Genomic DNA, 122,248 nt, shown 5'->3' with positions numbered 1-122,248 from the left:
GTGAGTGAATTGTATGCTATATGAATTGTATGTCAATAAGGTTATTATTTACCAAAAAACCCCAATGTTTTCCTATGGCTTCTCCCTTAGAATAAAAACCAAAGTCTTCACCACAGCCCACAAGTCCCACCCTCACCTCCCAGACCTCCTGTTCCCCTCTGCCCCGCCCCTCTGCTCCACCTCCTGGGTGCTCCTCAAACCTGCCCTCTTGCTCCCGCCTTTGCCCCCACTGGTCCCTCTACCGGGCCTGCAAGGTCCAGCCCCCACACACCCACTTCCCTGAAGTCCGCACTCTAGTGTCATCTTCTCTGCAAGAACTTCCTTCCCGTACACCCTTCCTAATGGTGGCCACACCCACAGCACCCTGCTTTATTTTTCTCCATCACCACCCCACACGCTGCACGAGGCTCGTATGTATCTGTTCCATCGGCTCCCTTCCCCTCCAGAATGAAAAAACTTCACGAGACCAGAAATCTGCGTCCATTGCTGTACCCCCAACTCCGAGAACAGTGCCTGGCACACTGTAGGTCCTTAAGCCATAGGTGGCGTTGAGCAACAGCCACCGGAGCCCAGTGGTGAAGGACCTGCATCTGTCGCCAGGCCCCAGGGCTGGGCAGCCTTGGGCAAGCTGCTTAATCACCCTGTGCCCCAGCGTCCTTACCTATCAGAGGGATGAACTCAAGTCCGCCTCCTGGGGGCGTCGCCAGGATTAAATGGGATAATCCTGGTCACACACTTCGCCAGATGCCAACGTCAGACCGCTGCCTACCCCACCCCATCCCAGAGAGAATCATCATCAGCCCTGCAGGCAACAAACAAGATGTCTGGCACAGAACGGAGATGACTTGATTCAAAGGCGTCATAGCTGGCTAGTGGCAGAGCAGGGACTTGAACCACACTCGCCCGGCTCCAGAGCCCAACATAAGTCACTACCCTCCTTGCTGAGGTAGAGGAACGAGGAGAGAGAGGGTAGAGAGGAACTGAGCAGGAGGGGGAGAGGAGAGATGGAGAGAACAGGGTGAAAGAAGAGCCAATGAGGAAGAAGAAACAACCACCTTTGACCCCATCTCGGGCAAGGGCAGCCCCAGGGGCCACGTTCGCTTGTTTGATTTATTCTGCCAACGCTGGCCGAGCAGCTACTATGTGCCGGGCACTGAGCTCGGGGCAGGGACCCTAGTGGTGGACACACAGCGAAGCTCCCTGGCCGGCAGATCTCACATTCCAGCAGACGAGCACGGGCAGTCAATGGGAAACTCAGTCTCTGGTGACTTTTATCGCACAGCAGAGCTGTGTTGTGCCACCCAGCAGCCACTTGCCAGGCGTGCCTGCTGGGTGCCCGTCCCAGGTGGCAGGTGCTGTGTCCTACACACGCCCGGTTTCAAAGACCTAACGTGAAAGAAAGAACATAAAACATCTCAATATTCTGTATGGATCACATGTTGACATAGGATGCGTCGGGTTAAATAAAATACCTTATTAAAATTAATTCTGCCTGTTTCCTTTTTACTTTTTTTTTCCTTTTTAAAATTGGCTACTAAAAGTTTTTCTAATTGTATCAGTGACCCCACCGAATTTCTGTGCAACAGTGCTGTTTGAGGTGACGTGTGCTTCAGGGGGGTGGGGGGTGGAATAAGAGAATACGGAAGGTTCCCCTTGGTGGGGAGGGGGACTCCATTTAGGTGGGGTGGCTGGGGAGGGCTTCTGCGAGAAGGTGGCATTTGAGTAAAGACCCAAAGGAGGGCAGGAAGGAGCCATGCAGAAATCTGGGGAAGAGCACTGCAGGCAGAGGGAGCAGCCTGTGCAAAGGCCCTGGGGCGGGTGTGAGCCCTGAGTGACTTTAAGGTACCACTTCTCACGTGGATGCAAATGACTTCCTGCAACTGCTTTTCTTCGGTGGGTGGAAATGTCTGCTACGATGCTGACTCCCCACAGATGTGTCCAGAGCCACTGAGCCCCCTCCGGGACTTGGCCTGGCCCTTGCAAATCACAACTCCTGGAAAATTGTCCCCCCCTCATGCGTCTCCAGCCTCCTTCCTTCCCGCAGAGTGGCAACTGGACATCGCTTTTGTCTCCCAGGCCTTGAGACATCACCTCTCTGACGAGAGTCCAGGCTCCAACACAGCACCATGTTCTGGGAGGAAAGCGCAAGTGTGGGGGGAGCTCTCCACCCAGGGCCGTGAGCGAGCAGCCGCTCCATTTCTGCCAAGTTACAAGAGGAGAGAGGCTTTATCTGTCCCCACAGCCCGCAGCAGCGGGAGGCATGTGCCCAGGCCCCGAGGGCACCCCTGAGCTCTCCCACCCTGCTGTGCCTCCCCAGAGAAGACATGTGACGCCCATTCACGCAGCATAATCTGCTAAGCACACACTCTGTGCCAGGCCGACTGTGTCCTGGGGGCTGGGGACAGTGCGGCCAGCAGGACAGACAGCTGCCCTCTTAGTGGGGAAGACAGGTTTAGAAACAAACCAAGCAAACACATCAACGAACAGTTAGGGACTAACCCAGCGGTCAGTGCAGCTGGGGGAAGCAAATGAAGTAACGCCTCTGAGAAGCGAGGGGCAGCGGGTGAGACCTGAAGGGTCAGGGCCAGGGGAGGACATTTCCGGCAGAGGAACCATAACCGGTCCGTGCAGAGGCCCAGGCCCACGTGGGAAGGAGGCGTGCCGTGTGGTCAAGGAGAAGATGAGCAGAGACTGAGGTACCGACCCCTTCGAGAGCGTGGCCGCCCCACTTTGTACCTCTGGCCTTAAGTGTCGCTGACAGCGCCCCTTCTGCCCTCAGAGTCGGTGCCGTAAGTCCTAGCGTCCCCTCTCTCTCAGGCCACAGCAGAGACTTCTGACATCAGTCACGCGGCCATGCAGCAGAAGAGGGACCTGGTCCGATCTGGGTTTTAAAGTAGCTTCCAACGACGATCGCTACTTCTGAAGGGCTGATATGGCCTCACGCTGACGGGACACAATGTCCAGATGTCCCTGAGGGGCACACGGCAGGTACGGGCCAGGAAGGCCTCCGTGTCTGAGACTAGTTTCAAAGTGAGCCACCGAAGCAAAAAGGTGGATGCAGCAACCGGGGTGAAAACTGGGACGATTGTGGAATCTGAAAAATGGGTACATAGGGGCCCTTTCTCTACTTTTTAAAAAATGTATTGATTAATTGATTGATTTTTAGAGAGAGACTGAAACATCGATTTGTGTTCCCCTTATTCATACATTCACTGGTTGCTTCTCATGTGTGCCCTGACTGGGGATCAAACCCGCAACCTTGACATATTGGGGCAACACTCTGACCAACTGAGCTACCCAGCCAGGGCCTGTTCCTCTACTTTTGTGTCTGTTTCTACTATAGACCGAATATCTGTGCCGGCCCCCAAATTCCTAACCCCTAGTGTATTTGGGGGTATTTGGGTAAAGGGTATTTGGGCCTTTGGAAGGTGATGAGGTTGTGAGGGTGGAGCCCTCAGGAGTGAACCCAGTGCCCTCATAAGGGGACCCCAGGGAGCTCCCTCCCCGTCCAGCCACACGAGGCCTCGGCACCAGGAACTGTCCACGAGCTGGGAGTGTGCTCTCACCAGACACGGAACCGGCCAGCATCTTGGTCTTGGACTCGCAGCCGCCAGCACTGTGAGAAATGAGCACCGGCTGTTTACAAGCCGCCCAGCCTGTGACATGCTGTTACAGCAGCCCCAACGGACTGCGAAGACAATTAATCCCACAATGGTCCGTGTTTTACAGCTTCCTTTCTTGTTGTTGTTCAGACAAAAATATATCTCCTGGGCCATTGTTTGGGGCTCTCCGGTAAAAGGCGTGGCCTGGGTGTGAGGAGGTGTTGTTGTCTTGGGCAGCCTGGGGGTCAGTGACCCGGGTGGGGGGAGCCAGGGAGAGCTGCACTTGGGATGCAGAATCCACAGCCCTATAGATGGCTCAGGGGCAAGGGACAAAGGGGCAAGAAGTCCAGGGTGGGCCCTATCAGGAAGGGCTGACTCCTTCAACAATACGCTAGGCACGTACCATGTGCCGGGCCCAGTGCGGGGCCTGGGGATCCGAGGGTGGGCGGAGCAGCCGTGGTCCCAGCCCGCGCGGAGCTCGTGGTCTGGAAGGAGAGGCTGACAATGAATAATCACAGAGGTCTATAATTTCATGCTGTACGATTTTTTTTTTTTTAATGAGTTCTAGAAGAGCCTGAGGGTGGCAGGCGCCACAGCAGGATCCTCTGGTCTCCCTCTGCCTCCCCACCCTCAGGTCGTCCCTAAGAAGGTGAGCTAGCTCGGCAGTCTGGCTGCCCTCCAGCCTCTAGTGGGCTCTGGCCAAGAGGAAAGGGAGCAGAGAAAGGTGAGTGGGGGGAAGTGAGGCACGACCCCCAGCTTGCTGCTGAGCCACTTCCTCAGCTTCAAGAACGCTGCTAACCCTCCTTTGCTCTCCCACTCACGAGAACCTACTTCCCCTCCCCCAGAACCGGACGGACAGGGTGGCCTGTGTCAGCCAACAGAGTGTGGGCAAAACAGCACTCTGTGGCACTCGAGGAAGGCCCCTTGGCCCCACTGGGTGTCCCTGCATCTCGGAACCGCCTGGTGCACCCACAAAAGGGTGGGAGTCACTATGTGTGCATGGCGTGCTCTGCAGCCATGGACAGTGTCCACACTTTCCAAGGCAGCCCCCTCGCCTCGCAAGGTCCCCTCCCGGCCCCTGCCCTTTGCCAGTGGCAGCCCTGGGCTGAGAACAGCTTCACGACCCTTTCTTCCCCCACACCTTTGTAATGGTTCCTCTAGGAAACCCTCTGCAAAGCCCCCTGCTCTGAGCGGGCAGCCGCTTTCCGCCCAGCCCCTGATGCATGCGTACGGCTGCTCAGTCTGGCCATAAAGGAGACCCTCACAGGAGAGGAAGCGGGACCCCGGGACCTCGTAGCAGGGTTCTGGGCGGAGCGCACAGCTGGGGCAAGAGCCTTGAGGTAAGAATTCGAAGTACAGGGGTCCCCCCATATCCGGGGACGTATGTCCCTAGACCCGCCGTGGATGCTGAAACCGCGGAGAGTGCTGCACCTCGTGTAGACTGTGTTTCCACACGCACAGACCCCGGACGAAGTTTAATGAGTAAATCAGGCACGGTGAGAGGTTAACTACAATGCACAGTAAAAGGGAACAGTGACAACGATATGCTGTAATAAAAGTCACCAAATGTGGCCTCTGTCTCATTGTACCGCACTCACCTTTCTCCTAAAGGAAGCAGGTCCAGCTTCTCTTCGGTGGCTCCGCATTGCCGGCGTCCCCACCCCTGTGTGGTGGGGCCATTGTCAAGTACAACCAGGGCATCTCGGCCTCCGCAGTCCACCTGATAACGGGCGTGGCTCTGCGGGACTGGCGGTGGAACGTCCACAGTGTGGAGACGCTGGACAAAGCGGGGTGGGGTGGGGGGTCCCGTCCCAGGTGGCCCAAGAGGATCATGTGAAATTTCATCCAGCTGCTCAGAATGGCCTGCGACTTCACACTTCTGAACTGATTTCTGGAATTTTCCACTCAATATTTTTGGACCAAGGTTGACCGCTGGTCACTGAAACCACAGAGAGTAAAAACCTCAGGTAAGGGGGATGACTGTTGTTAAAAACAGCAAGTCTGGAGCCAGACGATCCGGGTTCAAATCTCTGCTCTTCCCCGGGCATAACCCCTCACTCCTCCAGACCGAACGCCCTATCAGTCTCAGGGCTGAGACTGCCCACCGGACACAGTTGTGGTGTAGTTAGTGCGCTCACATCTGCGAAGCCCTTAGACGCCTGTGCTCCGTGAGTCAGACAGACAAACTGGGAGACCCCAGAGCCAGGGAGGGAAGACCGGAGAAAGCAAGGCCTGAGGCCTGGAACATGAACTCCCCGAGCAGACGGGACAGCAGGGACCAGAGATCGGCTTGGATCACACCCAGGCACTCCCCCAAGCCCTCGTCCTGAGCTCCTGGACACGGCTTTCCCGTTTCATCCACCCCTGGACTGTTAAAACAGGAAAAGTTACTACTCGTTGAGCACTATGTGCCCCCGCCATCCTAAGGGCTTCAGACGTGTGTTTTCGCAACTCCTCAGGCAGCACTGGTGGGGCGGGGGGGCGTGTGCTAGCGGCCTGCTCCCACTGCACCGGGGGGAAGACTGAGGCCCTGAAGGAGCAGCCATTTCCTCGATGCCCTGAGACCAGGCCCTCAGCAGAGATGTGAGGCCAGGGAGGGGTGCAGAAGGGGGCCCCGAGGGCAGGCCTTTAAAGGCCAAGCCCTCACGCTGCCGCGCATCAGGGAAACACAAATCAAAGCCACACGAGGCACTGCCTCACACCCGTTAGGATGACCACTGGTAAGGAAATGTTAAAAAGAAGTATTGATGGGGACGCGGAGCAAACGGAGCCCCAGCCCGCTGCTGGGGGGATGTAAGGTGGTGCAGTTGCTGTGGGAAACAGTAGGGGGCGTTCTCAAAAGGGGGGCCTCGAGCTCCCACCGGACCCAGCAGCCCCACTTCTGGGTATTTACCCAAAAGAACTGAACGCAGGCGCACTCGCACCCCGTGCTCTCAGCAGTAGGACGTGCAGCAGCCAAAATGTCCATGGCGGGACGAGCGGGTGCACCAGCTGTAGCGCGCACACACGTGCAGACGCAGTCACACCCACGGAACATTTCAATGAACACCTTTAAAGTAGAAATCAAATGTCTTCTTTTGTTTTAAAATTATAAGAGCAATCAAGAAAAGAATGATTCTTCTTGAAAGTAATTATTTAAAGGGGGAGGGGGTGTTAAAAACAATGATCCCTTCAGGGGTAAATGTTAGGTTACCTGCTGATGGGATTCGTGAGAATGAAATTAAAGTTAAACCAGTGTGATGACTGACTCCATGGATCGCCTCCTGTCCCATCGCCTCTGTCCTGATGGCGGAGTGTTTACCTCCCTCCAAGTCTTGGTAATACCATTCCCCGCACTATGATTGGCTTCGGGTGGACATGTGACCCAATTCTGGCCAATGAGATGTGGGGATGGTGTGCTGGGGCGTTCTGCTAAAAAGCGATTGGAGGAAGAGTGGCTTCGTGCACGTCTTCTGTTGGGCAATGTCCCACCTGGATGCGCTCCCTGGATTGAAGGTGGCCTTCCTGCCCTGCAGGACACGGTGGTTCGGAGAGGGGCCAGGAGGCTGGGTCCTCGAGGATGTCTTTGCCCACTGAACTGAAGCTGCCCCCATCGCAGGACTTCCCCCTGTGTGGAAATAGTGAATGACTTCATTGTTAACCCCCCCCTCCAGTTGGAGCTTTTGAGGACTTTCAGCCAAAAGCATCTCAGTGAATACAGACATGAAACCCTCTGGCAGGCAGGCAGGCAGGCAGCACTGACCGTCAACCGCTGTATGGCCTTGCTCAGCAGTGAGTGTTTGCGGAGCATCTTCTCTGTGTCTGGGGAGTTCTGGGCGCTGGAGGTCATGAGAGCGGTCCCTTCTGGTGCCGGGGTCTGGAGACGTCCAGAAAGAAGCACACAAACGAATTTCAGATCGTCTTCAATGCCGAGAAGAAATAAAAGAGAGTGGTTTGAGAAAGAGGTCGGATGAGGTTGGGGCTCCTCTGGGGAGGTGACTTCGGCAAGCAGAGAGCGGAGTGAAGACCAGCCAGCCTCGTGAAGACCCTGGGACATCACGGCAGGGGGCAGGCACAGCAAGTGCAAAGGCCCCGAGGTGGGCTCAGACTGTGCACCTTCCAGGGACGGAGTGTGGACCTCGGAAGTGGCACAGTCACGGCAAGCAGCCCGCACAAAAAGCCCACAGTCCCAGGGCCTCCTCTCACTTCCTCTTTCTGCCTTGCTCTTTTTTTCTCTTTTCCTCCTTTCTTAGGGCTTTTGTTCCCAGGCCCAGAGGGTGTGAGCTCTGGTTTGTCGAAATCTGGGCTGAGTTTTTGGGCTTCTCTCGCTAACCCAGGAACCCCTTAACCTCTCACTGGGTGCGGACCCTAGCTGTTCAAATGAAAGCCACGCTTCTGTGCCTCCGCGTAACCCAACAGCTCTGTTGGCGGCACGCCCCCATCTGTTTTGCTATTTTTTCTGCCACCACAACATTTTCTGCCCTCTCGGGTAAGTTGTAGCTCCTGCCACTGCCCCGCCCCTGGCCTGGGGACAGGTCCACGCATCGGAGCAAGACAGCGGCCGCTGCACTGCCGGGCCAACATCCGCACAGAGACGGCTCTAGACAGAAAAGGCCCCCGTCCTTTCTTCAAAGCCCTCTGAACTACAGAACAGTAAGAACGGTGCCAGTGTCTTCCCTGAGGGTTTCAAAATTGCTCCTGGCAGTAGGTGAGGTGTGTGTCCCAGGTGGCTGGAACCCAGGTAGGAGCAGATCCTGGCAACGTTCTTTGGAAAGCAGGAGATGGTGACAACATTCTGGACCTGGCTGCCAGCAGCTGAGACCTCTGACTGGGTGGGGATGGGCAGCGCCCAGGGGGACACTGGTCACTTGTTCACAGGGCTGTTTGTGTGAGTTTACTGAGTGTCTTACAGGCAAGGAGACCCACAGTGCCTTGGCCACGGCCAGGTACAAGTCTGGGACCAGCGGGGACACCGGCCAGTGTGTAAGGACGCCTGGGAGAAATGCTCTCAGGTAAAGGGGATCCGCTTCGGTGAGCTGTTGCAGAGGTCACGGCCTAGGCCTTTCTCAGAGCAAACAGGATCTCATTGCTTCCTGCTGAAACCCTCCTCCGGCTTCCCATTGCTCAGGCGTAAAACTCAGGCCCACAAGGCCCTGCAGCTCTGGCCCTGCCCCCGCCCCATCCTCATTCCCTGAGACACAGCCTCCTGTGCTCTTCCGACACACGACACGTGCAGCTTGGGCCCACCCCAGGGCCTTGGCACGGGCTGTGCTCACTGCTTTAAACCCCCTTCACAGGCTCTCATGGTGAAGGCAGGTCTCCGAGGCCAGCCCACCTGAAGTAACGCTGCCGGCCACGTTGTCCCGTTTCATTTTCCCCGCACCCTGACATTGTCCAGCTGGTTGTCCAGTGGTGTGAAAGCATCAGGAGGGAAAAGACCTTACCTGTCCTCCCTGCAGGGGCAGCGCAGGCAGGGGGCACCGTGGTTTGTGGGAGGAAGGAAGGAGGGAAGGCAGGAAGGACGGACCCAACCCCATCGGGGGAGGCAGGGAAGGCTTTCCGAAGAAGTGGTATCTTAATTGACATTGGATGGACAAGGAGGAATTGGGCTGTTGACCCCAAGCTTGGCCGACCCTTAGAGTCCAGTGGGCTGTGCAGCTTGCCAGCCTTGTGCCCCAGCCTCAGAGGTTCTCGGAGGTTCTCGGGGTCTGGGGTCGGGAACAGGGGCCAGTGTGGCTTTTTAGATCCATGATCCTCACGTGAACTCAGGGCTGAGGGCCTTTCATCTCCGGCTGGGCTCCTTCCGGTGTTCTTCAGAATGGCAGCGGCCAGCCCCTGGGGCCGTGCGCGGAATACAGAGCCTGCTTTGGGGTGGGGCGGGCCTACTGGCAGGGGCGGGAGGGGCTCCCACACTGGCTGGAGGGTCCTCTGGCTTCTCCTCCCTGAGACAGGCCCCAGGCTGTTTCCCATGGCTGCTGAGCGCTGGCACCCTGGAGCTCGTTTTGGCTCTCAAGTGTCACCTGAACTGGAGTTGGTGCAATCATCAGCGATGCGTGGGGATGTGTGGGGAGACAGGCCCCCTCTTCACTTTCCTCTCCCCAGCCCTGCCCCCCAGGGGAGGGAGAAAGGTTGTCGGGTGGGAAGGAGTTTATTTCAGCAACGTGTTTACTGGTCTCAAGATACTTGGCTCGAGTTGCTGAAACAGGATCCCGAGGCACTCAAGCAGAGGAACACGCCAGTGTCCCTTTGTGGTTGTGACAGCAGGGCACTGTGCTGAGGGTCCCTCTCGTCCTGATATTCCTGGGATCCGTCACGCCTCCCCCTCCCATCTGCAGTGGGCGGAATAGGGTCCCCTACAGAGATCCGGTCCCGTCCTAAGCCCCCGCACCTGGGACTATGGCCTGGTTTGGGGACAGGGTCTTTGCAGATGTGACCAGCAGAGGGGAGGTCATGCTGGAGTGGGCTGGGCCCTAAATTCGGTAAGACTGGTGTCCTTCTGAGAGGAAGGGACCCACAGAGACACCCAGAGGGGAGGTGGCCACGTGAGGACACAGGAGGAGACTGCAGGAATGCAGCTCCAAGCCTGGGCCACCAGGAGCCCCAGGAGGCCTCAGAGGGAGCCTGGCTCTGCGACACTTGCTTTCCCGCTGCCGGCCTCCAGGACTATGAGAAACCAAGGTCTGTGTGAAGCCTCCAGGTTCGCGGCGCTTTGCCACAGCAGTGCCAGGGGAAGAAGCCCCATTTCCACCGTCCTACCTGAGACCGGCGGTGCTCCTGGGGTGCACCTGGGAACTGCAGGGCTGGGCTCACCCCCGGGTCCACTCGGGGCGGGTCCGTACGGGCTCCTGATTTTACACTTCTGCCCAGTCCCCATGAGACGCTGGTGCTGCTGGTCCGGGGACCACACTTTGGGAACCACTGAAACACCCTCATGGTGCCTGGAGGACTGTCCCAAACCCCTCAGGGCCTTTCTCACTCCCCCTCCCCCAGGCCCTGGCAACCCCTTCCCCTCCCTGCCGATTTGCCTATTCTGGATATTTCATACAGAAGGAAGCCAATTAGCCCTGAAAGAGAAGCGGCCCACGTGTGTGCCACAGTGAGGCTGGGGTGGAACCAGGGATTAAGGCTCATTCAGCGCTGCGCCCCGGGAGCCAACAGGAAACAGCAGATCCTTGTGGGGAAGTTCCCACAGGATTCAACCCATGTGGGGGCAGCCTGATTTCTGGCTTCTTGTTACGCAGGTGAACAAAGGTCTCTGCTGTAGTTACTTTGGGTTGGGACTTTTACTGACTTGCCACCAAGAGCACTCCAAATACGTCACACACACACACACACACACACACTCTCTCTCTCTCTCTCTCTCTCTCTCTCTCTCTCTCTCTCTCTCTCTCTTTCTCTCACACGCCCCTGTGGCCACAATGCCTCCAGCCAAGAGCCTTTACACATACTGTTCCCTCTGCCTGGAGAGACTCCCCTGTTGATTCCTTATCCTTTTGACTAGTTCCTACTTACCATTGTGTCTCCCTTTAAAGTCTTGTTCTGGGGCTTGCAGGAGGTCCCCCCTCCATTGTGCTGGGGGAGGCCCATGGGTACTCACAAATGACCCCTGCATTGGAGAGAAAGGAGGGTTCTGCTGGGGGTGGAGGGGAAGATGCTGCCTGGGCCACCCCCCACAAGGACTGCATTCTGTGCACCTGCTGGACCCAAAGGATGCTTTTCCAACCCACTCTCCAAAAAAGGCGACCTCTTCGGTACTCACAATTACAATGCAGGCAAGCGCCTTTTCCCGGTCCCCCGTAGCTGGGCTTGGAATCAAACTCTTTTTTTTTTTTTCTGTAGAGAAACGATTTTATCGCAACCTAATCACTTTAAAACAGCCGTTTACACGTTGACCTGCTACAAACCAGAGAGCTGCGATTTCGGTATACAGTCTGGGCCAATAAAGCCATACCAGCGATGGGTCTGGAGTCCAGTTTGTACAGTTGCATGACACCTTCCTGACACTTTGTGGTTTCTCAAGATTTTCTAGAATATGAACGTTTACTCCCACACAAGTGTTTAAAAAGAGAGAGGAAGCTTTTATCCTTCTGGAAAGCGGGATGAGGGTGAAGAGTAAGCGTTTTCGTGGAAAGTGCACGTTGGAAACTGTGGCTTGTCACAGCCTCGCAGGGCTTTGACCGTGCGTGGACCCTGGTGGTTCTCCCGAAGACTCGCGAACGCGGCCGCCACCTGTTACTAATGCCTCACGGCCACCGGAACCATGGCCCCGTCTCTGTCCATCTAGGAGCGTAATTCTCTCCTTTTTTTAAAAGTGGATTTACTGGGGTAACAGCAGTCAATAAATTATATAGGTTTCAGGTTCAAACTCTTCATTTTTGCAAAGCGGGCAGGTGAAAGTTGCTTATTGCTTTGCTTTGCACTTCTTTTCATCATCGGTGGGGCTGAACAGTTTTCATATATTCGGGGGCTGATTGCGTTTTTCTTCTGTGAACCACTCCTCCCGCGGCCTGGTCTGCTTGCGCTGTGCTTATGCAGGACACCAATTCTTTGCCCGGCATAGGGGTGGCAAATGTATGTTTTTTCCAAATGTGTGTTGCTTTTGATATTTTGCAGAATGTGACCTTTGATTTTCCTTGAGGTCACACTTACTCCATCTTCGACTAAGAGGTATTGTGTTGTGTTCCGAAAAGCCTCCCGGGTTAAGACGCTTTTCCACCTCCACCCTCTTCCAGTGTTTTGTAGGTGCTTTTCAGTTTTCAGTGTCTGCTCTACTGAATAAGTTGTCTTCAGCTGTGGAATAAGGAAGAAATCCAGTTATCCCAACCCAATGTGCTTCCAGTTCTTTCCCCGCTGCATGAAGTGACTGGTTTGCACAGCCCGGTTTCTCCCTATACTGTGGTCTCTTTCTGGATTTTTCTTCTCCGCCCATTCCTTCTCTAGGGCCAACTGTATCTTATACGCCACCTTTATGATTCATTATAATATTTGGAAAAGCTAGTCTTCACTCACTTTTCTTTTTTTTAATCCTCACATAAGGACATATTCTTTTCACTGCTTTTAGAGAGAGAAGAAGGTGGAGAGGTAGGGAGAGAGAGAAACGTCGATGTGAGAGAGACATTTTTTGGCTGCCCCCCCATACACGCCCGCGCCGGGGATCAAACCCACAGCCCCTCGCTTACAGGACGAAGCTCCAACCACCTGAGCCACACCAGCCAGGGCTTCCCTCGCTGTTTTTTATTTCCAGAATTTTCCTGCAAATGTTCATGTATTCTTTTTTTTTTTTCTCATGTACTTCGTCAGCCTTTTCCCAAATTCCCCCAAATTTCCTGTGGGTTATCTCACTGGGGTCTCACTGATTTCTGGTGAACTTAAGGGAACTCTGGCATCTTTCCCAAACCGACTTGTCCTCTCCAAGATCAAAGAGATGGTTTTGTCACTCATCCAAACATCCTTTTGTATGTAATAGAATTTCAACACTTCTTCTACATTCCCTGGGAAGTTGCTGCTAAATATTTATTATTATGGTTGCTAGTGTAAATTGAGTCTTTTCTCTTGTTACATGTAAAGTTGAATATGTATAGCCAGGGTCAAAGGTTGAGTGGGTTTGGGTGGAGACCCCAGAACTCTGCACCGCTAACCCATGAGATGGCTCACCCCGCAGGTCTGAGGACCATTTTCATTCAATCACTTCTGCCCAGCAGGCACTGGAATACAAACAAAGGTGAATGAGGGCCCATAATTTTTTTTCTTGCAGAATTTCTATGTCAGTTAAAAAAAAAAAACCCACAAAACACACTGTTTGAGGGCATAGGGGGGATAATTGGTGATATGAGAACTATGTAATGGTATCAACCAATGTCATCCCAATAAACTCAATTTTTTAAAAAACACAAAAAAAGAACACTGTTCAAAACATACAAGTTAAAAAGGAGAAAGCCTCCTATCCAGGGTTTAAGTTCAGCTGCTATAACAAAGAAACCCCAAACTACAGTGGCTCTAACAAATTATAAATATATTTCTCTTCCATTTTAAGGGAAATTGGGGTCTTTAAAATGTTTACTTTCCTGGACCTAACAGTCCAGAGGTGGCTGGTGGCCCAGGACAGACAGGGGATTCTGCTCCACACAGCCACCCAGGGACCCTGCCTCCTGCTGTCTCAACACCCTGTCACCCCACCCACCCTCCCTGGGTCCGATCTGGCTCACAGCCCCTTGTCCACAGTCCAGCGCAAAGGAGTCAGGAAAGGGAGGGGTGCGGACAGCCAGCTCCCTTGTTGACAATGTGGCTAGATGTGGACCCTCACCTCCTCCTCTGTGCTGTGGGCCAGAGCCTCACCTTGGAGGGCCCGCCCGCTTCACTGAACCTGGAGATGTCGTCTGCAGCGAGGCGGCCATGTGCCTGCTGGAGCTCTGGGGGCTCTAAACTACAGGGAGAAGGGATCAAATAGTAACCGGGACATTCAAGACCTCCCCACACTGCCGCACCTTAGGCCTCATTCTTGCCAATGGCCAACAGCCTGTGGACGTGAACTTGAGATGGAAGAGGAATCTTAGGCCCAGGCAGCTGTTTGGTTATTGTCCTGTTGCCCCCTTCCGCATTATTTGTGATTTCTGAAAAATAAAGAACAGAAATTAGAGTTTTTCCGGCACAGATCTGAAGAGAGGAACTGAGTCAACTCTCTACCGTCCTGCAGAGTAGCAACGCAGGCCCAGCCCGGGGCACATGTTCTCTCCTTCCAGATCATCTTTCCAGGCAAGACCAGGCCTCCGCAAACCGGAGCGGGCGTTTACTGAGCTTTCGTTTCGCAAGATGCAACAGTTCTGGAGATCTGGTGGACCGAGGACCCGCGCATTTGCTTGACGCTACTGGCCTGCGCACCTCGAAACGGCTCAGAGAGCACACTGGGTGTTGTGTGTTGTTCGCCACTTTTTCAAAAAAGTAAAAAACAAAACAGAAATGTGGAACTGAACCCTCTTCCCTTTGAATGTGGGTGGCTGTCTCCTTTCCCATGACCCCCTGCTGCCTGGCTGCCCCGCTGCCCCCACCGCCCTGCCCCAGGTCTCACCTGGCTCGCTGTCCACATTCCAGAGCAAGGGAAGAGGAAAAAAGAGAGGACAACCAGGTTCCTTTTTAACAACGTGACCTTGATGTTGTACCTTGTGGCTCTCCTGGCTTCTCGGGCACAGAATGAAATGTCCAGAGTAGGTAGATCCACAGGAATGATGCGGTGTCCACCGGGCTCTGGTGGCATGCTCGCCGTGGGAACCCAGCCACCGCAGGGAGGAGGGCTCCCAGACCACAGGAAGGTGCTGTGTGTGGTGTTCTGGCCACAGACCCCACCGAAGACCCAGCCAAAGCCAGCTCCAGCGGCCCGACGTGGGAGAGGGGATGCCTTCTTGACACCCCCAGCCACGTCTGACCCCAAACCCGTGAACGACCCAAAACTGCCTTGCTGAGCCCTGTCACCCCAGAACCGTGCGAGGTGGTGGTCACAGGCTGTGTTGTCACCCACCACGACGCATGGAATGACTCGGGAAGCAGAAATAGAACACAAAGCAATACGGTTCCTCTGTTACAATCACTCACACATACGTTAGGTAGGCTGAAAGTACTCCAGGACTGTGCTGTTCTTAAAGCCTTTCCAAGACTTGTACAAAAGCTAAAAACAACTCTAGACCACAGTTTCTTGCCCGTGTGTCCCAAGGAACCGCGTGCAGAATGTTTTCCCGACCAAGGAGTGTTTCACGGTTAGTGAAACAATAGCGAACAACCAAGGGGGCGCCGTGGGCCGACTGCCCGGCTCTCGCCGACCTCATCATGGCGACGCGATCGCCTCTGCTTGTTTCTTCTTCGCACGTAGTTTTTTTTATTGTGGTGAAATTAAAAAAAAACATAAGGAAAGCCACCCTCTTCGCCAGCTGTAAGTGCACCGTTCGGGAATGTCAGGCACACTCATGGCCGTTGTGCAACGGGAGTGCAGAAGTGAAACCGCCGCCGTCAAACAGTGGCTCCGCCCCCCCCCCCCCCCCCCCCCCCCCGGCCTGGCGACCACCGTCCCCGCTCTGTCTCTGCGAATCCCACTACTTTAGACGCCTCCCGCAGTGGGATCGTGGGCCAGGATGTGTGTTTCCATGACTGGCGCGTTTGTTTTCCCAAACCGGGGTGAAATGACACAGACCCGACCATGCAAAACCGAGCAAGTCAGCGGCATTGAGTTCCCTCTCTCTGTTGTGCAATCGCCATTCTGCTTCCAAAACATTTTTTTTAAGATTTTTTATTTATGCATTTTTAGACAGAGAGGAAGGGAGAGGGAGAGAGAAACATCCATGTGTGGTTGCCTCTCAAACGCCCTCTCCTGGGACCTGGCCCACAACCCAGGCATGTGCCGTGACTGGGAATTGAACCTGCGACCCTTTGGTTCACAGGCAGGTGCTCAATCCACTGAGCCATACCAGCCAGGGTGCAAAACATTTTTATCACCCCCAAATGAAACCCTGTCCCCATTAAACAGTTACTGCTTCCGCTCCCAGCCCCTGGCATCCACCAATCTGCTTCCTGTCTCTGTAGATTTGACAATTCTGGACACTTCATAGAAATGGAATTATGCCGTATGTGGCCTTTTGTGTCTCTGCTTGTTTTTAAGAAATGGAGTATTATGGAGACACTTGAAGACTGAAGTATAACTCCACCCAATCCATTCCTTTCTACGCCCAGAAATAATAAAGAATTTTTTTGAAATGAAGAAGGATGTTTCAGGAAAGTAATGAGACTCAACATTGTCAAAGAACTGTCTCCCTAAGATACAAAAATTCCTTCTTCTTCATTTCTTCTGTATTTCACAAATATGTACCGAGCACCTGGGATTGTCAAGGCTTGTTCTGGGCACGAGATGACAGCAGTGAAAAGCCAGATTCCCGGCTTTGAAAGAACAGTGGGGAGGCAGACAATGAGTAAACACAGTAGTGAGTCAACAGCAGAAGTGTGAAATATTGGTGAAACACGGTGGTGGGGTCAGGAGGGACCCGATGGCCACTCTGGGTTGGGAGGCCAGGGCAGGCCTGTCTGACACCCTGGAGTCGGAAGGGCAGAGGGGCCCGTGGCTCCAAGATCGGGCAATGCCTCGCGGGCAGAGGACAGAACCTGTGCAAACGTCAGGAGGTTGGATCAACCTTGAGATTAGTTATAGGAGCAGCGATGAGATACATGTGGGGACGGAACAGCGTGAGGGTCACGGGGAAGATGGCGGAGATCCCAGAAGTCTCTCTGAGGAGACATCTCTGACACAGACCTGAGTGATGGGGCTGGAGGCGGGGGATGGGAGGTGAGGTGAGAAGGACCACGGGACCTGACCTTGCAGGGCCGGGCAGTGGGAGGAAGCTGAATTTTATCTGTGTGCTGAGAAGAAGCCTGTTGGGGGCTTGGTGCAGGGAGGGGCAGGAATCCGGGGAATGTTCTAAAGGAATCCCTGGAGGCTTTGCGGAGTTTCAAACATGAGCCGAAAGCCTTTTTAATTGAAGTTTGCCCGTCAGAATCAAAAAGGAAGGTGAAAACAGCCTGGCAGGTGTTCAGAGAGTCAAACAGAGTTAGCAGCCCACCCCGCAATTCTCCTCTTAGACGGACGCCCGAGAGGACTGCAGGCAGGCATCCAAACAGGCGTGCGCGCCCGTTCACGGCAGCCCTACTCACAGCAGCAAACACGCACACGATTCCGCGTTTGGGAAACAGCCCGAGTGGCCACCAACAGAGGAAGGGGCGAAAAAAACGTGGCCCGTCCCCACAGGGGACCGAGACTCAGCCACGAAAAGGAACGAAGCTCTGGCACCTGCCACCACATGGATGGCCCCTGAGGACATGATGCTGCGAGAGGGACTCCAGACACGGGGGCCACAGACGGTGTGACCCTATTAGTATGGAGCGGAATGTCCACAGGAGGTGGATCCCCAGAGACAGGAAGCGGACCCGTGGTTGTCAAGGGGTAGGAGACATGGGGACTGGGTGGTGACTGATGAATGGGCCTGGGGCCTCCTTTGGGGGCAATGACAATGTCCTGGCATGTGGCAGAGGTGGCGGGGGCACAACATTGTCAGCGTGCCAGATGCCAGTGAATAGTGCACGTTAACATAGATCGAATAGTGCCTTTTACGCCACGTGAATTTTCCCACAATTTTAAAGAAGGAGGGTTGCCTCCCAGGTGGGGGTGCTAACAGAGGGGTGGCCACGTGTGCGTGGGCCAGGACGGACGTGGGAAACCTCTGTACCTGCCCCTCAATTTTTCTGTGAACCAAACACTGCTCTAAAAATAAAGTCTATTTAAAAAACAAAACAAAAAAAAAAGGAGGGGAGGATGAAATGGAGGAAGGGAGGGACAGAGGGGGGGAGGGAGGAGGGGAGGATGCAGTCCTTGCCCCCCTCTCTGTGTCACCTCCTCACGCCCCCTTGTGGCTGGTGAAGTTTGGGGGCAGCCTTGGAGAGAACTGGGGTGCTAAGACTCTCCTGTGAGCAGCTAGCAGAAAACATGGGGTTCGAGTCATGCAGTCTCCACTTGGATTGTCTAACTGTTAACCAGGGTCCTGTCCCCCCGCCCGCCCCCCAAAGCAGCTTCACACCCTGGAGCGCGGAGAGAAGCCCGGGCTGATCAAGTGGATGGTCCCTCCCACAGACACTGAAAAATCTCCCGCAGGGGGAGACTCTCGGACAGTCTCCGGCTCCTCCTCCTACTTCCCACACACTTGCCGCGCCCTGCCACCCTGCACATGACTTTTTAACCATTTTCCGAGCGCACAGCTCCGTGGCGTTAAGCACACTGTCGTGTGACCATCACGACCATCTGCCTCCGAATTTTCGCACCCTCCCACACGGAAGCCCTGTCCCCATTAAACACTGACTCCCCCGCCCCCGCCGTCCTTCGCACTGTCTCTGTGATTTTGACTCCTCTGCAAGCCTCACGTAAGTGGGATCCTGTGGCATTTGTCCTTGGGTGACTGGCTAGTTGCACTCAGCATGACATCCTCAAGACCCACCCATGGTGTGGCCTGGGTCAGAGCTGCCTTCTTATGGCTGAATAGTCGTCCACTGTGAGGACAGACCACACTTCGTTCAGCCGTCCGTCTGTCAATGCGTTGTCTCCGCCTTTGGGCTGCTGGAATGGTGCCGCTATGGACAGGGTGTGACACATGCATTTCTCCACGTCACACCCTTCGGCCAAGTCCATGGCCCTGTGTGGCTGCTCCTGCATACATCTTGGGTTCCGAGAGCAGATCAGCGAACCCGCCGCTGATGAGGGGGACCAGGTGACAGCCCCTCCCTCGTCTCGGTAACGAACAAGCTGTACCCGATACCTGAGTGGCCTGAGAGGCAGACACATGGTACTTTTATTTTCTGAAGTAGTGCAACGCTCTTACCATGTGTCATAGCCTCGGGCCCTGTGTGTCTGATGCTGCCTCTCCCTCTGCGTCCGCCATAGCTAATAATTAGCAGCGCACAGCCCCACACAGGCGGCAGTCAGGGACAGGATGAGGCAATCAATATGGATATCAGCAAGAGATGCCCTCCTGGAGGCCAAAGTCCCCCCCAGGCGAGACAGAAAGCTTCAGGAGATGTTTTTTTCACATGGAAAGTGATTTTGTCAAATGAAACCATGAATGAGGCCCCTATGGTGTTAGGGGAAACTTCGAATACCTTTTAAATGACGACTGTTACAAGCTACCTTGTCCAGTTAGCCGATGAGCAAAGACGGAAGCCGGAGAAGCCCGTGTGCCGGCGAGGGTGTAGGGAGACGGGCATGCTGGCTCGTGTTGGGCAAAAGTGTAAATTTGGATAACCTCTTTGGACGGGAGTTTGGCAAAGCCTGCCTCAATTTAAAATGCCTATGCCCTTTGACCCAGCGAGTTCCCTTTGAGAAGTTTATCTCTCAGATGCACCTGTACACATGGGCAAAGATCTGGGGGTATAAACCATGGCCGGGTAGCTCAGTGGGTTAGTGCATCATCCTGATACACCAAGGTGGTGGGTTTGATCCCCAGTCAGGGCACATACAAGAAGGAACCAATGAGTGCATGACTGAGTGGAACAAGAAATTGATGTTTTTTCTCTCTCTGTCTGAAATCCATTTTAAAAACCTTGTGAGTGGTTGATTCCTGGAATTTCCCCTTCAGTGTTTTTGGACCAAGGCTGACTGCTGGTCACTGAAACAGCAGAGAGCAGAGCTGCAGATGAGGGGGAACGACTGCACCCCTGAGATGACTCCAGGGCTCCCCCACCTCCTGGTAGTCACACTGTCCCCTCCCAAATGACCAGTAGGATTTTGTGGGACTGGGGGGGGTGTGACCTCCAAGGCCGGCTCCTAAAAGACCTTGTGCTTTCCACCCTGTGCGTGCTCTATTACTCGCTTTGGGGTGGGCAGCTGTCACACCGGGAGGTCGCTGTAGCAGTCCCATGGAAAGGACTGCACCATCGAGACAGCTAGGTGGGGGCGCCATCGCGGCCAGCCCTCATCAAGCCTTCATTAGACCCAAACCGCACCCGGCTAAACCACGCTGGAGTCCCTGAGGCACGGGCTCTCTGGGATTCAGCTGCTGCGCTGGGGGCGGTCTGCTAGGCAGTGTTAGGTAACTACTGCCTCGGGCACTTACAGCCAGTGATCAGTGAACACGGAGGGTCGGAGGTAGGCAGCCACTTCTGGCCTGTCCTCCGTCCTCACAGAGCCTTGGCGCCCGCTTGATTCAGGGATGGTGGTCTCATCCCCAGGAGAAGGTCCCGGCTGGACTCAGTCACTGGTTACCACCCCGTTCTCTTTGCAGGCAAATGGCTAAAGAACAATCATTTGCTTCATGTCTGGAAACACAAGGAAAGCTGTTATTTTAAAAGTTTCACTATTTCTCTGATTCAGTATTTTCTTACACTTGGCCCCAGAGAAGGTACGCTTTGACTCTGAGTATGGGAGACACGGCCGAAAATGCACCCAAAGGGCCAGAGGAGGATGTCAGGTCAGGGCCAAGGAGAAGGATGGCCTACCAGAGTCCTTCGGGCCAGGGAGGGGGGAGGTCAACCACGGAGCCTTAAGAGCCACAGCACACAGTTGTGACTTCCTTTGTTCCCTGTACGTCAGCAGAGTACCAGCAGCCCCGAGAAGCCGGCAACGGTCACTGGAAGAATCTCCTAGGGCAGTGAGCTGGCTGCGTGACAAGTGACCATCAGCGCATTTGTGGAAAGCATAAGTCACACGAAATACAGAAACATACTGTCATACGGGCTTTCAAGGACATGCTGGCCCTTCCGCACTAGCCCCACCCCTCCTAGCTCCCTCCTGCCCATGGTAGAGTTGGTCCTCCCCTGCTATGGGCCATCTTCCGGGGGTTAGGGTTTTCAACACATTTTCTTCCGGGGGTTAGGGTTTTCAACACATTTTAAGATTCATTTGAGTTATTTTAGAGAGAAGGGAAGGGAGTTAAGAGAGGGAGAGAAACACTGATGTGTGGTTGCCTCTCACACGTCCCCTCCTGGGGACCTGGCCTGCAACCCAGGTATGTGCCCTGACTGGGAATCGAACTGGTGACCTCTGGTTCACAGCCCTCACTCAACCTACAGGGCTCGTTTGAGGGTTTCTAAGTGTGTCCTGCTTTAGTACAACCATTTCTGAGAAAGAGACAAATGTGTCTTAATCATTATTTCCTGTCAAAACTTGTGTTATGAGCCAAAGAGGGGGAAAAAAGCAATAGGGAACAGTTTTTAAAATATTTTAAATAGATTCTGCAGTTTCGACAACAATAAAATAAACAAACATGTAGCCCAGTTTTGGCCAACAAGGGAAAGCTGGCTGAGGGCACTTCTGGGGAAGATTTTCTTGCTCCTAATGAGAGTCAAGAGATGTTCTCTTTCCTTCCTCTGCACATTTTTGGGTCTCCGCGCTGTCTGGAAGTGCTGTCACATTGCTGACCACCTGGGGGAAAGGGCCACACAGCGGAGGCCAGAGCCCAGAGCCCTCTGTGTCCTGACACAAAGATACTGCACGTCCCCTAGGAGTTAGGCCAGTGGTCGAATTTCCTGTTGCTCGGAGCATCCTGAGGAAGCAGGGGCTCCACAGAGCTTTGAATAAATGGAGACCAACATTTGCTACAAATAAGATCACAAGTGGTAACCTATTATTTATAAAAATAGATTTGAGCTCACTCTTCTTCAATAGAATTCTTTGGTAGTGGTTTGGTTAAAAACTATTTCACCTGTTCAGTGACAGTAACAGTTTAGAACAGTGGCTCCCAGCCCTGGCCCCTGCAGACCAGCCACTGAAAACCCACCGAAAGCCCTGCCGCCCCACCTCGGCCAGGCTGGTCCCTCTCTGTTCCTCACACATGCCCGACCCTTTGCCAGTCCCAGGCAAAGTCCCAGGGCTCCTGCATTACTCTCTGCGGCGCCCCCAACCCCGTTTGGCAAGGCTGCGTACACTCATTTTTCCTGCCCACCTGACCGCAAGCAGGACCCCAGCCCGCTCCCGTTCATCTGATGGTCTCTGCCGCCGTGTGCAGTTACCGCTTATCGCCAAACAAGGGAGTGGAGCTTGGGGCCCTGGACGCATGGTGCAGTATATAGAACTGTACCCCTGAAACCTACGTAATTGTATTACCCAATATCACCCCAATGAATTCAAATAGGTAACAATTTAAAAAATAACACAACAACAACAACAAGGAACAGAGCTACCCCACTTGAATAAAGAGCTTCAGTAAAATAGCACGGGGTACGAGACTTCAGGGCAGACATAGTTTCCAGGCAGGACAGTCAAGGAGGTTTGGTGGAATCTCCGAGTTAAGTCTTGGCACTGGGTAGGATTTGATTTGTCGAGGTGGGCGTGGTGGTATTTTAGAAAGCGGGAGCAACCTGAGTGAAGGAAGGACGTCCGAAAGGGCTGGGAACACCTGGGAAGAGAAAGCGGCCGGCAGACAAGGGCAGCAGGGAGGAGGACATCCTGAGGTGTTAAGATCTGATGGGAGAAGGTAAGAAAGAGAGGGTCTGTGCTGAGTGACAGCTACATTAGATATTACGGAGTAACTCCAGCTGGGGTGGAAGCGGAGGTGGCTGCAGACCTGGGGAACAGGGAGAAAGTAAAACGTATCTTAGTGATGAGTAAACAAGCCTCTGTAAGGAAAGATCAGCAAAAACATAAATTACCTGGTCCACCACCACCACCACTCGGGGGCGCTGCAGGCTTCCTGACTAAACCCGTCTGTCGCAGCTCCGCCCTCTCCCGGCAGGAAAGAACCCTGCAGACTAAAATGACATCCTTTAATCCAAAGGCCTTTGCCACTCTGTGAAGAATATACCTCTTTGAAAGCCGTATTCATCACTTGGTGAAAATTTTGTTGTACTTGCACAGAAAACGTAAAAAGGAACAATAAATCTACAAGCCACACATTTTTCTTCCGGTGTATCCAAGGCTCACACAGTTGCATCTACACAAGGGAATCCTTACACCATGTGAAACCGAACTTTGGGGGTATTGCAGACGCTCCAGTCACTCAGTAAAACCGATCAAGTCTAGCATCTCACTAGACTGAGGATTCCTTGGTGGCAGAAATTTGTCATTAACCACTCCATAACTTTAACTCCTGACACGCTTGTATTTGTTGGAGAGTGTGTGAATGTTCATGAGGGATTGTGTTGCCCTGGTGGCTTTCTTTGTTCTTGAGAAAATTACATAAAAGGTATTTTTCCTTTATTCAAAATGAAAGGATGTTAGAACTGTGAAAACTATAGAAAATACAAAGTAAAAAAAGCACGGTGCAGGATGCTACCTTCTGCGTGAGGGAGAATACATACTTGTTTGCAAACAAGTATGCAGAGAAAAACTGCAAAGTGCACGCTGGGTGGATGGGAGACAGGATGGAAGTCTTTTCACTATATGCTCTTTTAAGCTTTTTCCATGTCTGAAACACATGAACGTACTACCTATTAAAAGAATTAAAAGAAAAATAGGGGGCAATAACAAATACAGTAGTCATGAATTGTTACAAAAATAAGTTCTGTTTTGGAAAAAATACGTAATGCTTCACAAATTTGCACGTTGTCCTCACTCAGAAGCCATACTACTGTTCTCTGTATCGTCCCAATCTTAGTAAACATGCTTCCGAAGCAAGCACTAAGGCTGATGCCTTTTAATCTTGCCCAGCAACCTTATTAAATATAAATCTTGTATTTATTAAACTATCCTTTCAAAATAAGGATGTACACCTCGCAGCAGCACAGTAACAGCAAAAACCTGGAAACTCATGTGGGCATACAGATTAACTAAATCACTGCGCATCCATACAAAGGAATACTAGCAAGATTATTAGTAATAAGGCAGAACAGGTATAAAGGACCCATGGTCAAAGCCAAAGGGGTAGGATTGAGTGGGAGGTGGTGGTGGGCGGGGCAGAGGAAAGTGGTGGAAGGAAAATGGAGACAACTGTACTTGCACAATAAAAGAAAAAAAGCTGATGGAAACATGGAGTCAAATCCTTGTGATGCTTTGTACGGCTGCAGACTTTGGTGACATGTAAATGATGTGTTAAACAAGTTTTTATGATTAAGAATCAAATTTACTGAACCTTATGACTGCAAGTTGGAACTGAAAAGTGCATGAAAACAGAAACATACCTTCTTTGCGGACTGTAAAGAAACAAAGCTGAGAAACTGTTGTGAATGGTCCTATTTGTGTACACATGCATGGAATATGGCATATGGGTTACACACAAAGTCCAAAAATTACAACTTTAATTAAATCACCCTGGAGTTGGTTGGAGCATAGGGCCGATATGCCAGGGTTGTAGTTCGATCCCAGATCAGGGCACATGTAAGAATCGACCAATGAACGTATGTAAGTGAAACAAGTCAATGTTCCTCTCCCCCAAATCAAAATCACAGGGAAATAATACGTAATAATTTAGGTGGATTCTTTTATAAAATGCACATGTATGCACTATAAACTATGAGACAAATATATGCCTAACCCAGTTCTTTCCTGGGAATAAGCTTGTATGGAAGTTACTGCACTTTTATTTTTAGAGGGGCAGAAAGAAAGAGATAGCTTGCCTCTCAGGCCCAGTTGGGCCTGTAACCCAGGTATGTGTCTGACCAGGAATCAAACCAGAGCCTTTCCTATCTGTAGGGCAATGCCCAACCCATAGAACCACCCATCCAGGCTACATGCTGCCTTTAACGTGATTCTATTTGTGTGATTAGTAGTTTTCACTCGACAGAACTATAGTTCAAAGGGCCAAATGTTCAGTGAGCTCTGGAGCTTCCCCATCCCTGCAACACCCCAGCTTTGACCAATCCTCTAGTGCGCAGATGCGGAGTTCCTTCCAGCTCTGGGCAATGCAGCAACGGTCTCCATTCGCCTTCCACTTCACAGCTCGAGACACCAGGTGCAATGACATGACCCAGCCCCACATTTTCAACTGTTCCTAGCCACTCAACTTATACTTGAACACTGAAGGACTCATCACTTAAGAAATTGCTATAATTCCTGTCTTGCAGTGATCTGACTTCAAATATTTCAGAATTAGTGACAATTTTCCTCTACATTGTTACAAAGGGATGCCCTCCAAACTCAAGAGTGAAAGGAAGCAGTGAAGGGACTGGTGCAATCTGAAGTCCCGTAACATGCCTGATTTCTGGGGGCCTACTCCTTATATTAAGCCTGCTTCCCTGCAAATTTCCTTTGGCTCTCCTATGGCACATGAAATTCCTTACCAGCATTACATGATTGCGAAGTGCCGCTACTGTAACTTCTGCAAATGAAGAGAAAGGCCCAAGTGTTTCACCCACCACCAATTAAGTTATATAGAAATCCTTCATGATGAAGTCACATGAAATTGAGAAACCTTGACACTACCAAATGTATTTCCATCAGCTTTCATTTCCTAAATAACCACTGAGTAACGCACATGTAGACTTAAAATACAAGTCACCTGGTTTAGTCTGGCCAAATGATTTTCTATGTATCTATGACTTTAACAAGAGCTTTTATTTATTAAAATTGATTGTTCTGTACCTTCCCTACAACCGCCCCCACCCTTTAGAAAACCTTTCTGGTATCCCAGAGAACTCCCACTTTGATACACCTCACAACATCCTCAAACTCAGTATTTTTAATGTCAGTAGTTTACTAATAAACCTACACTTACCTGCACGCAGGAGAAATTCTAACTACAACCTCCAATTTGTTAACTTTCTTTTCTTACCCACCAACTGCAGTTCTAATTTTAGGCCACCTCTCACTGGCATTTCTTACCTGTTACCACAGAATGTTACTTAAAACCTTCACCCCTTAAACCCCATCTTAAATAAAAAGACCCGTGAAGGTGGGGAGGGGGAAAAATCACACTTCATTGGAATGCAACAACTTTATTGAAACAAAGTGCAATTAACTGTGTTGAAAGCTTAAAAGGGGAAACTTAGAAACCTCCCCTCAAGCGCAGGACCAGGTGCAGGGTGGACTCTTTCTGGATGTTGTAGTCGGACAGGGTGCGCCCATCTTCCAGCTGCTTCCCGGCGAAGATCAGACGCTGCTGGTCGGGGGGGATGCCCTCCTTGTCTTGGATCTTGGCCTTGACATTCTCGATGGTGTCACTGGGCTCGACCTCCAGGGTGATGGTCTTGCCGGTCAAGGTCTTCACGAAGATCTGCATCCCACCTCTCAGGCGCAGGACCAGGTGCAGGGTGGACTCTTTCTGGATGTTGTAGTCGGACAGGGTGCGCCCATCTTCCAGCTGCTTCCCGGCGAAGATCAGACGCTGCTGGTCAGGGGGGATGCCCTCCTTGTCTTGGATCTTGGCCTTGACATTCTCGATGGTGTCACTGGGCTCGACCTCCAGGGTGATGGTCTTGCCGGTCAAGGTCTTCACGAAGATCTGCATCCCACCTCTCAGGCGCAGGACCAGGTGCAGGGTGGACTCTTTCTGGATGTTGTAGTCGGACAGGGTACGCCCATCTTCCAGCTGCTTCCCGGCGAAGATCAGACGCTGCTGGTCGGGGGGGATGCCCTCCTTGTCTTGGATCTTGGCCTTGACATTCTCGATGGTGTCACTGGGCTCGACCTCCAGGGTGATGGTCTTGCCGGTCAAGGTCTTCACGAAGATCTGCATCCCACCCCTCAGGCGCAGGACCAGGTGCAGGGTGGACTCTTTCTGGATGTTGTAGTCGGACAGGGTACGCCCATCTTCCAGCTGCTTCCCGGCGAAGATCAGACGCTGCTGGTCGGGGGGGATGCCCTCCTTGTCTTGGATCTTGGCCTTGACATTCTCGATGGTGTCACTGGGCTCGACCTCTAGGGTGATGGTCTTGCCAGTCAAGGTCTTCACGAAGATCTGCATTGTCTGGTAGAAGGAAAAAATAACACAAACAAAAACCCCGACAGTTTAGCAGTGAGGTCACATCTCAACACGTTCCTAATCGTAGAAATCCAATGCCATTTTGCGTTGCCAAATAACTAAGACAAAAACTTGCCTAACAATGCATTATCCCCGTTACATGTTATAGAAACATACACTTGAAACCTACGCCATCTTACTAAACCGACGTCATCCCAAGACATTAAATAAAAAAACTTTCATGTCTCAGGAAGTGAACCAAAACGACCTTGACTAAGTCACAAACCTTAGCTGCAGGTACTCACGCCAGAAGAGCTGCGAAACCGAACCAAGTCCACTGCGGGCCTCCCTCACTCACCCCCACTGGCCGTCCGTCCGGGAACGCAGAGGGTGTAAGCCCGGCCCCCGCCCTGCGCCTCACGCCCGCCGCCCACCTGCCCCCACCGCACAGACCGGCAGGGGGCCCCACCCTCCACTGTGAGCCCACATGAGGATGACGTCACGCGGGCGCGCGCCCCCGCCGCGGGGGCAGGGCTGCGCAGGGCGGCACCGACCTGGCTGGCGCCCACACTCACAGCGTCCAGAAACCGGGATTTCGAACCAGGGAGGATGCGCGGCAGACTTCACGTTCGATCCCCCAACACTGCCCAGCCCGGCCCTAAAACTGCGCTCTCCCACGGCCAAAAAGCCAAAGCCCTCCCTGTTTCTCCTCCACCCACAGCCCCTTCATAGACTCTCCGCCCTCAGAGCCCGCTTCACATGCCGACGACGGAGCGGAGTCTTGCCGCCATTTTGCGGCGTCCCTCCTCCTCAGGGACGCCGGGGTCCGGCCCGGAGCGACTAAAAGCCCCGGCTGCCGTTCGCCCGCGACGGACTGCTCCGCTTCCTGCTCCCCGTCACCCCCGCCCCACAAGCACCGGGGCAACCACAAGACCCCCGGCCAGCATAGCTGCCCCTCCTCACCAAGTGACGGCGGCAGCAACACACAGAGGACTACAGCGACAGAACTCTGGATCTGCACGGAACTGCCTGCGCCACGCCCGGCGCCTCTTTATATAGCAACCGGTAGTGCCGCGCAAAATAGATCCCTCCGCAGAAACGCCGAGAAGGGACTACTTTTCTCAGGTCTTCCGCGGTCTGGGGAGACAACCAGTTCCTCAGCATTATAGAAATCCCTTCCTAAAATATTCTCCTGTGAAGACCGGAATTTTGTGCTGAATCTGAGGGCTAATAGGCCGCTCTCTTCAGTGTCAGAGGGTCTCCACACAGGGCGGAGGGATCAGGGCGTTCGCTGAGAGCTACACCCGTGGACGTGGCCGGCGCTCGACTTGATTGGCGGGGGACGCCAGCGAGGGTGGGAGCCGCGAAAACCCGGCATGGAATGTTCGGACTCCCGGAGCGGGTGGGGACCCCGCGTCGCCTCGTCAAGGCCTGACGCCCCCTCTCCTCAGCCCTAACGGTCCCCGCCGGTCTGGGGTCCCACCGTTGGCGGACAGGCGTCAGGCCCAGACCCTCGCGCAGAGTCGGGAGTCCGGCTCCCTTCACGGGAGCCCCGCCCGCCCCTCCCCCCTCGAAACAGAGGGGTCTCTATTTTGGGGTCACGTTTAAAATAATGACATGTTTCTAAACATTCTCCTAAACTTCCCTTCAATCCGAGGCCGGTCGCGAAGGCTACCCAGCCCCCAGCCGTCCCCCAACTGGCGGCGGCCGCGCCCATCCCCCCACGGCGCGGGCACAGGGGACAAGGCGAATGACTCGGCAAATCCAAGCTCGGGGCCTGGACACGGCGGCGAGGCCTAGTCCCGCTGCGGCCCGGCAGCAATTGCTCTGTAGGACACGGGAGCGAGAAGTCGATTTCTGGGGGAGAAATGCTGGTGGGGGGGGGGGGGTCTGCATTGGATCTTGAAAGGAAAGGTGGAACTTCAGCAGCTTTGTGAAAGGAGTTGGGCCGGACCTGAGAGCTGACACGACTAGAACTTTCTAGACTCGGTTACCCCGTCGGCTCGGTCTGCACGCAGCCTGGGGCGGGGGCGGGGGGGGGGGGGCTGGCTTTTCGGGCGTCGCGCTGCGGCTCTCGGTGCTTCCCTGAACTCGGAAATTGAGCCCGTTTGAGCCCGACGTCGTCAAAGACACTCCCTGCCTCTCACCTGCGTGTGTCTGAGGAGAAAAAAAATACCCCAAATATGAAATTTAATTCTACAGGTAAATTCCACTGGGGTCAAAGAGGAGGAAAAAAGATCACCGGCCAGATCTTTTTCCTCTTGTATGTCATTTCGTCGGCATATTTTAAGTGTTTTAAAAATACTTGAACATGGGGAAAAAGTTTTAAAAGGTTTTTTAAAGTTTCCAGTAAAAATCTTGGCTCATGCCCTTAATTTCGCAGTGACTTCCTTCTGGACCCTTCCGGAAAAATTCCCTATCTCTAAAAAACTGGTCATGGGCGGAGGGGATATTTTAATTTCTACCCTGTTAGGACCTTTCAGGAAAAAAAAAAAAAAATCCGAAGAGATTACCAAAAACATGACTAACCCTCGGCCCATTTCCCTGGGTCCATTCCCCAGCTCACTAAAAAAAAATAAAAATAAAAATAAAAATAAAATTGTGCCATGAGGAAAAGACTGCATTCCTGGTTTAAATCGTGAACAGTATATGATCTAAACATTATACCTAAAATGTGAATCCAAAACTATTTTCTTTGGTAACTAACGTATGCTTGCGTTCTGAAAAGCGTCTGAGCAGATCAAAACTCATTTTACCCTCTGTTGTTTTTAACATTTTTCAAAGAGAAGAAATTCATTACTGGGAAAAACAAAATATAGAAAATGTGCTTTTTCGCGTTAGCAGGAGACCCCAGGGTCTTCCCACACAGAGGTCTGTAAATATGATTTCTTTCCAAATGTCCGGGAAGAGGCGTTAAGGGAACAAAACTTGGAGACTCTTCGGAAGGTTATTTCTCCCCGAACTTCGGGAAGATGTTTTTTTAAAGCAGCAAAACGCGAAGCTGCTCCCGGCCACGCCCCGCTCGCTCCCGGCCGCGCCTGCGCGGCGGGGCTCGTGACTCGGCGTCTAGGGCTGAGTCACGGGCTTGCGGACGCCGCTCTGCTGAGTCCAAAGGTGCGCAGGGACAACAGCCCTGGGGGCAGAGGGCGGAGAGCGGGGAGTCCGCCCAGGGTTCCCTCCGAAGAGAAAAAAAAAGGCGTTCTGGTGAGCTGGGGCACAGGGAAGAAGGAAAAAAAAACCCACCTGAAATAACCCCTGCGTTCCCTAAAACTGAAGCCCAACCTCGTGTTTTGCTCCAGTCAACAGACGGAAACATCTGTCCAGGGGCACTGAGCTAGGAAGGGACACGTGATCTCCCCAGAGAGAGGTTATTACGGGTGACTTGGGGTTCCTGCCTCCTGAGAGAAGAGAATGTAGACCAGGGACACTGACCCAAGCAAAGGCAGATTCACTGAGGGTTTGCAGAGGGCAGGACCAGTGGGAGGGGGCCTCAGGGTCTGCGCCCCAAACGTGAGGCTCAGGAGTGTTTACTCCTCGGGAACTCGGAAGCCGCTGCGGTTAACCAATCAGGGTGTAGGTTGGCTGGCTTTTTTCCTTTTTAGGAATGCCGGGGTCCCGGGTAGCATCCGTAAAGCAAGGCATTCTGGGGTTGTGCAAGACTTATTATGGGATGCAGGGAAGGACTTTTACCCCAACCAGGTATTGAGTTTGTCTCTGGGGTTTGTGGCTTGGCTTTAGATCTGAAAAACAAACTTAAAAGAAGTTAGGGTACTTTCCTGGACCATTGATTTATAGCTACTTGTTTCTACTGCCAAAGTTCAGGCAGGGCTTGACGCAACAGAGCAATTTTTGGGAACATTTTGTCCTACTCATTTCAAGGTAGCCGGCGTTTCTCTAGACACACAGGAGCTGGTCCCCTGGTGGACATCTGGCAGTGTCTGGAGATACTATTTTGGTTGTTGCAAGTGGGTGGGGGGCGGAGGAGTGCCGCGGGGTATGGTGCTACTAGCAGCTGGTGGTAGAGGCCAGGGGTGCTACTCAACACCCTAAAATGGGATAGTCCCCCACAACACAAGCTACCTGGCCCCAAATGTCAGTAGTTCTGAGGTTCAGAAACTGGTCTACAGAGTCGTCTTGTTGTTGTCGTGGCAACTGCTTTTCTGTTTGCTAAGAAGGGCTCCCAAAGTCTAAATGTACCACTGGGTCTCAGGAATCAGGTATCAGGTCATGCTCCTAGCCCTGAAATCCCTTGACCTAGAATGCAATGTGCTAGAAGGTGCCAGAAGCAGGATGAGTCATCGGATCCATTTTCAGTCCCTTCCTCCCAGACCCATCCGTCCTTTGCAGGCGCCCCAGAAGAAATTGCTTCAGAGCTGCCACCAATGAAAAAGGGACAGAGGCCCAGCAACACGGCTGGATTGGCGGGCAGACTGAGCACGTGACGGGCTGAGCTCACAAAGGGCCTGGGTGTTGGGCTGGGGGTGGGGAGGTTGGGAGGCAGAGATTGGGCTGGTACCTGTTTGTCTGCTTTTCTTCCTTCCCCCCAAAGACTGCAGTTCCCCTGAAGGTCACAACCTCATATGGGACTTAACTCAGCACCGTGAGAATGTCCCAGAACACAAAGACTGGCAGACCTTTTCCCCTGGAGAGCTAGAAGGGAAAGGTTTGCCCTGCTTTGTCCTCGGTTATAGAACCATGAAAGGTGGTCAAGGGCATCCGCAGCTTCAGGGGGAAAAACACCACAGCGGCCGAGGGACTCTGTTCTTTTTCCTGTTTACGTTTGTGCGTTTGCATCACGAGGCAGAACACGAATTGCTGCAGCTTAAAAATAACCAGTTTCATCCTCTAACCTATTCTGGCTTTAAAAAAAAAATTGTGGCAAAATGCACGCAACGAAATTTACCATCTTAACTATTTTTAACTGTACAGCTCAGTATACCTAAGTGTATTGTCAGGGAGGAAACATGGTTTGCTTTTCTGATTTCTTAGAGACCCTTGTGATAACAGAGATAACAAGAGGGAAAAAACCCAGAATTTTACTAACATGTCTTCAGGTACACTTGGGAGATACCCTGGGGAAGTGAGTAACTCAAGGACGCGGTTTAAATTTTAGGCTTAAATACCACAGGGAAACGGGGAGAGGGATATAGGCCTCTTAGGAGAGAGTGAATAATTTTTAGGAAAGACAAATGGGGGAATAGAGTAGATGGGATCTGTGATAGTCTGTGACAAAGTTTGGTGTCCGTCCTAGTCTCCCTCCTGTGACAACACCCAGTCTTCCCTGGTGAGTGAAGCCCGGGAGGGATCTGTGACCACTCAGCTCCTTCTGGAGGATCTGTCTCTGGGCAGATAAAGGGGTTTGGTGAATGGCTCTCCCTGCATTTGCTGTTTTTCCAGTACCTTCAGCTCAAAATAATATCACAGTGGACTATTTTGGGGTGGCCTAGTCTGCTACCCTTCAACACTCGCGTTGCTATGCAACCATCACTACCCTCCGTCTCTGGAACTGTTTTCATCTTGCAAAACTGAAACCCTGTGCCCATTAGTTAAACAACTCTGTTGCCCCAACTTCCCAGCCCAGGGCAACCACCATTCCACTCTCCGTCTCTGTGAATGTGCTACTCTAGGTAGCTTATGTAATGGGCTTTTTTTTTTTTAATGTAAAATTAAAAGTCATTGTTAAAATATTTTTTTCAAAGATTCACAACAGCTTTTCTAGGAAGTTCCATTTCCCAACACAAGCCTCACATTGTTATTTTCCTTATGGTATTTCTTCCTTGTCATTGTGCTCTTAGAAATGTTTAATTATAGCCCTGGCTGGTATGGCTCGGTGGGCTAAAGGGTTACCGGTTCAGGTACCAGTCAGGGCACGTGCCTGTGGTTGTGGGCCAGGTCCACAGTTGGGGGTGTGTGAGGGGCAGCCACACAGTACGGTTTCTCTCCCTCTCTTCCTTTCCCTCTCTTTTAAAATGAATAAAATCTTTAAAAGAAGAAGTATTTAATTATAAGACACAAAGTAAAATAAGCATATCATTAGTTTTGTGTTAGGCCTCGTAATTTAAAAATTAACTTCAACTTTTGTTTTTCCTCTTAAAACCTTGCTGATATGGAGGGAGAAGTAACCTTCACAGAAGCTCAGCTCGTGACAAACAGCAGCTGTTCCCAATGTTCCACCTCCCAGCTGGTGAGTCACTCCAGGAAGCTCAGTTCCGTCTCAGCAATCAAGGCTTTTGCCAAGAGTCTCTGCAGATCGGAGATGAGATGTTTGTATGACTTAAAACATGAGGTGGAGTCAAGTGAGACAAGATTGATGGATGAGGATCCTTTATTACTGCAGATAAAGATCTAAACCCACAGGATGCAACAGGACCCCTTCTTTCAATAAAATACAGCTTTTATTTTTAGTGATAAAATGCAGAGCACAAATATGAGCAGCATGTGCACTTCATCCTCTTTCTTTCTTCCTCCCTCCCTTCCTACTTTCCTTCCTTCCTTCTCTCTTCTTTCTTTCCCTCCCCGCGCCTCCCCTCCCCAGCCCGTCGCTGAGGAAGCAGGGGACGAAACCGGCCTGCTGGGAATGCCGGTTTCCTTTTGGGTGGCTCCCTCTCAAATGGGTCCTTCTGGCAGCAGGAAGGGCAGGCTGGACCTTTGACTCACACTCACTCTCTGACCCCAGGAATGCGTCACAGGCCCTCCAGGTCTTTCACTGAAGTCACAGTACCTGGAAACAGGCAGTAAGCCCCCAGTGTGATCGTTCTGCTCAGCTGGTTGTGGTTTCAGTCATCACGTCTGGTTTTGCCACCTTTACGTTTTTCCGCGAAATTCTCCTGTTTGCCTCTTCTAGCAAAAGTGCATTTGGAATGTTCAAGACTCCAGAAGGGACAGACAACGACTGTTGAGAAAAATCACACCTCTGAGTAGTGACTGGAGGGGCTACACTTGTTAAAATTGCATTCACAGCTCTTCAACAATGAAGAGCAAAAGTGCAGTGGAGATGCCGGGGATCGAACCCGGGGCCTCATACATGCAAAGCATGCGCTCTACCACTGAGCTACATCCCCAACCCTAAGTTATCAGTTTTCTGAAATTCTCTGCTAGATTCTAATCTTAAATTGTTTTCTTCCTAAATAAACTTTGTACATTTAAATGAGTGTTAAGGTTTATAAAAAGCAAACCAAAATAAATCATTTGTTTCTCCCAAATAGGGCTGTTTTTTTATAAACTTACAGCCCAAATTCTACCACTGGAACCAAAGAACAAGAGGGAAATACAACTATTTTTGTTTGTTTTTGGTGGTGGTGCTGGGAATGAATCTTTTTAAAATTAAATTTGCATGAGGTAACATTGGTTAATGACAGTGTATAAATTTCACATGGACAACTTTATAATAGCACACCTGCACACTCCACTGTGCGCGCACCCCCACCGCAGGTCGGTCCCCTTCTGACATCGTGCATTAACCCCCTTTACCCCCTTCATCCTCCCCACCGACAACCACCGGTACAGTTGGAAACAGACCTATTCTTTTTTTTTAAATATATTTTGTTTATTTTCAGAGAGGGGGAGGGGGGAGAAACAGGGAGAGAAATATTGTGTGGCTGCCTCTTACCCACCCTCTATTGGGGACCTGGCCTGCAACCCCGGCATGTGCCCTGACTGGGAATCGAACGGGTGATCCTTTGGTTCGCAGGCCAGTGCTCAATCCACTGAGCCACACCAGCCAGAGCTGCTTTGCCTTTTTTTTTTTCTTCTTTTTTTTTTAATTTAAGAAGAAACAGACCTATTTTTGAATGTGGCTTCTCACAAACAGATAAGAAGGGAAGGAAAATGAAAGAATTTCTTTACACTTGGGCGATGCCCGATTGCACCTCTGCCCCGAAATCTCTGGTTTCCTGTCTTTTAAAACCATTTCAATCTTCAGTGACTTTAAGGTCTGCACATCTACTTGAAGATTTTTTTTTCCTCCCAAAAGAACTTTTCTGAATATAAAAATAAGCAAACGAAAAAGAAACAGATCCCACCTCCAGAATCACGGCTTAAACTCAGGGGAAGGAGTCTCTTCGCAATCGTGCACCGAAAAGAGCCGCCGTTAACTGTCAGTGAGCCTGTCTCTGCTCCGGAGTGCTTAGGCAGCACCCCAGGGGACAGAAGTCACAGTGTGAGGTGTCTTTCTGGTCATCAAGGTGCCACTCAGTGGTGAAGGAACGGGAGAGGGTCAAGGAGGGGGCAGAAAACTGAGGCTACACCGCCTCTCGGAAGTGCTTGAGATTCCCAGGCAGGAAATAGAATCACTTACTATGATAGGGGAACACCCCCAAAATATCCAACCTCCATGGTCCCCAGTCAGGTCCCTCACAGCCTGCTGATGCCTGACATTTCAGGGCGAAAGGCCTCAGTGAGCTGGCGCACAGGACGCTGGATTCTGCCGCAATAATTTTATTTCCGGCAATAAATTTTATTGCGGGCTCCTCTGTGAAGTGGAGGGTTTACCAATACCTACTCCCCAGGGTGGGAGTGGCACTGAACAATGACACACGGAAGGGTTAGAACAATGCCTGGCAGGGACAAGGTTGAGCTCTGAGACGTGAGTTCTCATCATTATCAATGCTGTTGGTACGTGGACTCTGGTGAAAGGCTGATGCTCCCCACATTCCCCCCAGGGGCGCGCTGACGCTCTGCTGGCGCTGTTTAGGTGCAAGGGACGAACCAGGGCACGGGGTCAGGTGTGGCATGGGGCTCCTGTGCAAACCCTCCCCTGGCCTTAGCTCAAGGGGGTGGCCAAGAGAGAGACCTTGGCCAGAACAGAAGGATGGTGCCATAGGTGGCCGTATTTTGGATGTGGTTTGGGAGGAGCTAAGGGGATTGTACTCAGTTCAGCAGGTGCCCCTGCTAATGTCCTCCCTTCCTCCTCTCCTTCCTCCTCAGGGCACCCCAGCCACACCTGCTTCCTTGCTAGTCCTCAGGCAGGTCAGGTTCCGCGTCACCTCAGGGCCTTTGCACACGCCACTCCCTCTGTCTCGAAGCCATTCCCCAGATCTTCTCATGGCTTGCTCTCCTTACTGTCCAGGTCCCCAGAAGGGCCTTCCGGGCACATCTCCCAAGGGGCCTGAGGCTCTCCCACATTGCCTGTCCCGCCCCTCTGATGTGTTTCTTCCTGCGTTCATCACGTTCGAAGCCTGCTTTGTGCTATTGTCAGTGTCCCTCGCCGGCCCGTCGGCTCAGGAGGGCACGGGCTCTTCTGCCTTGTTCCCTGTTGTGTCCCCAGCGCCTACAACAGCGCCTGGCACATACATACTCAGTAAATATTTGTGGGATGAAGGTGAAAAGATAAACTGGTAAACAAACGAAAGACTAGGAAACCAGAAGGCGGAGACCCGTATTCAGGAAGTTCGGTCTGCAACTCAGTTCAGACAAGAAAACCCTTGAGTTGAGAGTCGCCCTACAGCCTGTCTCAAATCCGTCAGCGCTCTCTGAGGGCATCCATCAACGTCCCGCCAGCTTTTGCAGCCCCTGAGCCAGAGCGGGACACAAACGCGGAACGTCTGGAGCAGAGTTAGCCATTTTTGGCCTTAGAAGTTGACAGCTTTGTTCTGGGAAACCATTGCATAAGCCAAACACTGTACAGCAGCGCTGTGGGCATGCAGGAAATAGAAACTAACGGGTCCGTGGGAGAAAGTGCTTTTTTCCTGTGACCTTGGGACAGTGGAAGTTAGGGCATGGGCCCGATGGAGTAGTTGGTAGACACGGGCCTGACGTGTGTCGCTTGACTGTCAGGTTCACTCTTCCCGAGAAAAGAAATGCCTAAGAGAGTCAGAGAACTCGATTTGTACCAAATAAAATTGAAAGAAGAAAGAAATGAATTCGATCTGTTTAAAAGAGATGAAAAAATACGGAGCAACGATAAAATGTTTCAGGAAGCCTCCCCGTCGGGGAATCGAACCCCGGTCTCCCGCGTGACAGGCGGGGATACTCACCACTATACTAACGAGGACGAGCCCTGCGAGGGTGCTTTCCGATTCATCCATGTAGAGACAGAGCCCTCCGGGCTGCGGCTGGCGTCCGCTCGCAGGCGCGCAGGGCCGGGCGGCCGGCTTCGCTGGCGCGCGCAGACACCTGCTGGAATCTATGCAGACTCTGAACCCCCAGAAAGGGAGAAACGTGCTATTGGGAAAAACGCGCGACTTCCTGCATCCGGGGGCCTCTGGGTAAAGCGCATGGTTTGCATGTGTGAGGCTTCGGGCCCAATCCCCAGGATCGCCACCTCGTTGGTTCAACTCTTTTTTTTTTTTTTGAAAGTCCCTCCTTTAAGGTATATTAGCTATTAGCAGACCCCGAGGATTTACCCGATTTATCTTTTCCTACAGCACTAAAGAACGAGAAGTCCCACTTAATTCCATCTTGAAGAGGCCGTTTCCCGCTCGGTTCTTTGATTTAGCTGCGGGCGTTCAGGTTGCAGACATTAATAAACAGAAAGCAAAAATTAATGACCAACCAACACACATGGAACAGATTAATCAAATAAAAGAAGGAGAGTCAAGGAAACACTTGCTCCTGTAGGATTTCCGCAGATGGGGAGCCTCGAGGAAGACCTCATCCCCTCGGGCTCCCGGTGGATACAGCTCTAAGCTGTTTGTTTTAAACAAAGTAAGTAAAATCATTCTACTAGTTGGGCAAAGAAATCATCATTTACTTATTTCTAACCCCCGTCCTGAAAAAGGAAGAGAGAAAAAGAAGAGCTGCCGAAACCCGGGATCGAACCAGGGACCTTTAGATCTTCAGTCTAACGCTCTCCCAACTGAGCTATTTCGGCGGCTGTAGCCAAACTGCTCTCAATAACTCCTACTTTGCTTAACAGCCCTGAATCATCCGCCTGGGGACCGATGCCCGGAGAGGAAAATCAACTGGAAAATCATTCCTGCCAGGCTCGCCCCGCAACTGTGTGCAATGCCTCCTCGCGTCTTTCAAGGTCACCGCCTCCGAGAAGCTTTCCCCGATGACGCCTTCCAACACGACCCCAGCCCCTTAATGTTTATTGTCTGCTTAGGTATTGTATTGTTTCCTTGTCCATGCTCTGTCTCCCCAGCTAGAATGACAAACCCAGGAGAAGCCATCTGTCTGCGTCATTGCTGTATCCCTCAGGGCCAGGACAATGCTTAATACATATTTGTTGAATTAATAAACGAACGAATGAATGGATGAATCGTACCTGGCTGAGTCCGGTTTCTCAAGCTCTCGTCTCTGTGCAAAAGAACAAGGTCGCCCTTGGGTGCAGCTCCCCAAGTAGCCCAAGCGGGGCAGGGATGTTGACCATTCCGAGGCCCGTGGGATGACGCACAGGTCTGAATGTGGCTTTCCTTGGGGCAGTGAGTGCCTCACATCCGGCCTCCAAACACGGTCACCCCACCTGTGACACCTGCTCAGCCCCAAGACATGAATAAATCAACAAGTCGGTACCCAGGTGTGGCGCTCCCTGCCTCCCTTCCCTTTGGGAAATGCAGGGTGGGGGCGGATATCCTCCCTGGTGTGAAGTCATTTCATAAGGGTATGTGAGCACCTGGCTCCTCCATAAATAAACTGTAGTGATGGGATCGAGTACGGGGGATGCGGCAGTGAGAGAAATGGGGAGCTGGAAAGAACAGGGCAATGAAAGGCTCTCAGACAGAAGGGACAGCCTGTGCAAAGCCCTAAGGCTGGGTCGAGGTTGGCGACGAAGGAATGAGAGTCAGCGTGGAAAAAAGGTCAGGAGGGGGCAGGGGGGCAGGGGGACAGGGTACGCGGGAAGGACAAAGACGCGGGCAGAGGCCAGATCTCGCTAGCCTCCGAGGTGAAGGGCTTGGATTTTCTTCTGATTGCACGTGGGAAGTATGACCATTTGTGACAGAGTTCCTCAGGGTGTGTCCTCTAGTTCTGGTCTCCTGTCCTGTGACAAGTCCGTCATCCCTGGGGAGGGACTGTGGTGTGACAGCTGAGTTCCTTTCGAGGATCTGTCATTAGGCAGATAAAGGGGACTTCACCGAAAGCCTCACCCTGCATTTGCTGTTTGTCAAGGGCCTTCGGCTCAAAATAATGTAAACGCGAAGTGGCATATTCTGTACTCTTTCGGCAGTGGAGCAAGTTGGGGGGCTGCAGGGGACTCCTGCTGCTGTTCTTCATTAACGCACAGCAGTTCTTCAAAAACTATTAAGTGTATCTTTCTGATAAAAATGGAATAAGAAAGGAAGGAAACAAAGGGAAGGGGGGGTGGCAAGGAAATGGGGAAAGAAAGCGAGGAAAGGAAGGAGGGAGGGAGAAAGAAAAATAAACAGTCCAGAAAGATAAGAATGTAAAGTCAAGGAGTCGCTCGCACCTTCTCCCCAGAGGTGACCAGTGTCTAGAGTAGATCGCGACGTAAGTGACATTGGGCAAGCTATATCATCTGTCCAACGTGATCCGCAGCTCCTACCGGTAAGGTTGTAAACGCTGATGAACACAGCCCGAACCGTGATGAAAGCGCTGTAATAGTTGGTTATTGATCAGGAGCAGAAATACGAAAATACTCGAGACGTATATTACGTACCCAAAGTGGGAGTGCCCCAAGTGGGAAGCTTATGTAGTGGGAGCGCGCTAATCTTTAGATTTGTGGAGACAGCTGCGGGCACGCATTTAAAATAATGCTCTCGGGCCTCCCCGTCGGGGAATCAAACCCCGGTCTCCTGCGTGACAGGTGGGGATACTCACCACTACACTAACGAGGACGAGTCCTAGGTGTGGGTTTTCCCGTTGGTCTATATAGGTATGGTGTTCTCTTCCTACCGCTCCCGCCCACTCCCGGCCGGGCCTTTGCAAGTGCAATGTTTGGCCGGTGGGCTGGTGGGTTCTGAGGGGTCACGGAAAGCCCTGCGTGAATCGATGGAGACACTGAGCATTTAGAAAGACATTTCTTCGAGCGAGAAAAGCTGTGGATTTCTATGCTCACATAAATCCCAAAATCTGGGGATGTAGCTCAGTGGTAGAGCGCATGCTTTGCATGTATGAGGCCCCGGGTTCAATCCCCGGCATCTCCACTTTTGATCCTCTAAATCGGTGGGTTAATCCGTGGGAGCCTGTCAGGAGAGGAGACCCAAACGCCCCTCATCAGCAGACCTGAGTAGGAAGCTCCCTTGGAGACCTGAACGCTGATAGACACTCCTGGGACCCGATCACACATACACAGATCCCTCCACTGGAGAGTCCAATTTGGGTAGTTGAGGGGGTGAACGATCTGCATGTTTTAAGCTAACACTCCTGGTTCATCAGGCAGGAAAACGGGTCATTCAGTGACCCTTATGTCAGGTAAGTGCATGCATGGTGCACCTACTGTGTGCCCAGGCAAGTTCAAGTACCCTGGCATCCTGAGACAGGCCCAGGCTTCTCAGCCTTCCTGGGCTTGATCCTCCAGTTCAGAGTCTAACAGCAAGCAGGTAAGTTACATGAGTCTAAAGGGGATGAGACGGAGGCGGAAGAAGGAAGGTTGCGTGGGGGCACTGCTGGAGACACCTTGTCATGGGTGCCTGTCTGCAGAAACACAGGAGAGGGCAGGTGCCAGGGCCCTGAGGTTGAGGGGGTAGGGTGAGCTCTGTGTTGCAGAGACAGAAAGACTCTGTGCATGGTTTACAGCATTAAGGAAGCAGGGGTTTCAATCTTCCGAGATACTGGAAAGCCTGCTGTGCCAGAATATGGTCAGATTTTGGTTTAAAGGCTCCCTTTGGTGGCTATGTGGAGAATACACCATGTGCCCACAGGAGGGACGCCAGACTCGCCAGGAAGCCCAATTGGTCCAGGCAGGAGGTGAGGGTCAGGGGGTGGGGGTCGTGGAGAGCCAAAGGGAGATCTAGTTGGGGGCACACTGAGGTCAGCTACCAGGCTGGGGAAGTGAATAGTTTGGGAATATTAAACATGTCGTCTTTATTTTGGCTTCCTTATGTAATTACATTATTAAACTTTGGCATTTAGATTGTGATATCAGCACAAACGGATTTAGGAAAAACACCCAAGTGGAAGTGAGAGGAACTGAGCCACCCCGGAAGGTTCCCAGTGCCAAGCGGCCAGCACCGACAGGCTGGTGAGTGGCCATCGGCAAGCTTCAATACACATGTGGGGGACGGTGGGCGCCCCAGACCACCCCGCATTCCACTTCACTAGGACTCACAAGACTTCTACGCCAAGGTTTATTATAGCAAGGGGAGCTGATGACGGCAGAGACAGCCCTCCTTACACCCCCTCCACAGGAGAGGGCGAGCAGCCTGGGGCCCTGCGTGCTGTAGGGAGGGTGCTCTCTGAGGCCGCGCCCTCCAGCCCCGCTGCTCCACACAAGACTAATGTGGCCCACAGAGCACGTTTAGAAAGGGGACCAGCACGCGAGGTAAACCATCATCTGCCCCGTAACAAAGTCGCTAAAAAAGCCACCCCCGGGACAGACTGCCCAGGGGGCCGCAAACTGTGTCCAGAGTCGGGCCAAGATGAGCAAGGGTTTCTGGACAGACCTGGGTGACCATGCCAGAAACAGGCTGCTGTCACCTGCCTCGGTCCCCAGACCAGTCCTCGGCCCTGCGGCCAGTATCAGGTCAGTGGTTGGAGGTCGGTGGCCAGGCTTTCTCGACGTCGGCGTGCACAGCCTGGGGAAGCCACTCGCAGTACTCAGCCAGCAGGTCTGCAGAGGGGCAGGAGGACAGTGTCAGAGCGGCTCTGTGCCCAGCCACCTGCTGCAGGGCAGAGCCTCCTACCATGCCTGGGTTGCCCTGGCAAGCCCCATCCCACCCACTCCCAACCCCTTGGCCAGGGGGCACCTTCCACGGTCAAACCCACATTTGGGGTTTTTCTTCCAAGCAACCAGCAAGGCATCTCGGCAGTTGGCTGTCTCAGCAACAAGGGCTCTCAGAAGGCTCTCCGTCCTGGGCTGCAGCCTGTGGGCAGGGATGTGGGGTGTGAGCCATCATGCCACCCACAGGCTGGCCATGGCCAGGCCAGCCCTGTCCGGGAGGGTGAAGGGGCCTCCCAGCAGGAGAACTGGCCCAGCCCTGAGAGGGTGCTCAAGCCATCTGCTGGCAGGACACCGGGCACCATGCCCCAGTCATGTCCCTGGGAGCACCTGCCTGCTTTCAAGCCCCCCACACTGTCAGGGAAACCAGCCTCAGGAAGGGGCAGGTGTCTTCTCGGGGGTGTCCATGAGCAGAAAGAAAGCAGAAGGGGAGGGGCAGGGGCAGAGGTGATCAGGTGATGACAGGTGGGGTGCAGGTGGGCCTGGGCTCAGCTGGCAGGGAGCCCCCGGGGCTCAGGCACGCAGGGTACCTCCTGCTGGCACCCAGCAGCTCTATATTGGGATGACCAGTGTCTCCTTAAAAGCCCATTTCACCTAGAACCTCAGAGTATGATCTTATTTGGAAAGAGGGTCTTTGGAGGTATAACTGATTAAGACGAGGTCACGCAGGATTGGAGTGGGCCTTATAAGAGGCCAGAGGGGACAGCCACGTGAGTACAGAGGCAGAGATCCAAGTGACTTGGCCATCAGCCAGGGAACACCTGGAGCCACCAGGAGCTGGGAGAGGCAGGAAGACCCTCCCCTGGAGCCTTTGGGAGAAGCATAGTCCTACTGAAAGCTTGATTTTGAACTTCTGGCCTGCGGAACTACAAGAGAATGTATTTCTATTGTTTTATGCCTCTTAGTTGATGGCAATTCGTCACAGTGGCCCGGAACACCAATAGCAGCTTGTGCCGTCACCTGCCACCCCGATGCACCCAGGAAAGGCCGTACCTAGCCCATGTCTTCAGCATTGTGCTGGGGCTGGACAGCAGACAGCCCTGGTAGGAGGCCAGCTTGGGGAAGACCTGAGGAGAGATCACAGGCCAGGGAGAGGTCCTAGGCTCACCATCCACCCACGACACCAAGGAAGGGGCAAGGGGAACCACCCAGTCGCCTACCTGCCCTTCCAGCAGAAAGCGAGCAAAGTGCTTGTAGCAGTCGAGGCCTTCTGGAAAATCCACCTGGACAGCGGGGAGTGGCCAGCCGACACGATCTGGAGGTAGGAGCCAGTGAGGGGCTATGATAGACCCCACAGTCTCCCCAGTCTGCTACTGAGCCCTGGGCCCCATCCAAGAGAGGGACAGGCAGTTTGGGGTGACACCATCTGAGACACACGTCTCCTAGTGCACGGCACGGGACCACATATGAGCCAAAGCCACCAGGAGGTCACCCGACTCACAGAATAGGCTGGCCCGGTGACACAGCACCCGCCCCTTCTCGGGGCAATAGGCAGGGGGCGGCTCCTCCAGGGGCTTGTCGAACTGGCAGTAGGAAGGCAGCAGGACTGGGATCCACTGGACCTCCACAGTCGAGACTCCTGGGGCCCGGGGGGAGGAGGGCAGGGGTCAGAGTGGGCCCTGCAGCCTGGGAAGGGCTAGGGTGTTCTCCCCACCACGGCCCTGGAGACACAGCTCACCAGGGCCACAGTGGGTCAGGCCAGAGGCCGGCCACCAGCTTTGCTACCTTTCATGTACATCTTGGTGGTCTCCACAATTTCCTGGTAGACCACAAAGTCGGGGAGCTCTCTGAAAAGGACGGAACTGGGGTGGATGAAGACAGGGTCATCGAGCAGAGGGGTCTGTGGAGAAAGGGTGAGTGGGCCTGAGTCCAGGAGACACAAGCACCCGGTGAGGCGAGCGCACGTGAACCCAGCTGCAAGCTCGGCCGGGACAGCGGAGGAGTGGCCCGTGCACGGCGCACCCCCCGGGGAGTGGTGTTCAGCCGTGGGAAGACCCAGACACATGGACGGGTGCTGGTGCAGAGAAGCCGGACATAAAAGGCCACAAGTTGCACGATCCTGTCTGTGGGAAATACTCGGAACGTGGTTTCAGGGAGCGGGGAAATGAGCAGATGGGGCAACGACAGTAGTTCTGAGACTGACTGTACTTGGGCCGCCCATCCTGTGAATCTACTGAAAGCCGCCGGCCGGCACTTTAACAAAGCGGGCCGTACGGTGTGTGATTTGGGTCTCAAGTTAAGCGGATGTAAAAGCACAGCTGGGGCGAAGCTCGTGACCAAAGGGAGCTGTGACCACACTGTGCACACCGCCCTGTTCCATGGTGGGGACCACGGCTGAGGACAGGCCCACCCGGACCCTGGATTCCCTCCCCTGCTCCCGCCTGCTGTCCTCTCAGGTGTGCTGACCACACCCACAGCTGGCACCAGGCCAGCAGGACAGACAGAGGGCAGGGAAGGGCAGGAGCCCCAGGTGCGGCGACCACCACGCTGCCCATCCCCCAAGCCAGCGCCCAACCTTGTAGGCGTTCCTCCACTTGTCATCCAGAAGATCCTCGCTCTGGACCCTGCGGGCCAGGTGGTCTCCCAGGCCTGCCATCACGATCTGCTGCAGGTAAGTCACCTGGCTCTCGGAAGGTGGCTGCATCTTGGGGTCCACGAAGAGCCCAGCTTCGGGGCACACGGTGTTCACTGCAAGGGGTGCCAGGCATGAGGACATGCGGGCGTGGGGCTGGCTACACGCTGACCTCTTTGAAGGCCCCACACCCCTCAGCACCAAGCTCCACCTCAGCAGCTGCTGACTGTGGCCCCTCCGCACCGCAGCTGCAGGCAGACAGGCCTCACAGGGCCCAGCCAGCTGCTCGCCCCACAGCTGAGTCCTCCTCCTTAGGACAAAACCCCAAAACCTCTGGGTTTCACTGGCCGAGGCCTGCCCCTTCCGCCTGCCTGGAAAGCGGATGTGAACGAAGCTCTGACTGCTAGCTCAGCCCACGAGGTAGCGTTGAGGACACCACCACGTGCCACGGGTGGTAGGACAGTAGCCCAGAGATGCGTGGACCCTGTGTACCCCGTGAGCCAAGGCTGGGCCCTACTTGGGAGTGGGGGAGCCCAGGATGGGGTGGGCCCAGGGGCAGCTGGTCTAAACCAGAGCCAGGGACAGAGGGTGATGAGAGGGACGTCATCACGAGAAGGACAAGACTGAGAGACAGGCTGATGGAAGAGCATGTGCGTGTCCTCCAAGGACCTCCAAGGCGCCGAGTACTGGCTTGGGGTCATGAATGCGTTTTAGCGAGCAGGTGAATTTGCAAACGTAGAGCTGGTAATCACTGCGGAGCAGCCGCACATGGACAATGCCGCTCAGAACCACTTTGATCTCCGAAAGGGCCACGTTCTCTGCTGGGGCTGCCCGTGGGCGGGGAGCCCAGGGGTCCCAGAGGCTGGTGTTGGGAACATACCTGCAGTGGTCAGCTGGCCTCGCAGGCGCCGGATCTCTGCCATGGCCTTGTACCGCAGCCCGTTGGCCTCACAGAACTGGGGTGAGCAGCCTGCATACTCGCAGGCTCCCACAGCGCCTGGGGAAGAGGGAGGGGTGCGCTCACTCGCTGCCCCCCACTGGCCCTCCCCTCCTCCTCCACGCCCAACACACACCCAGCAGCACCATGAGGTCTCCAAGTTTCAGGGAAGCCCCTTGTCCAGCCCAGATCCTCTTCACTTGGGCCACCCGGGCCCGCTTGCTCTTCAGCCGGGCCAGCTCCTGGTCACTGGCGGCTGGCCTGTAACACAATGCGCCCCCAGCTACTGCCCTGGCCAAGGGTGCAGGGGCAGGGTGCACATCTTCAACCTCAGAACAGGCTCGGAGGCTTAGGGACAAAGACGTTGCCTGGTGGGGTCCCTACCACGATTGAGGTCTTAGGCTCCAGCTCAAAATTCACCCCCAAGTTCACCTGCGGCAGCCAGCAAGATAAACACTGGGCAGGTGTCCCACCCGGCAACTGCACGTGGAGAGTGATGCAAAGAAACAGCCCAACCAAGGACGACATGGCGTATTACTGCGCTGTTTATAAATCACAGCGAGGGGTCCCGACAGCTGCGGAACCCGCCCCCTGGTGTGGGCTGGACAACGAGTCGCTGTCACAGTCCCCCCACCCAAAAACAGCAGCTGGTGCTCCAGATGAGTGAGGCCCGGTCTTTAGTCCTTCACTCATTTTACTAATCTGACCCACACAGCAACGCCGGGACCCTTAGTGCCTCACCCCCATCCACCGTCCAGGTGGGGAAGATGAGCACAGAGAGGTGAAGCCACCTTTCCAGGGTCACACAGGTTGGAAGTGGCAGAGGGAGGTTTGAACCCTAGCAGTCTGGCCCAGGGTCGGGGCTCTCAGCCCTCATGCTCCCGAGCCCTGATGTCAGCATTGTCCGAATAACAGATTATGCAGACATCAGAAGACCGGTGGGTGTGGAGGGGACGAGGGTCTTGTGCAAGGCCACCCGACGAGCCAGTTATCTCCCCGCAAGCCGGGCTCCGGGCCGCCTGTCAGCTGAGGGCGGCCCCGCTAGGCCTGGGCATGGTCCCAGTGCCCAGCCCCACCTGTCCAGCTCCTCGAACAGCTCCCGGACGGTCATGGCAGCCACCAGGGTGATGGCGTAGGGCAGGCAGCCGTGCTGCTGGCTCAGCGCCAGCATCTTGGCGTAGCGGGGCGCCACGGGGAATGTGGCCATTGTCCTGCCCAGTGCGGTGATGGGGCAGCTCAGCCTTGACCTCTGCAGCTGCTTCACCCTGCAGCAGGGGGGAGGCCAGGCAGGCGGGTTGGCTCGGGAGACAGAGGGGCCGAGGACTCGACGGGCACTGGCCTCTCTGCCCCCACCCCCAGCTACCTGTCCGTTTTCGGGGGCGCCTGCAGGGCCCCCAGCGCGATCAGCAGCTCCTCAGCGGCCATGAGGGCCTCCACAGAGGGCGGGGTCGGGAAGGGGAAGTTGACCACCTGGACACGGGGAAGGACGTGGGCGGGAGATGGGAGTGAGTACCAAGGAGCGAGCACGGTGGCTGCGAGAGGGAGCGAGGCCAGGCTGTCCTCTGAGCACCATGCTCGCCAATCGGACGCAGGGGCCTGGACACTCAAGGGGCCCCAGGCTTTCTAAGTCCTTGGGCCAGGGGCTGCTCTGGGCAGTGGGGATGCAGGAAAGCAAGACAGGCTCTGCCGCCCCAGGCTCTTGCTCAACCAGAAGGGGCTGCAGACTCGAGCAAGTGTCCCCAGGCACTAGAATGGCAAGGGGACGGGGATGGTGGCTCCTCAGAAAGAATGACCGATGCAAAACAAGGGTTCTCGTAGACCCCCAGCCACCCCTGCTCACAGCGGCCCAGTGTCCACCAGCTGGGGAGCGGAGAGACATGAGGTCCATGTGCACGCCGGAACGTGATTTGGCCATAAAAGGGAACAAGGCAGTGACCCACACTGCGGCCCGGGAGACACTAAAACACGAGGCTGAGTGAGAGGCCCATCACAGGAGGACGCGCGCTGTGACTCCACTGACGTGGAGTGTCCAGAACAGACAGACGCGGAGCCAGGAAGCAGGCCTGCGGTCGCCCAGGGCTGGGGAAGAACGAATGGGGAACCAGTCCTAACAGGTGTGGGGTGCCCTCTGGGTGCGGGGCTCCTGTCCCGGACTGCGCCACGGCTGCTGGAGCGGGTGGCCCCGCCCCCACACTGAAGACTCCAAGGACACTCTGTGACACCGGAACAGAGAGATACAGGAGGAGTCCCTGTCTGCGTGCGTCTGGGCTAGACCACCGGGCTCAGCTCCCAGGCCCCCTGGGCCACAGCGAAGAGGAGCCAGCCCACGGGGGGCCGGGGCCACCCTAGCCCAGCACACCCGACACCGGGGTGCTGTAGCACAGCGGGGTGACGGCTGGGCCGGGGGCTGCGCTGACCTTTTCGACGTCCAGAGCTTTCATCTGCAGGACCAGGTCTTCGACGGGCCTCCGGGTGATCTCTGGGGGAGGGAAGGGCTCGAAGTCCCCGAAAACAGCGGACGAATAGAGCCTGAGGAAGGCAGGGTCCAGCAGCTCAGAACCCTGAGTGGGCGAGAGGACGCTCGGATGCCCTGCCCCTGCCCTCACGTCGGAACTCGCCCGAGACCAGGGCTGAATGCTATAGGGGCTGCCGCATGCAGGCGGGGGAGGGCTTGAGGCATCACACGCAGAGTTTATCACACAGGGCCTGGCGCGTGGTAATCAGCCATTCCTCACTGGTTTTCTCTGAGTAGTTTCTCAAGTTTCCTTTTTTTGTGATTTATAACAACGTTGGAAAAAACAGCAACGAAGCTTTAAAGAGTAACAGTGCAGAGTGAGAGAAAACCCCCACCAATGTCACCTTCGACAAGGACCCAATACCCACATGACGTGAAGGGCTCTCACAACTCGGCAAAAAACCCCCAAAGAAGGGCCCTGGCTGGTGTGTACTGAGCGCCAGCTGGCTTGAGAACTAAGAGGTCGCGGGTTCAATTCCCAGTCAGGACATGTGCCTGGGTCGAGGGCCAGGTCCCAAGTTGGGGGCGTGCAAGAGGCAACTGATCGATATCTCTCTCTGTTTTCCCTCTTTCTCTCTTTAAAATCAATTAAATAAAGTCGTCAAACACACACAAACACAAAAGCAAAGGGCCGGACTGCGGTGGCAGCAGCAGCAGAGTGAAGAAAGAAGGCATCTGGAGGCCAGAGAGAAAGGAGCACCCTGAAGACAGTCTCCACACAGGGACGTAGGACCCACGTCTCCCGCTCCTCAGGGTGTGGCTGCCGCAGAGCGACCCCAGCGTCCCTGGCGAGGGCCCGGGGTGCCTCACCTGTAGCAGTGGCCGGGCTCCGTCCGGCCCGCACGGCCAGCCCGCTGGTCCGCTGAGGCCTGGGAGATCCAGGAGATGCGGAAGGAGGACACGCCGGTCACTCGGTCGTAGTGCCGCTTCTTGACCTTCCCACAGTCCACCACGTACTTGATGCCTGGGATGGTGAGGGACGTCTCGGCCACATTGGTGGCCACAACACACAGACGAGTCCCCTCCGGGGGAGGCTGGAAGACCTAGGATGGCAGCAGAGGCCGCGAAAAACCCGCCAGAATCAGGAAAGAGTTCGTGTAGGGGCAGAGCCAGCGGTTTCTCCCATCAGAGAGGCTGGCCAGGCTGTGCACGGCCGGGAGGTGACCAGGTTGGAGAGGCCCCAGCCACGATGCTCCTAAGCTAAATGCTGACCACCCAGCTGACCAGTTGGATGGCCCAGCACCTGCTCTGCCCCCATCCCGCTACCCGTGGGGGGCTCCCTGGCCAAGCACCTGCCCTGGCCTCAGCCCGTTACCTGGGCTTGCTTCTCTGGGGCCAGCAGAGAGTAAAGCGGAAGCACATACAGGGGGAGTGAGGCGTCCGGCTGCTCACCTGCAGAGGAGGCAGAGACCCACTGCTACCCTGGCACCCCCAGCAGGAGTTGGCCTCAGCCTGCCCATGCCCACGCTGTCGGAGAGGCCCCTGTGCCAGCCACACTGCCAGGGGCGCAGCCCTCAGTCCCAGTAAAGCAGACAGGGAGGCCAAGCCTGGGTGGAGGGAGGGCTGAGGGGCCCCCAGGGCTCTCCCCAGCCCCACAGCTTGACCAGACGGGGATCGCCTGGCCCACCGTGGACTCCCTTCCTTATACGGGGCCCTGGAGTTGGCTGGGGTGCCCTCGGGCTGCCCCGTGCAGCCTGGGCTGGACAGGGACGGCACTGGGGCTGTCTCCATGTGGAAGCACCCTCTGGAGGAGGACACTCCCCCCAGGTGGCATGGAGGCGTGCGCTCCCCCAGCTATGCTGAGCCCAGGGGTGTCACCCCGTTACAACCCACACAGCAAACCCTCGAGGGCCTGTCGGGGGCCAGGAAGCAGCAGGGCTCAACTCGGGCGAGAGGCAGAAACTCGAGGTCACATCCCGTGACCCAGAGCCCCCAGGGGCATCAGAGAGCAGGGGCTCAGTGGACGCCTGCTGAGCGCTTGAGCTGAATGCACATGTGTGGGGGCTGCACCTCCGTCTGCTCCATCATCCCCCAGGTCCAGGTCAAGGTCGGAGCCCAGGGCCGCCTCCTCGTCATCCATTTCTGCTTCCCTGTCCTCGTCACCTTCGCCCACTGGCAGCACTGAATAACTGTCCAAGCTGATCTGGGGCAACGCCTATGGAAAACAAGACGTCAGCACCACAGGCTGTAGGTGACCACGCGCAGAAACTTGTCATGAGCAGGAAAAACATGGACAACGCCCAGCTCTGCTACCACGAGCCACGCACCCACGGCAGACCACATAACCCCTTTCTGCCTGGGCTGCCTCGTCTAAAAATGGGGGATGATCATAGGATGATTCGCTCACACACAGAAAGAATGCAGGACCCCGCCTCCGGAAGCTTCCTCCAGGACTGCAGAACGGGCAGTCTTGGTGTTCCATGTCTTGGCTGGCCCTAGGGCCTCTGGGGCAGCGCTTTCAACAGGAGTCCCTCCACAGTAGGGAGGGGCTGGGCCCGTGGTGGCCGACGTTGTCCCCAGCACCTGCAGTGGCCCCTGGGCACCCAGAATGAGTGACGACTGGGGAGGAGGACCTTAGTTTTGTTTCTCTTCAACCAAATTTCCATGTACACAGCCCTGCAGGGGGTCAGGGAGGGGGTGGTGGCCACCACACAGGCCAGGTAGCTTCAGAAGCCCCTGCCACCCTATACCTACCGCCACCTGGGCCTTCCTCGCCCTCGCCCGAGACTTCTTAAACTTCCTTGTTTCTTCTACCGAGTCCTTCTGTTCTTCTTTTTCTGGAAAAGGTGAGCTGATCAGGGAAGAAGACACCCTGTGGCTCACGCTACTTCACTGTGCAGAGCAGGGTCACCATGCTGGTGGCCTTCATCAGGGGGACAGGTGGGCAGACAAAGGAGCAGCTCTTACACAGGTACGTGGGGCCCCTGAGTGCCCAGTCTCCCGGTTACCTGGCGGCCGGGGCCTGGCGTGCGGGAAGGCCCTCCGGAGCCGGCGACACAGGGCGTGCACCTCGGCCTGCCCCGTCAGGAACACCAGGATGCCGCCTGCGGGAAGAACAAGGCCTCTGTTAGCCGTTCACCCACGCAGCAAACACCGACGTAGCCACGACCACCGGCTCAGCTGTGGCGCTGAGGGCCGGCCATGAGTGAGGAGGACCCGTCGAACCAGGAGACATGGACGGGCACTGGCAGCCACCTCCCAGACTGAGTGTGGCGGGACGGGGATTCCACAGCTACCATCTAGCCCGACCCGGCAGCTCCACGGTAAGGAGATCGGGAAGGAGGGGTGCAAACCAGAACCTGCCCATGGCAGCTAAAGAGGAAGAAGCGACCCAGCGCCCCTCGAAGGGTGAAAGGTTAGACAGAAGGTGGTCCTTCCGTGAAAAGGACTAAAGCTCTGACCCTGGCCACAGCGTGGATGAACCTTGAGAACATGATGCTGAGACAGACACAAAAGGCCACACTGCGTGGTCCTATTTAGTACATGAACTGCGCAGAACAGGTAAATCTGCGGAGACAGGGAAGGGGAAGCCAGCTTCAGGAGCAACTTCAGGTAAATCCTGTGACGGAGCAAGTGCTGGGGGACCTGGGGCTGCAGGCACCTGTGCCAGCTGACCCCTGCCTGGTCAGATGTGGACAGGCCCCCCCCCCCCCCCCCGTTAGTCACTGAAGCCTCACAAAAGTTGGGGTGGAGCTCGGCAGCGCAGGTGCTATAATCACCCTGGAACCGGGGAGGAAACTGAGTAACAAGGACAAGAAACCTCCGAACCACTCAGAGGAGGGCGGAGCCCCGCTGCCTGCCTCCGTGCGCCTGGAGGGGCCTCACCTGCAGGCAGCATGCGGTGGATCTTGCACACCTTTCGGAAGCACTCGCCACTGTAGTCTTCCAGCGGCGTCCGCTTGTTAAAATGCACTGTCACCGGGAACTGCCGGGACTTCACCTGTGACAGACGCCCGAGGGACGAGCTTCAGCCCAGGCTTGGTCCCTCCCCCTTCCTGGACTCTCTGACCACTAGGCTTCCGTCCACTGCTAGGGCACTTCCTTACTACCAGTGTCCTTACTGTCGAAGCTGACAAGATCCTGCCCGCCCTGCTGCCCGAGACCCTGGCCAGAGCGTCACCTTGATGACGGGGGGTGGCTTGGGAAAGAGCCGCTGGTTCTGGGTGAAGTCCTCCACCCGCAGCGTGGCCGACATGATGAGCAGCTTCAGTGGCTTGAGCCTCTGTGGGATGGACGACAGGCTTAGTGACCCGCGGCTGCCCAGGGCCGGGCAGACTGCTGGCCCCCAGCGTCCTGGCAGTCCCGACCCCTCAGCCTCCGTCTGGGTTGCCAGAGATGCCAGAAAACATAGGGGAAGTGAGTCGAGAGCAGGATCCTCCTCTCCCAGGGTGGTGGCTCCTTCAAGGGGGTCCTTAATGTCCCCAAAGTTAAGCTGCAATGGCAGCATGACCCTCGGGTCCCCCCACTGCAACCTCCCAGCCTCACTCCCATCCCCTCACTTCCTCCAGCCCTACCCCCTCACCACTTCCTGCAGGGCCGGCTCACAGCGCCTCTTTAAATGAAGCCCAGAGGGGCTGGCCGGCACACCACACACGTAACTGCCGTCTGTCTCACGAGCACTCTGTGCCTGAGACTCAGACAGAGTAGCGTGTCCTCTTCCCAGCCGGCCTGGGAGGCCACCACCCCAAGCTGGTGTTCCCTGACCCAGCAGGCCCCTTGGGGGTGGGGGTGGCAGGGGTTGACCCTGGGCCGGGCACTGAGCACACAGATCAGACTCGGAACTCCAGGCCATGGCCAGCGGTCCCATTTCTGGATCCCGAACACTTGGCTGGGGCCTTAAGCCAAACCCAGTGGGGCCTGGCCGACCACACGCTCCTCGCTGGAGCCCCTAACTTTGGATGGAGGGGATGACGACAGTCTCTGAGGCCGGACCCAGGACTCCCGCATGGGCTGCTACACCAAGACCCGCAGTCCGGCCCTGGGCCTGGGGACCTTGTCCCAGCAGCAGCCTGGTTATTGGCCTTGGGACAAGGGGCTCCTGGCACCCCGCCTCCCGCCCTACCTTCGCCCGGAGAGACGTGATGCGGGACAGGAGGCCGATGAGGATGTCCGTGTACACGCTGCGCTCGTGCGCCTCGTCGATGATCACCACCTTGTACTTCAGCAGCAGGAAGTCCTGGCGGGTGGAGACCAGCAGCATGGTGCCACCTGGGGACACTTCACACCCCTGAACTCCCACTCAGGGATCCCCTCTGACAGCAGGCACTCCTTCCGGAGCGCTCCGCCGGAGGTCCTGGCCGGTGACTCCCCTGCCCCGGGCCTCAGCGCCTTCATTTGCGCAGTGGGGTCAACAGCGATCACCTCATGGGGTTCTGGGGGAGTTTCAATGACAGTGACTGCCTGTGAAGTGCCCAGGGGCCGGGGCCGGGCAGAGAAAGGGCAGCTACTATTTATTAGATCGGAGCTACCAGGCGCAGATGCCCATGGGCCGCAGAGGGCGGGAACTGCACGTGAGATGTGGGGTGGGGACCAAGGGCAACTACCTGGACCACTGTACACCCCACGGAAAGGGGCCGTCAGACCCCAAAGGGAGCTCACGGCCGCCTTCCTGAGTGTGAGGAAGAGTCACCTCTGCCCTCCCGACCCTGGGCAGGGGGAGGTCACACAGTCAGTGAGGAGCGGTGGGCATGTGGCTGCTGCACAGGTCTGCGAACCCAGCCATGATAAAAGCTCGAGCCCACGTGTAACGAGGTGCTAAGGTGCTCTCCCGCACTCTCCAACTGCTGCTGCAAAACCTTTACGTGAGGGAGGCACCTGCTTGCAGATCGAGACACTAAGGCCCAGAGAGCTTAAGTGACTGGCCCAAGGTCATGCAGCCGTTGGCACGGACGGCAGCTGCTTACGCGTGCGGCGACGCCCTCACCCCAGGCTGCCTGCACGCATCGGCCTTGCCTTCTGAGACTGGAGGAGCAACCCACCTTCTGGATTTCCTTGAGCAGCACGCCGTCCGTCATGAACTTGATTCTGGTCTCTTCAGTCACGTTCCCTTCGTATCGGATCTGATAGGAGACGACCCTGTGGGCCCAGGGCAGGTGAGTCCCCCAGAGGTCTCACTGGTTGGGGCTGCAGCCTCGTGGCCAGTTCAAGGCTGGCAGCGGAGAAGGCCTGGCCCCAGTGGGTGGGCGGCCAAGGGCCAGGACCCCCAAGAAGGCCCAGACACCTGCCCACCTGCTCTCCCTCCCCGGCGCGAAGGGGAAGGCAGCTGGCACGGCCAACTGAAGAGCATGCCGACCAAACACGAGCGGGGACGCTGGCTGGAGCCCGACTGACCCGCTGCCTGGAAGAGCTTTGCTGAGAGACAGGCAGGGGGGCCCGAACACGGGCTGCGGGACACAGGGCAGGGACGCTGCGTGGCCGTCAGGGCACTGCGGTTGTGTTTTAAAGAGTCCTGTTTTTTAAAAAGTCTTGGTTGAAAAAGGAAAAATAAATAAATAAATAAAAAATCTTGACCGACGTGTCCGACCCACATAGCAAATGCTGCGGTGCCATGATGTGCCACTGGGACTTCTCCTCAGCTGGGGCAGGAGAGGGGTACAGAGCTGACCGTCACTGAGCCTGGGCCTTGGGTACACGGGGCCCATTGTCCTAGCCGTCCTCCCTTTGTACAGGTTCGTCCTTTTCACAGCGGGAAGTTGAAACGTGCAAACCAGCAAGTCACCCCAACGTGGCCTGGAGCCCGGAGGGTGCTGCTCAGCCAGAGAACACGGCCAAGGCAAATCTGTCCACAGCGTCTGTGCCTTCTGACTTCAGATGGCAGGGGACAGCCACCCCTGCTCCCCTGAGTTCCCTGGTGAAGACTGCCCCAGCTCCGTGCCAACTGCTCTCCGAGGCAAGTCCTACAGCCCCATCACCAAGAGAGGGTCTGCATTTCAGAACCCCTAGCTTTCAATGGATGTGGCGATGCTAAAAACCAACCACTGCCCGCTGGCGTGTGCCCACTGCTGCTCTGTTGTCCTCGGGTCCCTGTTAAGGGCCAATTTGTCTGCTCAGTAGATTACATGTGATGTGAGCCTAAGGGCCTGGCTGGCCTGTCCCAGCTCCACCCCCCTGCCTAGGAGGGTCCTGCCGACTGATGTGCAGAAAACCTTCTCACGTGAGGAGACCCCTGTCTTAGGTACGGGAGTGACGGAAGTGACGCTCTCCCCGAGTGCCCTCAGCAGGGATGAGGGCCTGCGACGCTGCTCAGATCCTCTGGGACAGCTGACCCTGGACAGGGCCAGAGGACCCCCCTGTGCACCCCTAGAGTCTAAACGCTCACCGCTGCGACAGGTTCATCTCCTTGGCCACGCGCTGGGACATGGCCACAGCGGCCACTCGGCGGGGCTCCGTGACGCCGATGATGCTGCCATCGCTGGGGGACAGAGAACGCAGGGCATCAGCAGTGCCCTGTCCCCCCACTGTCTGTCCCAACGTCACACACCGTTCCGAGGCAGGACTCATCGCACAGAGGTGGCCCTCACCGGGGCCATGGGACACATACACCAGGCAGGGCACCTGAGCATCGCTTGGCCGTAAGTGTGGATTGGGCCATAGGCCAGCACACAAATGGCCCAACAGGCCCTGGCGATGGACGCCAGGCATAGGGCCACTACCAAGGGGACAGGCTCTGGTCTGGGCGGTGCAGACAGGTCAGCTCAGCAGGCCAGGCTGGCCCCTGCAGGGAGTGCTGAACTGAGGTGGCCTCGGGGACCCGGCCGCATGGGCCCGAAGTGCTGACAGGTGACACCCTGCTGCACGTGCCAGGGACTGATCTAAGCGCCTCACACAAGCTGGGTCACCTCATGGACTCCTCCCGCCCCCTGGTTCCGGAACGAGGCCCAGAGACGGGAAGCAGCTCGCTTGCAGTTGAGAAGCTGGCGCGCGGCAGGGCCGGACTGGGCCATGGGAGACCGTGCCTGTAAGGACCTTTGGGGACAGCATCTCCATGGTCACCTAGGCCCCCACCTGCTGTAGCCTGCTTCGTAGAGAAACTGGGGCACCTGTGTGGTCTTCCCGCTGCCGGTCTCCCCACACACAATGACGACGGGGTGCTCGGCCACCGCCTCCATTATCACTTGCTCTTCAGAGAGAATCGGGAGCTTCAGGCGTTCTTGCTGCAGAGAGAGGAAGTCAGCGCTGGGGAGTGGGGGCGGGGCCCCTGCAGAGTGGCAGAGGGCATAAGGGGACCTTGCTCAAGGACTATACAGGGCGATGTGGTCTCCGTAAAGGTAGCAGCTGGCACGTGGCCAGCGCTCAGACACGGGGGACTAAGCATGTCCCCTGGTGAGTGGAAGCCTTGAGCCTTGGGGACGGGGACCCTTCAGAGGCAAGACCCATCGTCCTCAGGGACAGCTCGGCTGGTGCCAGGCAGCTGCCAAGAAACAGGAACTCAGCCGTTGCTGGTGAGGTTGACATATATGTGCAGGTGTTGCCCCCTCCGCACCCTCAGGCCCTCGCCACGCGGCCTACGTTCTCGTCACAGACTCCGGAGCCTCAAACCTGCATTTCCGGGGAGCGGTTCACGGGGACGAAGATGGCGGGCTTTGCAGGGGGTCTGGCCAGGGAGGCGGCTGCGGCCACAGGGGCTGAAGGCACCGCAGGAGTCCCAGCGGGAGGGAGCGGATCAGTGGGCACCAGGCTCTCCCCCGCGCTCCCTGGCCAAGCTGGCGGCAGTTGCGGCACCATCATTCCCGCGCCGGCCTCCACCTGCTCGGCGGCCGGGGCCTCGTCAGCTTCAGACTCCACCGAGGACTCGGACTCTTCTTCTGCCTCCTGGAGACGGCACTTCCGGTGGGCCCCGCTGAGGCTGTTGATCTCCTGACCCTGGGCCGTGACCTCGTCGGCCTTCCTGCCGGGAGAGCCAGAAGTCTGACAGAAGGCCCTGGGACTGACCGAGGCAGCTCTGGGCTGCAGCCACCGTCAGAGGCCCCGCCCCTGCCTGCCCCAGGGCCTTTGCTCCCGCCCTCACCTCACTAGAACGTCATCTCTCAGGGCTCCCCCTGAACTGTCTCCCCTTTCCCCAGTGTTCACTTCTGCCTCGTGTTTACCAGCGCTAGACAGAGGTGTGTTCGTGTGATCGCAGTCCCCCCTCCCCGCCATGAAGGGAAGCTTGTTCAGCATTTTGTTTGGGGCCCTGTTCTAAGCCCAGGGCCAAGGAGAGCCTGGGACACAGTCGTCCCACGCACAGCAGTGTTTACAGGGCCCCGGCCGGCACCAACAAGACCAGCAGAGCGAGCCGATGTGAGACCGCAGTGAGTGGGGGTCTCAGGGAGGGCCCCAGGGGCTCCGCCTAAGGCCGGGGGTCCTGCAGCAATGCCAGCAGTGTGATGGAATCGCCCAACGGCTCAAGACTAGGGAAGAATCTGTATTTTCATGGGAAATCTCGTTCTTTTTTTAAAAGAGATTTTATCTTTAGTGAGAGAGGGAGGGAGGAAGAAAGAAAGGGAGAGAAACATTGACCGGTTGCCTATTGCACGCCCCACACTGGGCACCTGGCCTGTAACCCAGGCATGTGCCCTGACTGGGAATCGAACCAGCAAAACTCTTTGTGGGTTGATGCCCAACCCACAGAGCCACACTGGTCAAGGCCCTCCCGATTCTTAACTGTTGGCTACATTGGGTTGAATAGAGTCCCCCCAAAATTCAGGTCCCCGGAGACTCAGAACATGACCTCCTTTAGAACTAGGGTTTTAGCAGGTGTGGATTAAGATGGGGTCACACTGGACTAGGGTAGGCCCTACACCCAGGGACTGGTGCCCTCGTAAGGAGACACACACCAGGAGGACACCATGTGACAATGGGGCAGAGACTGGAGAGGCATGTCTAAAAGACAGCCATCTGCAAGGCCTGCCGGCCAGCACCAGAAGCCAACAGAGGGGCATGGGACAGATGCTCCAGCCTCCAGAAGGGACCACCCGGTGGACACCAATGTCTGGGGCCTCTACCCACTGGGAGCATTACAGGACCCTGCAAACATATTTCCTTCCAACGCTCAGCCCCGGGAAGATGCCATCACCTGGGCGGGACAGGCTTCAGAAGGGGTTGGCTGACTCACTCTCTGGCGTGGTACATGCGGTCCCCGGTGCCCAGCTGGGACGTGGTGTAGTAGAGCCTCAGCTCTGCCTCCGAGACCTGGACCTCACTCAGTTTCTGCAGCATCTGTGCGCGCTGGGGTGGGACACAGGTGTGTCAGACAGGTGGCAGCGTCACGAGTCTCTTGTCAAGGGGAAGTGAGACTCTACACAACATTCAGCATGTCCGACGCCAACAGCCTTTTTAAACTGACGGTCAAATCGCAGTCACTCTGTCGTGGGGTGTTCTTACACCAGCGGACGCGCCACGAGAGCTCGGGGTGGCTGCGTTACCACTTGCGGGGTCCGGGGTTGGGTAAGCGAGGCTCTCTCAGCCTCGCTCTGTCACAGCACGCTGTCTTGAATAAAAAGCAGCCTGTGGGGACATGCCCAGCGTTTCTCTTATTTTGGAAGTTATGTGTATTTTACATGTGCTTCGACACATGTGTTTGGCACTTAATGAAAGAAAACAAGGCAAGGACAGTGGGGGAAAGCACTGCGCCGGATTTTAAAAGGACACGCGGAAGAGTAAGTGCTCGGGGGGACGAGCGTCAGACTGTCCCCTGCTGGAGTCACAGCACTCCGCACGGTGACCCTGACAGAGCATCAAATGGGACTCGGCGAGGCCTCAAGATCAGGGTTTCTTAGTCTCCCCTCTGCCAGCATTTTGGGGCTCAGACCTGCCCACCCCTGCCCCATCTCTCTCCAGTGTGGAAAGCCGTGCACAGACCCTGATGGGGCAGCAGGTGTACCTGGCTCTTTTTCTCCTTCTGCTCTAAGATTTTCTGCAGCATCTTCCGCTCTTTCTTGGTCAGAGGCTTCTTCTTCTTCGACGGCGGAGGGGCCTTGGTCTTCTTTTTCTTCTTCCCCGGCAGGACGAGGGCGTTGCTGGCATCGACTCCTTTCAACGTGCCCCTATCTAAAAGGACACGCTTGTCTGACCTGCAGCCCCAGGGGCCAGGAGACGCCGGCAGTGCTTAGGGTTCCCCTAAAGCTGGTTTCCTCTGGGGCCCTTTCAGCCCTTCGTGGGAACCCCTTGAGTGCCCACACAGGAATGGGGGTGCAGACCCATCCACCCAGCACCTGCCACGGGTCAGGCTCTGCTGTGAGCCAGGGCCCCTCCATCCCAGTGTGGGTACACACTGTAACAAAGTGTTCCTCAGCGTGGGGGCTGCTCTCAGCGGGTCTGGGGGATGGAAGCTGTTCTCACAACAATGTTACAACGTACCTATTTTTAAATGTCACCGCCTGAAAGTATATGATGCAGACCTACATTCAGCTATCACATCCCTCTTCAACTCAACCTGCCGCAGCAGTTTGGTGCGTGACCCTTCCTGCCTGACATCTAACCCTGGGGCGCCCTCTGCAGTGCCCCTAACGGGCAGTGTCTGATCCTATTATTAACTGCTCAGGCTCCCTACCTGTTCATGTCAACAGCAAGAGAGGCTGTGTGGCCGTCATTAAGAATGAGACACTTTTAAGCAACGTGGCTATCTCCCACAGCCACGGTCCTCGCTGTGACCCAGGAGGCCCTAGGTGACCCTGCCCCCATTTTTAAATTTCACCTCCACTCGGCCATTGTGGCCGCCTTCAGGTCTTGCCTCAAAGGACGCTTTCTCCGTGAAGCCCTCCCCATCCTGCGCAACATCACAACTTGCCCAATCACCCCTTCTGTTCATCTCCTTAGTAATGACAACCACCAGCGGTCTGTATAGTTCACGTGTTTGCCTTTGCCTGCCTCCTCCCAGGGGCAGCTAAGCTCTGTACCGCGGGGATTTTTTCCCCTTAAATCTCCTTTTCTGTCCTGTTTCCAGCGCCTAGCACTTTGTAGGTGCTCCTACTAACAGGAGTGTCGAGCAGCCTGGAGTTGAGCAGGCAGGTCTGGGCTCAAAATATGACTTTAGGGCAAGGAGATTATAATCGAAGCCATCAGGATGGATGAAGTGAACTTATTTTCTTCCCCAAATTCTCTACGCTGGGCTGGCCTCTAAGCGAGAGAAACCCCAGGTATTGTTCCAAATTCAGGTAAAATTAAATAAACTGTCACTGTCCGGGAGACCTTCAGCCCCCACCGGCCGGCCCTGGATGCGAGACCCTCGGTGGCCCTTCTCCCGAAACCCAGCCCCCGGATGCTTACCCTCCAGTTCCAGTAGCACAGGGGGCGGCTCTGGGGGGCCTTGCGAGGGGCCGGGGGCCACCTGCTGGCGCCCCTTGGCGTTGTACCGCCTGCGCAGCTTCCCCATGGCGCCCAGTTCCTGCTCAGCTCTTGCTGGGATCCCCAGCAGCGCACCCCCAAGGACCGGCCCACGTGGGCTTGCTGATTGCCGCTCAAGCCGGAAAACTTCCGGGCTGAGCTCTCGCGAGAGCTGGGACCAACCCGCCCGCCGGGGGCGTGGCTTGGGGGTGGGGCCCTGTGGAAAGGCGGGGCCTGGTCGGGGAAGGGGCGGGGCCAATTTAAACAGGAGACTTTTCACTTAGTGTAGTCTGAGTCTCTTAATTTGAATTATTTACTACTATGGATTTGGCTCTTTAGGAGTGGAAGTGTTTTGTCACCTTTAAAAACATAACCCTGCCTCTAATTACAAACGTCTTCTCTCCTTTTTGTTTCTCATTTGCATTTTTTGGCATTCTTGCAACATACATTAGTTGTGTAGCAAAAAGCCACCAGTATTTCCATTGCACGGACAGAAGAATGGAAGGAAAAGGTATCTATTAGCTTTAAAAACTCTCATCACACATCACACCGTCTGTAGCGCGCTCAGAAATAATATATCTTCTGAATCCCGTAATTATCTTGCAGACAGAAGGGCTGTATTGTGTCACCTTCTTTTCCTGTTAAAAGCGTTAACTTGTTAAGGGCAAACATTTGATATCATGCAAAAAGGTGAGGGCTCTAGGAGTTATTTCAGAATTTTAGAAGGGATAAAGTTATTTTTAAAAACTCCCAGGAAAAACATTTGAAGACTCGAGAATGAGATTGGGCTGCAGAGTAGGTAAGCAATAAATAGTTGTTCAATGTAAGAACGAGTGAACGAGTGAATGAAGAGCGATTGAGTTTGGATGAATTCCCCTCCTTCCCCAAAACAAAAACAAACCACTACAAAAGCACAGGGGATGTGTAAGGATTTGGGTGGTACACATATGAACACGTGCAGAGATTATATATTAATTTTAATGGGTTTTCATTGGTTTTTAATTGCTTAGGGCGATACAATCCAGTGTATTTAAATAAGTTTATTTCATTAAATAGAAAGTGTGCCCATTTTTAAATTATTAAGTAGGTCACAGCACATTCTCCTACATTTTCTTCTAAGATAATGTGAACCAAAAGATTATCTCCAGAAGAAATGTAGAGAATTCTAGCCCTGGCCCGTGTGGCTCAGTGGGTTGTGTGTTTTACTGCAAAGTGAAAAACAGCTGGTTCCATTACCAGTCAGGGCACATCGATGTGTCTCTCCCTTTTGCCCTCCATTCCCTTCTCTCTAAAAAGAAAGAAAGAGAGAAAGAGAGAGGGAGAGAGAGAGAGAGAGAGAGAGAGAGAGGAAGGAAGGAAGGAAGGAAGGAAGGAAGGAAGGAAGGGCATTATATACCACAAGAAGAAAACACAACAACATGTATCTCATAAATACAATGTTGAGCAAAAGGAACCAATCAGAACTTGCGATCGCATTTACATAAAGTTCATAAACAGGCAAGATGGATCCCGTAAATTTTGGAGGGGGTCGCAGTGAATGGGAAAGGACAGAAGGAGCCTTTCTGGGAAGATGCCAACGTTTCGTTTCTCCAAATGCGTGTTGGTTGACTGTGTGTTGTTTCATTCATGGAGAGACATCTCATGATTGGTGTATTTTTCTAGAGGCTATGCTTCAATGAAAAAGTTTACTTTAAAAAAAGAAGATAAAATACATGGCCAATGAATATATGAAAATCTCACCAGGAATCCAGAAAAATGTAAGTTCAGAAGTATGATACAATTTTTCACACTTTGGGTTGGCAAAAATTAAGTTTCATTTTCAGGGTTGTCTCAAGAAATGTCTGGTTCGACAGGGTTTCTTTAGTTTAGGATGCGAACAGGCCCTTGCACTGCATTTGGCTACTATGGCTCTTAGCTCTTTACAGATCAGTAATCCTCCCCTCCCTCCACTTTTTGTGCCATCTACATATGGAATAACCTGGGTCACGACCTGTAGAGAGCTCCCTGTTCTGGATTTGGCTGACTGCTTCTGCTTCTTCTAGTTTTCCCCTTCCCTTCCCCGTATTTTCCCCAAACTGTTGCTTCTCTGTAGAGGCCAGATCAGATTATGGCTCAAAGTATTTTGGCAAGAACCCATTATGGGCGGCGCTGACCCTTCCTGCTACTAAGATCGGCGGGTCCAGGTCAAGACTACGCGGGCCCCTTCCTCTTCCAGTTCGCCGCCAACGTCTTGGTTTTAATCTCTGGAGGACCGTCTCCTGGACCCGTCATTTCACTGAGCGCCGTAGAAGGACTTTCTAATTCTCTCACGCCTTCCTCATTTTCTAGCTTTTCTAAAAAAAACTTCCAGCTATTTTGAGACTCTGAAATAGAGTTCGTTCAGAAAGGACAAAAGAGATGCTAGACCTTTCCCTTTGTTTAAACATTTCAGAATGAATGAATGGAGCTGGTGCCCTGAGCAATGACAACCGTGGCCAGTTAGTGGGTACCGTTATTAAGCTCAGTGATATACAATATGCATAGTAATTCATGTTTTCCAATAAACCGCAGTAAAGTTTTCCAGGCTTGGATTGCTTTCTACAGAAAAAATATTTTATGTATGTATGTATGTATGTATGTATGTATGTGTTTATTTATTTAAAAAGGTTGATTCCCCACCAAGCCAGGGAGGGCTTGCGGAGGATGGGAGCGGGGAGACAAAGGGACCTTAAACCGGTCCCGACGGCTCCTGCCAGGTCGTTGGCGGGTCCCTGTCTCCGGGGGCGGGGCCAGGCGTGGGCTGGTCCGTGGCGTCCTTGCGCGCGGGGCGGGGCAGGTGGCGCATTGGCGGCGGCGGGCAACGGCGCTGCACGCGGTGCTCCAGCGCGCCTACGCGGTCCCCGCCTGAGTCGCGGCGTACCCCCGTGCGGCCCTCACCTTTCTTCCTGACCTCGCATCGCTCCGGCCCCAGGATGGGCGCGCGCGCCTCGGGCTGGCCCCGGGCCCGGGCTGGGCTGTTGCTTCTGCTGCCGCTGCTGCTCGGGCTGCTGGCCCCCGGCGCGCAGGGGGCGCGGGGCCGCGGCGGCACGGAGAAGAACAGCTACCGCCGCACTGTAAACACCTTCTCGCAGAGCGTCAGCAGTCTGTTCGGCGAGGACAATGTGCGCGTTGCTCAGAAGGTGGGCCCTGGGCCCGCGCCCGCGGTCACCTTGCCCGGGCCGCCGCGCACCTGGCGCCGGGGCCCGCCTGGGCGGTGCGCGGCCTCCGGTGCCTGAGGCGGGGGGGGGGGGGGGGGGGGTCAGTGACAGGGGTGCTCGGGACAGGGGTGCTCAGCCCGCGCCGCTGAGCCCGCCCGGCCGGCGTTGGGTCTGGCGGAGGGTTCTGACGCGGGGCCTGGGCGCAGGGCCTCCGGGCGCCTTCTACTGCCCGTCGCACTTCTCCTTGGACCTTGCCCGCCAGGGCGCCGCGGCTTAGGGCCTCTCTTGGGCTGGCTGACGCCGGCCGCGCCTCTCATTCATTCATTCTACACGTTTGAATGAGCTCCTACTATGAGCCAGGCAGCGTGCTGGCTACCCAGGGGCGCCTTGCCCGGATGCGCCTCTCCCCACGCTGCTGCGTTGTTCCCAGCGACCCCAGGTCTCCTCTAGCCTCGCACCCGACCCACTTCCCTTGGGCTCTCTTTTGGCCCTCTTTTTTCGTGATTTGAAGATATTTATGCTTTTTTTTTTCTTTACAAGAAAAAGGGAGAGAAGCAGGCTGTTCTGTTGCTTTGGACACCTGGCACTGTAACCTCCCTGAGCGCCTGCTGTGTGGGGGGCCTTTCGCTGGGAGCCTGTCCTTCACTGTGGAGCTGTTTAGAAGTCTGCAGCCCCTGAAATGGTGTTGGGAGCTCAAGAGCAGCTCAGGGAGTTTACTGGCTCCCTGCTGGATCGAGGCTTTGTCCTCGGAGCTGGGTGGGATGGGCCCGCCATTAGGGCCAAAGTTCACCAGTAGTTCCCCTAAAAGAGGAAGTGAATGGGGACGGTTGCCTGTGGTGTGTGGTTCCTTTGCCTTGGTACTATTCATTCCTTTGCGCTAGTTCTGGGGCTGTGGAATGGAGAGAAATTTGGGTTCAAGTTCCCACCCTACCGCTTAGAGACTGGGTGGCTTTAGGCAAGTGTCTCCGTTTCTCTATCCTGTTAAGTGGGGATGCTAATATCCCTTCCACTGCGAGTCTGTGATGGGGAACGGGCAGTGCTCTCCTGCCCAGAGGAACGGCTGAATTGGCATCAGCTGCTATTAGTTATATGCTAGGCAGGGCCCACGCCAACAGTGCTTAACTGGGCTGGAAGGGCTTTCAGCGTTAAAAAGTTTTCTGGTACTTGAGATTTGGGGGGGAGAACAATGAAACCCCAATCAGACTGGCCATTCTTCTTGGGCGAAATGAAAAACCGGTTAAATTGTTAGGAAAACTAACTTCTGACCCTCCTCTCCCATGCGTGTGTGGAGGCCGGGGGTTCTGGAGCAAGCGAGCTCTCTGTAGGGGGTCGGAGGCGGGGGACGCACCACCAGACATCTGAGTGCAGACAGGCTGCCCTTGGGCTTGAGGGGTGTGGATAAGGTGAGCCTGTGCAAAAAGAAGTCTGACTTCTTCGTGCGAGACTAGCAAAAGCAACCTGTGTCTCAGCAGACGGTTCTTTGGGAGAGTCTGCGGCCCACGACTGTGAAACCCAAAATACTTACGTAAAGGCTTCACCCCTGGGTTGGCATCAGTAAGACAGCTGTGTGCTGGCAAGGACCCCGAGAGGCTCCGGGTCAGAACTCTCGGGTCAGCCGGGCTTCATGCCTCCAACGGAGCTGATGGTAATGCTAACTTCTGCTGTTCGATTAAAATGTGCTGAGTGCTTTTATCAGTAGAGTAACTCAGTCAGTCCTTAGAACAGTCCTAGGAGGTAGGTGCTGTTACTGTTTTCATTTTACAGATGGACAGATGGGGAAACTGAGGCACAGGGTAGTGAAGTGATTGGCTGCAGTTGAGGCTGAGTGGCAGAACCGGGATTTGAACCCAGGCAGCGTGGGCCTGGAGCCCATGGTCTTCCTGCCTCGGGACCTTTCCCGGTTTCTCCAATCCATGCACTTTCTGGAACGAGGCTGACCTGACTTATTTTACTTCCTGCCGAGTGCAGCCCAGACCAGCCAGGCTTGTGGGAGACGGTTTTGTTAACCCCAACGAAAGGAGAACCAGGTTGGCTGGCATTGCAGCTCCCAGCATGCCCGGGTTTAGTCACTGGAGCTAGCCCTGCCGGGCGGGTTGTGAAGGCTGAGGGTGTTTACAGCAGCCCCCTACTTGCCGGTCTAGGGCTTGTCCAAAATAGACCCGTGACCTTCTGGCTTGGAGCACAGGCCTCGCTGAGCGGCAGGCATGGATTGGGACCCCAGCTCTGCGTCTCACTGACCTTGGCCTGTTGCTTCACCTCTCTAGGTCTCATTTGTGCGCAGGAGACAGATAAATTGGGGGTTGGATGTGATCGGCCGGGATGTAGGATACCAGGCACTGAGTGAGCCTCTAGCGAATGGTAGAGGTGTTTATGTAAGAAAGGGTGCTTACAAAAGCACCTTTCACATTAGCCAAGAAGTGGGAAAACCGCCTAGCTGCCTGTCGGCTGACGGGTGGGTGACAAACATTCAGCCCGGGTCAGCCACTAACAGGAATGAAGTTCCGCTACACGGGTGAGCCTTGAGAATGAAGAGAAAACCCCACAAGGCCACGTGCCGTCTGATTCCATTTACGTGAAACGTCCAGAACAGGCTGACCCACGGGCACGGAAAGCAGATGAGTGGTCACTGGGGTGCGGGGGGCGCTGCTCATCAGAGATGGCGGTTCCTTTTGGGGGATGTAGATGTTCTGGAACCAGACAGGTGACAGTCGCAGACATTGTGGCTGCCCCTCCTGCCAGTGGATTGTACACTTCAAAGTCGTTAAAAGAGCACCTAGTCTTTGGAGCACAAGGCAGATGCGTCCCCTCTGGAGGCGCTTCCATGGGACCGGAGTGTGGAAGGGAAACGTCGGTAGGACGAGATGATTTCAGAGTGGTGAGCGTTGGTAAGGAGAAAAACAGTGTGCTGTAACAGGAACCGTGGGCGGCCCTCGTTGAAGCCTAGCCTGTGTCTGGCACCCCTGTTTCACAGAGGAGGGACGCGAGGCACAGAAGGTTGGCTTTCCTCCCACAGTTCTGCTACTCGGTGGCAGGGAGCTTGGCGCGTCCGCACTCATCCCGCCCCCTGTGGAACTGGAAGTAACTGGAGTGGCATGGCCAGGAGAGTGAGCTGCGGAGAAGCAAAAGGGGCAGAGGGGACAGCGTGAGCAAAGGCCCTGTGGTGGGAGTGGGCTCGGAGTATGTGAGGGCCAGGGAGGTGTGGCGTCGGTCCACGGAGTGGGGGACGGGAAAGCCCTTAGAATTGCCTCAGCCATAACAGCAATAAAACTGTCTTGATAATTCGTGCTGAGTTCCTTTTGACCACACCTGAGTTTGTTAATGAGGTGACTTCCAGAAGCCCCTAAAGGTGGGGCTGGTTGCCAGGGGAACCATCCATGAGATTGGAGGGCTGGGACATTCCATCCACACTCCTGTCCTCTGGGGAGGGGAGAGGAGCTGCAGGTGGAATCAGTCCCCCCCCCCCCCCCCCCCCCGTGGCCGGTGACTTCATCAATCGCACCCACGTGATGAAGGCTCCATAACACCCCAGAGCAGGGGCTTCGGGGGGGCCTTCCAGGGCGGTGAACTCAGACAGTGGAAGCTCCGAGCCCTTCTCCCAGACCCTGCCCCAGGCCTCTCTTCCATTAGGCTGTTCCTGAGTTAAGTCTTGCAATAAGCTGGCCATCTCGTGAGTAGTCTCGTTTCCTAAGTTCCGTGAGATGTAAGGGATATAGTCAATAATATTAATTACAGGTGGTGCGGGGGTGGGGCCCTGGGGTTATGGGGGGTTGCTTCATAAGGTGTATAGACATCTAATTTCTGTGCCGTGCACCTGAACCTAACATACGTTGTATGCCAACTGTAACTGAAAAATAAGTAAGTAAAAATAAAAACGAGAAATCCGGCAGAGGAAGGCAGAGGCTTTGACGGGAGGGTGAGCAGGGGGTTCTGGGAGCAGTGAACCAGGAGCGAGGCAGCTGTGCTGAGCGGAGGCTCCTGTCTCCCATGGGTGCTTTGCTCGGTCTGCGGGAGGGACATTGGCCCAAACTTCGCTCAGTTCTTGGCCCGCCCACCGACAATTAGTCCCAGCTCATCAGTCCCCTGGGCTGCTCGGCCGCTCATGGTGGCCGGGGGCAGCAGTGGTGGCTCTGTTTTCCTGCTGGCGTGTTGACCAGGAACTTGGGAGAAGGCGGCGAGGGCCGAGTGAATAACGACCTTCCTCTTGTCTCTGCAGTTCTTGACCAGGCTGACCGAGAGGTTCGTGCTGGGTGTGGATATATTTTTGGAAACACTGTGGAAAGTGTGGACAGAGATCTTGGATGTTTTTGGACTTGACGGTAGGTATGGGGGGTTGTTCCTTCAAGGCGCTGTTTTATTCTGGTGGTTTCTTCGAGTGTGACTGGTACCCGCAGTGGGTGGTTCGCGACATGCCTTGCGGGGGGCAGTGCGGATTGGAATAAACCCCTGTTGTAATACTTGCTTACATAAAGGGTCCATCAGGGCCGAGGTTCAGAGATGCCACTTAGGGTGAGGTGCCGGGGTAGTGTCACGGTGTCTGTCCCCAGGCCAACTGCGTGGAGCGGGGGTGGGTCCTCTGGGATCCGGATCAAACTACTCCAGTCACTTAAGCCGGAAGAGGTTTAATTCAGAGAGTGAGGCGCTCACAGAGTCATCAGAAGGTCCAAAGGAGTGACGTGTGACGCCCCGACCCAGCTGACTTACTTGCCTGCAGGGTGCTGCCGCCCTTGCCCTGCTTTGGACACCGGGAGGCTGCTGCTGGGACCATGGACGTCAAGGACACAGCCCGGGTCTGGGCTGCTGCCTGTCCCTCCAGGAATTCTGGAGGCGTGTCAGGGTCCCCAAGAGCACCCCCAGCCTCGGTGACTCTCCAGGAAGGGTCACAGGGTCCAGCATGGGGTTGTACTCATGTCTGGTACTTACTCCGGTGAAAGGACATGAAGCAAAATCAGCGAAGGGAAAAGGCACGTGAGATGAAGTTCAAAGGGGACCAGGCTGCAGCTTCCAGAGCTTTCCTGGGGGAGTCACCTGGGACACATGTAATTCCCAGTGACGAGCTGTGATACTACACGCGTGAAGTGTCACCTACCGGGCTAGAGCCTCAGGGTGTTATGGGCTGGTCATGTGCGCCCCCTCTGCCGGTCAGGTTCCTGAATTCCCAGCTCCCCAAAGGAAGGCAGCAGGGGTCAGTCTGAACCACGCCGTTTGTGCAAACAGCCCCGCACAGAGAGCCCCTGTCGTCAGGGAGTGGGGGCCCTTTCTCCAACACCACAGCCACTAGGCAGTTAACTCGATTCTCCTCGGATGCTGGCCGGCTGTCCCACAAATGTAGCTCAGTTCTGACGTGACCACCGGGAGACGCTTCAGATCCCTCAGGCCAAGGGCTTCGTCCTGCGAGACGGCCCCACTGCTGGAGCCAGTCGCAAGTCAGGGTGTCCCCTGGGCTTCTGACCCACCACGCGCACATCATCAGAGGTTCCCACGACCCCCCCTCTGCTTCTGTTACTTTGCTGGATCATCTCACGGAACTTAGGAAGCCAGTTCACTCACAAGATGGCCAGCTTATTGCAAGACTTAACTCAGGAGCAGCCTGATGGAAGAGAGGCCTGGGGCAGGGTCTGGGAGAAGGGCTCGGAGCTTCCACTATCTGAGTTCACCGCCCCAGAAGGCCCCCCGAAGCCCCTGCTCTGGGCTGTATGGAGCCTTCATCACGTGGGTGCGATTGATGAAGTCACCGGCCACGGGGGCTGGGGGGGGGGACTGATTCCACCTGCAGCCCCTCTCCCCTCCCCAGAGGACAGGAGTGTGGGTGGAATGTCCAGCCCTCCAATCTCATGGACGGCTCCCCTGGCAACCAGCCCCACCTTTAGGGGCTTCTGGAAGTCACCTCATTAACAAACTCAGGTGTGGTCAAAAGGAACTCAGCATGAATTATCAAGACAATTTTATTGTTATTGCTGAGGAAATTCTAAGAGCTTTAGGAGCCCTGTGCCAGAAACAGGGACAAAGCTCCAATATGTATTTCTTGTCGTGAATCACAGCATCACAGTCCGGAAATCCAAGTTTACAGACACGAGCCAAGGCCAGTGTTGCCAGCAGGCCTCACTGGGGAGGGCGGGCTTGGCCGGCCGGGTTGACTCTCCCCTGCACACCTGCTAGCGCGGTTTCCTCCCAGGTTGTCTGCGGTCCCTTCTTGGCCAATCAGCCAGGGCGATTTTTTTTTTTTTAATTTCATAGAGTAGTTAAAAAAAACCCAAAAAACAAATCAGGTCAGTTCACTCTCCTCAACTGCCCAGTGACTTCTGGTTGCACTTGGAATTGACACAGGGCTGATGTGAGGACTGTGAGCTCCAGGGATCTTCCCAGCTTCTGCCTCTGCCCTGTTGGACATGTCTTGGCCTTCACACCTTCCAGGAGTCCTTTTAGGTGTTTTCTGCCAGGAATGATTCCCCAGCCCTTTGTCTGCTCAGCTGTTTTCATCTTTGGGTCTCTTGTACATGACACCTCCTCCAAGGGGTCCACCCTGATTACCCCATGTAAAGCCACGGCATCTGTTTTCACACTATCCCTTCGTTCTCTTTAAGGCAGCAGCCCCCAACCTTTTTTTGGCACCAGTGACTCATTTTTCCATGGTGCGGGGTGGAGAGACAGGAGGCAGAGCTCAGGGAAACTTCACTTTCGGCCCAGTTCCTAATAAGCTGAGGACCTGTACTGGTCTGTGGCCTGGCGACCTGGGGACCCCTGCTTTATGGCACTGGTCTGCTGTAACCTCCCGCGAGTGCTGAGGGGGGTGTGGTCTCTTCTTTGGAGTCTCAGCTCCCGAGACCAGGGTCTTGCCCGTCTCCTCCAGCTGCACTCCCCGCCCTGGCTCTGCCCTGGCGTTAACCCCAGTTGGAGGACTGTCCTGCTACTGCTTCACTGCTGGTGTGATTAACCGCGTCCTTCCAGAAAGGCCCTGTCCCCGTGCAGATGGCCTCACCTGGGAATAGGGTCTTTGCGGATGCAGTCAGGTTAAGATGCCAGCATCCTGGATCATGTGGGGTCCTAAACCAAGCAGCTGCTGTCTTTATAAGAAGAGGGACGCTTGGACACAGACACACACAGAAACACCCAGAGAAGACGGCCCTGTGACAACAGAGGCAGAACCTGGAGCAACATGGCCACCGTCCAAGGGCACCAGGAGCCACCAGAGGCTGGACAGCACAAGGCAAGGGCCTCCTCTAGAGCCTGCAGTGGGAGCCCTGCCCTGCCCTGCCCTTGATCCAGAGTGAGGAGAGAAAAACACTGTTTTAAGCCACCAAGTCTGGTCGTTGGTTACAGCAGCCCCCTGAGACCAATACATCTTGATCCCTGCAGTCTCTCAGAGTCCTCCTGCTGGCCCGTGACACTCCCGCCCTACAGGTGGGAGATCTGGGCTGGAGGTAGAGCCCAAAGCCCTGGGTCACACCTGCTGTTGTTCCCCTCAGCCACTTGCAGCCATCTGCAGCCTTGAACCATTGAATTAGATCTCCGAGGGGCCCTTAGGCAGATGAGGTCACGTAGATGCTCAGGCACAGAGTCTGAGAGGAGGCTGTGCAGCCTGCAGCCCTTGGGGCTATGAATGGCTCCCCTGGGACTGAGGCTGAGCCAATGCATAACCCAGATGCAGCAACTGTGTGCAATCCCTCTTGGAACCCATGCTCTCCACCTGCCCGGATTGCTCAGCTCTCGGCATTTCCCTCCCTGAGCTGTGAGCCTGCAGAGACAAACTTGGTTGCAAGGAATTGCGTGCCACTCGGGCCAAAAAAATACAGAGTGGAGACAGCCTTCTAAGTGTCCAGAGAGGACCAGAGTCACAGGTGTCCCGCAGCAGGGCCACGTGGCAGCAGGCACCCACTGAGGTCCACGTTGCAGAGGGGAGACCCCGTGTCATGGTGTCTTCCCTTTCATCTGGTGCATCGGCTTCAAAGTGTCTGAAGGCCTTTGCGATTTGTGTCTTAGGCTTAGAAGTTCAAGTGTGTAGAAGGCTCAACAGGAAATGCTCACAGGTCGGACGGTCTGGTGCAGTCCTTCTGTGAGCACCGTCCTCTAGCTTCCTCCTTCAGAAGGTGGTTCAGTTTTGGGTGATGTTAACACAGAGACGTCTTGGCCCAGAGGGTCTGACAGGAGTGGACAGCCAGCCGCCTATACCAGGTGACATGGTCTCATCACATTAAAAAAGGAAACTGGTAACATTAATGTCAATAAGATATTTCAGTTACCCCGATCCAAAACATTGTCCTCTCAACTTGTCATCAACATGGGAAATGACTGAGGTGTCTTGCACTTTGGGGGTGTTCGATCTTCGGGATCCAGTCTGTCTTTGACACAGCGCATCTCGGCAGTGCTTGCAGTGGGCCACGTGGCCAACGACCGCTCTGCCCCGCAGCACAGCCTTCGCCAGGGAGGCCATCGACTCCAGTGCTGCCCTGTGCTGGCTGCGGGACCCCGGGCAAGTCACTGTGTGCCTGAGTCCCCACGTGGGAAACGCTACATGTCTCATCGGCATGTGGTGGGGATTGAGGACAATTCCCGCAGAGCTGTCAGAACGGCGCCTGGCCCACGGCAAACACCTAGGAAACACACAAGGACTTACATGGGGGCTCGTGTCCGAAAAGGACGTCATCCCGCAGTTCCAGGAGCCACCCAATCTTGATTCTCTCTGGACCGCCCAGCCTTCCCCTACACCGCCCACAGGGACTTGGGGGGTGCGTGGTGAAGTCAACCCTGGGCCGGACTGAGAAGCAAGTCCGCCACGAAAACGTCCACTTGTCTTTGAGTGGTACGTGCTGTGGGTTGGATTGTGTTCCCCTAAAAGTCACGCGTTCAACCCCTAACTCCCAGGACCTCAGAATGTGACCTGACTCGGAAATGGGCTCGTTGCAGATGTCATGAGGTCACGAGTTGAAAATGAGGTCATACGCTGGAGTAGGGGGGCCTACTCCAGGACAACTGGTGGCCTCGCGATAAGGGGACATTTGGACCCAGAGACACAGGAAGAAGGTGAAGATGGAGATCAGGGTGAGAGCTGCTGTGAGACAAAGGCCGCCAGCAAAGCCCCAGGGTCTGGCTGGGGGAGGCCCGGCCTGGACGGAGTCCCCTCAGCCGCAGGACGAGACACCCGATCTCAGACATCTGGCCGCCAGGCCTGGAGAGGATCCGTTCCGCTGTTGAATGTGCCCCGCGTGCCGTGCGTGGTGGTTCGCAACACCAGGAGGCACGCACAGTGTCCCTTTGCCAGAGGCAGGGAGGCGGAACTGCTCGGGGTACTCCCCTTCTCCTCCCCACTTGCAGGCCCCTGGGGAGGAGCCAGCCTGCTTCTTCCCGCCCCCTCGATTCTAGTGGCGGCTTTTGCTTAGTTGTCGATTATGGCGCGTGGGTTAGCACACTCACTCCCAGGCCAGGATACCCCCCAGGTGTCACTGAACCTGCTCATTACCTGTTGTATTCCCTTGATAACAGGATGGTCCTTGTCACCTGGCTTTGGACAGATTGTAGCCCCGCGGTTCTCAGTGCTCTGAGGAGCCTGGGGGGTCCCCTTACCCAGCAGCTTGTCTCTGCGAGGCCGGGGTGGAGCGCGTGCTTCAGTAATGTTTTCATATCCATGTGGATACTATTCCGAACATACTGGGGGACGTGCTTAACATGGACTTTGCCTGTTTCTTTTTGCCCTTTCCACGCGGCCACCAGAAAACTTAAGATTCCACGTGTGGCAGACATTTGCGGCCGCCACGCTGCTTCTGTGGGTTCAGAAGCAGGTTTGAGGGCCCAGCGCTTTCCTCACAGGCCGCACCCCAAAGCGGTTCCCAGAAGTGCAGGACACTACTGTTCTCACTTTGTTCGCCTTTAGGAAAACAGTATTTTTCATGAGAAATATGGTTTTTGTGTGAACCTATAATGGGCTCATTATTTTTAAATGAATCAATAACAATGTTTAAAAAGTAACACATACCTTCTGCTTAATTTTGTAATGAACCTAAAACCTTGAAGAATTGTCTACTTAAAGAAAAAAGTTGAAGAAAATTACTTCCAGTTTCTACCGTGGTAAATATCAACGGAGAGAACCCATGTAAATAAAAGCTCGTGGGAGTCCCGAGACCAACAGGCTTGCTTGCGCCTCACCTTCCGCAGGAGGTAAGTGTGAAGCTCAGCTCCAACGTCAAAACCACTTCAGTCAAAGTGCTCCCGAGGCCTCTGGGAGGCAGCGTGAAGGCATCTGTCACCGTGAGTTTCGGGGATGCCTGGGTGACCCCAGGTGCCGTCAGCCCTGAGGAGGCCTCTGTTCACAAGCTTGTGTGCAAACATCTGACCACACGTGGGGTTGCGGGGAGGGGACGAGACATTCCCACTGTAGGGACTTGGAAAGCCCCAGGTTCCAGCCTCCCTGTGTCAGGCTTGCTCTGGGTGCACACTTAGCCACTCCAAGTTGTCACGTCCGGCGTCCGCCCAGGCCCCGCTCCTCCCTCTCGTGCACAGAGGGGACTGTACATCGGCCCTCAGATCTCAAAGCAAGACCCTCAGAGCAGCACCAGCAACAGCAGCAGCAGCGTCCCCAGGAACTTGCTGACCCAGCATGTACGGTTCACTGATACCGGACGAGAGAGCCAAGAATGTGCCCGGAAGAAAGACAGTCTCGCATCGGCGGTGCCGGGGAAATTGGATATTCCCACGTAAAGGAACGAGACTAGACCCCTCGGATGCCACTCAAAAATTCACTCAAAATGGACTGGAAACTTGAATGCGAGACTGGAAGCCATAAAAGTCTTAGAAGAAAACATTGGTGGTGTGCTCCTTGCCATTGGTCTTGGTGATGATTTTTGGGATTTGACACCAAATGCAAAAATAAATAATATGAATCCAACTCAAAAGCTCCACAGGTGAGGAAATGAGCAACAAAAGGAAAAGAACCTACGGCGTGGGGAAACAATATTTGCACACTCTTCTATAATATATAAAGCACTCATACAACTCAACAGCAAAAAACCCCCAAGTAGTCCTATTAAAAGTGGGCTCAGGACTGGAATAGACATTTTTGCAAAGAAGACAACGAATGGCCAACAGGTGCATGAAAAGGTGCTGGTCACTGTCACTAGACAGCAAGGAAGGCAAATCCAGACTCACACCTGTCAGAACGGCGACTTCCAGAAAGCCCTCGTCCTCTGCTGTGGGGAATGTAAATCGGCCGCCGTGGGAAACAGTGTGGGGTTTCCTCAGAAAATAAAAAATGGATCTGCCGCATGACCCAGCCGTTCCACCTCTGGCTTTGTGTCCAGAGGGAACGCAGACGCCCGTCTAAGAGGCACCTGCACCCCCGCGTTCATCACAGCGCGATCATCAGTAACCGAGACGCGGAAACAGCCTAAGCGTTCATCAGTGAAGGTGTGGTGGCTACGCGACGGGATGGTGTTCGGCCATCGCAAGAAGGAAATTCTGCCATTTCCAACCCCGTGGACGGGCCCTGAGGGCGTTGCACGAGACAAGTACTGTGTGGTCTCACATGTGCAATCTGGGGGGCGGGGGGGGGGCCCCCAAACCCGCAGGAAAAGAGATCAGATGTGTGCTTATCAGAGGCAGGTGAGGGGTATGGGAGTTGGGTGGAGGTGGTCACAAGGTACAGCGAGCAGCTCTAGGTAGATGAGCACTCGGATGTCGGGTGCAAGGTCACGACCACAGCCAGCAGAGCTGGAGGCTGTGCGCAGAGGCTGTGACGGGAGCACTAGACCCTGAGAGTTCTCGGGACGGTGCGCAGTTTCCCCCTTTGTGTCTGTGTGAGGTGACGGGTGTTAATGAGGCCCGTGTGGTGACCCCGTCGCAGGGGGTGGGAGTCAGCGTGCTGTCCCCGTAGACGTAGGTAGTGCTGTAGGTCAGTTATATCTCAGTAAAACGCGGCGGGGCATGCTGAAGTACGGGGTGCGCGTCTTTCAAATGGTTGGGTAAAAAAAGTGTCCGTGACTAGAGAGATGAGGCAAAGTATGGCCAAACATGAAGAATTGTGAAACCTAGCTGGGGTTTCAATAGGAGTATTGATTTTACTGCTCTTTTAACCTTTCTGTTTGAAAATTTTCTTAAGTCGGGCACACAGAAGATGCAACTCCTCCATTTCACTCCGTGCTTAGGATGGAGCTTTGTGTGTGGGTACCAGTTACCATTAGGTTTGGCCGTGAGTAAGAAACCCCCAAATAACAGCAGCTTAAACAAGATGGAAGCTTATTTCTCTTACATGAAAATTCACAGGTAGGTGGTTAGGCAGGTGGGAGGCTTTGCAGCCCATTGCCCTCAGGACCGAGGCATCTTCCATCTTACTGCTCCCCAGTAGGTGACTTTTCTTCCCTCATGGCCCAAGACAGCTGCTCCTACTCCTGCCATCACATACACATCCCAGCAGGCAGAAGAAGAAGAGGTAAAGAGCACAATCCTGCTACATTCAAGAAAAATGCTTGAAGCTATCACAAAAACGTTTCTGCTTCCCTCTCCCTTGACCACAGCTTAGTCATGTAGTGATAAAGGGAGAGACTGGGAAGTGCCTTCATCCTGGGCAGCGTGTGTCCAGCCTGACGGTGGGCACTGGTTGCTGCAGAAAGCAAGAAGGGAGGAAACGGAAGGGCAATTTGCAGGCTCTGCCCTGCTGTGACAGGCGACCTGCACCCACGATTGGGTGGGCAGTCTGAAAGGCTGACCCTGTCTTCTCCTGGGCCTTAGTGTGAAGGTCAGTGAGGCAGCTCAGTTCCTGGGGCCTCTTGAAGGCCCAGTAAGTGCGCTGAGCCGCCCAAGCCCAGCCTGTTCAGAAACCCGACTCCCTGTAACCGGCCACCGTCCCTCTTTTCTCTCCTGCAGTCTCCAACATGTCCCAGTATTTCAACCCCGCCTTGGTGGCCAGCAGCCCGGCCCGTGCCATCATGCTGGTTGGCGTCGTCCTCCTGGCCTACTGGTTCTTTTCTCTGACCTTGAGCTTCACCTTCGGCTTCCTGCACGTGGTGTTCGGCCGCTTCTTCTGGATCGTGCGCGTCCTCCTGTTCTCCATGTCCTGCGTGTACACCCTGCACAAGTATGAGGGGGAGCCGGAGAGCGCGGTGCTGCCCCTGTGCTTCGTGGTGGCCGTCTACTTCATGACCGGGCCCATGGGCTGCTACTGGCGGGGCGGCCCCAGCGGCCCCAGCGTGGAGGAGAAGCTGGAGCACCTGGAGAACCAGGTCCGGGTCCTCAACATCCGCCTCAGCCGCGTGCTGGAGAGTCTCGACCGCGCCAACAGCAAGTGACAACCAGCCAGCCGGCCGGGTCCCCTCACACCAGCGCCCTCTCTCCGAAAACAGAAGAAGAGGAGGAAGAAAAGGGCAGCGAACCCCAAACAATCTTAATAAACGTTCCTGAGCAAGAGAGGGGCGCTCTGTGAGGGTGTTTCCGGCCACGCGTGAACTCTCAGGACACGTTCCGAGAGCAAGGACCCACTCCTCGAAGTAGAGCTACCTGCCAGGTGTTGTTAGTGGGAGAGATATTTTTTAAACAAAGGATATAACCATATTAGCTGTACAGTCAGAGAAGTTTATCTGCATAGAGCATAAAGTTAATTTTTTCAAGCATTTAAATACATCTTTTGTAAGGTTTTTTAATAAAGGCAGACCTGAGTCAAGTTTCTTAAAACTTTACGTAGAGGGGGAAGAATATGCGGATTCGACACTCTAGAAAAGTTAAGCGTTTGTTTTTGCAGTGTAGGCATTGGGGGCAAGGTCTGTGTGCGTCGTTTTCATGCTCCTGCAAGGTGAGTCTATTTTAATGTTATTTTGGGTTGATGTTGACCGAGCTGATGAATGTTGTCACTTTTGAGTGTAGACAGTTGGGCTTGAGGATGAAACTGAACATCTCTTGGGTCGTGGGGACCCCGACCAAGCCCCCGCCAACTATGTTTCCAAGTGAAAAAATCATTATTTGTAGAAAACCTAAGGGTTTCCCCCTTTCCCCATCCTTCTGTATTTGGATGAATTTTAAGCTCCACATTCGGTAAAGGAAAAGCGCGAGGACCGGGAAGAGGAATGTCCTCGGGTGTGACGTCTCGGGAATCTCTTGCTGGTCTCACCTCGCCGTCTGCCGGCTGGGTCTGTGTGGAAGGACTTGCTGCCGTCAAAGGGCTTTTTGTTTATTTGCTGCATTTGGGTTTTGGTTGACTCAGGACCTCAGAGAGAAAGCAAACCGAAGCGGGTAATAACGTTGCCAAGCCTAGCGCTGCTTATAAAGCATCTCAGGAACTGTAAGCAGCAGACACGAGCCGTGGAGGAAATGTGAATTGTTTCTCCTGAAACTTTTACAATACACGTGCTAGGGGCTTTCTCTCAGGGGTCTGTGGTGTCCTTGTGGTTTGAGGTGGTCTCCAGGGGCAGAGAGAGGCCCAAGCAGAGCAGACAGCTGTGGGCACCTGCATGGGGGGGGTGGTGCACGGCTCGGATCAGCGGCTGGTGGAAATGCCCCCTCCAAGTACCCCCAGGCTGTTGGCATGCCCCAGAAAACAGGACACGGCGAGGAAGCCCAGCTGTTGCCGAATGTAGTTATGAAGGCTGCTGGGGGTCCCCAGGGTCCCCACAGCCCTCCCCGGCGCACCTCCGCGTCCTGGCAGCCCTGTCCTGAGCCCCCTCCCTGTCTGATCAGGCAGAACTGAGGCCTTGTGGTCCACGCTGCAGATAACTCAGTCCCCTGCCGCGGGTGCGGTGCTCCCGTGAGGGTTTAGCTGGAAAACAGAAGCAGGTGTTTCTGAAGGGTAGTTAGGAAATGCCTCTTTTTAAGGTGCACCACGAGGGCCCAAGCACTCCTGCATTGGTCTCGCTCCTCGGGTTTGCTCCGGCGGGTGGGTGTCCCCGGGCACTTGAAGCCTGGGCTTTCTGGCTCGCAGCCCACCCAGTGTTGCCATTGAGGTACTCCTCGCAGGTGAACGTGTTGTAGCGCTGGGTACAGACGACTCTGGGGGGACCACACGGGCCCTCCTGTTTCTCTGCACACATTCGGCTCGCTTAGGTACGAAACACGGCTTTGCGTGCGCTGACTGGGGGAGTTGGCACATTCCGCACAAGACTTTTTTTTAAAAGACTTTATTTATTTTTAGAGCCAGGGGAAGGCAGGGAGAAAGAGAGGGAGAGAAACATCCATGTGTGGTTGTCTCTCACACCCCTAACTGGGGACCTGGCCTGTAACCCAGGCATGTTCCCTGACTGGGAATCGAACCGGCCACCATTTGGTTCACAGACTGGTGCTCAACCCACTGAGCCACACCAGCTGGGGCTACAGAAAACTTTTAAGTCTTAAACTCTCGCTGGCCTGGGTATAATGGTCACTCCATTCCCTGCCCCGCCCTCGCACCTGAACCCTGAAGGGCGTTGCACTGGCCTGAGGTCCAGGTCGCAAGTCATTTTAGCCCTCAGAAACCCAGGGAGCCCCCCTACCCCCGAGACCGACCACCAGCATAACCAAAAATCGTGGTTGAGACTTTGCTCCCTTCCTACCACGTGGGCACAGTGTGGGCTCTGAAGGCCCTTTTACAGTTTGATGCACTCCAGTGATAGATGTCTGTCTGTCTGTCTTTGTCATGAAGGAGCCTCACTTCATGGGGGGGGTCACTTCAGGGTCGAACCTTGTCTGAGATTCTGATGGGAATCCTCGATGTTAGCGCTGAATGACTCTTGCTTTTTAATGCAGAAACTTGACTTTTCGTTTGGGCATATTCTTAACCCCCACAGAGCTGGGGGGGTTTTCTTTCTCCATTCCATGGAAGCTTCTAGGGTATTTGGCCTCCCCTGCCACACACGCCTCCTTCTTTTTCTCTCTTTTGTACGTGGAGAAATGTATTTTTATACCATATCTCATACCTTGAAGAGACCTTTTTTATATCTTCAGGGCTGTAGAATATATTAGTGCAACATTCCATTTAATGTGACATAAAACATCCTGGCGAGAACTACCGTGGCTCTGTTCCAAGCGAGACTCAGTTTTTTAAATAATGAGTGTTAATTTCCCGATACTTCAGTATCACAACAAACACCAACAGCAGAGACTAGTCCAGAAAAGGAAAGGACCAACTGTCTCTCAGTTGCTGGATTTGTGTGGATGTTTGGGGACCCATGTTTAGAATGTTGTCTTAGCTGACTCTCTAGAAAAAGATGCTTTCAGGGCGCAAAGCCTCCCCTAATCCCCTGAATACATTTCCTGACACCAGTCAGCATTCCCTGCCTTTTGGGGTCTTCTGCGTCGTGTTTCAGGGGTACCCCATGTCATTTCCAGGAACGAAGGCACAGCAACAGAACTTGAAAGCTTGTCCTGTGAATTGTGCCGGGGACTTAGTTTATGAAGGTGGCCACACAATGCCATTGAAAGAAGGTTGTTAATACTCAGGTCCCTGAAGACGAGGGGCACAGCATGCCACTCAGGGCCACACCCAGCCTGTCCAGGCAGGGTAGGCAGGGACAGGGGCCCTGGGGGCTGCGCTGGCATCCCCTGCTGGGTGCACGTGCAGGTCAGGGGCTGTGGTTGGGAGGGTCATGACTTCCGGGCGCCCACCAGGGCTGGCTCGCGGGGACCACAGGGATTTTGGCTGTTAATCTGTCTCTGATTCAGCAGCCTTACGGAGAGATTAGGAATGACATGTCAAACAGCCAACACAGACTCTAGAAATCCTACCTGGCTTTGTTCCCACGCTGCCTGCTACTTACGATGCTTTTGATGAATGCCGTCCATCTGCCTTAGGGGTTGGTGCCCGCTACCTGCGTCCTGCTGGTAGGACTCGATCATCCCCGCAGCTCTCGGCTGCCCAGGTCAGCTGCCCCAACTTTATTTTTTTTTAATAATCACTGTTCTGCAGAGTGTTCGTTTACGGCCATGTGAGTCGTTGGACTTTCGCACCTCACTCGTGAAGAATAGGATTACATATTTTTTGCAGGATCTAACACAGCACCTTTAAAGTTAGTGTGAGGCAGCCATCGATACGATGTAAAATGTCTGAGACAAACAGGCTTTGGTCCGCACTTGAACTCTGCCCTCTTCTCCTCCGTGACGGCTCGACGTGCAGCAGGTCCACCAGGACCAGGTTTCCCTGGTGCTGGCACCTCAGCTGATTGTCACTCGCACCATGCACTCATTGCCCGTGGCAGCTGGGGGCGTTCGCGACCCTATGTTCCAGTGTCTTTTTGCAGATTTAAAGGTTTTGGTGTTAGTTGAATATCTGCATGTATGTTAAACCTCTGAGTACTGTAAATTAAATTGATTCCTTATGACAGTGACGGTGATTAGCACTCAGCTCAAAGTCACCAAAGCAGTTTCCCTCCTCTGAGCCGGAAATCATGTGTGAGGTATGGTGCCCATTGTCAGCAGCGCACTCACGATTCAGCTCTGATTTTGTGTACCTGCTTATGAATTCGACATAGCATTTAATTTGACGCTTCACGAAAAGCCATCTGATCTGAATCTAGTGGTGTGTGTGTGTACATGCGTGGTTTGCGCAGTTCAGCCCCATGAGCTTTGAGAAACTGATCTTACAAATATCGTGTATAGACATAAATGTATAAGGCTTAATTTTTTAATTTAATTTTTTTTTTTGCAAAGCGATACATTCCTGTTATTTATTGAGTAACTGGCTTTGGTGATATGTAGAGATATTTGTAGACTGATTTCAGAACAGAATTAAAATACTGTGAAAATTACAGCTTAATAAACATTTATTGTAATTTTGTTGTACGGACTTCCTAAATATATTTCATCGCTTCCAGCCAAGCATATGTGGAGGTTTCCCAATGTGGACACATAATGGTGATTCTGGGAGTCTGCTCCCCGTCCGAGAAGGTCATATGTCCCGAATAGTACATGGGATGCACTGACACTAAAAATGTGTTTGTCGTTTATCTGAAATTCAAATTTAACCAGGCGTCCTACCCTGGGTGGTATGGCTCAGTTGGTTGAAGCATTGTCCCATAGTCGGAAAGGTCGCAGGTTCAATTCCTGGTCAAGGCACATGCCTGAGTGGCAGGTTCTGTCCACATTCGGGGTGTGCAGGAAGGCGACCAATCAATGTTTCTCTCCCTCTCCCTCTCCCCTCTTCGCCTCTCTCTAAATCAGTGAGCATGTGCTTGGGTGAGGATAGAAAACAAAAGTTTAACCAGGCGTCCTGTATTTTTATATGTGAGTCAGGGGCACCCTAGCAGGGTTCTGATGACCACCCTTCCAGCCCCACCCCGAACTGAGATACTTTAGAGATGCTTTGTGGGTGCTAAAAATGGTCTTCCAGCAAACATTCAGGACAACTGTAGCAAGAGAAAGTCAAGTTAAATCCACTACGCCCAAGAGTATTGCTCCTGAGTACATTTGTATTGCAAGGAGAGTCTCACAGGGGCCCCCAGGGGACAGGGTGAGGCTAGTCACTGTGGCCCTTGTGACCACCTTCGGAGGCTGCCTGGCCGGCCCAGCCCTGGGAGAGCGAACGGGAGGAGAAGACAGCAGTTAGCAGCCACAGCAGCCGTGCTGGTGAGAGAGTAGGAACCGGGGTGAGATAGGAAATCCACCCATGAGTGAAGTAAATACGAGGGATTAAAATAATCAGTTTTGCAAGAACACATCCGAAAAGAAAGATCTGAATGAAACAGCATGCTGGGGCAGAAGGTGGGGACCCAGAGGAATCAATGAAACAGGAGCCAGTCCTCACCAGGTGATGCCGTGCTGGCAGAGAGGACAACAGGTCCCTGCAATGGCAGCCAGATGTCCCGCCTCAGTCCAGCCTCCTCTGAGCTTCGGCGGCTTCCACCACACCAGCTGCCTCCATCAAGGCCATCGTTGGTTTAGTTGTTTTCATAAAAAAACAAGTGTATGTTAACATGTAATGGGCTTATCGTTATTTTAAAATGAATATATGTATATGTATATATGTTTCTCAAGTTTTATTTCTATCTTGGTAATTATTTCTGTTTATTATTAATTCTGAACGGTAGGTATAACCCACAGAAACAAATGCTCCTGGTCTTCAGTAAAAGGGTATAAAAAGGTCCTTGCCTTAGTCCATTTGAGCTGCTGTAACAAAAATACCCTAATTGGAGGGCTTTAACAAGGAACACTTACCATGGTTCTGGAGGCTGTGAAGTACAAGATCAAGGTGCCAGATACTTGGTCTTGGGCGAGGGGCCGTCCCCTAGTTCAACCACTTTCTATTCTGTGACTTTGGTTATTTGTCACTTCCTTCTGCACTTCGTGGGGTGCCCTCCCAACCCCCAAGTGCATTGGGCCTCACTAGGGTCCCAATGTACACCTACCTATCTGAGTATAAACGTTATGAATGTTATACAAATGTTAGAGTAACCGTGTCCCAAACGCAAATTCCGGCTTTTGTCCCACAGGAGCCAAGCTCTAGGCTGTGTGACTCAGTGACGTCAAGGGTGAATATATCACGACTGGGGGAGACCAGCATTTGGGGCAGGATGATTCGTCCTGCACCCATCTGGTTGTCAAGGTGACATTGCGCCGGCCTTCACGGTCGTGGTCGAAGGGCGACCCTGCCCCGCTCCTATTGGGCACGCCTTTTTCTGCCTCTCCTTTCAGATTGGCTGAGAGGCGAGACCCATGCGTAGGAGCGACTAGCGATTGTTTGGCTCTCAACCCCGGCAGCCGATGTGGAACCAGCGCTCCACCAGCCAATCAGCGTGCGAGGTAAGTGTGGTGCGTGCGTGTGGTCGGGATCCTTCCGCAGCCGCCGCCTCCCAGCGCTCTGGGGCGCCAGCCGCAGGGTGCCAGCCGCAGGGTGAGAGCCGGCGGGGGCAGGCGGGAGGCCGGGGCAGGCGGGAGCCCGAGGGAACTGGCGGGGTGGGCCTGCCGGAGGCCGTGAGCACTCTCTCCTGCCGGGTGGAGGAGGAATGAACAGAGTTGGGCTGTATTATTAGAGCGGGCTTTGCCTCATTTGAAGGACTCACCGGGCAAATTCAAACTCTTGCTTAACATCCAAAAGAATTAAGGAACAAAAATACCCAAAGCATCATGAATACAAATAAATACAAATAAATAAAAGGACTCTAGTAAAAATAAAAGAAAGGTTTAAATTGCCCAAAATGTCCAAAACATCCTCAGTATAGACTTGCAGTATAGACGAGAGGGACAAATGCTGAACCCCTCCTCCCGTGGTCTTTAATCTTTCCATCAACACCTATTGAGCTGCTCCAGCGTGCTCCACCCCGTGGGAGTGGCTGGCGAACCAACCAGATGGGCAGGAATGAAGTGCTATTGATGAGCTTGCTGGAGGCTCACCAAGGACTTACTTTCAGATACTGATAAGGGCTATGGGTACAAACAGGGTCAGGGGTGGAGGATCTAGGTGTGATTTTGAATTGCACCCACACGCAATAAAATGGGGTGGGGGTTGTATTAGGATGGCCAGTAACCCGGGCTATGAAAGAATTCACAATGACAACAGAGAACACACTTGTATTTGCTTTCTAAGGGAGGAAAGTGGCTAGGCTCCAGAGAAATGCACCAGGCGGGAGGGGTTAGGGCTTTGAGCTTTCATTGGGCTGTAAAGGAGGAGGGGCTGCGGGGCGTGACAGTGGCGGGAGCAGACGAGATGCTTAGGCTGTTTTGAGTACGCTTGAGTTTGCTCAGGTGTTATCTGTAGGTGCAGGGTCCAGCTGTTGCGGCCTGGCTGGTCCTGTTTTGTACATTTTCCCAGCCTCTATACCTTCAGGGTGCTTCCAATAACTTTCTAGTCCTGAGGATAGACTCAGTCATGCTCTATAGGGTCACGTTATCTCTGGCAAAGAGCTCCTGAAAAAGGCACTTTTGTCTTTTTAGGGGGGAAGATTTCTCAAGGAGTAGCAGTATTCTAGAGGCCTTTTACTATGTGCATAGCCAGGAGTGGGGTGGGTATAGCATGAAAAAGGGAAGTGTGTGTATGAGTGAAAATGAGATTTTTTTTGCATCTTATTACACCCCCTAGCCCTTTCCTTTACTATATGGGCCAGATGAACACACAGGAGACTCTTTCTTTTTCATGATCCTTTTCAGGAAGCCTGTCTTCTGCAGAAAGAGGAGAAGGAAGCCAAATCAAGGTCGGGTATGGGGAGCCACCTCCTCTGAATGCCTGCCCAGAGCCTACAGTGGCAGGTATCAGTGAGCTGGAGGGAGAGTATGTTCACGTGGCACCTGCAGGAGAAAGGTCCCTGCTTTTGCAGAATTTCACTGTCAAGGGCAGGGGCAGAAGACAATGATCAGGAAAACTGTCTTGCCCTGCCAAGGAAAAAAAATGAAATGACGGGTCGAGTGCCTGGGCAGGCGGTGGGAGGAATGCTTAACAAGTTGGCTGGCCGGGGAAGGTCTGGTTAGAGGGGGTGACGCTTGACCTGATGACAAATGTCCGTGTGAGGTGATTCAAACAGAAATGGTCTGACACATCGAAAACAAGTTGCTGAAAGCCAATTGGTCAAATCATCAATTCACTGGATTTGCAGAATTGGTCCGACTGACCAATTCACCAAACACCAATCCTTGATGGCTTAATCTACTTGAATTAGAGTCAAAGAACCATACAGTCTTTTGATTTTTTTCCTTGACTATAAGGAAATGCGTTTCATGAATATATTTTTATTTAGTCGATTCAGGAACATCCAGCCAGAGGACCTTGGGTGTTACCCTGGAATGTCCCCCCCTTGGAATATCTGTCCCCGGCTTGTGAGCTGTGGTGTGCGGGAAGGGGTGCACTGCACCTGCCGTGGACTCAGTCACAGTCCCTGACCCACTCTAGGCTCTCCTGCCCGTCAAAAACACTTCACTGAGTGAGTGAGTCCCGGGCCAGACTGTGTGTGTGGAAGTCTTCCTTTCCAGGCGTCAGGACAGAGGAGGTTTGAAGCGGGAAGCGGCACCTTTGGGAGTCCCCACATGCGCGGTGGGCCTTTGCGTGTTTACTCCAGAGCTCCCTGCAGAGCATCTGCCGTGAAGTAAAACAATCCGTATTGTCAGCGGAGGTGTGAGGCCCTGCTTGTGTTTATTTTTTTAAATTGTGAGAAGTGTGCAAAAAGACTGGATATGGTATATGTGTCCAGTTTGTAAAATAATGTAAATGCACACCACGCACCTATCACCCAGTTTAATAGGGCACGGCCAGTACCTTGGAAGCCCCTCCCTAAACTCACCCCATTTTCTTCTCTTAGAAGAAACCAGTGCCCTGAAAGTGAAGTATTTTTTTTGCTTCTCTTTGTTTTTCTAACACGCATGTGTCCTTAAATGAGAGATCCCGGGTTTTGCCCACTTCTGACCTCGCCGTGAAAGGAAGCCGACCCACGCGGGCTGTGTCTGCGTCCTGGTGTCTGCTCCCACTCAGCGTTGCGGTGTGGAGACTCTTTTCACTGCTGCACAGTGTTCCACCGGGTGACTCCCCGCTGTTTGCCTGTCCCCTCTTCTGCTGAAGATGCTGGGTTAGAGGGCCGCATTCTCTCCTTGGCTTTGTCCTTGGGGCTGGAGAGGAGGTGGGGAGCTTGAACTCTGAGATGTCACTCCAGGCACTTTGGGGCCCTCGGTAACTGGCGCAGATGCCATCGCCACAGGCCTGTGGGTGGACAGGCAGGGTTGCCGCGACCATCGCAGGAAGACCAGGAAAGAAACCCTCAAACGCCCTTTGGCCTGATGCCCTCAGGGAACTTGGCTGGGTGTCTGGTTGGAATCACACCCTCTGGATGGGCCTGGAGAGCCTGCTGTGTGAATGGCAGCCAGCATCTTGCCCATCTGGTCTTCTCCCCTTTCCTGTGGTCCACTTTATTACTCCTTTCGTTCTGACTTGGGGAGAATCAATTTAATGCTAGAATTTGTTCTTCTCCCATCTGGGCTCCAGGGCTGCTTATCTAACCCAGCAGCGTGTCCTCTTGGCTCTGCTTTCCAAAGCATCTCTGTGCACCTGTCGATATTTACAGAACCATCCATGCGTCCATCCGTCACCCACCCCAATTATCACCCCCACCTTTCCACCCCAGTCCGCGCCACTATGACACCCCACGGGCGCTTTTGCAAACCCCCCCAACAGGTCCCCTGATTGTGTCCCACCCACCCCAACCCAACCCCATGCTTTTGAAATCTAAGTCACATCACACCCCACTCAAAACTTTCCAAATGGCTTGTAATTACACCTTGAATAAAATCGAATATCTTTACCTGTGGCCTCCCAAGGCCCCATACGGCCGGTAGCATTCGGCTGTGCCAGTACACCTCAGGGCCTTGGCACTTGCTATGCCTCTGTCTGGAAGGTTCTTCCCAGAGATCAGCACTGGGCTGGGTGCTTCACCTCGTATGGGTGGAGAGTCCTCAGTTCTTGTACCCCCTGGCCTGGGGAACCCCGAGACACAGAAGCTGATTCAGGGGCCCTGGCTGGGGTGTCTGACCTTCCCTAGTCATTACTAATAGCCTCACATCTCAGAGCAGGGGGTCTAGGCCACCCCAGAGGGTGGTGGCTGTGCTAAAAGGAAGAGAATCCCCTGGGGGGAGCGCAAGGAAAATGTCCTTTGGTGATTGCTTCAGTTACAATGCCTTTGGCAGCAGTTACAACAGCTCAGCAGCGAGCGGCTTAAGCCAGGATGGCAGTTTCTGTTCCTTCAGCCACAGGCCCAGGGCCAGTCACGGGCTTGCGCTGGTGGCTCAGCAGAGGGGCTCGGCTTTCCCCTCTTCTGCCCCAACACACTCTGTTTATGGGCTTTCTGCAGCGTTGTTTCTGGGGGTCATGAGATGTCTGTCACAGCTGCCTGCAAAGGGACCTGGCTTATTAGAGGAAAACTGGTCCAGAGGCCCCCCATTACACTCTCCTTCCTTCTCATTGGCTAGAATTCGGTCTCATGAGGCCCCTGGGCCAATCACTGACAAAGGAGAAAAAGGAGTGCTGTGATTGGCTTAGACTGGTGGGCCTTTAAATTGGGGCATATTGATCCCTGAAGGTATACAAAGAATTTCCAAGGGGTATGGGCGTCCAGATGCTTTTAATGCACTCAATTTACAGATCCTCAACCTCATACGTCCTCGGCCCTTACAATTATGAGGGAAATGATGTGCATGCTCGTTGTCCTTCACCACTTAATGGCAGCAGAGGCTGACTGGGAACTCACCCCGGTTCCGGACTGTCACCCTTGCCCCGGGTGTAATCAGCAACCCGACCCCAAAGCCTCCTTTAATAACTACCCGCCATTCGCTCAGCTTTCTCTGGCTTGGACATGTTTTCCAAGAGGAAAGTTTGGCTTGGGTTGAAATGTTCTAATTTTGGAACGACCAAAGTAGTGGCATTTACTGACACTGATTCTTGTAACTAAAAATGTAGGATTTTCCAGTACTTAAAATTTTTTCTAGATACATTAAGGAACACTGAAGAATACATTTTAAAATGCAATTTCTTTCCGAGTTGGTGTGCATTAATCAATAAGATGAATAAAATGTATTTTATTTAATCACATCGGGGCGTACTCATTCCAATGACAGCAAAGCCTCATCTCATTTTATTATCAAATGCTCAGTTAAACAAATGGCCACGTAAGCCTACGAGGAAACTTTCTAGAAGTCAGGTGAGGACACAATCCCTAGGGTTGGCACCACCCTCCCAGGAGACACCCCGAAGGTGGCACGCTGGCATTCTCAGCAGGGGCAGGCAGGCCAGACGTCCACCAGCTTATTTTCCAGCCTCTCCCGGAGACAGAAACTTCGTTTTTCCCCCAGCCGTGCCAGCGTTGTGACATCTGTTTCTAGGTGCACAGAGAGTAAGGCGCTTTGTGAAGAGAACGAGAGTCACACTGTCAGAAGCTGTGAACTCTCCGGAGATAACCCCGGTTTCTCCCTGTTCTGGGGCTGCCACGCCTCCTCCAGACTACCCCTGTGGATCTTTCTGGGGCAACTCCTTGCTATTTCCAAACACCCAGGCCCTGCCCATGAAACAGCTTTCAACATACTCCAGAGGACTCAACCTGTTCACACAATTTGCTGTATTGGTTAATGGTCAACTGAACAGTGAGGACTTTGAAACGTGGAAAATGTAGCTTAACGCACGCCCCGGTGGGAGGAAGAGAAAGAAACATGGGTGGGCTTATCCATGGAGGGGCGGGCAGGGCAAATTCCAAGGAATGACGAGCTCTGAGGAAAGTGTCCATGTCCTCGGCCTGGCAAATTTCTACCCTCTTTTTGAAAAGTTCCAAAGCACCTGCAGTGTGATGGGGACGCACAGGTCAGGAGTGTGGCGGGTGCAGGGTGTCCATGTGAATCCTTTACCAAAAACAAGCAACAGGGACAGGCGCAAGCCAGGATTGCAGTTAACCAAGGGGGGTGACGCAACGTTCTTGGAAAAGCAGGGCCCTTCCAGTTCCCTTCCTATTTTCAGCGGGAAGAACTTTCTTGAATCTGTTCCTCTTCGCCTCCCCCCACACTGTGATCTTGTTAGGAAGGATGGGGGTAGCAAGGTGGGGCCGGGAAAAGCACCTCTGCAGACTTGTGTGTGTCTGGGGGCGTGTGCAGGGTGTGGTGACAAAGCACCCAGTTCCTTCACTGACCTCACCTTCTCTCCCTGGGGTCCCCCGGGCCTGGTTGAAGGGCCAAAGGGATTAAGGATGAATCAAGTGGCTGTCGGGTGTATAAACCCAACTGACAGGCCTAGGTAGGCCTAGCAGGAATGGAGAATCACCAGGCCAGACAACCGTACCGTGGGAAACTGTAGCCTGGGGAAATGCCTGCCCGGGAAACTGCCTGTCGACCCCACCCAGGACAGACAGACGCTCAACTAAGATTGGGTTCTGGGGTCGGCCTGTCCGGCATAACACGATGCAGCTTTAACTTGAGCCTGACAAGATGTGTCAAGAACAATGGCCAGCAGAAACAGCACCCAGCAACCAGCTTTAGCCAATCAGACTCTGACACCTCAACTACTTACCCTTCGCGGGGGGTTTGTGCTTAAAAACCCTGCCCTAAGAACAACTGAGCGAGTCCTAACCTCCCTTGGTTGGCTCCACTTTCCCCCATGAGCCCTAACCTCCCTTGGTTGGCTCCCCAACCTCCCCTGATTGGCCCCACTTTCCCCCATGAGACCTAACCTCCCTTGGTTGGCTCCACTTTCCCCCATGAGTCCTAACCTCCCTTGGTTGGCTCCCCAACCTCCCTTGGTTGGCCCCACTTTCTCCACTTTCCCCCACAAGTCCCAGCCTCCCTAGGTTGGCTCCACTTTCCCTCTTACTCCCCGCTAATAAATCCTGCTCCTTAGCTTGCTGCATCCGTCTGGTTTCTTGAGCGACTCCAACCTAACACCAACCCTCCCTGGTTCCATGAGAACTGGCCAATCCGGTGGTCAGACTGCAGACTTCTGTGCCCCCTGAGGACTGGGTTCATTCTTTACACACAGGAACTCCGTAGCCTAGTCTGCAGCAGGTTCACATGAGCTGTTTCTGAATGAATGAATGAATGAATGAATGAACACACCTGAGAGCCCTGTTGTGAACCGGTGTGACAAGGATTCTGCTCCTCTGGAACTTGCATTCTGGAGTTGAAGGGATGAACCTTCACAAAGGTGTTAACTTGGAGACAAAGGGCTAGCCCCTGGCCCTAGGGCGGGGAGGTCAGCGGATGGGGCTATTCTGGAAGCCATGTTTATACAGTAAGCACCCTGTTTCAAGTGAGAATCTGTGCTTATTTGTGGTGACTGGGAGATGCAAACTGTTTCAGGGGTGGAGGGGGGAGGTGGCTCCATAAAACTTCAAGACTACAAAATACTGCACTTGGGGGGAAGCTGGTGGGGTCGCTGGGAGAATGAATTACCACAGGAATTTAGGGATGGTTCCTAGCTCTGGGCACCAAGGTACTGTAGGAGTACCATCAGTAAACAGCTACAATCAGAGCCCGTTCCTTCCAATTCTCATTGCGCTGGGGGGCAGGGGGCGGGGGAGTCAGCTCACCCCTGTCACCTTCTCAATGGGATCTTCCCTGCCACCTCTACTTAAATGGAAACCTCTCACATTACCTACCCTTCCCCCTGTTTTCTTTCTTTCCATGCGAACAGTATTCTACGCATTACCGTACTATGTATATCATGCTCACTGGTATACTGTGTATGGCCCCGTGAGCATTACCCTGTGTACGACATACATGTGATGTATTTATTTGTTCATGGTCTGTCTCTCCTCCTTCCCACACCTGCCCCTCTCTCCTTACGTGCTGCAGGGCTTTGCTTTGTTCACGGCCGAATCCTCAAAGCCCCAGCAGTGCCCGGTACCCAGCAGGCGCTCAGTCAAGACCCGCAGCTAGGCAAAAATCAAGAGTGAATCTAGGAACACTTGATGGAACCAGCGGCTCTGGCTTCCGGGGCAGCTTCAGTCCCCAACGCGCCTGCGCCGCCCCTACCGCCGCGGGAGAGGACGTCGGAGTCCCGGCCGCGCTGCGCTCGGCGTCTTGCACTCCTTTGCGAGCGCGCTCGCGGAGGGTTACACGCGACGGCGGCAGCGTACTGAAAGGGCGGAGACATCCGTGGGCGTGGACATTGGTGGGCCGGGGCCTCGTGGGCGGGGCTCTCCGCGTGTCTTATTGGGGGCGGCCGTGGCTGGTTCATTTGCGCTCTTCGCGGCGTGTGCAGCCACCTGCCATCCTTCGACACTAGCTCTCGCCGCGCCCCGGACCCCGCCGCGACCCCGCCGCAGCCATGTCCAAGGAGCCGCGGGCGGGGCGGGAAGAGATCCTGGAGGGCCAGGTGATGTGGGAGCCGGACAGCAAGAAGATCACGCTGATGGACCGCTTCCGGGCGGCCGTGGGCGCTGCCTGCGGCCTGGCGCTCGGTGAGTGAGCGTGGCTGCTAGGGGGCTCCCGGGCCACCTCCCTCGGGATCCGAGGGGCCTACCTGGTGGAGGGGCTTGCCTCCTGTGACCCTGGCGCCCCCTTTTCTTGGACGTTGCTCTCGCGGCCTCTCCTAGTTGTTGGAAGGGCCTCGCGATGTTTCCCTCTTTTGCGGTTGGAGGAGCCGCTGGACTTGTGTCCCGCCCCAGGGAGTGGGGTGCCTCGGATTATGGGGATTTGTCTCCTTGCCTGTGCGGGGCATCACCTCCCCGCTTTCAGAGTGCTGGACTTCTGACTGCAGCATCTCCCTGCTCGTGGGGCATCCTCTTCTGGGAGAGCCCCCCCACTGCACCTAGTTGTCCCTTGCTCACGGGGTTCCTACTTGCTAGGTAAGGTGCTCCCTGGGGTCTTGCACTCCAGCCCGGTACTTCCTCCTGGACACGCTCTACTGCCCCGCAGCCCCTCCCTTCTGTTTGTGGGGGTCGCAACTCCGTGCTGTTTCTTGTTAAGAGCCCCCCACCCCTCCCTGGGCTGATCCTGCTAGAAGGCCAGTGTGTTATTTCAGGGCACCAGAGAGAAGGATGGTCAGGTGGCACCGTGCCTTCGGGGTTGCCCCTCCCTCATGCTCACCTTCCCAGGCGCAAGCACACCTGGAGGGTCCCTCCTTCCAGCCACCACTTGGCCTGGGGCCACCAGGCTGGGTATCGGCAGGGCAGAGAAGGACCCCTGTTTCTGAGAGGCGCTTGCATGTGCTTACCCCCAGCTCTTGCTGGCTTGTCCCCCTACCTGCTTCTGGGGTTTTCAACTCATCGTGGCTTTTTCTCCCTTCTTGCCCCCTCAGCTGCCTGCAGTGACTCCTGTGATTCTGTTGGTGGCATCTCTTTCCTCAGTCAGCCTCACAGAAGTGGTGACCTGTCATCTGGCTTGCACAGGGTGTCCACCCCAGCCACACTGGCTTCTTCCATTCCCCCTCCACCCCAGTGCTGGCACCTCTCCTGGGGCCATGGTTTTCTCTTCCTGGAACATTGGTTGGTCTTCCTGCTTCCTGCCTTCCCTCCCTTCTTCCGTGCACCCTGCTTGTCTTGCCAGAGCAGGCTGGGAGCATGGGTCTGACTGTCACTCCTTGGCTCCGAGGCTCTCAACGGCTCCTTGTTGACCATGAATTGCGAACGGTGCAGCTGGCAGCTTCCACCCAGCCACTTCCCTTGGCTCCTGTGGCCCCATGCCTCTCCCTCCTGCCTGCTCACCAGAGACTGTGCAGCTGGAGGCAAATGGGTCTTGTTACTCTTGGGGCCTTTGAGGCAGTAGCTGAGAGCTTTACGAAATCATTTCACTCATGGGCAGCCCTGTCAGACGGGTGAGACCAAGCTGTAATTTGGCAGCCTGGGTTTGAACTGGCTCTACCACTTGCTAGCTGTGTGGTCAGGTGGAAGTCTCTGGATCGCCCCAAGCCTCTGTTTCCTCATCTATAAAATGGGCCATCTGTGTCACAGGGTGGGCGCGAGGTTGCAGGAGGTGGCCTGGAGGCCCGTGGGCCACACTGGACCTGCAGACTTAGTTCAGTGGCTCCCATGCTGGGAGACCACGTAGGAAAAGCATGATTTCCAACTTCTTTGGAAAAGCCAACAGCCTGTGATACTGGCTCTGCGTGCCCACGTGACGGCCATCAGCTGCAGGAGCCGCACCTGGCTCCTTCCTAGGTGTGGGGGGAGTTTAGAGCTTGGTTTTGGCTTTTTCTCTTCTTTGGCTTTTCCCCACAGGCCCGGCCCTGGAGGCTGGGGCTCCGCTTTGAGACCCAGCCCAGAGGCCGTCTTCTCTTTGCCTGGTTTCTTCTCTCCTCTGCGCTCCACATGCGTGTGACTTGGACTTGCAGCCTGCCTTGCCTTTTCACTTCTTCGTGAGCGTTCCTGTTGCCTGAAGCCAGCACCCTTGCACTTGTCCCTTTTGCGCCCCCAGCAGTGGCTGTGTGCAGCAGGTGTGTGGTGCTGAGCCGTGCTGTTGACCAGGCTCACAGATAGAGTAAGGACACATCCTCCAGGGTCGCCTCAGCCTTGCTCCTGCCTTGAGGGTGGCTGGCGGGGCAGGGTCCCCAGCCTGGCCGCCTCTCCACCAGCCCGTGTTTTCAGACGCACTGTCCCTGCGACATTTCTCCCCCTGCAGTTCAGGACGGGCAGATCCTTGGTGGAGTTACAGAATCTCGCTCCTGCCACCAGGGCTATTGGTTGGTCGGTTCTGGCCACCGCTCCTAGGAGAGCCCACCTGGGACCCCCGCACGCCCAGGCGGACCCGCTCAGGAGTGGCCAGCATGTGTGCATGGGACGCGAGGCTCTTTGTCGAGGCCCCAGGGGACATGCTGCATGTGCCACCCTCTGATTAGGGGAGCGACACTGCTTTGGAGCACGTGCTCTTTGAAGGACTGTGCCACGCACCTCTCCGAACACCGCCAGCTGCAGGCTAGAAGCTGGGGAGTGCCAGCCTGTGGGAGGCTGTGTCCCCGTTCTCCACAGCTCGAGTGTAGCTGCGGGGGGGAAAGCGCACGCAAAAATAGCCACGCTGCAGGGTGTCAGCCGTAGGGGCAGCGCTGGCCACCCTCTGGCACCTCATCTGCCCTGGGTCTCTCCGAGTGCTGCTTTGCAGGGCCCACTGAGTCTGGGGCTGAGATTTGAGGGTGGGGGGAGGAAGAAGGGGGTGGAAGGAAAGCAGGGCTTGCAAACTTGGACGCCTGCAGGGCCTGGGCGGGTGACAGGTGTTCAGGATAGTTCCTGTTAGGTGAGCACGTTTTGTGTGCCCGGCCCCTTTCGGGCACTTTGCATGTTAACTAACCCAGTCCTCAATACCTGGCCAGCCCGTGCTGGTTTTACACCATTCCCAGCTGAGGGAACGGGAGCTCAGCCTCAGTTGAGGTCTTGCAGCTGTGAGTGCAGGAGCTGTAGCCTGTTTCGTCGGGAACCAGGGCTCTCAGCTACTGTATTAGGTTGCCTTCCACGTGGGGGTTAAGGGCCAGGCGGGGCAGCTGGGACCTCACCCTAGCTGATCATCTCTGGGCGTGAGCGTGTATGACTTATCTGTTGCATGTAACAAATCATCCTGAAACAGAGCGGCTAGTATCCCTCAGCTTCTGTGGCTCAGGCGTCTGGGAGGGGCTCAGGCTCTGCGTCCCTGGAGGCTGCTGTCATCTGTGGGCTTGATGAAGGTTGGAGGGGTGAGTGGCAGTGGGTCAGTGCAGGTTGTGGGGCAGGAGTGCCACCTAGGACTGTCTGTGTTTCCCCCACACGGTCACCGGCTCCCCAAAGAGCAAGCAATCCAAGAGAGCGAGGTGGGAGCCGCAGTGTCTTTTATGACCCAGCCTCAGGAGGCCCGCCCACCCATTTCCTGAACATCCTGTTGGTTACACAGGTGAGCCCTGCTCGGTGTGGGAAGGGATGGCGCAGGGACCTGAAGTCCAGGAGCTGAGAATCTCTGGCCAGCCACCCCAGCCAGGGACTCTGTTTTCTCACGAGAAGCCAGGAACCCCGAGTTTCCTTTGTAAGCTGTGGTTTTCATATTGGCAGCGAGTTCAGGCTCTTTAGGAACATGCGGGACGGAGCCCCAACGGTGCCCGGGGCTGGCCCTCTGAGCTCCCTGGTAGCAGCCTCTGAGTGGAGGCAGGGGTGCGAGCGGAAGCCTGAGGAATCGTATTTGGCGACTTGGCTGAGTTGTTGCCGGGGGAAACAGCCTGCACGGAGTCCCCCCACTGCTCCACTCCCCCCTCGGGTCCTCGTGCTGTTGAGGTGCTGTTGTGTCCCCCTGATGGGCAGGCTGGTGGTGTCACACTTTGTGAGGGGCTCTTGAGATCGTCGCTGGGGGCCTGGATTTCCAGCCTCTGGTCCCTCTCTTGTGTCACTTAGGAGGGTTGCTGCTGCTGGAGCTCTTCAGTTTCTGAGGACCAAGGTGACTTTAAAAAACAAACGAACAGCAAGACCGGGAGAGGGAGGAGCATGGGAAGGCCCCTCTCCCATGGCCACCTGGGCCAGGCCCGCCTCCTTCTTGCCCGAGAACCTGGCACTTCCACGCACTCCACACCCCGTCTCCACGTCTCAGCTTTTCACACACGATCACATGACCTGTCTCACACCCCGCTCCTGCAAAGTGACCGGGAGCGCCCACAATGGCTGACGCGTCGCTCTGCCAAGCTCCGCCCTCAGTGATGTGCGTGGCGTGACTCCTTCAGCCCTCACGGTGGCCCTGTGATGAGCACTGTTAGCTTCCTTCCATGGCGGAGGAGGCTGAGGCCCAGAGATGCTCCCATACTGACTCATGGGAGCACCCCCGTCTGAGGGGCTGGGAGCCTGCGGTCTGGTCTCCCAGCCACGTGCTCTGTCCGTCCTCGCCACGGTCCTTCAAAGGAGGCGCCATTACCCCATTTTACAGACGGGGGTGCTGAGGCTCAGAGAGGTGCAGCCCCAGCCCGAGGTCACTGTCTAGTAAGTGGCAGCGCTGAGACCCGGATGCAGGTCACCCCGCCTGGCCCTGACGTGCAGGGTTGAGTCTGCACGATTGTAGAAGGATCCGTGGCCTTCCCCAGCCAATTTCAAGGTGACACGTGAGGGAAACTGAGTCCCACGGGAGCAAAATGGCCTGCCTGAGGTCTCCAAGCACGATGGCTAGAGTCAGGACTGCCCCTAGCTTGGCAGACATGCTGTCCCTGGCGTTTTTCCCTGCACGCCTGGTTGGCCCCCTCTGTGGCCCCCGGGGGCGGAGCGGACGGGGAGGGGCTGGGTCAGGTTCCCTCGTGGGTGCTGAGGATGTGTAGACGTCACTTCTGTGGGCCAGTTTCCCGTTGTTGCTTAAGCTCCGAGCCCTGAGGACGCTGTCCCCTGAGGTCGGCTGTGTGACCTCTGGGTTGATTCCACTTGCCCCGGTGGCAGCCCCGCTTGCCCAGCGCTCTTTCTCTGGGCCCCCTCCCAGGGTCTGCCCCTGTGTCCAGCATCATGAGGGCCAGTTACTGCAGCGCAGTGAGACGTGACGTGACAGTGCCAAAGGGCCGGTCCTTGTGTCCCTCCCTCTGTGCCCTCTGCTCCCAGGGTTGGGACAGCGAGGGCGGGTCAATCTGCGGTCGGCCAAGGACAGTGACATGGTCCGGCTCAGCCACTGGCTGAGGCTCCGCACAGCCTGTTGGCCGTCCTCCTGCTGTTACTGTGTGACCGTGTGCCAGGCACCAGCCGTGAAAGTCTGTCCTGCGGAGGCGGACGAGGCCCGAGGGGCAGACTTTCGGCAGGTCGCAGGGTCAGAGCCTGGCGTGAAGAGGCCACATACACCGAGCACGGGGTCACAGCGGGGGACGTGTTTACTCGCACACGAGCTCTCTGGGGACAGATCTCCGCGACTGGGGACGTCTGGGCCAGCAAAGTTATGTTCACCATGTGGCCCTCTCTACTTGAGTAATTTTGAATCATGTGACTGGATTGCTTACTCAAAAATCAAAATAAATAGATAACCTTCCCTTTCCCCCAACACTGCGCTCGAGTGAGAGGGCCTCAGCAAGCTTCCGGTTTGAACCTCAGGGTGTCCCGAGTCTGTCCGGCGCAGGGGTGGCAAACCCTTCGCACAGTCTGACCTCGTCCAGGGCCCGCTCTCGGCCTTGTGTGCACATACTCACTGAAGCCTCCCAGTAGCCCTGCGGGGCATGTCGTTTATCACCCCCATTTGACAGATGGGGAAACTGAGGCACGGCGCGGGCTGACGTAGCTTGCCCGAGGTCGCAGGGCACATAAATGGCCAAGCCTGGGTTGGAGCCCAGGCCCCGCGGCTCCTGGGTCCTGTTCTAGGCCCGCTGGTCCAGACGCGAAGTCGCCACCTCACGGCTTTTGCTCCCCCTTGGGACGGGCAGTGGCGGGTTGGCAGCACTGGGACCTCGGACCCCCGACCCGACATTTCTCAGCAGGTGCCTGTGAGCCGCTCAGCACACCCACGATTCCTGGGGGTGTCCGCCCGACTGCCAGGCCTCTGCGTCTGTCCCGCTGAGACTCACTGCACTCTGCGCCCTTTTGTTTTGTTTCTAGAAAATTACCACGACCTCTACCAGTGGTCGGTTGAGTCGTATTCAGACTTCTGGGCAGAATTCTGGAAATTCAGTGGGATCGTCTCTTCGCGCATGTACGACCAGGTAAGCGGGCAGCTCATTCCGTGTTGTCTTTTCCTGGCTGCGTTCCGAAATGAAGCGTTAATGTCTGGGAACCCCACATCGTTTCCTCTAAAACCTCTCGTCAGTGGCTCGGGCCGGGGTCACGAACCCCACGCCGGCGCTGGCCCCTCCGATGTGTCCGGGGCGCTTGACCACTCTCAGCAGCTGGGCATCGTTTTATGTTTATTAAAAAGCCGTAAAATGGCAGTAAAATACACAAAACATAAAATTTATCATCTTAACCACTTTCAAGTGTGCAGTTCGACGACATTACAGTGAGTGTATTCATGTTGTTGGGTTTTAAACTATCCGTAGTTTCATTATTTTAGCCTGGATTTTAGAGATTTCTTTTCAAGTCCTTGGGCCAGAAATTAGTACATAACTGGGGAAAGGAAGTCCTGTTATTCAAAGTGTAATTTATTGTGTGGTTTTTTAAAAAGATTTTATTTACTTATTTCTAGAGGGGAAGGGAGGGAGAGAACATCTATGTGTAGTTGCCTCTCGTGCGCCCCCTACTGGAGACCAGGCCTGCAGCCCAGGAGTGCGCCCTGACTGGGGGTCAACCAGCGACCTTTTGGTTCTCAGGCTGGCCCTCAATCCACTGAGCCGCACCAGCCAGGCCTGCCTTATTTCCTTTCTGTCTTCAGCATCTCTCCTGAATTAGGTGCTTAGTAAATACTTGTTGAAAAGTAAACTAGAGGGGATGGGGCTTCCCCTTGGCACTTGTGTTTCAAGCTTTATTGGGGAATGGTGGGCGGACAGGGGTGTATGTACCCCCAGTGTACGACGGGATGATTCGATGCGTGTGCACATTGTGGAATGAGCGCGTCCGTCACCTCACACCGTTGAGACTTGCCTTTTCTTGCGGTGAGAATGCTTACGCCTGCCCTCCTAGCTTTCAGGTGTGCGGTGCCACCAGTGACCAGAGGGCGCTGCCGTGCACTGAGGCCAGATCGGTGTTCAGTCTGTGAAAGAATGGAGGACGCACTGGGCTTCCCGGTCGGAGGGGCCGCCGTTACTTCCTCACCGTGTCCGTCTCACATGTGGCTGTGTCTTGGCTTGCCGTCCTCTCTCCAGGTGGTGGACACATCCAAAGGGGTCGCCGACATCCCCGAGTGGTTCAAGGGCAGTCGTCTGAACTACGCGGAAAACCTCCTGCGGCACAAAGAGAACGACAAAGTCGCCCTCTACGTTGCCAGTGAGTCCTGGTGGCCGCGCCGACTTCCCGCTTTCCTCTCCCGGGGCTCCGGGCCGCGTGCGCGTCGCAAGGCGCCCGAGCATCCAGAAACTGCCCGTGACTTTCAGGCAGCATCTCAGCACCTCTCACTCTCTTTGATTTTGGTGAAAAACATGGCACGTTAAATTTTTTCAACTATTTCTGCTCACCACTCAGTGGTGTTAGGTGCACTCAGTCTGCCGTGTGGGAGACCTCTAGACGCTTTCGTCTGGCCACAGTGAAACTGTGCCCGTGAAGGACTGACCCTGCTCACCGACCCCCACGAACCTCACTGGCACACGGAGCCACCGGGCATTTCTGGGACCCTGAAGAGCTCGAATGCCCGGGCCCCCCTTGTCTTCCCTCCTGGCCCTGTACACGTGGGGGCACTTCCACCCACTGCCTCAGGCCCTGCGGGGGGCCTGGTGTCCCCCCGCCCCAGCGACAGGGGAAGGTCACACGTGAATCTTGAACAAGCAAAACACAAAATACACCTAAAAACAGCAACACACCCGCTTGCTAGCCAGGCAGTGTGGTAACGGGGTCAGCCACGTCTGTGTCCAGCCTCTCACCCCGTGCCCACTCTCCTCCCCACCCTGCCCTGCCGAGCCCTCCTTTTAAATAGTGGAGCCTCTTCCCATGACGAGCTCTCCCCCTCCTCATATCTGCAATGGGACCAGGTCCCCTCAAGCCAGGGATCAAACTGAGATTACACGTGGGTGCCTTTCTTGAGCAGGGTCCTACCCCGGCTGATTGTTGGTTGGGGACCAGAACATGCCTGTTTCATTTTCTGCATGCTCCTGGCTGTGGGCAGGGGCTCCAGGTTCCGCCCTGGCTCAGGCAGCCCCTCCCAGCCGGGCTCACCCCTCCTGCACAAACTCCGCTGGGACAGGAGGTGACGCTGAAACGAGCCTGCACCCCTCTCTCTCTTTCAGGGGAAGATAAAGAAGAGATTGGGAAGGTGACTTTTGAAGAGTTGCGGCAAAAAGTGGCTCTGTTTGCAGCAGCAATGAGGAAAATGGGTGTGAAAGTAGGAGACCGTGTCGTTGGTAAGCACTTTGGGCACTTGTCACGGTTTGAGGGAAGAGACTGAGGCGGAGGGGATGGCTTGGGAGGTGGGGGCAACTTCGGAGGGAGGCTGGGGTCACGTCATTACATTCAGTGGTGCCTGCGCAGCAGAAATAGACAAGGAAGGCGGATGGCTGAAAGTGTGGCCTCTTTAGCAGCCTCTGAGGGCACCCGGGCTCCCGGGGGCCATGTGACCCGTGTCAGTGCCTGAGCCCTGACTTTGTTCATCTGTCCCTGGGACGGCAGAGAGGCCGGAGTGGCTGCTTGTTGAGCATCTTTTCTCGGCAGAGAAGTTCTGCCTGCTCAGCCCTGGCCATCCCCCAGCGCCCAAAGTGGGGCCGTTGGCAGTGACAGCCAGGGCTTCCAGGGACGGTTTCCAGGCCAGGGTGGGGCTGAGGTTCTGAGTGCATTTTGCTGTGCTGCTGAGGTCGGAGGTAAGTTCCCAGGATCAGAAATCAGATTTTGTTCTGAAGCCAAAGATCTCGGCAGGAGACTAACCGTTTCTGTTGTGCATTTGAGATTCAGCAAGCTTTCCACGTGGAGGTGGGAGAGAGCCAGGTGGGGGCCTGGTTGCACGACAGTTAGTTAATGTGCTGTTTGCTTTAGAGGGAGGGTCCGAAAGGTAGTCAGCTGTTAGAGGGTGGAGCCCGAAAGGGGGCATCGCTAAGGTGCGCTCTCACCTGGATGCGCAGAACGGTGGAGGGGCTCGCCTGAGGCATAGGGCAGCCTGGCAGTGAAGAGGCCTGTGCCTGGGGGTGACTGCCCGCCCTGGCCTGCCCGATGGGGAATTCATGGTCAGCCCACTTCCACAGAGCCTCCTTTCCTTCCCTCCTGCCCCTGTCCCACTCAGAGTGTCCCTCTGCCCCTCTGTGGGGCGCCGTGACATCCCCGACCCCCAGTTGTGCCGCCGACCATTGTTGTAACAGCATGGCCCCTGTCTGTCTGTGCTGGCGAATGTTTGAGTGTTGGCCCCTCTGCTGAGCCCTGAAGCCCCGAGGCCAGGTGCCAGGTCTGGCCAGCTCAGCGCCATCCCACAGCAGCGTGGTCGCACCGGCGTGCTGCCAGGCGGGGCCTCATTGAAATAGAACCCACACACTATGCTACCCGGCCGTAGGAAGTGCATGAGTCCGTGGCTTTTAGGCTACTCAGAGTTGTGGAGACCTCACCACAGTCAATTCTGGAACCTTCTCCTCACCCCCAGCCCGTGGGCAGCACTGTGGATCTGTCTGTTGTGGACATTCTGAGTAAACGGGGTCACACACTGTGCGGTGCCGGGGCCCAGCCTCCTTCACACACTGCCAGAGTTGGTGCAGTTGTCACCTGCCAGCAGTTTGTTCCTTCTCTGGTCCCGCCATCTCCCCCCGCACAGACAGACCCTGTTGTGTTTGTCCGTCACCCACTGGTGGGCGCTGGGTGGAGTGGGGCTTTGGATCCACTGATGCTAAGGTTTGGGGCAGGTGGGGGCCCAGGGGGGTGCGGAGGCTGGGTGGGGAACGCTCCGAGGGCCTTGTCTCCGGTCAGCCAGAGGCGGCTTTCCTGGCCATGGCTGTGTCGGGGCGGCTGGCTGCGCAAAGGGGGCCCCGAGGCTGAGCCCAGAGGTGGGGTACCAGGTGCCCTGGCTCTCAGCCTGGGAGACCAGTCTGACCCTGACGGTGTCCCGCTTCTTCCCCATGCCCACGTGGGAGCCACAGGGCCCCCTGATCTGCTACCCAGAGCCCTCCACCCCTCAGAGCCTATGCTTTGGCCCTTGATTGGCATCCCCCTTCCAAGGGCCTCGTTTCCTTGCCAGCACCCCCAGCCCCGGGCCCTGCCAAGTTTTTCCCGTCGCTTTCCCATCTCCTGGCGCGGTCTTGCTTTCTCGTGACTCTGCAAAGGCGGAGGGAGACATGTCAGGGCTGGGCAGGAAACTGGTCGCCGTGTTCAAAGGGCCGTTAGGAGTGAGCCCTGCATTGGGCGGGAGAGTGGGTACAGGTCTGGCTGCGGAAACCGCTGTGCTGAGTCCCAGAGGTGAGAGTGAGCAGGGCGTCCTGGGCCCAGTGACGGTGGAATGAGGGACAGCTTTCTGGGAAGGAGCGGCCCCTGTCTCCCTCCCTGAGCCCGGCCTCCCTGTGCTTTCTCAGGTGTTGTAGTTGGTCGTGATTCCCTCCCAAGAGCAGCTCGATTGCTTCCCTCATCATGGTCCTTTCACTTTGACAGCTAGAGAAAGCTTCAAGGCCCGTATGCAGACATGTCCTCGGCCCCGAGGAACTGCGGTTCACTTAGGTGGGGGTTGGTTTGTCCACAGAGGTGGGCGGCTGAAGACAAGATGACTTGTCTTCCGTGCTGCCCCGTTGGTCAGGGTGCTAACCTGCCCCTCCCCACCCTCCCTGCTAATGGGACCAGGGCCACAGGAACCAGTGTGACTTCAGGAGAAGCGGCTGGGCGGGGCCGGTGTGGACGTGCCTCTCCCAGGCGTATGTGCCTCTCCCAGGCGTATTTGCCAAGCAGGCGGGATGCCACTGGCCTGTGTTGCGCACACCGAGGTGGTGGCTGGGCCCTGGGTGAGCCTGCGTCAGGGAGCAAGTTGACTACAAGGGATGATCAGATGGTGAGGGACATGCCAAGTCGCCGCGTCTCGGCCCTGGATGGAACGTTGCATACCTGTGGCCTCACCCTGGGTCATCGAGGTCTCTGCTCGGAGGGTGCCTGCTCAGAGGCTGTCCCTGGAGAGCCCCGCTCTCTCCTTGTACCCCACCTTGCTTTTCCGGCCTCCTTACCGGCCCCCTGGGACTGCAGGGTTCTGTGTGTGCGTGTCTGCCCTCCAGGACCGGGGCTGTGTCATCTTGTCACCGCCACGTGTCAGCCTGCACCAGGCACCTGGCGTGTAGCAGGGCATAACAGACGCGTGCGGGGTGAACGGGCCAGAGCTGACCGGCCACCAGAGCGGCGTTGTTGTGGTCTAGGCGTCAGCATCTGGGGTCCAGTGTAACCTGTGCCCTTACGAGGCCTAGAAGAAGGATTTAAAAGGTTCTTCTCCAGCTTTTTTCTTCTCTCCGATTCTCATTTTCAAACACCTCCTTTAAAGCCCGTGTTCTGAGAGAAAGTGCTGAGGGCAGGTGTGTTGGGGAAGACTGTGGAGCCCCTCTCGGCCGTGCTGGCTTTGGGGATTCTTCAAAGCCAGGCTGGTGCCTGGTGGCCTGCCCCTTCTGACTACCGCGGCCGGGCCCCCGGCTTGCCCTGGCCGTGGTTGGAGGACCGGACGGGGCGTTTCCCAGGGGTAGGGCACTAGGGAGCGGTTCTGGAGGAGGACTAAGTGGGGAGATGCTTGCCGGGCGTCACTGACGGATTCAGAGCTGTTCCTGGCTTGGATTCCCATGTCGCCTCCTCACTGTTGGTCAGTCCCCACCCAGCCAGCTGGGCCATGCAGTGTCCCTGGGTGGTGCACCACCGAGAAGTGTTGGTTTGCTCTCGCCTCCAAAGCAAACATCTGCTACCTGCCACGCTCCAGATGCTCGGGGGAGCCCCGCCCGGCGGACGCTGTGGCTGGGCAGGGCAGAGGCAGTGGCAGCGCAGCCCCGAAGTAATGGAAGCGCTCCTGCCTTGGCCAGGTGGGGTTCAGAGCAGCGGAAGGAGGGGGGGGTCGTGGCCAGGGGTTCTCGGGGCTGGAGCCCAGTGGGTGTGGAGGCCAGTCAGGGAGCCCTGCTCAGGGGAGCCCTTTAGCCCTGGCCCTTCTGTCCTGCTGCCTTGTGCTCAAAGCCTTTCCTCCGGATGCTTAGGACAACCGTTTAGTTCATCGGGGTCCCTCTGGCCATAGAGGTGCTTTGTCTCTCTCGTCAAAAGCCCAGCCTCTGACTCAATGGAGGCCTGAGCCTCTCCTCTGCCCCTCATAGGCCTATGTATGTCCTTGCTGTCCTGCTCGTGTTCTTCATTCCACTGTCTTTCCTCTCAGTCAGCCAATCATCCATCCATCGGTCATCCATCCGTCTTCCATCCATCATCCATCCATCATCCATCCATCTGTCATCCATCCATCATCCATCCATCCATCATCCATCATCTGCCGTCTATCTGTTCATCCATCTACCCACTCATCCAACCATTCATCCATCTATCCAACTGTCTCCCCCCCCCCTCAGTTTGTCCACCTGTCCATCTGTCCATCCAACCATCCATCTGTCCATTCATCCATCTGCCAGCCAGCCAGTAGGCCGATAAGTGAGGGCCTGGGTAGGCGGGGCGTGGTAGAGCGGAGAATGGGGCAGAGGAGGTCTCTGCCCTCACTTGAGAACCAGGTGTTAACCAGCCCGTCATGATTACCACGCATGGGGGTCACTGTGGGAAGCTTGGTGAGGGAGGAATACAACGTGCTCTGTGGGTGACTGTCCCGGACACCTGAGTTTGGGGGGTGGCCGCAGAGAAAGCTTCCTTGAGGAAGTTCCCTTTGAGTTAGGAGCTGAGGGGTGAGCATGCCCTGAGCAGGAAGCGTTGAGGCGGTGCACACAGCCGAGGCAGGGGGATCAGGAGCAGCAGCAGAAGCGGAGGAAGGCTGCTGTGACCGAGCCCGGGTGGCGGGACATGGAGGGAGGGGAGGCGGGGCAGCGTCCTGTGGGGCTTCGGGGTCCCTCTGGTTAGACCATGGAGAATGCCTGGTGGGGGCATTGGTCAGCCATCCAACCGGGAGGTGTCACGGCCTCTGGGGGGGGTGGTGTGGGGAGGATGGGGCTGGCCCCTGGCCCCACTCCTGCCTGGCTTGCGGGGGATGCCCTGAGAGCGTCTGCTGCACCCTATAGGCCCTGAGCCCAAGGCCTCCCCCTGTACCCCCTGCAGGTTACCTGCCCAACGGTGAGCACGCCGTGGAGGCCATGCTGGCTACAGCGAGCATTGGCGCCATCTGGAGCTCCACGTCGCCCGACTTTGGTGTGAACGTGAGTTGCGGGCCCCACCGAAGGGGGTGATCCGGGCCGTGTTGCCCCAGGGTACAGCCCACCTGGTGGCTTGGGTCGGGGCTCGTGGGGTGGAACTCCTGATGAATCTGTGGGGCCAGCAAGGCGGGGAGGAGGTGTCGTCACCATGGCCTCCCGTTCCCCAGCCAGGGACATGAGGACAGCGGGGGTGAAGCTCCCAAAGGAGTGGTGGAGTCTTGTGTTTGAACCTGAAAGCACGGTTTTAGGTTGCACGCTGTTGCGTTGTGTGCACGGCCACCTTAGCGACTGTTTTACGTGACAGGCGTGGTGTGGAGAGGTGGCTGGAGACGCCTGGTCACCTCTCCTGTGACTTTGTGACCACATGAGGTGTTCTGAATGTGTGTCCTGGGCAGACAGTTTCCCCGGTTTGCTCACAGCCACCCCCAGACCTGGTGTCCCTTGCTGCCGTCTCCGATCGACAGTTGGCTGGGAGAGATGCTTGTTTCACGGAGACATCTCTGCCATCAACCGGGGCTCCCAGTCTGGCTTCGTCCTGACCCCTACCCTCTCTGCCCCCCGACGCTGACGTCAGGATTTCACGCAGGCCTTGCTCTTCCGGGGGTCCCTATCTGAGATCCCTATCCGCTCTGGGCTTCGCCCCTGGTACCTGCTGCTCCACAGGCCTCTCCCCTCCCACCTGGCTGTGAAACCGCCTCCTGTTGACACCCACCGAGGGAGCTCTTGGAACTCTCTGCCTCCCCCTGACTAGTCTGCCCCATCTCAGTCCCTGACCCCTCCCCCCACCACCCGCCCTTCGCCCTCCTGCCCCCGGCTCCGGCCTGCTGCCCTCTGACCGCATTGCAGCCTGGTTGCTCTCTCTGCAGGTGCTCCACTGCTTTCTTAGTGAGTCATTTTGGTCATTGATATTTTCTTGGGAAATTATCCATCCCATCTGGATTTTAAAGTTTAACAAAATCAAACTTTGAATCACTTGTTAATCTTTATGCTTGTAGTGAAGTGTGGTTCCTATTTTTTTGGTGATTGCGTGCCTCAGTTTACTCATCTGTAATGTGGGGACAGTAATGGTGTTGTCCTTTGCCACCAGGTCCCGGGTTCCCCGTGTCACAGGCTGTCTGAGCGTCAGAGAGTGGGCGTCAGTCGAGTGCTTAGGGCAGGGCGTGAGTGCTGCCTGAGCGTCAGCCGGGAGGACGTCTTTCTCTTGGTCACATTTGTCAGGAGGTTTATTTCACTGGTCTTGTTGGAAGACGATTTTGCATTTATTGATTGGTTCTATCATTACATTTTTCTTTTGGCTTTAATTCCTTCCTTCCTTCTTTCCTAAATCGGGAGTGCGGTTTCCTGAAAATAATTGGGAATTGAAAACAGTAACGTTTGTAATTTTCCTGGGCTTTTTCCATGATACGTGTGTGCTCCCGGGAGAAGCAGCCCTGCACGGGCGGCCCCCTGGGTGTGTCCGGCCCAGCAGATGGGATGAGTGGGTGCTTTTCCCGCCCCCGCCTCTTCTCTGTTGGTTCAGTTTCTGGTCTCGGAAACCTGTCAGCCCTCAAGGAGAGCAGGACTGCAGCTCAGAGTCTCAGGTTCAGTCATGGCTCAGGATCACCCGGATTGCCGGGCAGCCCCGAGTTCCCGAGTCCGTGGGTCCGGGGCCCCAGGTGACGCTGTCCCTGCTGGGCCCCTCTGCGGGGCCCTCTGCTGGTCTCCCCTGACCGAGACGTTGCCGTAGACACGTGCTCTGTTCTCTGCGCTAACACCTGGCCCCTCGCAAGCGGTTCATTACTCACCGCTGAGTTTAATTACTGGGTCCGCCCCAGGTGGCTATGACATGCAGGGGTGCAGGCCTCCCTCCGGGGGACTGGCCTCCCTGCCTGTGCCCCGGGGCAGCCTGGGTGCTGACCTGGCACCAGCTGCGCTGGGCTGACGGGCAGGGGCCGGGCCGCTGTTCTGGGGGTTGTCTCTGCAGCGGTCCTCCGGGGTCTGCACTTGGGGACTGTAGGGAGGGGAGGAGGGAAGGCCTGTCGGGGAGGCCGCTACCTGCCACTGTTGGGATGGCTCTCAGGTGGCAGCAGATGTGCCTGAGGCCACCCGTCGGCTCGTGTCGGGGGCTCCCACTGTGCATGTGGGAGGTGGAGGGCCTGCGCAGCAGTGCGCCCGCCCCGCGCTTTCCCCTTTGAGAAACTCGGGTTCGCTCCTTCGGTGTCTGTACGGCCTGTGCCCTTTCTTCATGCTGACCTTTCCCGTGAAGTGATGATCACCTCCGGTGCATGTCATGCTTTGCTTGACTGTGTTTGTTGGCTGCCAGGTGACGGGGCACAGGAACAGGGCAGTGGGCCCGTGGTTGTGGAGGGGGGTGCCTTTTGGATGACCCGTGACGAATGTCTCCCTCCGCTCCCAGGGTGTTCTGGACCGGTTTTCCCAAATCCAGCCGAAGCTCATCTTCTCCGTGGAGGCTGTGGTGTACAACGGCAAAGAGCACGCCCACCTGGACAAGCTGCTGCAGGTTGTGAGAGGTGTGTGGCTGCCCTGTCCCAGCCGGCCCGGCCACACCAAGGCCTGTGTGAGCTGAGGCTGCACAGGCACAGGGACGAGCGGACACAGCCCTGCGGCCCCAGTGCCTGGGGCTGCACTGTGTGACCTCTCCACCTCTCTCCCTCAGGACTGTCAGACCTGAAAAAAGTGGTGGTGATCCCTTACATCACCTCCAGAGAGAAGATAGACATTTCAAAGATCCCAAACAGGTGAGTCAGCTGCGTGCAGGTCGCGGGGCCAGCCGGCAGTTGACTCCAGGGCTCCTCTCGCTTTCCATGGTGGCATCGCAGAGGTGCAGGCGGGCGTAGGTCAGGGCGGCGTTTGGTAGAAGGGCGCCTGAGGCCCCAGACTGAGCCCCCTGAGGCCACAGAGCAGGTCGGTGTCAGGACTGAGATGGTCCCAGGAGTCCTCTCTTGCTGTCTGCGTCCCTTTTGGGTGGGGATGCCAGGCCCTGCTCCTGGGGTTGGTGAACCTAAATAAAGTGTGCACGTGCGTACACACACATGCACACACACATGTCTGCAAACATGTGCACATGTGTACTTGTGTGTTGACACACGTGTGCACACACATGCATTTTCCTCTTAAAACCCTGGGTACGTGACAGCCAGGTCTTAGTCACGCAGCAGGGGATGCCGGCAGCACCGGGCGGCTCTCAGAGCCCCCACCCAGTGTTTATTTGCCGAAGTGCTGCAGGAAGGGACAGCCCCACCCTGGCCTCCGCACTGTTAAAGCAACTTGAAATCCTCACTCGGCTTCCCCTCAGTCTGCCTGAGTCTGGGAGACGAGACCTCCCGCCCCCTGGCTGCCACGCAGCCCTGTTTCCCGGAGCGCAGGCTCGGGCCCAGCCAGACCCGAGGGGGCAGCGAGGGCTGTGTCCCGGCTGGGAGGGCGCGCCCACGGTTTGACCCTGTGCGTTCTGCCCACAGCGTGTTTCTGGATGACTTTCTTGCCACCGGGAAAGGGGACCAAGTGCCCCAGCTGGAGTTCGAGCAGCTGCCCTTCAGCCACCCTCTCTTCATTGTGTTCTCGTCGGGCACGACCGGAGCGCCCAAGTGCATGGTGCACTCTGCAGGGGTAGGTCTCCGCCCACGCGGCGCCCGGGTGAGCCCGGGGCCGGAGTTGAGCCGGTGGTGGAGTGCGGTGTGCCCAGTGCTGCTGTGGGGCTGTCGCCATGGGGAAGGGGCGGTGCTCCAGGCCCAGGGAGCCGCTTCTCCTATGGCCCTGGGCCTTCCCACCGGCCAGCTGGGCATCGGCCTCCACACCCAGCCCCCCAGACTCTCCCCGCTGGCCTGGTGGGCAGGAGAGAGAGTCCCGCAGCGTCTCGGTCACGTCCGGTCATAGCCGTTTCTCCTGCACCCCTCCACCCCCACCCCCCGCCAAGAAGCGTCTTACCCGAGTGGCGGGGCTCATGTTCTAACGGCCCTCCACCCCTGGCTTGCTGAGCTGCTGTGTTTGAAAACAAAACGTAGAATTTCTTTTATTCTAGCGCATTTAGCTTTATGGGTCCTTCACACCTGGAAGCACTTTGAACCCCTTCCAGGAAAAGGAACCACTTCCTTTGACCCCGTCAGAGCCTCGTGCAGCCCCTCCTGGCATCCCCCTCAGAGTGGGCAGAGCCAGCCGCGCTCGGCTACAGCCCAGCTCAGGCTCGCTGGGGCCCAGGTGCAGGCTAGGAGATGGCAGTGGCAGATACGCGGTCCTTCCGTGCACAGCAGTGGCTTCTTGGGACACCCTGGGGCAAGGGGAGGGAGACGTTGGGCGAAGTCTGTTTTGGGGGTGCGTTCTGTGGGAGTGATTTGACCTCATTGCTGGGCCGGGCGTGTGCCTCAGGCCGTGAGGCGCGGTCCAGCGTGGCTGCAGGGGCCTGCGCTCCCTGCAGAGTAGCCTCCCGGCTGCCTGGGCAGGGGCCTGGGGACTCGTCGAGGAGGTGACATTTTAGGAGCCGGCAGACAGAGGGCCGTGTGTGGGCAGAACCACAGACATTTTAGGAGAAACTGAATCAGCTAACTGTACTTCCATTTTTAGTACTTTTTGCCCTGTAAACGTCACTTTTTAGGAGAGGGACATAAAAACGTATTAGATAGGATACCGTTTGCTCATAAAATCATCGTGCCCGGTGTGCTTCGAGTGTGGGAGAACCAGGAAACAGTTACGCTTACTCTGTCTTCACCGGGTTCTTGTAAACCCAGAGAGGTGACTGGGCAGCTTCCTGGCTTTCTGCCGTCTTGGTGGGAAGCTTGAAAGCAGCCGGTGACAGGCTGCGATGGTCGATGGCCGGCTGGCGGGTACCTGGTGTCCTGGGGTGGGGGTGGGGGGGCTGTGCCAGGTTTGCTGGTTCGTTTTTTAAGTCGGAACCTTCTCAGAAAGCAGCTCTCCTTCTCCTTTGAAATGACTCTTCCTCCTTGAGACCCATGAGGCCACGCTGCATGTGTGTCCTTACCCCGCCGGGGCCGGGGCTGCCTAAAAATTCAGCAGAGAACTGCTCCCGTGAATCACGGCCCGTGTGCAGAGCTTCTGAGAGCAGCCTTCCGGCTCGTTTTGTGCCCCTGGAGGAGGGTAGAAACAGACAGCCTGGGTTACAGGCCACGCCCAAGCAGATCAGGTCGGGGAAGATACAGGTGCAGGTTAAATGCCGTTTTAAGTAAAAATGAAAAAGGGGAGGATTTGGGGAAGGTTCACATAGTCGGGGAGCCCTGGCCTTTGCAGCCGGTTCTTGTGTGAATAGTTACCTATTGAAAGTTCCCGACACCTTCATTGTCCCTCAGGGAGGACGGTGTGTCCTTTGCATGGGAACTTTGCACAGAAGCCTGTGCCTGCCCAGTGGGCCCAACCAACCACTCTCTCTCACAGGCCTGCCTGGCCTGTCCCGAGGGCGGCTGTTCCGAGCAGGCTCCCAGTGGGAGCTTTGGCTCTTGAATTAGAGAATTTGTGGGGCAGGATGGTTTTAGTTGGGCCTTTAAAGGGATCATCTCCTTCAGTGGGCTTGCTTTTTCCTTTTCTTGGGGTCTGACAAGGGTCCCTTGTTGTAAAGGCTGGTTCTATCCCTGGGTTCTGGCTTCGGCCCTGGAGGTTCCTAACCCCAAGGCTCCATTGCCGTTGGTAGTGTGCTGTCTGTAGGCCTGACTGAAGGGCGGGCGAGCTCGGGTCCCTCAGGGCCGAGGAGGGGCGTCCACAGTCTGGCTTCAGGGCCGGGTGTGAGAGCCACTGGGAAGGTGGGAAGGCAGGAAGGCCAAGGCGAGAGTGGCTCAGGGGCCTCTCCTCCCCAGGGCACCCTCATCCAGCACCTGAAGGAGCACCTTCTGCACGGGGACATGACCAGCAGCGACATCATCTTGTACTACACCACGGTGAGTGGGCGCCAGGGCTGCCCCAGGGGCGGGGCTGTGCTCAGAGGGAGGCCCCTGCCTCTGCTCCCTCCTCTGACGGCTGTGTTCCTTCGGGGCAGCCGGGCTCTGGGCTTCGCTTTGGTCTTTCCTTGCCTCTCGGCCTCTCCCTGTGGCACAGGTTAATAGCAAGCAGCGCCCATGACCTCTGGCCGCACTTGGAGCAGCTTTAGCCAGCCGGTTCTCCCCTCTGACCACCGCTGCTCTGCTCCCCCAGCCCCTGCTGCCACTCAAGTCTCTGCACCTCATCACTCCCACTTTGCTGGTCCTCCCAGGCCAACCCCACCACCTCTTGTGGGCCCAGGTCCCAGGGGAGTCTGGAGAACTGGGGACACAATTCAGTCTCTAGGGGCGAGGGGTGAGAGTCACGTGACTGAACTCTGCCGTCAGCTAGTGGGGCGTGAGCTTGCTGCAGGTGTCCTGGGAGAGATGTGACGCTGGGAATTCACTGGAAGACAGTTTCATGGGGCAGGACGGAGAACAATGGCCCCCGAGACACCCACGTCCTGATTCCAGGAGCCTGTGATCACGAGGCTCGGTTGATGCCCTGCACCCCCCTCTGTCTGCTGCAGGTTGGCTGGATGATGTGGAACTGGCTGGTGTCCGCTCTGGCCACAGGTGCGGCCGTGGTCCTGTACGATGGCTCCCCACTGCTGCCCACGCCCAATGTGCTCTGGGACCTGGTCGACAGGGTCGGGTAGGTGCTGCACCAGGACTGCCCACCCGCCTCTTACCCAAGCCCGGGGGCCAGGAGGAGAGCCCGGCCTGTTGTGAGCGGTCCCCCAACCCCCGTGCACCCACATGGGTTCCCAGCTCATGGACTGCGTGTGGGGCGAAAGGACCGTGTCAGCCCCGCAGAGGGAGGGGGGCCATGCTGATGCTGTGGAGGAGCAGGCCAGGGCTCAGGCTGGGGATGAGCCCCCGAGTCCTCTCACAAGGCCGACGCGGTGGCTCCTGGGGCGCGCCTGCAACTGAGCCCTCGCGAGACCCGCAGAGGCCCTGCGTCCGGGGGATGAGAGCGGGCTGCCCGCGTGGTGTCTGATGTGGTGGGAGATGGGAGGCCTCTGTGCCCGCGGCTGTGGCGGCCATTGCTCTCGGCCCTGGTCTCCTGGAAAAACATGGACACTCCGAAAGGGGGCTCCTGAACCTTCCGAGGTGACCTTGAGTTAGTTCAACAGGCTGAGGGAGTGAATGAACAAACATGGGGGGCAGCACAGGAGTGTGTCTGTCTGCTGCTCCTCCCCAGCCCCCTCTCTTGGAACAGCTGTCTGGGGCACAGTGGCCCGGGGGCGCCTGGGGCTTGACTGGTGGCTCTGGTGGCAGGCAGTCTGGAGGGCGAAGAGGTTAATGGGGCAGCAGCCGTGGGGGCCCCCACCTTGCTCTGGACACTGCAGCCAGGGGTGACGGTTGGAGGTTTTGCCTCCCGGAGGGCGGGGTGGGGAGGCGCCTGACTTTCCTGCCTCTGCTGAGCGCCCAGCAGAACCCTTCTCCCTTAGAAAGGCAGTCCGTCGGGCGAGGCTGCCTCGGGGAGGGACGCAGAACGTCACACAGCGCTCTCCTCTGGAAAACACGACAATCCCGCTTGCCGTGCCATGCCGCGACCTCAGTGCCTGCGTGGGGTTTGAATCTGAGGGCTCTGGGCATCACGGCCTCCTTTGGTCCCCCGAGAGGGAGCAGCCTGCAGCCCGGGAGCACGGCCCACTCGGAAACGGCCATATGAAATAGAGCCCGCTGTTCGAGGGGCCCGCGCTGTGTGCTGGGCGCCGGGAGACGCAGGGCCAGGGCTCGCCTCCAGCCACGTGCCGAGTATCAGTCCAACCCAGAGAGGTGATGCATGCTCGCCAGCAGTGAGCCGCTCGCCTCGGGAAGGACCTCGAGGAGTTTCTGGTGATCTCTCTCCCTCCTGTGCCCTCAGCATCACCATCCTCGGAACAGGTGCCAAGTGGCTGGCTGTTCTCGAAGAGAGGAACTTGAGGCCCGGTGAGTGTGCCCTGCAGCGCAGGCCCTGAGAGGCCACGCCCCTGCACACACGGCTCTCCCGCAGGCCCGCCTGGTGGTGCTGGGGGTTCATCTTTCCGACCTTTTCCCGTAGTGGACACCCACAGCCTGCAGACCCTGCACACCATCCTGTCCACCGGCTCCCCGCTGAAGGCCCAGAGCTACGAGTACGTGTACCGGTGTGTGAAGAGCAGCGTTCTCCTGGGCTCCATCTCAGGTGCGGCTGCTGCGCATGGGCACCAGGGAGGGCCCCGCAGGGCTCAGCGCAAGAAGCCTGTCCACAACCAGCCTGTCCCGTGAACGTGCTGCCCCTCCCCCCCCCCACCCCCCGCCCCGCAGTGCCTGCGGGTGGTTTGGGTGGGTGAAGCACCCATTTTCCGCAAACCTGGGTCTTGACTTGCAGTGTGGCCACGGGAGGCCGTCGGCTTTAGTCTGTCCTCTGGCAGGACCCTCGGTCAGAAACACTCACCGGGACGTGGGAGGCAAGGCCTGCGCTAGTGTCTAAATCCCCTCCCCCCTCTCTCCTGGAGTTTTTAGGGCTTGCCTGAGAGAGCAGGGGGTGCCTGTCCTTGGGGGCTCTCTCCTTGCTCAGCAATGAAAGCAGATGCAGTCTTTCTGTGTTCTGAGCTCCGAGTCTCTTCCTGTCATTGTCACAGGCGGCACCGACATCGTGTCCTGCTTCATGGGCCAGAACCCTTCCCTTCCTGTGTACAAGGGCGAGATCCAGGCCCGCAACCTGGCCATGGCCGTGGAGGCGTGGGACGAGGAAGGTAGGCCCCTGCTGTGTCGCTCTCTGCGACTCGGTGTGAGTGGCGACTCGGAGGATGAGGACGCATGCCTTTGCTCGGTGTCCGTGCCCCTGTCACTTGCAGGCCGATGTCCCTGGGCACTGGTTTAACAGTCCCTGGTCGCTCCAGCCCCAGCCCTTGCGGCTTGCCCACCTGAGGAGGAGGCATTGGGCTGGAGCACAGGTGGAGAGCTGGGTGCTCAGGAGCAGTGGGTGGGCAGGTGTCCCCCCCGCTGCCTTGAAATGGTGCTGAGGCAGTCCCATGGCTTACCGGCCTGCCGCCCTGACTGAGGACCCGTGGGGCAGCTGGGCTGGCCGCTCTGCTCGCCTCAGGACAAGCTTTGGCTTCGTAGTCAGTGTGGCTGTTGGCCATAAGTCAGCAAAACCCGTCTGCGTCCCCAGCACTGAACAGGGCCTGGCGTGTGGCGTGTGCACCGCACACGTTCAGGGACTTGCCCTGTTTCTGCTGCTGCTGCCGTGACCCTCACCCGAGGCGCGAACGGGGAGGGAGGTGATGCGTTCCCCGCCGGCATGCGGAAGAGGGAATGACCACTGCAGGGGCCACGCCACGTGGCCGTGGCGTGTTTCCAGCTGACCTTCGAATCCCTCCCAAACCAGGAAAGGCCGTGTGGGGAGAGAGCGGCGAGCTGGTGTGCACCAAACCATTCCCTTGCCAGCCCACGCACTTCTGGAACGACGAGAACGGCAGCAAGTACAGGAAGGCCTACTTCTCCAAGTTCCCGGGTGTGTGGGGGCGCCAGCTGGGTGTGCGGGGGCGCCGGCCGGGCTGCCCGGCTCCCACTGGGCCGATGCGTCTGCGTCCAGTTCCAACCCCCTGCCGAAGCTTGGAGAGGCCCCTCATAGCTCATGCCGCCTGTGGGGTGACCATGACCTCCAGGGCACCTTGTCATTTCAGCTTGAGGCCATCATAGGAAGCTGTGATCTGGGTTTAGTTTCATCTTACCCAGAGCCCCTGGGGCCCGTGGTGGGAGCAGATGCCTGTGTGCCCGTGGGAGGCCAGAGGGCTGCCCGCAGGCTCAGGGCTCCCTCTGCCTGTCAGAGGGAGGGGTCTGGCCCAGGACTCTGCCTTTCTGCCGCATGGCCCGTCACCCGATTCCTTCGGAGACTTCGGGGGAGGAGCGCTTTGCGGTGGGATGGCTCCCAGCCAGGCCCTTCCCTCTCACCCTCGTGGGTGCCCCAGGGCAGGAGACTCCGCTTTAAAGCTCTGACCTGGCCCCAGCCCCTCCTCCCGGAGCAAGCTCGAGTGTGGCTGCTGCAGTCTGCGGGTCAGCGAGCCTGTGCCGGAGTGGCTCGGACCGGGTGCTTGCTTTCCGCACTCTCCGGCAGGGGGATGGATTTTCATAAACCACACGTGCAGAACCAGAATACAGCCGGAGACCGGCGCGGTAGAGTGTGCTGGGGTTCCCCCCCATTTTCTCTCAGCCCTCCGTGTCCGCACATCCCACGTGGAAGCCATCGTGCCCGGCGCCGCCTAGCCCCCAGGTGTGACTGGCCACCAGGGCATGCCCGCTGCACGGAGGCCACACCTCAGATCCTGCCAGTGTGGGGCTGTCCAGACGGACGAAGCACAGTGAGAAATATGCATGCGTTTCCGGAGGGGCTCCTGTGTTAGAAAGAGAGGCCACAGGGACCAGGACCCCGCTCGAGGGCTGTCTTCACCTTCCGTGACTCCGCTCTTCGGAAACCGTTGCTTTTGGTCAGGCGTGCAGGGTTCCTGGGATAAGTTCTCTCAGGGTTACTTTCAGAATAAGTCTTTTTCTTGAAGCTCTGATAGGCCTTTTTGGAGAAAACAAATACTTTGTGACTTTTCTTTCCATTTTTGCCTTGGCTGCTAGGAAGCTCAGTGCCGAAGTCACTGCTTTGCTGCTGTGGTCCTCTCACCCCTGTGCAGGGGTTCCGATCCTCTAAGTAGTCCCCTTGCGCAGTCGGCTCTAAGGGTGGTGTCCTCAGATACTTTCTGGGAGTGGGTGGGAGATAGGAATAGATTGGAGAGCGAAAGGCAGACAAGCTGATGGCATTGTGGACAGGGTGAGGACAGGGTGGCCACAGGGTGGACCGGCTGCTGCCGTGGCTGAAGACGTCACGTGGCTGCAGAGCCTGTGGAACCTTGCTCATGGTGACACCCAGCCATGTCCCTGTGGCTGACCCAGGGGCACTGCCTGCTCGGGGTGGAGTCTGACTGCTTTAATTGCTCCTCGGTGGCTCCTGTGTGAGGCGAGGCTTCCCCTTGAGATTTGCTGCAGGGTGGAGGACGAATCCGAGGCTGGGTCAGTCCCGTGGGTGTGCTAGCTGTGCTGAGTCCCAGGAAAAGGGCCACAGGGCTGCGGCTCAGGATGGCTTTGTGTCAGGGTCACCTCGGATTCTCCCCTCTTCCCCTGTCCTCTGAGTCCCCTGGGCTTTTCCTGCTCCCCAGCCCTCTGTCCATGAGGTGATGCCTTGGGTCCAGCCTGCACTGCACCTGGCCCTGCTTCTGGCTGTGCTGGTCCCAGTGCGGCCAGCTTCTCCAGACCACCCTCTCCCCCCACCGTCCACTCAGAGGGCCCTCCCCCAGGGCCCCCACTGGCCCCCAGACCCCCATCTCCCATCTGCACGGCGGGGGTCGGCCTGGCCCTCCGTGAGTCCCTGTGACCCTGTTGGGGCCTGCAGGAGTGTGTTTCTCGAACGCAGGCGCACACAGAGCCCGTGTACGGTGGCCCCTGCTGGGCGGGGTGCTCCTCGGGGGCGGGACTGCCTGGCTCACTTGTGCCCCTGGCGCATGCCCTGCCCCATACCACGTGGGTCCCCCCTCAGCTGTGTCTGCTGATGGCACTTGTGGTATCGAACTGATGAGTGTCCTGTTGCTGCCATGTCTGCTGTGGGTGTCTGCCGTGGGCATCTGCCTGGGCAGCTGCCAGGACCCCATTTCCTGGGGTGACTGAGCACTTCTGCCCCCTGCAGGTGTCTGGGCGCATGGCGACTACTGTCGGATCAACCCAAAGACTGGGGGCATTGTCATGCTGGGCCGGAGGTGAGGGTCGCTGTTGGCTTCGCTTCCTTGGACCCCCTACCTGAGGCACTGGGGAAGGCGGGGGGCACTTCCTGTGTCAGTTTCCCGAGTCCTGGTTCATGTTTCTGTGCCCCGAACTGGGTCAGGGGTGTGAGGGGAGGCCTGTGCCAAAGGTACAGCCACTGACCATCTACAGGGGCGACAGCTCGTCTGGGACAGGGTGGAGGTTTGTGGGTCTTGGGGGCCCTCAGCACAGCTGGGAGGGAGGGACCCACATACAGGTGGGAGGCATAGGGAGGTGACAGCTGTGTCCATGTGAAGGGTGCTGCCTCAGTCTCTGGCCTTGAGTTCAGAGTCGCGGGGGGGGGGTGGCTGGTTGGGATCAGGAGTGGGGACACAAGCCTTCCGTGATGGGTCCGGGTGTTGCCATGTGGAAAGGGGGTGATGCCACCCGGGGCCCCCTCTGCAACACGCCTGGCTCGGGCGCTGCTGTGTGTTCACAACCTCGTGTTTGTTGGCAGCGACGGCACTCTCAACCCCAACGGAGTGCGGTTCGGCAGCTCGGAGATCTACAACATCGGTATGCAGTCCCCCTTTCTCCCGGTTATCGCCAGGTCACCCGGGAAGGGACGGGGCCCTGGGGGAACCCTAGGGCCTGCTTGGCTTTGGCAGAACACTGGCCCCTCCGCCTCCAGCCCCGAGCCAGACATTTATGGGCCCGCCCTTTTCAGGACAAGCCTCATCCACGCTCCACTTAGCTCCTGAATCCCTGGAGGGGGTTCTTAAGGTCGCATGGCCTGTCCCCGTCCCGTTTCATGCTCGTGGCGAACCCTGGGAGGAGGGTTGCTGTGTCTGCTCTTTGCGAGTGAAGAAACAAGCACAGCAGGGCCGCATGGTCGCTGGAGGTCGAGCAACACCGTGCAGGACAGAGCACAGTGTAGGCCGTGGGCCTCCTGGCTGCACGGTGGATTCACCGTGGCTTCACAATGCCCAGCCCAGGCCGCGAGTCAGCTGCAGCCTTGTCCTGGCTGTGTGCAGCCTGGTTGCTGCAAGAGTCCTGGCCTCTTTCCAGCCTTTGCTCCTCCCACCAGCCCTGCCACGGGCTCACGCTTCCTTCTTATTTTTAAATTAACTTGTGCGGGAAGGGCTGCTTGTGGCCCCCTGCAGAACCTCCAGCTCAAGCTGACGCCCCCGTCTCCCCAGTGGGGGTGACCTTCCACCTGTCCCCCACCCCTGGCACCTGTCCCAGGAGCGTGGGAGGGGAGACCGGCCTCCCGCTCTGCTCCTCTGAGTCGGACAGGCTGAGGCCGGGCACCTGGAGCACGTCCATCCCTTTTCTCCGCAGTGGAAGCCTTTGAGGAGGTGGCGGACAGCCTCTGCGTCCCCCAGCACAGCAAGGACGGGGAGGAGAGGGTGGTCCTCTTTCTGAAGATGGCTTCTGGGCACAGCTTCCGGCCCGACCTGGTGAAGCGCATCCAAGACGCCATCCGCTCCGGCCTATCTGCACGGCACGTGCCCGGCCTCATCCTGGAGACCAAAGGCATCCCGGTATGGCCCCGACGGGTGCCCACGCACCCAGGCCCCCTACCTCAGGCTTGCTCGGGCTTTGTGTGTGGTTTGTCCCTGTTGCCTGGCAACAAGTCCTGGTTTTCTTGCCTTCGCTGTTTTAAAGCCTTTCCTAAATTGCATTAGAAAGCGCTTTCTGCTGCTGTTCGGAGGGTGAGCAGGCCCGGCCCTGCGCGTCCTCCTGGCTTTCCCCTATGCGGTTGTGGTGCTCTCAAAGTCCGTGAGATCGATTCCACCTCTTTGAAGAGCCGCTGGGCGCGTTGGGTGGCCTCGCCTTTTCACTCCAGGTTCTGCCTGCGGGAAGACTTGCGCCCACCCATAGGCCCTGAGGGTCGTGCCCCCTCGGTGGCCTTTGCTCAGGTTCCAGGGTGGGGGAGGGCCCAGGAGGACCACAGCTTCCTCGAGCTCTGCTCACGAGACAGTGACCTGCCAGCTGAGAGAAGGAAGTGCTGTGTGTTTGTGCACGTATGTGTGCACACGTGTGCGTGCATGTGTGTACACGTGTGCGTGCACACACACAGCACTAAACACAGAGATGAGCTAGGCTGTCCCTCCAGCCTGCGGAGTGGCTGCTCACCGGGGCCAGCAGGTGGCGCCGCACTTGGAGCTGCCCACAGGAGACCCAATCCTAGGCGGGCCTGACTCTCAACATGGCTCTTGGGAAATACTGAGGGATGTGCTGCCCTTGAACCTGAAGCTCCTAGACCCACTGAGATGGTCCTCTCTGCCTTGAAGCTTAGCGAAATCTTTAACACCACGTCCCGGCTGGGGCGTGCTCCCCGCAGGCCCACGGTGTGCCGGCGCTCACGGAGGCCCTGCCCCCTGGCCGCGTGCTCACGGCTGGTTGCTGCCTTTTAGACGGGCCACACATTTCTTCCTTACATGGCCATGACTCACAGCGACTCTGTGGGGACGCTGGCTCTCGGGAGAGGAGCTCCTTGAGTCTGTAGCCCTTCCTGCCTCTCCCGATGGGGTCCAGGCTTCCGTGGGTGAGGCACCTTTGTCCCCGGCTGGCGCTGTTGGGGGACTGGGCTTTGGTTTTGCGCACTGGCTTTCCTTGGCCATCAGAGGGCCGGGTCCTCTGCTGGCAGCGTGGTTACTCCAGGGCCGCGTCTGCTCATGAGAACACGGGACAACTTCCAAGGGGGACGCGCCGTGGGCTGGGTCTCTGTCTTCAGCTGGCAACCGTCAGCTCACCGTGGCCTGGTCAGCTCCGGACTGCCCTCTGTCCAGCAACTGTCTGCTGGGCCTGGAAGTCATGCTGACGGTTACCTAGAATTTTGCAGGTGTTCTCAGACCCCCGGGGTCTGAGATAAGGGAGAGCATGGGAGGGGATTTGCTCTGTGTGTTGCTGAGCTGGGGAGGGTCTGGCCCAGCCACAGGGATTTGGAGTTGCTCACAGCCGAGGGGGACAGGCTCCGGGCACCTGGGGCATCGCAGGCCGATATTACTGTCCTGACCGAGCGTGTCCTTGTCCTGGGCCATAGCTTAGTTGCCTGGCCCCCCGACTTGCTCTCTCGGGAGCTGCTGCTGCTCCCTAGCCCCTCCCCGGAGGAAACAGCCTCAGCATTCCCTCCGGGACACTGTCACATGTGTTTTGTCTGCTGATTGAAGATGTAGGTTATCAGCTCCCACGAACTGTTCTTGGAGCTTCTGTGTGAAGCTCAGACATACCTGAGACGCTTGCTGCCCGGGCGACGGGCTGAGGATGCCACAGTGACCGGCAGCCCCTCGGAAGCCAGCGCTTAGGTCCTTAATCAGTTCACACTTCGACTGAATTTTTCAAATGAGTTTTAATTACACCACAGGTTAAAAATATACGTATTGCTGGTGAGGAGGGACCAGGGTTCTAGTGGCTTTCTTAAAGCGTCCTGTTTTTCTAGAAGCTTCCTGGTCCCTCAACACACCAATGCCGTTGGGATTACAGATGAAGCCCACGTGTGACAAGAGAAAGTCACGCGTCCTCCTGCTCAAACGCTTCTGAGAACATGTTGCAAGGGTTCAGTGGGGGTCTTGGAGGAAGCTGGATTTCCGGTTGCTGCTTGGTGACAAAGTCAGAGCTAGTCTCTATAATGTAATGAAGTGTAGTAAGGTGAATGTAAATAGTGAAATCAGGACAAAATGCACCGTGAGGCACGCTTGAGAGCTCCGTTCCCTCCCTTCCAGCCGTGGGGGAGGTGCTGTCACCTCCATTTTGCATTTGAGGACGAGTTCAGGGTGGGAACTGACCCCCAAGCCCCAGTGGTGGTGGCGGAAGCGGGCTCTTTGTGCCAAGGTCAGTCTGAGTGCCTGGGCGCAGAGTGAGGGATGCTTTCCCTCCTGGTCACGCGTTTCTGTGTCTTCCCTCCCTGCCCCCGGCAGTACACCCTCAACGGCAAGAAGGTGGAGGTGGCTGTGAAGCAGGTCATCGCCGGGAAGGCTGTGGAGCACCGCGGGGCCTTCTCGAACCCCGAGACCCTGGATCTCTACCGGCACCTCCCCGAGCTGCAGGGCTTCTGACTGCGCCTCCCCACCCCACGTGTCGGTGCCGCAGCGCTGGTGTGTGCGTGAAGGTCCTGAGACGCCCTGGTGCTTCAGGGGGCTTGCCCCGTGCCCATGGTCCGTTTGGGGGTGCCCGGTCTGCCGCCCGCAGCACACCATCCTGACCTGGAGGCCGACGGGGGTGTGTGTGTGTGTGTGTGTGTGTGTGTGTGTGTGTGTGTGTGTGTGTGTGTGTGGCAAAGTGTGCGAGCGTGTCCTGGCATGTGTGCTCCGGCGTGCACGCACAGGAGGGGCTGGCAGCTACCTGTGCACCCAGCCCTAGCAGACCCCTGGCCACGTGTACGGCGCCACCTGGCCTCTGGCGACAGCACAGCCCTGAGGGGCCATCTTGCCCTCAGCACCCCCTCTGTGGGCCCACTTTGTGCCGGTAAGGTGCAGATGGGCTCCTCCCCTTACTCAGTTCTCCGCCTCTGGCTCTTGTCCCTCAGGGCCTGTCCGTCCTCCCTTGCTCGTCACTTGTCACAAGGGCGTGGCCCAGTGGGACCCCCCCTCCCACTCCCCGCTGAGCTCTGTGTGATGACGGGACATGTACCATTCCTGGTGGAGCCGCGTGTCCACCCGGCTGAATGGTGGGCGCTGCCCAGAGACAGCGAGCGCCCTCGGGAGAGTGAGTGGGTGCCCTGCTGTAACAGGAGCTGCTCGCTTCCTGGACTTCGACTGGTTAAAACCTCTCGTGTGACTTGTCTGGTGTGTGGGTGTTTGGAGAACTGGATGTCCACCCTGTGGGTGGTGCTGCTCTCGGGGATGCTGGCAGCCTCCCACCCGCTGGTGGCGGTCACCATGGATCCTCGGGGACAGAGCTTCTCTGTGTGAGGGATCTGCACCTGGAAAAGGTGTTACAGCACCTGCCAGTCACGTTGCGGGTTTGCCAGCCGGTTGGTTTATATGTTCTCTTCAGTTCAGCATATTCCTGTAATCCTAATGTTCATTTTTGTATTTTTAAAATGGAGCACAGTGAAATCCTTTTTTAAATCCCTTTTCTTCTGATTATACAAATATATGGGTCCCGGGCTGGTGCGACTCAGTGGATTGAGTGCTGGTTTGCAATTTGGACTGCAAACCAAAGGGTTGCTGGTTCGATTCCCAGTCAGGGCACATGCCTGGGTTGTGGTCCAGGTCCCCCGTAAGGGGCGTTCCAGAGGCAACCACACATTGATGTTTTCCTCCCTCACTTCCCTTCTCTAAAAATAAATAAAATCTTTAAAAAATAAAAAACATGGGGAAAATTGCCACAAGGAGTTTAATGCAATAAATGTATGCGTGTATATGTGCATATATATAGCATGCTGGCGTGTTCTCTGGAGGGGCGACCGGCTCCAGGGGCGGGAAGCTGGCTGTGCTGATTGACCAGCCGGGAGCCGCACTCGGGGGGAGATGGTTGGTCCAAGTGGTTGGGGCACTTCTTGGGCTCTGGTGACCAGGTGACCCAAGAGTGCTGCTCTCAGCGGGAAGCCACACCCCAGATGGTGATAATGTCTTCACCTGGGCTCCCTGGGGCTGGTTCCTGGGCAACAACGCTTTTCTTGTCATTGCCAGAGTCACGTGTCCCTTGGGTTGTGTCTGGCTGCACGGCACAGAATCCAGGCTCAGCCCAGGAGGGTGGATTTTCCTCACGCCCCAGGAAGCCGGAGGCCGACTGCTGTCCCAGGGCTGCTGCCAGGGTGCCCAGCCTCTTCTGCCTCCTGCTTCTGCTGTGCCGCGGGTTCTGGACAGAAGAAGGGCTGGGTGGGAAGACAAAAGCCCACCCTCCTCTGTCCGTCCCTTTTTTATTAGCAAAACAATGGCTTTTCTGGAAACTCCACCCAGTGCCCACCTGCTTCTGCATCCTGGCCCGAGTGGGCCACATAGCGCCCCTGGCTGCACGGGACTCTGGCAGGCAGAGCATTCTGAAGCAGCACTTACTCCCTTTCTGTATCAGCCTCCTCCCGCTGCTGTAATGAAACACCACAGGCATAGCGGCCGAGACCCACATGAATCACTGACAGTCCCGGAGGGCAGAAGCTGCCGATGGGGATCTCGCTGGACCGAAGCCACAGGTCCAGCCAGGCTGTGTGCCTTCCAGAGCTTCTGGGGGAATCGGTTCCCTGCC

At 56.0% G+C, this 122,248-nt stretch overlaps 5 protein-coding genes, 5 long non-coding RNA genes and 5 other non-coding genes across 21 annotated transcripts; 6 read left to right on the top strand and 9 right to left on the bottom strand.

Moving 5' to 3' along the window:
• Nucleotides 1-3,851: 3,851 nt before the first annotated feature.
• On the bottom strand, nt 3,852-10,426 carry LOC123480435 (uncharacterized). Of its 2 annotated transcripts, XR_006656449.2 has the most exons (5): nt 10,338-10,426; nt 7,345-7,502; nt 7,074-7,209; nt 5,201-5,541; nt 3,852-4,087 (listed from the first exon to the last, which is right to left on the bottom strand). XR_006656449.2 is itself a non-coding variant. In XM_045201075.2 (3 exons), exons 1-3 carry the CDS (start codon nt 9,549-9,551, stop codon nt 6,829-6,831), a joined length of 1,065 nt encoding a protein of 354 aa, XP_045057010.2. In that variant the 5' UTR covers nt 9,552-9,843; the 3' UTR covers nt 6,817-6,828. The 2 variants fall into 2 exon arrangements, 1 of the variants encoding a protein (XP_045057010.2); XM_045201075.2 differs by lacking the exons at nt 3,852-4,087; nt 5,201-5,541; nt 10,338-10,426 and adding an exon at nt 9,026-9,843 and having other exon boundaries at nt 6,817-7,209.
• LOC128781442 (uncharacterized) lies at nt 7,900-12,533 on the top strand. Its single transcript, XR_008427420.1, has 3 exons — nt 7,900-8,593; nt 10,629-10,822; nt 11,421-12,533. It is a non-coding gene; the product is annotated as an uncharacterized lncRNA (long non-coding RNA).
• An 11,073-nt stretch (nt 12,534-23,606) lies between these two features.
• LOC112310937 (U6 spliceosomal RNA) lies at nt 23,607-23,713 on the bottom strand. Its single transcript, XR_002975439.2, has one exon. It is a non-coding gene; the product is annotated as a U6 spliceosomal RNA (small nuclear RNA).
• A 2,235-nt stretch (nt 23,714-25,948) lies between these two features.
• UBC (ubiquitin C) lies at nt 25,949-28,037 on the bottom strand. Its single transcript, XM_024567081.3, has 2 exons — nt 27,893-28,037; nt 25,949-26,935 (listed from the first exon to the last, which is right to left on the bottom strand). Exon 2 carries the CDS (start codon nt 26,930-26,932, stop codon nt 26,015-26,017), a length of 918 nt encoding a protein of 305 aa, XP_024422849.2. The 5' UTR covers nt 26,933-26,935; nt 27,893-28,037; the 3' UTR covers nt 25,949-26,014.
• Nucleotides 28,038-29,988: 1,951 nt separating this feature from the next.
• On the top strand, nt 29,989-33,360 carry LOC139441030 (uncharacterized). Its single transcript, XR_011651398.1, has 2 exons — nt 29,989-30,133; nt 33,042-33,360. It is a non-coding gene; the product is annotated as an uncharacterized lncRNA (long non-coding RNA).
• On the bottom strand, nt 33,036-38,392 carry LOC123480382 (uncharacterized). The gene is made up of 5 exons (XR_011651399.1): nt 38,136-38,392; nt 37,273-37,364; nt 36,904-37,130; nt 33,651-36,730; nt 33,036-33,172 (listed from the first exon to the last, which is right to left on the bottom strand). It is a non-coding gene; the product is annotated as an uncharacterized lncRNA (long non-coding RNA).
• Nucleotides 33,919-33,990, bottom strand: TRNAA-UGC (transfer RNA alanine (anticodon UGC)). Its single transcript has one exon. It is a non-coding gene; the product is annotated as a tRNA-Ala (tRNA).
• On the bottom strand, nt 36,849-36,920 carry TRNAD-GUC (transfer RNA aspartic acid (anticodon GUC)). Its single transcript has one exon. It is a non-coding gene; the product is annotated as a tRNA-Asp (tRNA).
• TRNAF-GAA (transfer RNA phenylalanine (anticodon GAA)) lies at nt 37,667-37,739 on the bottom strand. Its single transcript has one exon. It is a non-coding gene; the product is annotated as a tRNA-Phe (tRNA).
• Nucleotides 38,393-38,510: 118 nt separating the features above from the next.
• LOC123480383 (uncharacterized) lies at nt 38,511-48,545 on the top strand. The gene is made up of 4 exons (XR_006656370.3): nt 38,511-38,667; nt 40,901-41,009; nt 42,611-42,966; nt 48,328-48,545. It is a non-coding gene; the product is annotated as an uncharacterized lncRNA (long non-coding RNA).
• On the top strand, nt 39,901-39,972 carry TRNAA-UGC (transfer RNA alanine (anticodon UGC)). Its single transcript has one exon. It is a non-coding gene; the product is annotated as a tRNA-Ala (tRNA).
• On the bottom strand, nt 41,102-60,178 carry DHX37 (DEAH-box helicase 37). Of its 3 annotated transcripts, XM_024567038.4 has the most exons (27): nt 59,976-60,178; nt 58,591-58,757; nt 57,823-57,935; nt 56,268-56,616; nt 55,734-55,882; nt 55,048-55,140; nt 53,708-53,804; nt 52,792-52,905; nt 51,850-51,951; nt 51,555-51,669; nt 50,678-50,773; nt 50,424-50,506; nt 49,740-49,884; nt 49,045-49,121; nt 48,540-48,772; nt 47,632-47,743; nt 46,578-46,684; nt 46,291-46,479; nt 45,351-45,475; nt 45,158-45,274; nt 44,221-44,393; nt 43,431-43,545; nt 43,147-43,284; nt 42,866-42,960; nt 42,699-42,772; nt 41,753-41,850; nt 41,102-41,597 (listed from the first exon to the last, which is right to left on the bottom strand). In XM_024567038.4, the coding sequence occupies exons 1-27, from the start codon at nt 60,079-60,081 to the stop codon at nt 41,512-41,514; spliced, it is 3,468 nt and encodes a 1,155-aa protein (XP_024422806.2). In that variant the 5' UTR covers nt 60,082-60,178; the 3' UTR covers nt 41,102-41,511. The 3 variants fall into 3 exon arrangements, with proteins under 3 accessions (XP_024422806.2, XP_053783675.1, XP_045056595.2); XM_053927700.2 differs by having other exon boundaries at nt 41,734-41,850; nt 42,699-42,960; XM_045200660.3 differs by having other exon boundaries at nt 42,699-42,960.
• Nucleotides 60,179-62,825: 2,647 nt separating this feature from the next.
• BRI3BP (BRI3 binding protein) lies at nt 62,826-80,896 on the top strand. Its single transcript, XM_053927663.1, has 3 exons — nt 62,826-63,190; nt 67,422-67,524; nt 76,058-80,896. Exons 1-3 carry the CDS (start codon nt 62,984-62,986, stop codon nt 76,477-76,479), a joined length of 732 nt encoding a protein of 243 aa, XP_053783638.1. The 5' UTR covers nt 62,826-62,983; the 3' UTR covers nt 76,480-80,896.
• Nucleotides 80,897-87,383: 6,487 nt separating this feature from the next.
• On the bottom strand, nt 87,384-90,651 carry LOC123480387 (uncharacterized). 2 transcript variants are annotated; one of them, XR_006656378.2, is made up of 3 exons: nt 90,383-90,651; nt 89,654-89,837; nt 87,384-87,959 (listed from the first exon to the last, which is right to left on the bottom strand). It is a non-coding gene; the product is annotated as an uncharacterized lncRNA (long non-coding RNA). The 2 variants fall into 2 exon arrangements; XR_008427251.1 differs by having other exon boundaries at nt 89,654-89,776.
• A 94-nt stretch (nt 90,652-90,745) lies between these two features.
• On the top strand, nt 90,746-121,440 carry AACS (acetoacetyl-CoA synthetase). 3 transcript variants are annotated; one of them, XM_024566897.4, is made up of 18 exons: nt 90,756-90,999; nt 97,039-97,142; nt 98,238-98,358; nt 99,312-99,425; nt 104,251-104,348; nt 106,741-106,855; nt 107,002-107,083; nt 107,804-107,951; nt 110,144-110,224; nt 110,833-110,957; nt 112,176-112,240; nt 112,353-112,475; nt 112,915-113,028; nt 113,664-113,789; nt 116,004-116,073; nt 116,574-116,632; nt 117,398-117,600; nt 119,980-120,250. In XM_024566897.4, the coding sequence occupies exons 1-18, from the start codon at nt 90,867-90,869 to the stop codon at nt 120,115-120,117; spliced, it is 2,019 nt and encodes a 672-aa protein (XP_024422665.1). In that variant the 5' UTR covers nt 90,756-90,866; the 3' UTR covers nt 120,118-120,250. The 3 variants fall into 3 exon arrangements, with proteins under 3 accessions (XP_053783637.1, XP_024422666.2, XP_024422665.1); XM_024566898.3 differs by lacking the exon at nt 117,398-117,600 and having other exon boundaries at nt 90,747-90,999; nt 119,980-121,440; XM_053927662.2 differs by lacking the exons at nt 110,833-110,957; nt 112,176-112,240; nt 112,353-112,475; nt 117,398-117,600 and having other exon boundaries at nt 90,746-90,999.
• Nucleotides 121,441-122,248: the final 808 nt, after the last annotated feature.

This window comes from Desmodus rotundus, chromosome 7 (genome assembly GCF_022682495.2).
Source record: "Desmodus rotundus isolate HL8 chromosome 7, HLdesRot8A.1, whole genome shotgun sequence".
Lineage (NCBI taxonomy): Eukaryota > Metazoa > Chordata > Mammalia > Chiroptera > Phyllostomidae > Desmodus > Desmodus rotundus.
The sequence above is the reverse complement of the archived record's forward strand: the minus strand, read 5'-3'. Positions and strand labels throughout refer to the sequence as shown.

Coding starts and splice junctions, on each gene's coding strand:
- LOC123480435 (XM_045201075.2), bottom strand. CDS start 9,551: ATGGGAAACAGCCTGGGGCCTGTCTCAGGGAGGAGAAGCCAGAGGACC. Junction 7,503..9,025: donor TGCCCCTGCAGGGAGGACAG/GTAAGGTCTTTT, acceptor TCGGCATTGAAG/ACGATCTGAAATTCGTTTGT. Junction 7,210..7,344: donor AGGCCATACAGCGGTTGACG/GTCAGTGCTGCC, acceptor ATTTCCACACAG/GGGGAAGTCCTGCGATGGGG.
- UBC (XM_024567081.3), bottom strand. CDS start 26,932: ATGCAGATCTTCGTGAAGACCTTGACTGGCAAGACCATCACCCTAGAG.
- DHX37 (XM_045200660.3), bottom strand. CDS start 60,081: ATGGGGAAGCTGCGCAGGCGGTACAACGCCAAGGGGCGCCAGCAGGTG. Junction 48,773..49,044: donor CCCCAGAGAAGCAAGCCCAG/GTAACGGGCTGA, acceptor CTGCCATCCTAG/GTCTTCCAGCCTCCCCCGGA. Junction 46,685..47,631: donor AAGCTCTGGACGTCGAAAAG/GTCAGCGCAGCC, acceptor CCCCGTGTCCAG/GTGGTCAACTTCCCCTTCCC.
- BRI3BP (XM_053927663.1), top strand. CDS start 62,984: ATGGGCGCGCGCGCCTCGGGCTGGCCCCGGGCCCGGGCTGGGCTGTTG. Junction 63,191..67,421: donor ATGTGCGCGTTGCTCAGAAG/GTGGGCCCTGGG, acceptor TTGTCTCTGCAG/TTCTTGACCAGGCTGACCGA. Junction 67,525..76,057: donor GGATGTTTTTGGACTTGACG/GTAGGTATGGGG, acceptor TCTCTCCTGCAG/TCTCCAACATGTCCCAGTAT.
- AACS (XM_024566897.4), top strand. CDS start 90,867: ATGTCCAAGGAGCCGCGGGCGGGGCGGGAAGAGATCCTGGAGGGCCAG. Junction 97,143..98,237: donor CTTCGCGCATGTACGACCAG/GTAAGCGGGCAG, acceptor TCCTCTCTCCAG/GTGGTGGACACATCCAAAGG. Junction 113,029..113,663: donor GGAGGCGTGGGACGAGGAAG/GTAGGCCCCTGC, acceptor CTCCCAAACCAG/GAAAGGCCGTGTGGGGAGAG.